This window comes from Sciurus vulgaris (assembly GCF_902686455.1).
Source record: "Sciurus vulgaris genome assembly, chromosome: 1".
Lineage (NCBI taxonomy): Eukaryota > Metazoa > Chordata > Mammalia > Rodentia > Sciuridae > Sciurus > Sciurus vulgaris.
The window spans coordinates 17512246-17650924 of record NC_136461.1 but is presented as its reverse complement, the minus strand read 5'-3'; the positions used below and the strand labels follow the sequence as shown (position 1 = coordinate 17650924).

Here is a 138679-nt window from a genome sequence, read left to right as displayed (position 1 = left end):
CCCGGCTCCCAGGGGCCATCTCCTGAGCTGCTCCTCAGCCCACCTCCCTCCCGAGTCCACCCCTCCAGGGACCCAGACCCTGTGGGCCCTCTTCCCTGACCCCTGCCATCCATGATGAGCGACATCCCGCCCCAGCCCTGGGGACCTCCTGATCCGCGGGCCGCGCTGAGTCCTCTTCTCTCGGGGCCTCAGTCTCTCCCAAGCGGCGGGAGCCCCAGGCCCAGGGTGTCCTCTCTCCTGCCTCCCTGAAGCTCTGGGACCCTGAGTCCTCCCAGGGGACACCTGCAGGCCTGGACACAGCACAGCCCCTCTGGGACGCTCCTGTCTCTCCCAAGCCCTTGCTGGACACCAGTCTCCCTGGGCTGCCCACAGGGATGCAGCACGGGGTGTTCTAGAAAACGTTCCTGGGACCTGCTTCTCCGTGTGTCCCCACCCTGGCCACTGCGCAGGGGTGCTGGTCAGGCTCACGGGCCTCGGGGTCCGGCTGTGTGCCAGGCACTCTGCTTCCCCAGAGCTTGGTGGTGAGCGGCCAGCTGGGGACACGCAGAAATGTGAGGCTTGGCGCCCTGGAGTTGCGCATGCAGAGGGGTCAGGTGCCCCCAGAGCACCCCACACAGCCAGCTCTGGAGGAAACCACCAGGCGGGGCTGAGGCTGGGGTGGACACAGGCAGGGGGCTGCTGCAGCTGGAGCGCCTAACACGCCCAGGCTCTGCACCTCCGGGTCTGCGCTTTCTAGCTCTCGGAGCCCAGACCTTTGTCAGCCACCGTTGCCAAGCTCCAGGGACAGGCTGGCACTGTGGCTAGTGGCACGGGCTCTGGTACCATGTGGCCAGGGTTCAATTGCTTCACCACTAACTTGCCAAGAGATAAAGCATAAGTTGCTTCCACCCCCAACGCCCCATTTCCCGGATGAAGAGCCTGAGGGTCAGAGTCACTCAGGGGAGGCGGAAGTCCTGGAGGAGGCAGAGGGAAGATGAATTCTGGGGATGGGTGCCCTCCCAGTGGGGGCCCTGCCTGAGCAGGATGGATCAGCCCGGGCTCCCTGGGTGGCCATGGGCACTCCCGGGCCTTCCAGGAGTCCCAGAGAGGGAAGGCCCCGCCAGGCTGTGTTCTCAGGCCGCAGCGCCTGGAGCGAGCGTCAAACAACAAAAAGGCTTTCTCACTCTGAGTGAGTCACCAGACTCGAGCTCGCAGACGCCGTCCTGCGCCCAAGACGAAACCACACATCCGAAGAAGTTTCCCACGGCCGCTGGCTTTAAATAGCTGCAGCGAGAAGTGGGGTGCGGGGGCCGGGGAGCCGCTGTCCCCAGGCCGGGGGCGGCACCCCAGCCCAGGGCCCTCAAGCTGGCGTGATGGGAGCTCAGGCCTCAGGACCCCAGCAGAGACCCCAGCCCGAGCTGGGCCTGGGGACAGTGGAGGGACAGCTGGACAGGCCCAGAGACGTCCAGTGGGACAGCAGGGTGGGGTGCAGCCCCAGGAAGGGGGAAGTTGACCTCACGCTGCACCCCTCTGCTGCTTCCTCGCGGGTCACCTGACCACCCTCCGCGCCCGGGGCCGCTCCCCAGCCTGGCAGGTTCGTGACTGAGCCCCAGGCGGCGTTTCCGGAGGCAGGCGGGAGCGGGCCTCTGACGCACGCGTTGCCCCCCAGCAGGGCCGGTGCGGAGAGAGCCCCCCGCTCCCCTTCCCGTAAGCGCGCTCAGCGGCCATGCAGGGATTCTGAGAAGTGGAGGGCGCTGCCCCTCGCCCGGGGTGGCCAGGGTCCTCACTTCCTCTGCTCCGCCCTCCGGCCCGGCCTGGGGGTCAGCATCCTCCGGCAGGGGGATGAGTGCCCTCTGTCCAGGTGGGTCCCCTCAGGCCTCCTGGAGGACTTGCGCCTTTTGTAGAGCCGACAGGGGACGTCAGGGACGCCCAGATCAGTTGGGCTCCTCCCAGTCTGAGGGGAAGACCACCCTGGGGCCAGCGAGGCCCACTACCCGTCAGCTTTTAGAGTCCATTCGCACCAAGGCCCAGAGAGGGCAGTGACTTGTGCAGCATCACACAGCGGGCTAATGGGGATCCGGACGTACCTCTATGTGCGCCCATGCGCCTCCATCAAACGACATCTTCTGGAAACTCTGGGGCCGGTGTAGGGGATTTAGAAACACAGCACCTCACTGAGGGGGTCCGGAAAACTGGCAGCAGCCAAGGCCCCAGGCCTAGGGTCTCGGTGCGGCCAAGTCATTCGAGTCTCCGGGTTTTTTTAAAAAAATGCAGATTCTGGGGCTCCCATCTGCTCCCAGATGATGATTTTTCCATCAGGAGGGGACCCCAGAACCTGCATCCCCAAGGCTCCAGGCAGATGCAGTCGCTGGAGAGGCTCCAGGGGAGACCGAGCGGCTGGCGGGCTGGCCCGGGGCCCTCCCCTCCCACCAACCAGCCCACACGGCTGCCGGAGAGGACGCGTTGCTGAGGGGTGACTGTGTCCGGATTCACATGCAGGACAGAGTGGTGGCCCCCAAGCAGCCAGCGAGGTGACTGTCCCTGCAGTGGATGGCTCTCCGGGCTCGGTCCCTGTCTGGATGCTCTCCTGTCCCCGTGGGCTGCAGGGCTGGGGGGCGGGGGTCTCCGCTGCCTGAGCCCCTACACCTGGGGAGCCCCATCCTCCAGGCCTCAACCCGCCTGGTGGGGAGCAGGCCCAGCACAGTCCAGCAGGACCGGGGGTCCATGGACTCGGTGGTGGGTGCTTTGTGGGCTGGGGGCTGAGTAAGCTGCTCCCCTCCTGCTCAACCCCCTGAGGGGCAGGATCCTGCTCGCAGTCCCTCCCTATCCCTCAGCAGGCCACTGTCCCGTTGGAGACTCGAGATCGTCTTCGGTACCACGGGCGTCAGTGGGGGGCGTGGAGAGAGCCGCTTGTCCCGGGCAGCGGCTGGGCCAGGAGCAGGCCCACCCTGCCCAAGGGAAAGCGTCTCCCTGCTGCTGTCTCGGGCAGACAGCGGCGGTCACTGCAGGGAAGCAGGGACCGTCCCAACCCTGGCATGGGGGCCACTCGCCAACTCTGGAGTGTCCGCCCCATCTCCTCGTCATCAGCAGACACCCCGAGTCTAGAGGTCAGGGTGTGCGCAGCGCTAGGGATGCGCCAGCTCGGGGTCCCCTGGCTGGAACGGCCTTTGGCAGGTGCCTGGCCCATGCACACAGGGTGAGCAGGTGTGGGCAGAGCCGTCCCCTGGAGCACCTCCCTGCATGTGGCCCGGCACACACGCTCCTGCGCGGGGTCCCTCTGGCCCGGGCTTTGCGTGCGGGTCTGGCAGCATCTGTTTGCGTGGTGTCTTTGTCCACTGGGACGCGGGGCCTGTGGCTGGGCGTGCTGGCTCTGCAGGTGGCCAGCCTCAGCTAGACCTACCCCTGGAGCCCAGGGTGCTTCTCGGTGCGGAGGGTGTGGGAGGTGTGCATGGCACTGCTGACCCCGGGGTCACCAGACTGCGAAACAGAAGCCAGGCAGGGGGCCCCCAGAGAGGGCCCAGCCGGACTTCCAGGCTCCTCTTCCCAGGTGACCCGCCCCTCAAGGTCCCGCCCCTCCTCCCGGGGCCTCCTCCCGAGATCAGGGGCCACCTGGGCCCAGCTCCCCCTGCCAGCCCCGTCATCATCTCTCGACACTGCCTGGCATCCCCGTCCTCTCTGAAGCCCTTCACATCTGTGCAGGCGTCACGAGCTGCTTTCGTGAGCTCCAAGGAGTGCCAGGCGCTTGGCACCCCCACCACCGCCTTGACACCAACCATTCACCTACCTCATTTTTCCCTTGATTTTTGTCAAGAAAGAGTTCTGGCAAGAGCCTCATTTTATCAACAAGGAAAGGGAAGCTCAGAGAAGTTAAGGAATCATCCAAGGTCACACAGCACAGTGAGCAAGAATCAGACCCAAGCAAGACTCCACACCCAGCTCTCTTACCCGCCAGGCCACATGGCTTCACATTGCAAGTGGCCCAGCCTCATCCAGCCGGTCTTGTGAAGCCCTCCCCAGATGAGGCCGTTGCCCCCCGATGAGAGGACGAGGCCTGGGACAAAGGGGAGGGGCGTCTGCTCTCTTGATGGAGGACCTACGACCCAGCTGGGCTCCGGTCGGGCCATGCCTGGGCCTCTGACCCCCAGGTCTGCCCCAGCTGGCCACAGTGAAGCCCCCGTCTACCCACTGTTGGATGGCGTTCGCCTGGCAACCCATGGAGAGCAGGATGCCCGCCAAGGGCCATCGCCTTGGCTCCGAGCGGCTTCCACTTGGCAGGGCGTGCGTGTTGGGAGCCATGTGGCTTTGATTTAAATCTCACCCTGGAAAAACAATGGTTTGGATTAAGGAAGGAACAGTTGGTGAAGTGTCATGAAAAGGAAGGACGGAGAAGGGGCCTTGTCGCCAACGGGGGCCCCGAACTTTCAAGCCCACATTCCAGAGGTTTCTCGGGCCTGCCGTCCTGCCACCACCTCCCACCCCAGAGGCCCCACCCCGTCAGCCGCACGGGGCTTCCTGAGTCAGGGCCTGGGCGGGCTGTCGCCTGGGCCCGGCCCGTCCCCTTACAGAGGGGAAGCTGAGGGTCAGAAAGGACCCCAACCTGCCCGGGACGCTGATGACTGGTGGCTTTGGTGGAGTGCCTGGGGAGGGGCATGAGGCTCCGCTTTTCCTATTCTGCTGGCGTCCACGTGGAGTCCACTGTCCACGTGGAGGCCGAGACCAGCAGACGGAGGCTCTGACGGGCTCAGAACTTCACTGGAGCCCGCTGGCCAGGATGCGGCACCAGGGTCTTGAGGCTGGTCCGTGGCCCCGGCGTGTGCGTGTTGGGGAGGGGGCTAGACCAGGGCGGCCAGAGCTGGAACAGCGTGGAGACCGCACCCCAAGGGCGTGTCGGGAACCTGGCACAGCCAGCTCCCCGCGCCAGGAAGGTCCTGTCCGCGGCAGGCAAGGAGGGCGCGAGGCCAGCAGGGTGTCCGGGCCTGGCTGCAGCCGGTTCCCCCAAGGCCCGGCCAGTGCTCTGCGGTGTCATCTGGACCACTCTGGAACCATGAGGCTGACCTTCTTGCATGGGGATGACCGCCCCGGCCTGCCTGGTCAGCCTCGGAGGGCCAGGCCTCTGGCTGTGGTTCACGGCTCTGCCTGAGCTGAGCCGGGCTCCGGGTGCGGCAGGGGCTGCAGGGCAGGAATCGGGCGTGGTCTGCGGCCAGGGTCAAGGCCCAGGAGCCAAAGGCAATGACTGGCCGCAGGGGAGCAAGTGGACTTCACACCCCCGAGGCCAGTGTTGCTAATGGTGGGGCTGCGGGAGCCACAGTGGGCGAGACGGCCAGGAAGTGGGGCTCCAGGGTGTGGGGACAGAGGAGGCCCTCAGCCTCCTGAAGCCTCAGCCTCCCGAAGCCTCTCAGCCTCCCGAAGCCCTCGGGCTGTCACTCCTGGCCTGGGGCTGTGGTGCAGCCCTGCCCCTGCCCCCCGGGAAGCCCCCCTCTGTCCTCTGGGGAGACGCCACCGGCAGCCAGCACCCCACCTCTCCCTCGGGCCAGGAGAGCCACCTGCCCCGGGTGGGCCCCACCCCTCTGCCCACGGCAGGGGAAGGGGAGCCACCTAGAGCCACAGGGGGCAACTCTGCAGGCTGGGCCAGCATGAGGTGGACAGTCCAGAGGCCAGCCGCCCTCTGGTACCCACCAGGAGCTCCCGGGCACAGTGGGGCGAGTGAGGGGAGATCGGCCTCGGTCCAGCAGCGCTGGGGGGGCGACCAAGCAGAGCCTCAGGCCACCCTGGGGCTCCGAGCAAGCCAGATCCCACTGGGGGTCAGGAGGAGCCCAGACAGCCAGGGCCACTGACGGACGTCCAGGGAGAAGCCCGGGCGGTGCCCGGGGGTGGGGCTCTCCATGCCCGTCTGACCAGGACGATGTTTGGCGGTGCTGGACTGGACGGTACCAGGAGCATCCGGGTGCGGCAAGCAGACCACCCGTCACGGCCCCACGCCGCCTAAAAACCAGGGAAGACAACTCCGCACCACTGGCAGGAAGGGGCCGGAAGCCACCTCGCCCACCTCACAGAAGGAGGAGCCCAGGTGTGCCAGGGCCCAGGGGAGCGGCCTGCGACGGGCCTGCCAGGGCCGGGCGGCTGGGCCCATCTTACAGGGCCACTGGGTGGAGGTCAGGAAAAGGGAAGAGGGAGGCCAGAGGTCAGCAGCCAGCACAAGGCGCCTGCCCCGTGCTGCCCACCTCCCCAGCCCAGGCCAGGGACCCCAGGTGGCAGCCCCCACGCCACCCTCCCCTCCCTGGCATCTTTGCACAAGTTCAGCCTCCCCTGCATCCATGAGGAACACTGGCCTCTACCCTCCAGTCCCTCTCACTAGAAGTAAGAGGAAGAACCCACAGACGCAGGCGAGGAAGCCCCACACCTGCCGCCGTTTCCCGCCAGCGGGTCTTCCCGCTGCCACGGAAGGCAGAGGAGTCAGCCAACGTGGAGGAGAAACCGGGCAAGGGCTGGGCGGAGTGGCCTGGGGCCTGGGGACTAGGGCAAGGGCAGGCAGCGCGTTCTCTACCACACGCGGCTAGTCACTCAGCATCAACCTGGAAAAGTGTCAGAGGGATGGAAACTGGTGCTGTGTGACCGTGGAAGAGTTGCTTGCCTTCTCGGGGCCTTTGTCATTCCAGCCACAAAATAAGAGACCTGGCTCCATCAGCGAGTCTCAACCTGGCAGCTCCGGAACTTGGTTCTAGGTGGGCACCTTTCAAACCCAGCCCAGGAGATTCCACAGGGCAACCAGGGCTGAGAGCCGCTGGGCCGGGCTCTGCGTGTGGGGATGGCGCGTGCGCCTGTCCCACAGGCGGGGTGGGGAGCGGCTCTGCCACTCACCCGGCGTGCCCTCTTGCATCCTGGTTAACCCCAGCCTTCCCAGTCCGGGCTCTTGGGAGTCACGCGGCCTGGTTTGCTGAAGTTCGGACACAGGCCGAGGAAGGACCAGAGAGGCTGCTGGACCAGCGGGGACCACAGCCCAGGAAGTGGCCTCGGCCGCTCACTGCCCTGCAGACGCTCCGCCCCAGGACGTCTCTGCACAAAGGCTCCCTGCCTGGGGGTGTGTGCCCGGGGCCCAGGGCAGGCTATGGGTGGCCGGGCTGGCTGGGCACGCTCAGGGGTGGGGCGGACCCGGCCTGGCCAGGGCGGAGGATGCGCCACCTCTCCCCTTAACACCCCCATACCCTCCTCGTGTCCCCAGCATCCGGCAGGCCTGGGGTGGACGGGGCTGATGCCGAGGGGCCGTGGAGGCCCTGACGTGTGGGGAGGGGGAGGGGGGCCGGTCCAGGAGCCCAGGAGCCGGGAGCCGGGAGCTGGGAGCCCTCTCCCAGCCAGCAGCAGCCCTGGGCCACACCGAGTCATCAAGTGCCAGAAACGGGACTCTGGACAGGCCACTGCCTCGGCCAGCCTCGGCTTCCCCACCTGCCAGCTGCTCTGGCCAGGTGGTGGGCCAGGGCCATGCTTGGTGACATCACAGACGCGCTGCAGGAGCCACCTGGGCCAGCGACTGCTCAGGGGAGAATCGAGGCGTGCCTTGTTCACGGGGTGCCCGCTCCCTGCTCAGCCCTGAGGCCCAGGCTCTGGCCAGCTCTGTGCCCAGGATCATCAGCCCAGCACCCCAAAGGCTGGAGCCAGGTGGAGGATCATGGGCGGAGGGCCCTGCGGGGCTCCTGGACCCCGGTGGCCGCCCCACAGCTGTGTCGAGAGCGACGCTGAATTCAGGAAGCGGGGGCTCAGGCCCAGACATCAGGAAAGAGGAGGTGACATGCCACCCAAGGAGGGACGTGCCACCCCGCTAGGCCCAGCTTCCCAGACACACCTCAGGCCTGGAGTCGGTCGGTGTCCATGTGACTTCAAAATGGCCCGAGACTGGTGGCTTCAAGCCCTGTTCTGAGCACTTCCCACCTCCCCCCTCATGGTCTGTGTGACAGATGAAACAGCGAAGGCACAGAGAGGCCTAGCAAGTTGCCCGAGATCACAGAGCTAGGCCAGAGTAGTCAAGTCCAAATTCCACCCTTGCTTGGCTGTGCCTTAGAACTCAAGTGCAGACATCCACGTACACTTCCAAGTCCGCTGCCTGGGTTCAGCTACCAGCCCTGCACCACTGACTGTGTGACCTCGGGCAATCTGCTCAACCTCTCTGTTTCAGTTTCCCCATCCACGAATGGGGTTAGAAGTGGAGCGTCTGCCCTACGGGGTCATGGAGATGCTTTCTGCGTGGTCTAGCTTGGCCGGCATCAGCCCCCGATCCGGTCTCAGTGCAGATGGCGCACAGGACGGTGGCAGGAGGACGTTCCCCCGGGTGTCCCCTGTGACCTGCGACGTGACGGTAGTTGGTATGGGAGGCCCGGAGGCTGTGGGAGGGGCCTCCAGGTCTCTTCCTGCTGCTGGGTTGCCTTCTGCAAGGAAGCAGAGGGAGGATCGGCCGTCGCTGGGGTGCCCTGGGGTCCAGCTGTGGGCGCGCGCGGGTGACAAGCCCCCGCCACACACCTCGGCTGTCAGGACGCCGTGGGCCCTGGACCTGGGCCGGGGACTTGGGTGCTGGCCCCCACCCTCCCACTTGGCCCTGGGGCCTTCAGGTCAACCGACGCCTCCTGGGGGCCGGGCGTGAGTGAGGCAGGACACAGGAGGGCGAAGCCCGTGCTCCTGGATCTGCAGCCCATCGGGGAGACCGGCACCATGGGGTCATTCCACAAAGCAAAGTCACGTTGCTATGCCCAGCAAGTGGAGGCCAGAGGGAAGGAGGTGGCGCTCCCAGAGCCCCCGGGGCAGGCCAGCTGCAGGGGACGCAGGAAGCAGTGCCGGGCCGAGGGCCTGCGCGGAGCCCACAGAGGGAGGGGGGCCTGGGCAGCGGGAGGGACAGCGGGGTCATCACGGGGTCGTGGCCAGGACGTGGCCTTCATCCGAGAGTCAGAAAGACCTGACCAGAAACCGGGGCAGGGGCTGAGTGTCCACCATGTTCTGTTGAGAAGGGGGTGGGTGGGGGCCCGCGTGGACCCCTGCCCGTCCCTCCTTCTCAGGTCACAGCAGTGAACCCAGATGGGAACCTTTTTACGTCTAACGGCTCCCTTTTCTGAATATGAAGTAAGCGCTCCGCACTGCAGGGCACGGGCCAGCGCCAGATCCGAAGGCGGCTGCGGGATTAGGGCTTGGCTCGCTTCCCGGGCTTCTCTTAGGTGGAGGACCAGGGCCGAAGGGCACCGTCACAGGGGTAAGAGCCTGGCGTGAGTCCCGGTCCTTTGGTAGGTAGTGAGTCCCCCTTCCTGGGGGTACGTAGCCGTCTAAAGATAGTTAAGAAAAATGCATCCCTTTCCTCCAATACACCTCACACACGTCAGTCTGCCTAACTCGGACAAGGAGACCAGGAGGCGACACTGCTGGTTTAAAGGAGGCCCAGAGGAAGGGGGTTTGGGAACACCAGAGGGAGAGTGCTGGAGTGAAGCGCCTCCGTGAGGCGCGAAGCCCGCCGGCGTCCCAGCAGGTCATGCACGAGGCCTTCTCAGGTTTTCTACCGACGACACGCTAGACTCGACAGGTCACTTCTGAAGCCCAGGCCTCCCGCAGCACCTTAGGAAGTCCACGCGCCTTCCTCCGGGGGAGCAAGTGCCGTCCTGGTCCGGTAGCCTGGGACCCTCCGGGATCCCCTTCCCACACTTTCGGAGGCCGACTCGGCATCTGGTCAGGGTGGCACCTCGGATGGTGCCTCGCACTGTGGAGGGGACAGGGCAGCGTTCACCACGCACCAGTCCCGCGGGCTCCACCTTCAGGACATGATCCGCTCGCCGAGGGTCCCTTGTCCTGCGCCGTCTCACTGGTGATTAGGCCTCAGCCTGTGGACTTTCAGGGGACAAACATTCAGACCAGAGCGATCTCCCTGGCTGGGCCCGTTCTCCAGCCCTCCAGTCCCAGAGGAGGGTCCCGCTGTCCGCTCCGCCTGTTTCCAAGTCTCAGACAACTTTCTTGCGTCAAGCTTGGGCGAAGAGCGGCAGAGAAGACTGCAGGAGGCTCTGGTGGGGAAGGGACTGGCCAGCTCGTTAGCCGTTGTCGTGTAAAAGACCCCCAAACGTGGTGACCTGAGACAGTGAACGCGCTCTGCGTTGCCTTGTCTGTGGGCCCGATTTCCCAGCAGCCCTGCTGGGCCCCTCTGGCCATCAGCTTGGAGGACGCTCCTCTGAAGGTGGCCCGAGGCTGACTGGGTGGAAAGCGGATGTGGACTGTTGGCGGGCTGTCCCTGGCGGCCTCTCCGCGGGTTCACGGATGTCCTCACAACATGACTCAAAGCTAGTGATGGATCTGAGAGAGAACGAAGCAGAAAGGCCGCAGTGTCTTCGGTGACCTTGCCTCGGAAGCCAGAACCCCATCATTTCCGTGACGTTCTGTGGGGGACAGCCCTGCCCGTTGTGGGACTTCACCAGGCTGAGTATCCGAAAGCAAGGGTCGTGGTGGCACCTTGGAGCCTGATCCTATGGTTGGCCCCCTCTAGGTCCTTCAGGCAAGAAGTGGGGCTGGGGCGGGCAGCAGGGGCACCCGCGGCTGCCCGTGGTCCTGGGTCTCCTTCGGCTGCCCGAAGCTGCTACCCAGGGGCCGGCGGGAGGTGTGCTTCTGAGCCTCTCACTGGAGCGCCCGCCGCGTCTCAGGGCGGCTCGCCCACGCCAGACCTCAGCCCGGAAGGTCTCCCAGGAACAGCGAGGTGGTCCGCCGGCCACGCCTTGGCTCTGGGGGGCAGGTGGTGAGAGCGGGGTCAGTGCTGCCGGGAGGGGGCCGAGCAGGGCAGCTGGCGGCCCCCTGCAGGGAGGAAACGGAACCATCTCGAAAGGAGCTCAGGGGCGACACCCTGGGGACTCGGGGGAGCCCCGAGGAGTAGTGAGGGGGACTTGGGAGGCTGCCCGCACGGGGGCCCAGGGATCACGGACAGACCGAGCGAGGGCTCCACAGGGCAGCGGGGTGGAGGAGGCAAGCGGAGGCACGCTGCTGCCGGGCTGGCCTGGACGGCAGTAGGACCTGCCCGGCTGCCAGCCCACGTGTCTGACGCGGGGTGCAGTGACCAGCAGAGCCAGAGAGCACTGGGCCACCCAGGCCCCTGGGGAAACAGAAGGAAGGAGGACCCCCTCTCTCCAACGAGGGCGGTGACTGACCAGGCCACGTTCCCAGAGGCCTCCTAACCAGAGCGTCCAGGGGGCTGGGGCGGCGTCTGGAGCCGGGCCCTCCTTCCGCTCCCTGGGCTGAGACCTCAGGAAGCGCCGGCCCCTGTTCCTCAGCTCCCTCGTGGAAGCAGCCAGGACCCGTGCTGGACCCTGGAGCCAGCTCAGGGACTTCCACCGGGGCTCGGCCCGGCCTCCGCTGGGCCCTGGGGACAGTCGGCCCCCTCCTCCTGCCTCTGCTCCCAGTCGGTCCGCGAAAGAGGAGTGGCCACCAGGAGGAAGGGCGATGACCCCCGGGCGGGCAGCCTGGGAGGAGAGGGGCACGTCCAGCTGGAACTGAGAGTCTGTGAGAGTCTCTCAGAGACGCTCGTGGGGGGGGGCCTGCCAGTTTGGGGGGTAATTATTTTGCAAAACTTTACGAAGTTTCGGAAAATCTTGTTCCCCTTCATTGACTCCATTGTTTTTCGAGGGAAATTGAATTAGAAGGTGGTGGCTGCCGGGGGGCGGGCGGGGGAGGCAAGCCGCATGTTTTCCTAACTAACCGGGCATCTGTCCTGCGCCAATAATTCCAGAAGCTTCTTGTGCTCGGCGTCAGGGACCACCAGGGCTGTGGCCAGGGATGGGAGAGCCCCCAGCAGTTCTGGACAGTGCAGAGACTGGAGGTCCCCCACCATCGCCTCCTTCCCTCAGCTGGGGGACAGTGGGGCTCTAGCTGAGAAGTGGGGTTCAGGCCTATGAGCAGCTTTGCAGAGAACTGAGTGGCCTCGGGGGAGCCTGCTGGTGGTCCTATGCCTCGGTTTTCCCTCCTTGGAGAGCTGCAGCCTGCCAGGCCCCTGAGGGCCAATCAGCCGACAGGCAGGAGGAGCCCAGAGCTGTCCTGTAAAGTGAGGCGCACTCTTGCTGTCAATCACTGTGATTGGCACCCCCATCCTGATCTCTCGGCGGCATCTTGGTTCACCAACCCACAGGTCAGCGCTGTGATGGGTGGGGACTGGCTGGGGCCTGTGGAGCGGACAGGAGGGAGTGCGGGGATCCGCTAGCGATGCCTGGGATGAATGCAGCCCGGCATTTGCCTTCTCTGACCTAGTCCAGTCTCCTGGCCGGGAAAGCCGAGCCCTCAAGAAGCCCACGGACACTGAGCTTTCAAGGACAACTTCCTTCTTCCCACACTCACTTACTGACATGCCCTCACTCAGTAACCTTCTATGGCTCCCACTGCCTGCAGAATTGAGGCCCAAATTTTAGCTGCTCATTCTAGACCCCTCAGATCCAGTACCCAGCGCCTGTTCCAAATGCTACGTCCCTCCTCGGATACGTTCCAGCTGAGCTGCAGCGTGCTGCTCCATGGCCTTTGTGCAGGCGGTGTCCTTCCATGGCTCATGGGTCAGCTGCCCCTCCCTGCCCCCTGAGCCCCAGCCCCCAACTCGCCGCAGGGTCCTGGCTGCTTTGGATTTTAACTCTGCTCCCATGTGTTCTCTTCCTGCTGAACAGCGAGCGGCTGTGAGGGACCAGCTGGGTCCCTGCTGTCCCCTCCCCTTTCACAGCCCACAGCCAGGCCTGCGGGTCCTTGGCCAGTGCCCTCTGAGAGCTGAGATGAGGGTCCCGCCCTCAGCAGGGGCAGCGTCCTGCTGGACCTGGGGCCTCTGAATTCCTTCCCAGTGCCCCTCCCAGAGCCCCTGCTGTCCCCGAGTCGTGCGCCACCCTCTCACGGTTTCCCAGGGACCGTGAAGTCCCTCCTTTCCTCCTTCCCAGCAGCAGAGGACCCTATTTCCAGGGGCCCAGACATGGCCACTGCCTAGCTGTGAGACCGAGAATGGAGGAAGTCCTGGGACTCAGGACGTCCATTCTGTTCCCTGGAAATGCCCCAGCGGGCCACCCTGAAGAGCTGGGGAGCTTCATCTCCAAGCGTGAATCAGTCAGCACAAGGCCAAGAGCCCAGGACGGGTCTGGGTCACTCCCACTGTGTGGCCTTGGACAGGTCCCTTGCCCTCTCTGGGCCTCATTTTCTAAGGGTCCTCTCCAGCTCCAACCGTGCACACGCCGGATCCCAACGTGGCGGCTCTGACTCCGGTGCTGGGCCTCACGACACGGGGAGAGTGTGTCCCGCAGAGCCGAGCGCACACCGCGGCCCAGCAACGGCAGGCACCCGGCTCCCAGGAACAGGACGCCCCTATTTCTGGCCCAGGAAAAGACCCAAGTTGGGAACGTGCAGACGTTGAGGTGTGTTGAACGATGTGACCTAAGTGTACATTTTACCAGGCTGTGGCCCCACTGTGAGCCTGTGTGTGTGTGTGTGTGTGTGTGTGTGTCTGCCGGGTGCATACACACACACGTGAATATTGTTAAAAAATCACAAGGAAAGGGAGGCTCCGCTCGAGGACGGGCGGCAGAGGCCAGCAGACTCCTGCGCGGGCACCTCAGGAGCAGCACAGCCACCTCAGCCGCTCCTGGCAACCGGAGTCCTGCGGCCCCTCGCTGCTCGGGAGGAGGCGGCGTCCAGCCTACGGACTCTGCTCTGGCATGTCCCCCACTGGACTGTCCTCTCTTCGGTTTGGTCTTGCTCTTCTCCAGGGAAACAGGCCAGGGTGGGGCGAGCGTTTGGGGCTCCGAGCGCAGGAAGCGGTCCCAGCCCCGCCTCTGCCGGCCCCGGAGCCTGGGGTCTCTGAGGGGAGCCGGTGCTGGATCTGACGCATCCTCCATCGGCTTCGAGATGCAAACGCCATCAAGCCCAGGAGGCTGCCGGGCGGCTAGCTGCAGAATTTTAGGATGCCAGCCCGAAATGACGCTAAGGGCCGCAAGGTCCACGACGGGCTCCGCGTGCAGGCCCTTCTCGCCTCCCTCGGCAGGGACACTGCTGCGGGGTGGTTCCACCTGGCCAGGAACCGTCACTGCTGTTCCCAGGACGTGCAGGCCTAACACGTCGGGGTTCGTGGTTGAAAGACCGAGTACCCAGGGGTGGCGGCCTCGGGGACTCTGCTCGGGCAACCGCGTGCACCCTGGCTGAGACTGTTAATTTCATCTGGGGCCCTCCACCTCCCTCCACGATGCCTAAATGACCCAAGATGTGTGGTATGCAGTAGGTGCTCAGCAAATGTGTGCGGCCTGCGAGGAAAAGGGCGGACCAGCCGCAGGATCCCATCAAAGCCCGACCCCAGGGCAGCCGTCCCCCAGAGCTGAGCCCAGACGGTCTGAGACTTTTGATTTTCAAACCGCATGAATGTGTGGCTAATGGCTCCAGCCGCCATGGCTGCAGAGCAAATTACCCTAAAACGTAACAGCTTAAAGCGACCGTTTTATTTTGCCAGGTCGGTGCGGTCAGGAACCTGAGGGGCATGGCAGGGCATTCCTTGCTTGGGGTCTCCTATGCCACTGTGGTCAGCAGCTGGCTGGGGCTGTGTCCATCTGAAAGCCTGACAGGCTGCACATCAAGTTGGGGCCTCACACAGCTGGTGGCCAATGCTGCCTGGTGGCCAGGAGCTGGCGGGCCGGCGGCTGGAGGGCCACACGTGGCCTCCCAGGGTGGTGTCCCTGGCCCACTGCCTGCGGCTGTGTAGCCCTTTACAACTGACCCCAGAGGTCACTTGGCGTCCCCCTCATCACACTCGGGTGGAAGCAGACACAAGCCCACGCAGACTTCGCAAGGAGGGGGCCCAAGCCCATCCCTCGAAGAGCATCAAAGAATTGGGCCATTTTTTTAAACCCTCCACGCTGGTTTTTTAAAATTGAGCTAACCTAATTTTTAAGTATTTTAAGGAAGCCTTGTATCTCTACATTAAACAGAAACCCAGGACCGGGCCACTGCAAAACTACAGGCAGCCCCACTCGGATCATGGGAGAGCTGCGTGCTCAGCAGAGACCGTACTGGAGTCTCGGGTGGGCACCTTTCTCCGGGTAGCCATGGGGCCGGGCCCTCCCTCCCGCTGCTGGGCGGCAGCTCCTGGCCAGCCCTAGGTGGAGAGGGAAACAGCCCTGGCTCTGCAGTGGGCCGGGCTGCTGGGCCAGGAGGCTGCCCAGGCGAGGCGGATTCCAGGCCACCGGAAGCAGAGGAGGGTCTGCAGGAGGGAAGCGAAGCCCTGGCCTCAGCTGCCGGGGAGCAAGCGGATCAGATGGACGCAAGGCACTCGTGCAAGCGGTGGGGTCCCGGCCTGGGTCCCTGCCCGGGACCCCCAGGATCAAGGCATCAGCTGAGCTGGACCCTCACGCAGGCTCGGGACCTCTTCCAAGCTCCCGGGTCAGGGAGCATCGCATCCATGCTGGCTGCCCGGCCAGGGCGGCCCCCAGCCCCGCAAGGCCTTCGAGGATCCCTGCACGCGGCCCCGGCGGCTCATCGCGCCCGGCCTGAGTCGCAACCCTGGCTGCTGGGCCGCACCTCCTCACGCTTCACCTAAAGGCTCCTGGGTAGGGTCAGGCCCTCCAGGATGAACGCGAGGTGGCCTTCGCGGGTTCTGCCCGCGCTCAAGGGACAGGATGACCAGGAGTGAGGGCGCACCTACACGGGTCCCCGAAAATGTTATGAAACCCCAGTTAGGCACCACCGTCCCCCCAAACCCTGACTCGGAACTTCAGTTTAGGGGAAAGGCTGGCAAGACCCTCTCAGCACCTAACTGGGACGCTGGCCCCGGAGGCTTGGCCACCGTGGAAGAAGGCCCTCCACGCCCCCAGTTGATGTCCTACAAACAGAACTCCAGGTCACCTCCTGACCAGCCTGAGACCAAGTCACCTTCAGGTCTCTCCCGTGACCCACACTGAAGGACGGGCCACCAGACTCAGCTCCAATCTTTTCTGGCCACATGGCTGTAGGCTGGTCATGGGCCGAGGTTGGAGAACGGGCTACAAACCGTAAAGTGGGGAGCAGGCACATGGGGCTCTCATCAGCGCCGCCTCCTGAGCCCAGTCGAGCTGGACCTGGTCTCTCCTTGGGGTACTCAGGCGGGTCGGGCAGAGCGGGCCCTGGCGCTGATCCACTCACGACATGGAGCGGCTGGCCGTGTTCCAGGACCTGTGGGCGGTCAGAGGGGCCAGGCTGCCCTCAGGGGCCTGGGAAGAGGGCTCGGGCCTCCTCCTCCTTCCTGACTGTCCTCCGGAGCAGTGCGCCAAGCCGCATCCGCCATTTTAGGGCTCTCCACATGCTGAGGGAAAGTCTTCGGGGACTCTACACCGTGATTTTCAGAATGCGGTCTCCCTCCCTCTGTCTCGGCAGTGCTGGAGATGAACTCGGGCCTCCTGTGCGCGAGGTGAGCCCCGACCACCGGGCCACAGCCCCAGTCCCCAAGAACAGGAGTTCTTAGGCCGAAGCTAAATCAGTGAAAAGAATAAACCCATTTTTTTAAAAATTAAGTAAGGAATGTTCTATACAAGATGAATTTAGGATAGAAAGGCCATGAAACTATTCCTGGAATGACTGAAATTTGGAAAAAAGTTCTAACATTTGGGGATGGAAATTCACCGTAGAGCGGCCCCGCTGTCCGAGATACGGGGTGTGGCTCCCTCTCCTCTCCCTGAGTCATAGAGCTGAAAGGCAGCGAGTTTAAGGCAGGTCACGGCCCCATCCCCAAGGCCCCGCGTTCAGGACGTGCACCTCTGGCAACGGGCAGAGGCACCGAGGCAGACAGCAGGTCGGTGCCTCCAGGTGCGGCAGGACGGCCACTCGCTGTTCCCAGCAGCTGACCAGTGTGCCAGCGCCCTGCGGGGGAGACCCTGCGCAGCCTGATGGCTTCCGAGTCTTTCTTCCGGTGGCCAGGGAAGGGAGGTGGAGGGAGGGCCTGCGGCCAGGGTGGAGGGTGGGGTGGCTGTCCGGTGGGGGGTGGTGGCTAGAAGACACGGCCACCCTGCGCCAGGCAGGGCAAAGCGGGCAGGAAACATGGCAACCAGCAGACCTGCACCTCCCGCTCGAGTGCCTGCACGGGCTAAGAGTAAACAGACCTGCCCTGCCCCTCCAGCCTGTCTCCTGTGGGCACCGCAGGCAGTGGCCAGAGAGGGGGCTCTGGAGGGGCAGCTCAGGGAAACCAGGGCAGATGCCATGGAGGAGGTGTGGCCGTGTCGAGGTGCCCAGGGTTAAGACCACAAACCCTGTCCAGCTGCAGGGATGGGGACTCAGCCAGGACTCTGCTGGGACATGGGGCTCTCTCCATGGGGAGGCCTGAAACAAGGGGCCAGCAGGAGGGATGGAGGCCGGATGGGAGGGAAGGGGAAGTACCATGCTGCTGAGCGGCTCCTTGGAGTCTGGACCACCCAAGCCACCGTCGTCCATCGACTGAGGGCTGACCCTCTGCAGGACTGGCTCTCTGCAGCCCAGGGGGAAGGCACTATTACAACCCTCACTTTACAGATGCAGAAACTGGGGCCCACAGAAGTTAAAAAGTGCCCAGTGTCACCCAGCAGGGAAGGGGTACAGGCCAGCCACGGCCAATGTCAGTGGTCACTTGTTCAAGGACCAAAGTGCATCTCCATCAACAAGACCTGTCTTTCCCATGACTGCGAGTCACCAAGGTGCGCTCACAGCCAGCGGCTCAGTTGTAACGGCCCGCTGCAGCCCCTCCCCCAGTTACCATCACAATCCCAGGCTCCCTCAAGGCTGCAAGGACTCAGCTCAGGTCCCCACTGGCCCTCTGCTGTGCACTGTGCCAGGCAGGATGTGGGGCAGGGAAGAGGGCGTCCCTGGGCCTTGTGGAGAGAGGAGCCGGGGCCCTGGAGAGGACACCTGCTCTCACCCCTATGCCCCCTATGCCAGCCAAGGCCTGGGCGCTGGCCCCTGCGTCAAGGAGCTGGGGTGTGGTGGGGATCAGAGAGTGCCAGGAGAAGGTGCTAAGCTCCCTGGGAAGAAGACTCTTGGCCCCAGCACGCTGGGAGGCCAGCGCTGGGCTGGGCGGGACAGACCCCAGGCCCGGCTGCCCAGCGGGCAGAGGGCACTGTGGCTGATGGCCAGCCTCGGTTTCCTGGGGAGCCCGGGCGAGCGGGCCAGGACCGGAGGAGGGCAGAGCCCAGTCTGCAGGGGTGGGGAGCAGCGGGTGCCAGTGGCTGCGTGGCCTTGCTGCCAGCGTCACCACGCGCTCCGGTGTGAGCTGGGGACCATGACTGGGAGGTCCTGCAAACAGGGACTACTGCAGAGCAGCCTGAGGGGGGCTGCCAAGGCCGGGTGGTGAGCGGCATCGCCAGCTGACACCCAGGAGCCCCTGCGGTCCTGCCGTGAGCTGCCCGGGAGAGAACCACTGCCCCGGAGCACTCGAGGCTGAGCGAAGAGCCTGAGGCCACACGGGTCAAGGGCAGGCTGGGACTTCCCGCGGGCCAGGAGGCTCCTTCAGGGGACCGGAGGGAGGCTGGCCAGAAGCTCACCTCCAGCACAGCGCACGTCCCCAGCAGGCCACTCCCAACTCCGGGCCCAGGTCCCCCACCGAGGTGCAGGCTTACACCCACAGCCTCTGAAGGCCCTTGAGGCTCAGCCTTCCCAGGGTCAAGGGAGGGTCAGTCCAGCAGGCTTGGGTGGAGAGGTGGCATGTGGCACAGACCCGAAGGCAGAGAAGCTGGTGGGTGGGAGCTATGCTCCAGGGCCCAGCCTGCTGTCTGGTCTTGGCTGTGGTGGCGCCTTGCCCACAGGGCATACCTCATCCGGGTATAAGCAGGCTCCGCGCTGCCCACAGCAGGACCCTCCCGAGGAACAACAGGAAGGGGCTGAGCAGAGAGTGAGAAAATGGCGGGTGGCGTGGTCCCATGGCCCTTCAGAAGCCCCTCTCTCCGGCCTTCGCCTTCTCTACCTCTTTTGACCCTGTCTGCCAGGGCTTGGGACTCAGAGGCTTGAGAAATGGTCTTTGAGTGAATGAATGAATGTCTGGCCCCTGCTCCACCTCAGCTGTGCAGAAACCAAAGTCCCAGACACCCTGGGCTCTCCTGGGCCTGCAGCGGAACCCTCAGGCCCACCCGTGACGGTGCTGGGTCTCATCCCCAACCCGCCAGGCCTGACCCACAGCCCTGCCAGGAAAGCCCGCAGGGCAGGATGATCCCCCACCTCAGGGACCCATCTTGTTCCAGGCAAAGAACACCTGGGCCCCAGCTGGGGGTGCCTGGCAAGGCTGCCTGGCTCCTGCAGAGGAGACTCGGAGCCCCCAAGCTCCCTCCTCTCCGCCCCCCACATGTGGTTAGCTTGCAGGAAGCAGCAGCTGGGCCCCCACAAGGCCTAGCGACGTGCTAGCTGGGGTTGGGTGGAAAGTTACAGCCACCACCACCGAGGGCTTTGAAGACCAAACTGTTTGTGTTCCCCACAGCTATTTGTGGCCAAGGCGCCCACCACCTCCACCTGGCTCAGAGGTGGACTGAGCAGAACTCAGCACTGCGGCTATCCCCAGCCAACCCAGAGCCCAGGCCAGGCCAGCGAGCCCACGCCAGACAAGCCAACCCACCCACCGATCAAAGCTAACTCAGCTCCAGAAGCCCAAGTGACCATCCATACATCCCACCAGCTCTACCCAATTAACCCCACTCAAGCCAGCTCCAGCCAATCACCCAACCATCTAACCCAACCAAATCTGAGCTCAACCGTCTAACCAAGCCTAACTCAACCAATCCCTCCAACCCAAGTAGCTCAGCCCCCGCCCCCCGCCTAATCCAGACCCAGTCAGCCAACCAACTCAACTTAGCTGCCCAACCAAACCAATTTATCTGACTGAAACCAAGCAACCAACTCCATCAAACCAGCCCAAACCAACCGGATGGACCCAACCCAACTGAACTACCCCAAACAAAGCCAAGCCAGGAACACCACCCAGCTAACCCAGCGGACTCCACGGACCCGGCTCAGGCCAAATCCACCTGGTGTAGGTGCCATCCTCCCAATCCAGCTCTTAACCAACCCAGTTCCAAACTACCTACATTCTCCCCTCCATCCCGAGGAGGGTTATGGGGAGGACCTGTCCTCTGTCCCCTCTTGGTCTCCCAGCCTCCAGAGTGACCACCCTATGGTGGGGTCACCTTGACTCTGATCCAGGCCTGCAGGGTGGGAGGGGCGTAGCCAGTGCCACGTCCCAGAGTTGGGCAGCTTGCTCTGCCTTGGCCAGAGGCACATGGGAGGGCAGGGCCGAGGGGGGCAAGGTGCCGGGAGGGTTGGAGGCCTGGATCTCCACGTGGTGGTGACAGGGAGCCCGGAGCCCGCTGAGCAGGTGGGGTGGGGTCCGGAGGCCTCGATGCAGCAGGAGGAGACGCCAGGACGGGAGCAGCAGCAGGCGGGAGGGGGCACCAGGGCGTGAGGGGAACGGAGGAGGCACACGCGTAACAGCAGCTGTAACCAGCTCTGCGTGCCCCCATTGGTGTGGCGACACTGAGGGCCAGCAAGCAGGGTGTCCAGGGCTCAGTCCCAGCCCAGACCATCAGTCCAGGAAATATTGGAGCCCAGCTCCCAGGGCCATCAGAAGCCGCCTTTCCTGGGCCCACTCCACCCCTGCAGAGAAAACCCAAGATCTGGGACCCGTTCCTGACCCTGGGAACAGGCCAGGAGGGGTGTCGTGAGGTCTTGCCAGGCGGTGTGGGAAGGGGGAGTAAATGTGTTTTGGGATGGCAGGCAGGACCCAGGGTGTGAAATGAGCCCCATAAGAGCCAAGGCCTACCCATAAGCCATAAGCCATCCTAGACAGAAGGAAGTTGTCACAACCGTCCTTCAGGGTAAGCTAGACTGTCCTTCCTAACCACTGATTTCACCTCCTCCTTGGATTCCTGGGGAAACTGAGGCCCAGAGAAGGACAAGTCTACACAGCGGGTCCATGGCCCAGCCCAGAGCTGTCAGACCTGCACCCCCAGACCACATGTGGGGTTCAGAGCCCAGAAGGTGCCTCCCGGCCCAGGGCTCTTCCCAGGATGCTCGGAAGCCCCCCTTGCCCACTGCCCCTCTGCTCTGCCCTGACCCTCTGGGGCATTGGCTCAGACCTCCTGCCCTATCTGTGAGCCAGCTCTCATTGATTTCAGATTGGAAGGAAAACAGATGCTTTCCCGAGCTCGCGGCCTGGATCAATAGCAGCGGCCCTGCCCCTCACTAGACCAGACAGGCCTGCGCACTGGTGGGTGGCGGGTCTATACCACACAGGACCTCTGGATCCCGCCTGCCTGGGCTGTCTGCCTCCCCTGCTGAGGAGGGAAGCCAGGAGGCGGAGCCCACGGGTTCCAAGAGCAAGTCTCCAGTGGGGAGGGGAGGAACGGACACCCAAGGCAAGGGTGGCCAGAGAAGGGGTGCAAAGAGCCCAGGTGCTCCGGAAGAGCCCAGAGCATCAGAACGCATTCCTAAGGAGGGAAACAGAGGCTTAGAGAGGAGGCACCAGGCCCTGCCCAGGGTCGCTGTGAGCAACGTCAGAGCTGAGAGGGCACAAGCCCATGTCCCTGTCCGAAACCGGAAAGACAGGGCCCGACGGTCACCACCTTACCAGGTTGCTCCGTGAGGACAGGGATGCTACCTGCCCTCAGCAGAGGTGGTAAAGCTAGTAGTTCAAGGACATGGGCCAGGATCAGGCACTGAGGTTCAAATCGCAGCATTCATGAGCTGTGAGAGCTTTGGGTGCCTCAGTCTTCCTACCTGTACGATGGGAATGATGGCATTTCTAACGAGCGCGGTGAGGCTTAAGTGTCGGTAGTCACCAGACTCCGCTGCATTTGGTACTTAACTAGTCTGCTCATAATCAAGAGGGCTTCCCCAGGAGCAGAGTGGTCAGCGGCAGAACCAGGACCCGCGACCAGGCTTCTCGGTGCCTATTTTCTCATCTGTAAATTGGAGGGAACTATGCTGTTTAGCGTCGGCAACATCACGCACCAGCTTGCCCGAAACAGCGCGGAGAGCAGCGGCGCTTAAGGAGGGGCAGCAGGCGGGGCCAAAGTCGGGATCTCATTGGCTCAGTTTGGGTCACATGTCCAGCCACCAACCAATCACCGTGGCCAAGGGCTTGGGACGCTCTGAGTGGTCAGCCAGAGTCAGGTGCCTCCTGGAGAGGGCGTGGCCATGTCCACTGGAGCGTCGGAGGTGATCTGACCTCTGGACACATGTTGCAAAAACGCAACGGAAGTGGCCGTGGGTCCCCTGCACGTGGAGCTGAGCAGCCGGCAAGAGAAAGCGAGTCGTCATCACCATCTTTGCTAAGTACTGCTCCGGGATGTTCCCACCCACTCGTCAAGTGGGGACTGTTCAGCCCAGTCGCAGATGAGGACAGGGCAGCACCAGGAGATGCGGGTGGTCTCTCGGCCATGCTTCCCAGAGGGAAATGCCCCCCTCGGAGGCTTCCGCAAACGGAACAAAAAAAGTTGCCCATGTTCTGTTGAGTGATTCAAATTAATGTTGATCAGAGTCGCTGACATCGGGCTGGGGCTGGGGCTCAGTGGCAGAGCGCTTGCCAGGCACGCAGGAGGCCCTGAGTTCGAACCCAAGCACACATAAAAAAATAAATAAAATGAGGACATTCTCTCCTGCTACAACTACAAAATGTATATTTAAAAATGTCCACTGTCATTAATTTAGCATTTACTATACACTAGGCTTTGTTCCCGGCACATTTTGTGTACTCATTCACAAATCCCATCCCTTGGTAGGTCCGATAATAAACCCCATTCTACAGACTAGGAAGGCGGCTTCTAGTGACTTGCCTCAGGCCCCACAGCTAGAGAGGTTCTGTTAATCGTGGGTTTGCCATACGACGGCGGACCCGTCAGCTAGCACCACGTGGAACACTTCCCTTCCCCAACTCTGTCCTTCCCCCTGGACAGATCACTAACGTCACCTCGGCACCACCTACTCTGGACCCCAGAGCCTGCCTCACCATCCCATTTCACAGACGAGAAACTGAGGCTCACAGCGGCAGAGTGGTGAGCTCAGGTCACACCCATAATGGGCAGAGGTGGTGCAGAAGCCAGACCAGGGAGGCCGAGGCGGGGCCTCTCTCGCACTGCGGTGAGGATATGGATAAATGGGGCGCGACTGTGGTGTGTGGTGGAACGTCCTGTGCCTGGCCCAGCCCTCTCCCCGGCACAAGTCCGGAAAACCTGTTCCCCAGGGAGGCGGGAGCGGCCTGAGCAGGCCCCCGGGCTGCTCTGCCTGGGGCCCGATGCCAGGTGACCTTGGCATGGGCTCCTGGGGACCAGAGCCTGACCCTTGTTTTGCTCAGAAAGCACACACGCCATTTCACACAGGAAACAGCCTGGCCTCCTCACGTCCTGTTCTCTAGAAGAGGGAAAAACCTGTGAAGTTAGTCGCTGGGTTGTTTTCAAAACAGTCTTTGAGATGTTTCCTGAGAGGGAGAGAGAGTTCAAGAAAAGGAGAGAGAGCCGCCTGAGTCAAAACGGGAGGGAGAACGGTTCGGACCAGGAAACCCAGAGGGCCAGAGAGGGAGTCTGGAAGGGAGGCCGGTGGGAAGGCCTGGGAGCCGGCGGATGCAGAGAGGCCAGGCCCGTGCCCCCATCTGCCCAAAATCTCGCTCAGCCGGTCAGCAACGCCGGCCTGTCCTGCCCCCGGCCAGCTCGGGGCAGTGGCAGGAGACCTTGCTTTGGGTTCAGCTAGGCCCTCAGTGCTGTGCCAGAAGCAATTGTAAAATCTCTGAGCATTTTGCAGATCGTTTTTGGCCACTTGGAAAGAGCTTTGGTGTGAGTATTTACACCACAGAAATTGGCATACTTTACAATGTGGGTCTCACGCTCTCTCTCTGTCTCTGGTTCCTCCCCCAGTGGACTGCCAGCCAGCACACCACTGCCTGGGATCCAGTTCTGTCTTAATTCCTGTGTGACCTTGGTCTTGTCCCTGCACCTCTCTGAGCCTCAGTATTCTCACCTGTGCAATTAGAAGACTAACGCCCATCTCCCGGGACTGCGGGAGAGATGAACTCGGAGCACATGTGAGGCACCTGCATACAGCAGGCACCCAGCAAATGCTCCCTTCTTCCCTCAAGTCTGTCCCCTTCCGCCTGGTGTCTCCCCTAGAGAACCATGAATCTGGACCTCGCCCCCTCTAGTAGAAAGCACTAGTCTTCCAGGTGGGGAGGACACTGGGACCCTTGCAGGGCCTTTGGTCACTTGGGTCCACAGCTGCCCAGCAGGCGCGTGAGCCAGGCAGGGCTGGGAAGGGCAGGGGCGGGAGGAGCGGCAGGGACGAGACGTATTTCCTGGAACCACAGGTCGGGAGGTGAGGCAGCACGTCCAGAAATGACTGGGCCAAGAAATAAGTCACATCTGGCTTCGACCCCGGGGTTCAGAGAGGTCCCCAGGAGGCGCCCTTGGGACAGACCCACCCCCACGCCTCCCTCTGCCCTCCCCTCTGGATCGCCTCACCTCTGTCGTCCCTTCAGCCAGCTCCTCCTGCCCACCCGCCCAGGCTAGGCGACGAGGACACCGAAAAGCAAGAGGTCTCCCTGCCCGCAAGCCCATGGCCAGTGGGGAGACGGCCAGCTGCCTGTTTCTGAGCAGCAGGTCCCCTTGGCAGGCCAGCAGCATGGCAGCAGGTGAGGGGGGCGTCCAGGGAGGAAGGGCATGAGCCAGGTCCAGGGGCGGCAGCGGGCACAGCAGGGTCAGCGGCAGCAAGGGGCCAAGTGGCCGGAGGGAGGGTGGGGTCCAGAGCAGGACAGTCCCAAGGCAGGCAGAAGAGATGGGAAGTGGGGGGGTCTGGAAGCCCAGGCTCCCTGAGGTCAGCATCGCGCCCTGGCAGTCCCTGCCCACCCGCCAGCCTGTGGGCCTGCTCCTCTGTGGACCCAGCAGCTGGCGTCCCTGTGTCCATCCTCCTTTTCTCTGAAAATAGCACCTGGACTTCCCCTGAGGAGCTGCCAGTCCCCCGTGTGCCTTCCCTGTGGCTTGGGGTCGGGGAGAGGAGGCTGATCCCCTCAGCAGCTCCAGGGAAGGGCGTGCCCAGGCCCGAGCCACCCACGAAGTCCCCCGCTGCTCGGTGCCCAGAGACGTTCTCCTTCCACTCGGTGAGCTGACAGCAGGGACGCCAAGCTAATGATGACCCCTTTGACGTGGAGCCAGAAGAGTCTGCCTGAGAACACAGCAAAAGCCGAGCAAAGCAGAACCGAATGAGGGGCCCAGGGGACTTCCGATGGCCTCGTTGGAGCCCCTGGATCCATCTGTGCCTGAAGCAGTCTTACTTCTGGACTTCTCAGTTCTGTGGACCAATGGGATACTTTTACTGTCTGTGTATTTCTCTTTATTTTATTTAAGCTATCATGAGAGCTGGGGTCTCTAGCTCTTGCCACCTGTCCTGATTTGCCCTGATATAGCAGCACCCCTATTCCTTGCTGATACCCCATATTTTATCGGATTCAGTTCTGGGCTCACTCTGTGGCCTTTGGAAAACCACCTAATCCCTGGGAGGCTCTGTTTTCTCATCTGTAAAGTGGGTATGGCAATCCTGCCAGCCTCGCTGGATCACTGAGGAACCAGAGAGCACATGGGCAGAGGGGTCGGTTAGCGACCCCGCGGAGATGGACTTGAAACGGAGCAGTGTCTCTGAACGGCTCTCGGCCCGCCTTTGCATCTCGTCTGAGCTGCAGCCCTGTCCTTGGGCCCCAGGTGTCCTCCCCTGTAGCCACAAACAGGTCACAGCCAAAAGCAGACTCCCGAGCCCTCCCGAGTCCCAGCCGTTCCCCTCCCCCGGTCACAGACTGTCCCCTGTCTCCCTGCTGGCCAGCCCCAGCATCTCCAGCTTAGAAGCCCTAGGAGTCTCTTGGGTCGCTTCCACCCTGGAGTCTATCCTCAGCAGCGGCCAGGGTGAGCCACTGACCAGAGTCAGGCCGCTTCTCTGCTCAGAACCTCCCAGGGGCTCACACTGCCCTGGAAGAAGAGACCGAGTTCTCACAATGGCTTCAGACCCCACGTGGACTGGCCTCTGTAACCGGCTCCTTTCCACACCCTGCCTCGCTCACCCTGTCCAGTTGCACCGGTCTCTGTGCTGTTCCTGGAACATGCTGAGCCTGCTGGACCCCAGGGCCTTTGCGGTGACCTTCCTCTGCCCGAATGCTCTTGCTGCAGGTGACAGCTCGGCTTCTGACGCGATTCATTCAGGTTTCTGTTCAAACGTCCCCTCATCACTTGGCCTTCCCTGATGAGCATGGTACTCCTTTTCAATACTCTTCACCCTCTGACATGGCCGTTTTGTTTGTGCTTTCTGGTTTATTATCTATCTGACTCACAGATTGTATCTGGAACGTCCCCCAAAGGCTGATGTGTGAAGGCCCCCCGCCCTCCCCCCACCGTGAGCTGAGCGCCTGTTTTCCACCACTTCCTCTGGCCGTGAGGCTGTGCCTCACCTCAGGGCCAGAACGGTGGAGCCGGCTGACCATGGACTGAGGACCCTCTGACGCTGGGAGCCAAAGGAAAAAAAAAAAAAAACCCTTTCCTCCTTTGAGTCGCTTCTCTCAGGTATTTTGTCACAGTGCGGAAGACTGACTAACCCTCACCCACTGGAGGCTCACCTGGGAGGGCGGGGCCTCTGATCCTTCGGGGCTGCATCCCCAGCATTCAGGACAGTGCCTGCCATGGTCACTAGCTGGGGATCACCTGGGGCTGGGAGGCCACACAGGAAAGCGTTGAGGACCCTGGACCCGGGCAATCCAAGATTCCAGCCCCAGCTGAGCCACTTACTAGCTCATGACGCTGGGCATGTCACTGAGCTTCTCTGAACCTCAGTCTCCTCATCATTTAAATGTGATCCTGTCGCACTCTCCGGAGTTACAAAAACCAGGTGAAACGAGGTGACAGGAGGAAAGCCCTTGGTCTGAGGCTCCGCATGCCTTTGCCTGGTGATTGCTGGCCGCCACTTGGGGCAGGGCCCTGGCCTTGTCACACTGTGGGTTCATGTCTTTGCTCTGCACAGCCTTGCTGTGTGGCCGTGGGTAAGTTGCAGGACCCCTCTGAGCCTCTGTGTTCCTCATCTGTTAAAGAAGACAGGTAGCACCTGCCCCACGCAGAGCCCTTGGGGGAGGGGAGCCACGTGGCATGGTGGCATCTGTGCAGCTCATAGCGGTTCCTGATATTCGGCTGTGACGTGCAACCTGACAGCCAGCCACCAAGCTCACAGGCGCCCTGGAGGTAGCAGAGGCACTGGCTGAGGCGTCTCAGCTCTCTGAGCTAGGTGTTATTTATTCATTCAACAAGCATTCATGAGTCTGTGGTCTGGCACTGTTCTTGGGATGGGGGACACCTGGGATCAAAGGCACACTCCAGCCTCTGTGGGGCTTTTGTTTGAAAGTGACAAGATAGAGTGTCACAGGGAGACACTCACGACTCAGGTCCAAGGCACGGCAGGAAGGAGTTGGGCTAAGCTGCAGTGTGCGGGGCAGAGAGCCAGCACCTGGAGTCGACGCTGGGATTCTCGGCTGCATTACCAAAAGTAGGGCGCCCAGAGAAAGGAGGTGAGAGTTGCCTCCTCCCTGTGAGGCGCATACACACTCCCAGTCCCCAGCGATGGGAAGATTGGATTTATAAGCAGCCCTCTATTTCTGCCCGCTGGCCACCTGTTCTGCTCTGGGAACACACGCATGCGCGCGCGCGCGCACACACACACACACACACACACACACACACACACACACACTTCCCCAGCTCCCGGGTTGAGCACGTGACCCAGGCCAAGCCAAGGAGAATGGATTCTGGGCATAAGGAAAGGAAAAGCTCTCTCCCCTGGAACTGTTGAACTGAGAAAATGTAGAACTTCAGTCACTGAGGACCGCTAGGAGGACAGCCCGCCAGAAGATGAGGCCACATCAGAGGAGAGCCTGTGCAGAGCTGCGGAGGGAGACTAAGGGAGTCTGATCCTGATGCTATCTGAGCTGGATCTAGCCATTCCTGAAGCCGCCGACCCTTATAATTTTCAGTTACATAAGCCAGTGATCAAGCCAGTTTGGGAGGGACCTCCATCACATAGAACCAGAGATCAGGAGGGCTCAGTCCGGGCACCCCACTTTGAGAAGCTCTGATCACCTGAATCATGACCAGAAGAAAGCTTTAAGGATCCCAGAGGGGTCTCAAAACCACGTCCTCTGAGAAACAGTGGAAGCAGGACAGCCAGCGGCAAAGGTGGGCTTGGAGCCAGGCTGGGGCTTCTCCACCCCAGGCGGCCTCGGGCAGGGCCTCCGAGTGAGTCTCCGAGGCCCAGTTTCCCACTCTGTGCAGTGGCGTGAGGACAGTGCCTGGCATGGAGGGAGCACCTGGGGCAGGAGTGTGCTGGGCCAGCATCTGGGGCCCAGCTGGAGGGAGGGCCGGCCTGGGCACAGCTGGAGGGAGGGACGGCCTGGGCACAGCTGGAGGGAGGGACGGCCTGGGCACAGCTGGAGGGAGGGCCGGCCTGGGCACAGCTGGATCAAGGGGATGGACGCGCCCCTCCATACCCCCGGGCTGCCCAAACTCGCCATGTGACCCAGTGGGTCCCTGGTCTTGCCAACCTCTGCTCCACCGGCTCAGCATCCTCCTTAGCCTCCTCCCGAGGCCCAGGAGGCTTCTCATGGCCTTTCTCTCCCGCAGGACCAGCCTCCCGACCAGGAGGCAGACAAGGGTGGCTTTATCTCTGAGCAGAGCTGGTGCTCCCGGCCTCCTGCCTGTCGTCCGCTGGGCTGGCGGGAGGATGCAGGAGGACTTAGAGGAGGCACCCCGGCCCGGCCACTGCGGAGTGCAGGGGAGGAGCTGCAGGTGGCCCCTCGGGCTGAGAGCTGTCGGAAGGCGAGGCCAGTCCTCCCACGTCTCGAAGAACGTGGCGCCCAGCTCTGTCCTGGCTGGGCTGCAGCCAGGCCTCTCCTGTGTGGTGGCAGTGGACGGTGCCCGTGTCCCTGGAACTGGCAAGACTGGACCAGAGGCCCAGGTTGGGCTGATACAGGAAGCAGGGGCGGCCAGCAGATGCCCACAGTCACGTGCAGACTGGAGCTGGTCCCTGGGGCCCTTGAGCACCTGCCTTTGCAGCGTGGTCTGGGGTGGGGACGGCGGGGGGCAGCAGTCGGGGGCCTGGGTTCTGTTCCCTGCTCTGGCCAGCCTCTCTGGGGGTCTTGGTCAAGTCCTGGCCAGGCCTGGGCCTCCCCCTGCACGATGGGGTCACTCAGGAAGCACCAGGATGCACCAGACAGGCTGGGCCTTGAGCGTTGAGTGGATTTGAGGCTCTCTGCCTTGAGGCGGGCAGGGCGGCTTGGTAAAGACGCTTCTTCCGTTGTCTATTTTGGCAAGAAGACAGCTCGGAGCGAGGCTGGAGTGAGGCGGGTCCCGGCATCTCCATCCTGCAGGCTCGGCCCTCCCGGCCCTCCCGCCCTGTGGTTGGACAACCTCGGCCAGGTCACCTGGCATCTCCGCATCTCTGGCCTGCAGGGGGACAGGGTGGAGGTGGGTCAGGAATCGCAGAGGCCTGAGGGGAGCAGCCTGTCCTGTTGTCCCCACCCACAGAGGATAAGCTAGGACCGTCCTGGGGGATGGTGGAGCCCAAGTGTGTGTCACAGATGAGGAAACCGAGGCCAAGAGCAGGGGACCTGCCCAGGCCTCCAGTCTCCTTCCGCCAGGGGCCATTTCTCTCAGCAGCTGCCTGCGGCCAGGAGCCAGGATTCCCCCGGGGACAGGCCTGCAGCCAGCCTCCAGAGGCCCTCCTAAGTCAGCCGGCTTCCTCTTGGAGGAGGTTGGGGCCTGGAGGGAGGAAGAGGCCGGGACTGAAGGACAGGACAGCAGCCGCGTCCAGGGTGGCCCACACTCCTGCTGTCCAGGGCCAGGCCCCTCTGTTGACGTCCTTGCCCTCTGCTCTGGCCCCTTGGGCCCATGCCGGTCTCCAGGGCAGCTGGAGGAGCGGCCAGGGCTGCGGTGGCCGGCGGCAGGTGCCAGAGCCCCAGGCGCCCTGGGCACTTGGAGGCCCTGCTCTCACGGGGGTGCTGCCTGCTGGCCAGGGCTCCTCTGGCTGGCCAGCCACCCTGGCCCTCTACATTACCGGCAGGACTCCCGGCTCCCAGGGGCCATCTCCTGAGCTGCTCCTCAGCCCACCTCCCTCCCGAGTCCACCCCTCCAGGGACCCAGACCCTGTGGCCCTCTTCCCTGACCCCTGCCATCCATGATGAGCGACATCCCGCCCCAGCCCTGGGGACCTCCTGATCCGCGGGCCGCGCTGAGTCCTCTTCTCTCGGGGCCTCAGTCTCTCCCAAGCGGCGGGAGCCCCAGGCCCAGGGTGTCCTCTCTCCTGCCTCCCTGAAGCTCTGGGACCCTGAGTCCTCCCAGGGGACACCTGCAGGCCTGGACACAGCACAGCCCCTCTGGGACGCTCCTGTCTCTCCCAAGCCCTTGCTGGACACCAGTCTCCCTGGGCTGCCCACAGGGATGCAGCACGGGGTGTTCTAGAAAACGTTCCTGGGACCTGCTTCTCCGTGTGTCCCCACCCTGGCCACTGCGCAGGGGTGCTGGTCAGGCTCACGGGCCTCGGGGTCCGGCTGTGTGCCAGGCACTCTGCTTCCCCAGAGCTTGGTGGTGAGCGGCCAGCTGGGGACACGCAGAAATGTGAGGCTTGGCGCCCTGGAGTTGCGCATGCAGAGGGGTCAGGTGCCCCCAGAGCACCCCACACAGCCAGCTCTGGAGGAAACCACCAGGCGGGGCTGAGGCTGGGGTGGACACAGGCAGGGGGCTGCTGCAGCTGGAGCGCCTAACACGCCCAGGCTCTGCACCTCCGGGTCTGCGCTTTCTAGCTCTCGGAGCCCAGACCTTTGTCAGCCACCGTTGCCAAGCTCCAGGGACAGGCTGGCACTGTGGCTAGTGGCACGGGCTCTGGTACCATGTGGCCAGGGTTCAATTGCTTCACCACTAACTTGCCAAGAGATAAAGCATAAGTTGCTTACCCCCAACGCCCCATTTCCCGGATGAAGAGCCTGAGGGTCAGAGTCACTCAGGGGAGGCGGAAGTCCTGGAGGAGGCAGAGGGAAGATGAATTCTGGGGATGGGTGCCCTCCCAGTGGGGGCCCTGCCTGAGCAGGATGGATCAGCCCGGGCTCCCTGGGTGGCCATGGGCACTCCCGGGCCTTCCAGGAGTCCCAGAGAGGGAAGGCCCCGCCAGGCTGTGTTCTCAGGCCGCAGCGCCTGGAGCGAGCGTCAAACAACAAAAAGGCTTTTCTCACTCTGAGTGAGTCACCAGACTCGAGCTCGCAGACGCCGTCCTGCGCCCAAGACGAAACCACACATCCGAAGAAGTTTCCCACGGCCGCTGGCTTTAAATAGCTGCAGCGAGAAGTGGGGTGCGGGGGCCGGGGAGCCGCTGTCCCCAGGCGGGGGCGGCACCCCAGCCCAGGGCCCTCAAGCTGGCGTGATGGGAGCTCAGGCCTCAGGACCCCAGCAGAGACCCCAGCCCGAGCTGGGCCTGGGGACAGTGGAGGGACAGCTGGACAGGCCCAGAGACGTCCAGTGGGACAGCAGGGTGGGGTGCAGCCCCAGGAAGGGGGAAGTTGACCTCACGCTGCACCCCTCTGCTGCTTCCTCGCGGGTCACCTGACCACCCTCCGCGCCCGGGGCCGCTCCCCAGCCTGGCAGGTTCGTGACTGAGCCCCAGGCGGCGTTTCCGGAGGCAGGCGGGAGCGGGCCTCTGACGCACGCGTTGCCCCCCAGCAGGGCCGGTGCGGAGAGAGCCCCCCGCTCCCCTTCCCGTAAGCGCGCTCAGCGGCCATGCAGGGATTCTGAGAAGTGGAGGGCGCTGCCCCTCGCCCGGGGTGGCCAGGGTCCTCACTTCCTCTGCTCCGCCCTCCGGCCCGGCCTGGGGTCAGCATCCTCCGGCAGGGGGATGAGTGCCCTCTGTCCAGGTGGGTCCCCTCAGGCCTCCTGGAGGACTTGCGCCTTTTGTAGAGCCGACAGGGGACGTCAGGGACGCCCAGATCAGTTGGGCTCCTCCCAGTCTGAGGGGAAGACCACCCTGGGGCCAGCGAGGCCCACTACCCGTCAGCTTTTAGAGTCCATTCGCACCAAGGCCCAGAGAGGGCAGTGACTTGTGCAGCATCACACAGCGGGCTAATGGGGATCCGGACGTACCTCTATGTGCGCCCATGCGCCTCCATCAAACGACATCTTCTGGAAACTCTGGGGCCGGTGTAGGGGATTTAGAAACACAGCACCTCACTGAGGGGGTCCGGAAAACTGGCAGCAGCCAAGGCCCCAGGCCTAGGGTCTCGGTGCGGCCAAGTCATTCGAGTCTCCGGGTTTTTTTAAAAAAATGCAGATTCTGGGGCTCCCATCTGCTCCCAGATGATGATTTTTCCATCAGGAGGGGACCCCAGAACCTGCATCCCCAAGGCTCCAGGCAGATGCAGTCGCTGGAGAGGCTCCAGGGGAGACCGAGCGGCTGGCGGGCTGGCCCGGGGCCCTCCCCTCCCACCAACCAGCCCACACGGCTGCCGGAGAGGACGCGTTGCTGAGGGGTGACTGTGTCCGGATTCACATGCAGGACAGAGTGGTGGCCCCCAAGCAGCCAGCGAGGTGACTGTCCCTGCAGTGGATGGCTCTCGGGCTCGGTCCCTGTCTGGATGCTCTCCTGTCCCCGTGGGCTGCAGGGCTGGGGGGCGGGGGTCTCCGCTGCCTGAGCCCCTACACCTGGGGAGCCCCATCCTCCAGGCCTCAACCCGCCTGGTGGGGAGCAGGCCCAGCACAGTCCAGCAGGACCGGGGGTCCATGGACTCGGTGGTGGGTGCTTTGTGGGCTGGGGGCTGAGTAAGCTGCTCCCCTCCTGCTCAACCCCCTGAGGGGCAGGATCCTGCTCGCAGTCCCTCCCTATCCCTCAGCAGGCCACTGTCCCGTTGGAGACTCGAGATCGTCTTCGGTACCACGGGCGTCAGTGGGGGGCGTGGAGAGAGCCGCTTGTCCCGGGCAGCGGCTGGGCCAGGAGCAGGCCCACCCTGCCCAAGGGAAAGCGTCTCCCTGCTGCTGTCTCGGGCAGACAGCGGCGGTCACTGCAGGGAAGCAGGGACCGTCCCAACCCTGGCATGGGGGCCACTCGCCAACTCTGGAGTGTCCGCCCCATCTCCTCGTCATCAGCAGACCCCGAGTCTAGAGGTCAGGGTGTGCGCAGCGCTAGGGATGCGCCAGCTCGGGGTCCCCTGGCTGGAACGGCCTTTGGCAGGTGCCTGGCCCATGCACACAGGGTGAGCAGGTGTGGGCAGAGCCGTCCCCTGGAGCACCTCCCTGCATGTGGCCCGGCACACACGCTCCTGCGCGGGGTCCCTCTGGCCCGGGCTTTGCGTGCGGGTCTGGCAGCATCTGTTTGCGTGGTGTCTTTGTCCACTGGGACGCGGGGCCTGTGGCTGGGCGTGCTGGCTCTGCAGGTGGCCAGCCTCAGCTAGACCTACCCCTGGAGCCCAGGGTGCTTCTCGGTGCGGAGGGTGTGGGAGGTGTGCATGGCACTGCTGACCCCGGGGTCACCAGACTGCGAAACAGAAGCCAGGCAGGGGGCCCCCAGAGAGGGCCCAGCCGGACTTCCAGGCTCCTCTTCCCAGGTGACCCGCCCTCAAGGTCCCGCCCCTCCTCCCGGGGCCTCCTCCCGAGATCAGGGGCCACCTGGGCCCAGCTCCCCCTGCCAGCCCCGTCATCATCTCGACACTGCCTGGCATCCCCGTCCTCTCTGAAGCCCTTCACATCTGTGCAGGCGTCACGAGCTGCTTTCGTGAGCTCCAAGGAGTGCCAGGCGCTTGGCACCCCCACCACCGCCTTGACACCAACCATTCACCTACCTCATTTTTCCCTTGATTTTTGTCAAGAAAGAGTTCTGGCAAGAGCCTCATTTTATCAACAAGGAAAGGGAAGCTCAGAGAAGTTAAGGAATCATCCAAGGTCACACAGCACAGTGAGCAAGAATCAGACCCAAGCAAGACTCCACACCCAGCTCTCTTACCCGCCAGGCCACATGGCTTCACATTGCAAGTGGCCCAGCCTCATCCAGCCGGTCTTGTGAAGCCCTCCCCAGATGAGGCCGTTGCCCCCGATGAGAGGACGAGGCCTGGGACAAAGGGAGGGGCGTCTGCTCTCTTGATGGAGGACCTACGACCCAGCTGGGCTCCGGTCGGGCCATGCCTGGGCCTCTGACCCCCAGGTCTGCCCCAGCTGGCCACAGTGAAGCCCCCGTCTACCCACTGTTGGATGGCGTTCGCCTGGCAACCCATGGAGAGCAGGATGCCCGCCAAGGGCCATCGCCTTGGCTCCGAGCGGCTTCCACTTGGCAGGGCGTGCGTGTTGGGAGCCATGTGGCTTTGATTTAAATCTCACCCTGGAAAAACAATGGTTTGGATTAAGGAAGGAACAGTTGGTGAAGTGTCATGAAAAGGAAGGACGGAGAAGGGGCCTTGTCGCCAACGGGGGCCCCGAACTTTCAAGCCCACATTCCAGAGGTTTCTCGGGCCTGCCGTCCTGCCACCCACCTCTCCACCCCAGAGGCCCCCACCCCGTCAGCCGCACGGGGCTTCCTGAGTCAGGGCCTGGGCGGGCTGTCGCCTGGGCCCGGGCCCGTCCCCTTACGAGGGGAAGCTGAGGGTCAGAAAGGACCCCAACCTGCCCGGGACGCTGATGACTGGTGGCTTTGGTGGAGTGCCTGGGGAGGGGCATGAGGCTCCGCTTTTCCTATTCTGCTGGCGTCCACGTGGAGTCCACTGTCCACGTGGAGGCCGAGACCAGCAGACGGAGGCTCTGACGGGCTCAGAACTTCACTGGAGGCCCGCTGGCCAGGATGCGGCACCAGGGTCTTGAGGCTGGTCCGTGGCCCCCGGCGTGTGCGTGTTGGGGAGGGGTCGAGACCAGGGCGGCCAGAGCTGGAACAGCGTGGAGACCGCACCCCAAGGGCGTGTCGGGAACCTGGCACAGCCAGCTCCCCGCGCCAGGAAGGTCCTGTCCGCGGCAGGCAAGGAGGGCGCGAGGCCAGCAGGTGTCCGGGCCTGGCTGCAGCCGGTTCCCCCAAGGCCGGCCGTGCTTCTGCAGGTGTCATCTGGACCACTCTGGAACCATGAGGCCTGACCTTACTTGCATGGGGATGACCGCCCCGGCCTGCCTGGTCAGCCTCGGAGGGCCAGGCCTCTGGCTGTGGTTCACGGCTCTGCCTGAGCTGAGCCGGGCTCCGGGTGCGGCAGGGGCTGCAGGGCAGGAATCGGGCGTGGTCTGCGGCCAGGGTCAAGGCCCGGAGCCAAAGGCAATGACTGGCCGCAGGGGAGCAAGTGGACTTCACACCCCCGAGGCCAGTGTGCTAATGGTGGGGCTGCGGGAGCCACAGTGTGGCGAGACGGCCAGGGAAGTGGGGCTCCAGGGTGTGGGGACAGAGGAGGCCCCTCAGCCTCCTGAAGCCTCAGCCTCCCGAAGCCTCTCAGCCTCCCGAAGCCCCTCGGGCTGTCACTCCTGGCCTGGGGCTGTGGTGCAGCCCTGCCCCTGCCCCCCGGGAAGCCCCCCTCTGTCCTCTGGGAGACGCCACCGGCAGCCAGCACCCCACCTCTCCCTCGGGCCAGGAGAGCCACCTGCCCCGGGTGGGCCCACCACCCTCTGCCCACGGCAGGGGAAGGGGAGCCACCTAGAGCCACAGGGGCAACTCTGCAGGCTGGGCCAGCATGAGGTGGACAGTCCAGAGGCCAGCCGCCCTCTGGTACCCACCAGGAGCTCCCGGGCACAGTGGGGCGAGTGAGGGGAGATCGGCCTCGGTCCAGCAGCGCTGGGGGGGCGACCAAGCAGAGCCTCAGGCCACCCTGGGCTCCGAGCAAGCCAGATCCCACTGGGGTCAGGAGGAGCCCAGACAGCCAGGGCCACTGACGGACGTCCAGGGAGAAGCCGGGCGGTGCCCGGGGGTGGGGCTCTCCATGCCCGTCTGACCAGGACGATGTTTTGGCGGTGCTGGACTGGACGGTACCAGGAGCATCCGGGTGCGGCAAGCAGACCACCCGTCACGGCCCCACGCCGCCTAAAAACCAGGGAAGACAACTCCGCACCACTGGCAGGAAGGGGCCGGAAGCCACCTCGCCCACCTCACAGAAGGAGGAGCCCAGGTGTGCCAGGGCCCAGGGGAGCGGCCTGCGACGGGCCTGCCAGGGCCGGGCGGCTGGGCCCATCTTACAGGGCCACTGGGTGGAGGTCAGGAAAAGGAAGAGGGAGGCCAGAGGTCAGCAGCCAGCACAAGGCGCCTGCCCCGTGCTGCCCACCTCCCCAGCCCAGGCCAGGGACCCCAGGTGGCAGCCCCCACGCCACCCTCCCCTCCCTGGCATCTTTGCACAAGTTCAGCCTCCCCTGCATCCATGAGGAACACTGGCCTCTACCCTCCAGTCCCTCTCACTAGAAGTAAGAGGAAGAACCCACAGACGCAGGCGAGGAAGCCCCACACCTGCCGCCGTTTCCCGCCAGCGGGTCTTCCCGCTGCCACGGAAGGCAGAGGAGTCGCCAACGTGGAGGAGAAAACCGGGCAAGGGCTGGCGGAGTGGCCTGGGGCCTGGGGACTAGGGCAAGGGCAGGCAGGCGCGTTCTCTACCAAACGCGGGCTAGTCACTCCGCATCAACCTGGAAAAGTGTCAGAGGGATGGAAACTGGTGCTGTGTGACCGTGGAAGAGTTGCTTGCCTTCTCGGGGCCTTTGTCATTCCAGCCACAAAATAAGAGACCTGGCTCCATCAGCGAGTCTCAACCTGGCAGCTCCGGAACTTGGTTCTAGGTGGGCACCTTTCAAACCCAGCCCAGGAGATTCCACAGGGCACCAGGGCTGAGAGCCGCTGGGCCGGGCTCTGCGTGTGGGATGGAGCGTGCGCCTGTCCCACAGGCGGGGTGGGGAGCGGCTCTGCCACTCACCCGGCGTGCCCTCTTGCATCCTGGTTAACCCCAGCCTTCCCAGTCCGGGCTATTGGGAGTCACGCGGCCTGGTTGCTGAAGTTCGGACACAGGCCGAGGAAGGACCAGAGAGGCTGCTGGACCAGCGGGGACCACAGCCAGGAAGTGGCCTCGGCCGCTCACTGCCCTGCAGGACGCTCCGCCCCAGGACGTCTCTGCACAAAGGCTCCCCTGCCTGGGGGGTGTGTGCCCGGGGCCCAGGGCAGGCTATGGGTGGCCGGGCTGGCTGGGCACGCTCAGGGGTGGGGCGGACCCGGCCTGGCCAGGGCGGAGGGATGCGCCACCTCTCCCCTTAACACCCCCCATACCCTCCTCGTGTCCCCAGCATCCGGCAGGCCTGGGGTGACGGGGCTGATGCCGAGGGGCCGTGGAGGCCCTGACGTGTGGGGAGGGGGGAGGGGGGCCGGTCCAGGAGCCCAGGAGCCGGGAGCCGGGAGCTGGGAGCCCTCTCCCAGCCAGCAGCAGCCCTGGGCCACACCGAGTCATCAAGTGCCAGAAACGGGACTCTGGACAGGCCACTGCCTCGGCCAGCCTCGGCTTCCCCACCTGCCAGCTGCTCTGGCCAGGTGGTGGGCCAGGGCCATGCTTGGTGACATCACAGACGCCGCTGCAGGAGCCACCTGGGCCAGCGACTGCTCAGGGGAGAATCGAGGCGTGCCTTGTTCACGGGGTGCCCGCTCCCTGCTCAGCCCTGAGGCCAGGCTCTGGCCAGCTCTGTGCCCAGGATCATCAGCCCAGCACCCCAAAGGCTGGAGCCAGGTGGAGGATCATGGGCGGAGGGCCCTGCGGGGCTCCTGGACCCCGGTGGCCGCCCCACAGCTGGTGTCGAGAGCGACGCTGAATTCAGGAAGCGGGGGCTCAGGCCCAGACATCAGGAAAGAGGAGGTGACATGCCACCCAAGGAGGGACGTGCCACCCCGCTAGGGCCCAGCTTCCCAGACACACCTCAGGCCTGGAGTCGGTCGGTGTCCATGTGACTTCAAAAATGGCCCGAGACTGGTGGCTTCAAGCCCTGTTCTTGAGCACTTCCCACCTCCCCCCTCATGGTCTGTGTGACAGATGAAACAGCGAAGGCACAGAGAGGCCTAGCAAGTTGCCCGAGATCACAGAGCTAGGCCAGAGTAGTCAAGTCCAAATTCCACCCTTGCTTGGCTGTGCCTTAGAACTCAAGTGCAGACATCCACGTACACTTCCAAGTCCGCTGCCTGGGTTCAGCTACCAGCCCTGCACCACTGACTGTGTGACCTCGGGCAATCTGCTCAACCTCTCTGTTTCAGTTTCCCCATCCACGAATGGGGTTAGAAGTGGAGCGTCTGCCCTACGGGGTCATGGAGATGCTTTCTGCGTGGTCTAGCTTGGCCGGCATCAGCCCCCGATCCGGTCTCAGTGCAGATGGCGCACAGGACGGTGGCAGGAGGACGTTCCCCGGGTGTCCCCTGTGACCTGCGACGTGACGGTAGTTGGTATGGGAGGCCCGGAGCTGGTGGGAGTGGCCTCCCAGGTCTCTTCTGCTGCTGGGTTGCCTTCTGCAAGGAAGCAGAGGGAGGATCGGCCGTCGCTGGGGTGCCCTGGGTCCCAGCTGTGGGCGCGCGCGGGTGACAAGCCCCCGCCACACACTCGGCTGGCAGGACGCCGTGGGCCCTGGACCTGGGCCGGGGACTTGGGTGCTGGCCCCCACCCTCCCCACTTGCCCTGGGGCCTTCAGGTCACCGACGCCTCCTGGGGGCCGGGCGTGAGTGAGGCAGGACACAGGAGGGCGAAGCCCGTGCTCCTGGATCTGCAGCCCATCGGGGAGACCGGCACCATGGGGTCATTCCACAAGCAAAGTCACGTTGCTGCCCAGCAAGTGGAGGCCAGAGGGAAGGAGGTGGCGCTCCCAGAGCCCCGCGGGGCAGGCCAGCTGCAGGGACGCAGGAAGCAGTGCCGGGCCGAGGGCCTGCGCGGAGCCCACAGAGGGAGGGGGGCCTGGGCAGCGGGAGGGACAGCGGGGTCATCACGGGGTCGTGGCCAGGACGTGGCCTTCATCCGAGAGTCAGAAAGACCTGACCAGAAACCGGGGCAGGGGCTGAGTGTCCACCATGTTCTGTTGAGAAGGGGGTGGGTGGGGGCCGCGTGGACCCCTGCCCGTCCCTCCTTCTCAGGTCACAGCAGTGAACCCAGATGGGAACCTTTTTACGTCTAACGGCTCCCTTTTCTGAATATGAAGTAAGCGCTCCGCACTGCAGGGCACGGGCCAGCGCCAGATCCGAAGGCGGCTGCGGGATTAGGGCTTGGCTCGCTTCCCGGGCTTCTCTTAGGTGGAGGACCAGGGCCGAAGGCACCGTCACAGGGGTAAGAGCCTGGCGTGAGTCCCGGTCCTTTGGTAGGTAGTGAGTCCCCCTTCCTGGGGGTACGTAGCCGTCTAAAGATAGTTAAGAAAAATGCATCCCTTTCCTCCAAATACACCTCACACACGTCAGTCTGCCTAACTCGGACAAGGAGACCAGGAGGCGACACTGCTGGTTTAAAGGAGGCCCAGAGGAAGGGGGTTTGGGAACACCAGAGGGAGAGTGCTGGAGTGAAGCGCCTCCGTGAGGCGCGAAGCCCGCCGGCGTCCCAGCAGGTCATGCACGAGGCCTTCTCAGGTTTTCTACCGACGACACGCTAGACTCGACAGGTCACTTCTGAAGCCCAGGCCTCCCGCAGCACCTTAGGAAGTCCACGCGCCTTCCTCCGGGGGAGCAAGTGCCGTCCTGGTCCGGTAGCCTGGGACCCTCCGGGATCCCCTTCCCACACTTTCGGAGGCCGACTCGGCATCTGGTCAGGGTGGCACCTCGGATGGTGCCTCGCACTGTGGAGGGGACAGGGCAGCGTTCACCACGCACCAGTCCCGCGGGCTCCACCTTCAGGACATGATCCGCTCGCCGAGGTCCCTTGTCCTGCGCCGTCTCACTGGTGATTAGGCCTCAGCCTGTGGACTTTCAGGGGACAAACATTCAGACCAGAGCGATCTCCCTGGCTGGGCCCGTTCTCCAGCCCTCCAGTCCCAGAGGAGGGTCCCGCTGTCCGCTCCGCCTGTTTCCAAGTCTCAGACAACTTTCTTGCGTCAAGCTTGGGCGAAGAGCGGCAGAGAAGACTGCAGGAGGCTCTGGTGGGGAAGGGACTGGCCAGCTCGTTAGCCGTTGTCGTGTAAAAGACCCCCAAACGTGGTGACCTGAGACAGTGAACGCGCTCTGCGTTGCCTTGTCTGTGGGCCCGATTTCCCAGCAGCCCTGCTGGGCCCCTCTGGCCATCAGCTTGGAGGACGCTCCTCTGAAGGTGGCCCGAGGCTGACTGGGTGGAAAGCGGATGTGGACTGTTGGCGGGCTGTCCCTGGCGGCCTCTCCGCGGGTTCACGGATGTCCTCACAACATGACTCAAAGCTAGTGATGGATCTGAGAGAGAACGAAGCAGAAAGGCCGCAGTGTCTTCGGTGACCTTGCCTCGGAAGCCAGAACCCCATCATTTCCGTGACGTTCTGTGGGGACAGCCCTGCCCGTTGTGGGACTTCACCAGGCTGAGTATCCGAAAGCAAGGGTCGTGGTGGCACCTTGGAGCCTGATCCTATGGTTGGCCCCCTCTAGGTCCTTCAGGCAAGAAGTGGGGCTGGGGCGGGCAGCAGGGGCACCCGCGGCTGCCCGTGGTCCTGGGTCTCCTTCGGCTGCCCGAAGCTGCTACCCAGGGGCCGGCGGGAGGTGTGCTTCTGAGCCTCTCACTGGAGCGCCCGCCGCGTCTCAGGGCGGCTCGCCCACGCCAGACCTCAGCCCGGAAGGTCTCCCAGGAACAGCGAGGTGGTCCGCCGGCCACGCCTTGGCTCTGGGGGGCAGGTGGTGAGAGCGGGGTCAGTGCTTGCCGGGAGGGGGCCGAGCAGGGCAGCTGGCGGCCCCCTGCAGGGAGGAAACGGAACCATCTCGAAAGGAGCTCAGGGGCGACACCCTGGGGACTCGGGGGAGCCCCGAGGAGTAGTGAGGGGGACTTGGGAGGCTGCCCGCACGGGGGCCCAGGGATCACGGACAGACCGAGCGAGGGCTCCACAGGGCAGCGGGGTGGAGGAGGCAAGCGGAGTGCACGCTGGCTGCCGGGCTGGCCTGGACTGGCAGTAGGACCTGCCCGGCTGCCAGCCCACGTGTCTGACGCGGGGTGCAGTGACCAGCAGAGCCAGAGAGCACTGGGCCACCCAGGCCCCTGGGGAAACAGAGGAAGGAGGACCCCCTCTCTCCAACGAGGGCGGTGACTGACCAGGCCACGTTCCCAGAGGCCTCCTAACCAGAGCGTCCAGGGGGCTGGGGCGGCGTCTGGAGCCGGGCCCTCCTTCCGCTCCTGGGCTGAGACCTCAGGAAGCGCCGGCCCCTGTTCCTCAGCTCCCTCGTGGAAGCAGCCAGGACCGTGCTGGACCCTGGAGCCAGCTCAGGGACTTCCACCGGGGCTCGGCCCGGCCTCCGCTGGGCCCTGGGGACAGTCGGCCCCCTCCTCCTGCCTCTGCTCCCAGTCGGTCCGACGAAGAGGAGTGGCCACCAGGAGGAAGGGCGATGACCCCCGGGCGGGCAGCCTGGGAGGAGAGGGGCACGTCCAGCTGGAACTGAGAGTCTGTGAGAGTCTCTCAGAGACGCTCGTGGGGGGGGGGCCTGCCAGTTTGGGGGGTAATTATTTTGCAAAACTTTACGAAGTTTCGGAAAATCTTGTTCCCCTTCATTGACTCCATTGTTTTTCGAGGGAAATTGAATTAGAAGGTGGTGGCTGCCGGGGGGCGGGCGGGGGAGGCAAGCCGCATGTTTTCCTAACTAACCGGGCATCTGTCCTGCGCCAATAATTCCAGAAGCTTCTTGTGCTCGGCGTCAGGGACCACCAGGGCTGTGGCCAGGGATGGGAGAGCCCCCAGCAGTTCTGGGACAGTGCAGAGACTGGAGGTCCCCCACCATCGCCTCCTTCCCTCAGCTGGGGGACAGTGGGGCTCTAGCTGAGAAGTGGGGTTCAGGCCTATGAGCAGCTTTGCAGAGAACTGAGTGGCCTCGGGGGAGCCTGCTGGTGGTCCTATGCCTCGGTTTCCCTCCTTGGAGAGCTGCAGCCTGCCAGGCCCCTGAGGGCCATCAGCCGACAGGCAGGAGGAGCCCAGAGCTGTCCTGTAAAGTGAGGCGCACTCTTGCTGTCAATCACTGTGATTGGCACCCCATCCTGATCTCTCGGCGGCATCTTGGTTCACCAACCCACAGGTCAGCGCTGTGATGGGTGGGGACTGGCTGGGGCCTGTGGAGCGGACAGGAGGGAGTGCGGGGATCCGCTAGCGATGCCTGGGATGAATGCAGCCCGGCATTTGCCTTCTCTGACCTAGTCCAGTCTCCTGGCCGGGAAAGCCGAGCCCTCAAGAAGCCCACGGACACTGAGCTTTCAAGGACAACTTCCTTCTTCCCACACTCACTTACTGACATGCCCTCACTCAGTAACCTTCTATGGCTCCCACTGCCTGCAGAATTGAGGCCCAAATTTTAGCTGCTCATTCTAGACCCCTCAGATCCAGTACCCAGCGCCTGTTCCAAATGCTACGTCCCTCCTCGGATACGTTCCAGCTGAGCTGCAGCGTGCTGCTCCATGGCCTTTGTGCAGGCGGTGTCCTTCCATGGCTCATGGGTCAGCTGCCCCTCCCTGCCCCCTGAGCCCCAGCCCCCAACTCGCCGCAGGGTCCTGGCTGCTTTGGATTTTAACTCTGCTCCCATGTGTTCTCTTCCTGCTGAACAGCGAGCGGCTGTGAGGGACCAGCTGGGTCCCTGCTGTCCCCTCCCCTTTCACAGCCCACAGCCAGGCCTGCGGGTCCTTGGCCAGTGCCCTCTGAGAGCTGAGATGAGGGTCCCGCCCTCAGCAGGGGCAGCGTCCTGCTGGACCTGGGGCCTCTGAATTCCTTCCCAGTGCCCCTCCCAGAGCCCCTGCTGTCCCCGAGTCTGTGCGCCACCTCTCACGGTTTCCCAGGGACCGTGAAGTCCCCTCCTTTCCTCCTTCCCAGCAGCAGAGGACCCTATTTCCAGGGGCCCAGACCTGGCCACTGCCTAGCTGTGAGACCGAGAATGGAGGAAGTCCTGGGACTCAGGACGTCCATTCTGTTCCCTGGAAATGCCCCCAGCGGGCCACCCTGAAGAGCTGGGGAGCTTCATCTCCAAGCGTGAATCAGTCAGCACAAGGCCAAGAGCCCAGGACGGGTCTGGGTCACTCCCACTGTGTGGCCTTGGACAGGTCCCTTGCCCTCTCTGGGCCTCATTTTCTAAGGGTCCTCTCCAGCTCCAACCGTGCACACGCCGGATCCCAACGTGGCGGCTCTGACTCCGGTGCTGGGCCTCACGACACGGGAGAGTGTGTCCCGCAGAGCCGAGCGCACACCGCGGCCCAGCAACGGCAGGCACCCGGCTCCCAGGAACAGGACGCCCCTATTTCTGGCCCAGGAAAAGACCCAAGTTGGGAACGTGCAGACGTTGAGGTGTGTTGAACGATGTGACCTAAGTGTACATTTACCAGGCTGTGGCCCCACTGTGAGCCTGTGTGTGTGTGTGTGTGTGTGTGTGTGTCTGCCGGGTGCATACACACACACGTGAATATTGTTAAAAAATCACAAGGAAAGGGAGGCTCCGCTCGAGACGGGCGGCAGAGGCCAGCAGACTCCTGGCGCGGGCACCTCAGGAGCAGCACAGCCACCTCAGCCGCTCCTGGCACCGGAGTCCTGCGGCCCCTCGCTGCTCGGGGAGGCGGCGTCCAGCCTACGGACTCTGCTCTGGCATGTCCCCCACTGGACTGTCCTCTCTTCGGTTTGGTCTTGCTCTTCTCCAGGGAAACAGGCCAGGGTGGGGCGAGCGTTTGGGGCTCCGAGCGCAGGAAGCGGTCCCAGCCCCGCCTCTGCCGGCCCCGGAGCCTGGGGTCTCTGAGGGGAGCCGGTGCTGGATCTGACGCATCCTCCATCGGCTTCGAGATGCAAACGCCATCAAGCCCAGGAGGCTGCGGGCGGACTAGCTGCAGAATTTTAGGATGCCAGCCCCGAAATGACGCTAAGGGCCGCAAGGTCCACGACGGGCTCCGCGTGCAGGCCCTTCTCGCCTCCCTCGGCAGGGACACTGCTGCGGGGTGGTTCCACCTGGCCAGGAACCGTCACTGCTGTTCCCAGGACGTGCAGGCCTAACACGTCGGGGTTCGTGGTTGAAAGACCGAGTACCCAGGGTGGCGGCCTCGGGGACTCTGCTCGGGCACCGCGTGCACCCTGGCTGAGACTGTTAATTTCATCTGGGGCCCTCCACCTCCCTCCACGATGCCTAAATGACCCAAGATGTGTGGTATGCAGTAGGTGCTCAGCAAATGTGTGCGGCTGCGAGGAAAAGGGCGGACCAGCCGCAGGATCCCATCAAAGCCCGACCCCAGGGCAGCCGTCCCCCAGAGCTGAGCCCAGACGGTCTGAGACTTTGATTTTCAAACCGCATGAATGTGTGGCTAATGGCTCCAGCCGCCATGGCTGCAGAGCAAATTACCCTAAAACGTAACAGCTTAAAGCGACCGTTTTATTTTGCCAGGTCGGTGCGGTCAGGAACCTGAGGGGCATGGCAGGGCATTCCTTGCTTGGGGTCTCCTATGCCACTGTGGTCAGCAGCTGGCTGGGGCTGTGTCCATCTGAAAGCCTGACAGGCTGCACATCAAGTTGGGGCCTCACACAGCTGGTGGCCAATGCTGCCTGGTGGCCAGGAGCTGGGCGGGCCGGCGGCTGGAGGGCCACACGTGGCCTCCCAGGGTGGTGTCCCTGGCCCACTGCCTGCGGCTGTGTAGCCCTTTACAACTGACCCCAGAGGTCACTTGGCGTCCCCCTCATCACACTCGGGTGGAAGCAGACACAAGCCCACGCAGACTCGCAAGGAGGGGGCCCAAAGCCCATCCCTCGAAGAGCATCAAAGAATTTGGGCCATTTTTTTAAACCCTCCACGCTGGTTTTTAAAATTGAGCTAACCTAATTTTTAAGTATTTTAAGGAAGCCTTGTATCTCTACATTAAACAGAAACCCAGGACCGGGCCACTGCAAAACTACAGGCAGCCCCACTCGGGATCATGGGAGAGCTGCGTGCTCAGCAGAGACCGTACTGGAGTCTCGGGTGGGCACCTTCTCCGGGTAGCCATGGGGCCGGGCCCTCCCTCCCGCTGCTGGGCGGCAGCTCCTGGCCAGCCCTAGGTGGAGAGGGAAACAGCCCTGGCTCTGCAGTGGGCCGGGCTGCTGGGCCAGGAGGCTGCCCAGGCGAGGCGGATTCCAGGCCACCGGAAGCAGAGGAGGGTCTGCAGGAGGGAAGCGAAGCCCTGGCCTCAGCTGCCGGGGAGCAAGCGGATCAGATGGACGCAAGGCACTCGTGCAAGCGGTGGGGTCCCGGCCTGGGTCCCTGCCCGGGACCCCCAGGATCAAGGCATCAGCTGAGCTGGACCCTCACGCAGGCTCGGGACCTCTTCCAAGCTCCCGGGTCAGGGAGCATCGCATCCATGCTGGCTGCCGGCCAGGGCGGCCCCAGCCCCGCAAGGCCTTCGAGGATCCCTGCACGCGGCCCCGGCGGCTCATCGCGCCCGGCCTGAGTCGCACCCTGGCTGCTGGGCCGCACCTCCTCACGCTTCACCTAAAGGCTCCTGGGTAGGGTCAGGCCTCCAGGATGAACGCGAGGTGGCCTTCGCGGGTTCTGCCCGCGCTCAAGGGACAGGATGACCAGGAGTGAGGGCGCACCTACACGGGTCCCCGAAAATGTTATGAAACCCCAGTTAGGCACCACCGTCCCCCCAAACCCTGACTCGGAACTTCAGTTTAGGGAAAGGCTGGCAAGACCCTCTCAGCACCTAACTGGGACGCTGGCCCCGGAGGCTTGGCCACCGTGGAAGAAGGCCCTCCACGCCCCCCAGTTGATGTCCTACAAACAGAATCCAGGTCACCTCCTGACCAGCCTGAGACCAAGTCACCTTCAGGTCTCTCCCGTGACCACACTGAGACGGGCCACCAGACTCAGCTCCAATCTTTCTGGCCACATGGCTGTAGGCTGGTCATGGGGCCGAGGGTTGGAGAACGGGCTACAAACCGTAAAGTGGGGAGCAGGCACATGGGGCTCTCATCAGCGCCGCCTCCTGAGCCCAGTCGAGCTGGACCTGGTCTCTCCTTGGGGTACTCAGGCGGGTCGGGCAGAGCGGGCCCTGGCGCTGATCCACTCACGACATGGAGCGGCTGGCCGTTGTTCCAGGACTGTGGGCGGTCAGAGGGGCCAGGCTGCCCTCAGGGGCCTGGGAAGAAGGGCTCGGGCCTCCTCCTCCTTCCTGACTGTCCTCCGGAGCAGTGCGCCAAGCCGCATCCGCCATTTGTAGGGCTCTCCACATGCTGAGGGAAAGTCTTCGGGGACTCTAACCGTGATTTTCAGAATGCGGTCTCCCTCCCTCTGTCTCGGCAGTGCTGGAGATGAACTCGGGCCTCCTGTGCGCGAGGTGAGCCCCGACCACCGGGCCACAGCCCCAGTCCCCAAGAACAGGAGTTCTTAGGCCGAAGCTAAATCAGTGAAAAGAATAAACCCATTTTTTTAAAAAATTAAGTAAGGAATGTTCTATACAAGATGAATTTAGGATAAGAAAGGCCATGAAACTATTCCTGGAATGACTGAAATTTGGAAAAAAAGTTCTAACATTTGGGGATGGAAATTCACCGTAGAGCGGCCCCGCTGTCCGAGATACGGGGTGTGGCTCCCTCTCTCTCCCTGAGTCATAGAGCTGAAAGGCAGCGAGTTTAAGGCAGGTCACGGCCCCATCCCAAGGCCCCGCGTTCAGGACGTGCACCTCTGGCAACGGGCAGAGGCACCGAGGCAGACAGCAGGTCGGTGCCTCCAGGTGCGGCAGGACGGCCACTCGCTGTTCCCAGCAGCTGACCAGTGTGCCAGCGCCCTGCGGGGGAGACCCTGCGCAGCCTGATGGCTTCCGAGTCTTTCTTCCGGTGGCCAGGGAGGGGAGGGTGGAGGGAGGGCCCGCCGGCCAGGGTGGAGGGTGGGGTGGCTGTCCGGTGGGGGGTGGTGGCTAGAAGACACGGCCACCCTGCGCCAGGCAGGGCAAAGCGGGCAGGAAACATGGCAACCAGCAGACCTGCACCTCCCGCTCGAGTGCCTGCACGGGCTAAGAGTAAACAGACCTGCCCTGCCCCTCCAGCCTGTCTCCTGTGGGCACCGCAGCAGTGGCCAGAGAGGGGGCTCTGGAGGGGCAGCTCAGGGAACCAGGGCAGATGCCATGGAGGAGGTGTGGCCGTGTCGAGGTGCCCAGGGTTAAGACCACAAACCCTGTCCAGCTGCAGGGATGGGACTCAGCCAGGACTCTGCTGGGACATGGGGCTCTCTCCATGGGGAGGCCTGAAACAAGGGGCCAGCAGGAGGGATGGAGGCCGGATGGGAGGGAAGGGAAGTACCATGCTGCTGAGCGGCTCCTTGGAGTCTGGACCACCCAAGCCACCGTCGTCCATCGACTGAGGGCTGACCCTCTGCAGGACTGGCTCTCTGCAGCCCAGGGGGAAGGCAACTATTACAACCCTCACTTTACAGATGCAGAAACTGGGGCCCACAGAAGTTAAAAAGTGCCCAGTGTCACCCAGCAGGGAAGGGGTACAGGCCAGCCACGGCCAATGTCAGTGGTCACTTGTTCAAGGACCAAAGTGCATCTCCATCAACAAGACCTGTCTTTCCCATGACTGCGAGTCACCAAGGTGCGCTCACAGCCAGCGGCTCAGTTGTAACGGCCCGCTGCAGCCCCTCCCCCAGTTACCATCACAATCCCAGGCTCCCTCAAGGCTGCAAGGACTCAGCTCAGGTCCCCACTGGCCCTCTGCTGTGCACTGTGCCAGGCAGGATGTGGGGCAGGGAAGAGGGCGTCCCTGGGCCTTGTGGAGAGAGGAGCCGGGGCCCTGGAGAGGACACCTGCTCTCACCCCTATGCCCCCTATGCCAGCCAAGGCCTGGGCGCTGGCCCCTGCGTCAAGGAGCTGGGGTGTGGTGGGGATCAGAGAGTGCCAGGAGAAGGTGCTAAGCTCCTGGGAAGAAGACTCTTGGCCCCAGCACGCTGGGAGGCCAGCGCTGGGCTGGGCGGGACAGACCCCAGGCCCGGCCTGCCCAGCGGGCAGAGGGCACTGTGGCTGATGGCCAGCCTCGGTTTCCTGGGGAGCCCGGGCGAGCGGGGCCAGGACCGGAGGAGGGCAGAGCCCAGTCTGCAGGGGTGGGGAGCAGCGGGTGCCAGTGGCTGCGTGGCCTTGCTGCCAGCGTCACCACGCGCTCCGGTGTGAGCTGGGGACCATGACTGGGAGGTCCTGCAAACAGGGACTACTGCAGAGCAGCCTGAGGGGGGCTGCCAAGGCCGGGTGGTGAGCGGCATCGCCAGCTGACACCCAGGAGCCCCTGCGGTCCTGCCGTGAGCTGCCCGGGAGAGAACCACTGCCCCGGAGCACTCGAGGCTGAGCGAAGAGCCTGAGGCACACGGGTCAAGGGCAGGCTGGGACTTCCCGCGGGCCAGGAGGCTCCTTCAGGGGACCGGAGGGAGGCTGGCCAGAAGCTCACCTCCAGCACAGCGCACGTCCCCCAGCAGGCCACTCCCAACTCCGGGCCCAGGTCCCCCACCGAGGTGCAGGCTTACACCCACAGCCTCTGAAGGCCCTTGAGGGCTCAGCCTTCCCAGGGTCAAGGGAGGGTCAGTCCAGCAGGCTTGGGTGGAGAGGGTGGCATGTGGCACAGACCCGAAGGCAGAGAAGCTGGTGGGTGGGAGCTATGCTCCAGGGCCCAGCCTGCTGTCTGGTCTTGGCTGTGGTGGCGCCTTGCCCACAGGGCATACCTCATCCGGGTATAAGCAGGCTCCGCGCTGCCCACAGCAGGACCCTCCCGAGGAACAACAGGAAGGGGCTGAGCAGAGGAGAGTGAGAAAATGGCGGGTGGCGTGGTCCCATGGCCCTTCAGAAAGCCCCTCTCTCCGGCCTTCGCCTTCTCTACCTCTTTTGACCCTGTCTGCCAGGGCTTGGGACTCAGAGGCTTGAGAAATGGTCTTTGAGTGAATGAATGAATGTCTGGCCCCTGCTCCACCTCAGCTGTGCAGAAACCAAAGTCCCAGACACCCTGGGCTCTCCTGGGCCTGCAGCGGAACCCTCAGGCCCACCCGTGACGGTCCTGCTGGGTCTCATCCCCAACCCCGCCAGGCCTGACCCACAGCCCTGCCAGGAAAGCCCGCAGGGCAGGATGATCCCCCACCTCAGGGACCCACTCTTGTTCCAGGCAAAGAACACCTGGGCCCCAGCTGGGGGTGCCTGGCAAGGCTGCCTGGCTCCTGCAGAGGAGACTCGGAGCCCCCAAGCTCCCTCCTCTCCGCCCCCCACATGTGGTTAGCTTGCAGGAAGCAGCAGCTGGGCCCCCACAAGGCCTAGCGACGTGCTAGCTGGGGTTGGGTGGAAAGTTACAGCCACCACCACCGAGGGCTTTGAAGACCAAACTGTTTGTGTTCCCCACAGCTATTTGTGGCCAAGGCGCCCACCACCTCCACCCGCCTGGCTCAGAGGTGGAGACTGAGCAGAACTCAGCACTGCGGCTATCCCCAGCCAACCCAGAGCCCAGGCCAGGCCAGCGAGCCCACGCCAGACAAGCCAACCCACCCACCGATCAAAGCTAACTCAGCTCCAGAAGCCCAAGTGACCATCCATACATCCCACCAGCTCTACCCAATTAACCCCACTCAAGCCAGCTCCAGCCAATCACCCAACCATCTAACCCAACCAAATCTGAGCTCAACCGTCTAACCAAGCCTAACTCAACCAATCCCTCCAACCCAAGTAGCTCAGCCCCCGCCCCCCGCCTAATCCAGACCCAGTCAGCCAACCAACTCAACTTAGCTGCCCAACCAAACCAATTTATCTGACTGAACCAAGCAACCAACTCCATCAAACCAGCCCAAACCAACCGGATGGACCCAACCCAACTGAACTACCCCAAACAAAGCCAAGCCAGGAACACCACCCAGCTAACCCAGCGGACTCCACGGACCCGGCTCAGGCCAAATCCACCTGGTGTAGGTGCCATCCTCCCAATCCAGCTCTTAACCAACCCAGTTCCAAACTACCTACATTCTCCCCTCCATCCCGAGGAGGGTTATGGGGAGGACCTGTCCTCTGTCCCCTCTTGGTCTCCCAGCCTCCAGAGTGACCACCCTATGGTGGGGTCACCTTGACTCTGATCCAGGCCTGCAGGGTGGGAGGGGCGTAGCCAGTGCCACGTCCCAGAGTTGGGCAGCTTGCTCTGCCTTGGCCAGAGGCACATGGGAGGGCAGGGCCGAGGGGGGGCAAGGTGCCGGGAGGGTTGGAGGCCTGGATCTCCACGTGGTGGTGACAGGGAGCCCGGAGCCCGCTGAGCAGGTGGGGTGGGGTCCGGAGGCCTCGATTGCAGCAGGAGGAGACGCCAGGACGGGAGCAGCAGCAGGCGGGAGGGGGCACCAGGGCGTGAGGGGAACGGAGGAGGCACACGCGTAACAGCAGCTGTAACCAGCTCTGCGTGCCCCCATTGGTGTGGCGACACTGAGGGCCAGCAAGCAGGGTGTCCAGGGCTCAGTCCCAGCCCAGACCATCAGTCCAGGAAATATTGGAGCCCAGCTCCCAGGGCCATCAGAAGCCGCCTTTCCTGGGCCCACTCCACCCCTGCAGAGAAAACCCAAGATCTGGGACCCGTTCCTGACCCTGGGAACAGGCCAGGAGGGGTGTCGTGAGGTCTTGCCAGGCGGTGTGGGAAGGGGGAGTAACTGATGTTTTGGGATGGCAGGCAGGACCCAGGGTGTGAAATGAGCCCCATAAGAGCCAAGGCCTACCCCATAAGCCATAAGCCATCCTAGACAGAAGGAAGTTGTCACAACCGTCCTTCAGGGTAAGCTAGACTGTCCTTCCTAACCACTGATTTCACCTCCTCCTTGGATTCCTGGGGAAACTGAGGCCCAGAGAAGGACAAGTCTACACAGCGGGTCCATGGCCCAGCCCAGAGCTGTCAGACCTGCACCCCCAGACCACATGTGGGGTTCAGAGCCCAGAAGGTGCCTCCCGGCCCAGGGCTCTTCCCAGGATGCTCGGAAGCCCCCCCTTGCCCACTGCCCCTCTGCTCTGCCCTGACCCTCTGGGGCATTGGCTCAGACCCTCCTGCCCTATCTGTGAGCCAGCTCTCATTGATTTCAGATTGGAAGGAAAACAGATGCTTTCCCGAGCTCGCGGCCTGGATCAATAGCAGCGGCCCTGCCCCTCACTAGACCAGACAGGCCTGCGCACTGGTGGGTGGCGGGTCTATACCACACAGGACCTCTGGATCCCGCCTGCCTGGGCTGTCTGCCTCCCCTGCTGAGGAGGGAAGCCAGGAGGCGGAGCCCACGGGTTCCAAGAGCAAGTCTCCAGTGGGGAGGGGAGGAACGGACACCCCAAGGCAAGGGTGGCCAGAGAAGGGGTGCAAAGAGCCCAGGTGCTCCCGGAAGAGCCCAGAGCATCAGAACGCATCTCTTCCTAAGGAGGGAAACAGAGGCTTAGAGAGGAGGCACCAGGCCCTGCCCAGGGTCGCTGTGAGCAACGTCAGAGCTGAGAGGGCACAAAGCCCATTCTGTCTCCTTGAAACCGGAAAGACAGGGCCCGACGGTCACCACCCTTACCAGGTTGCTCCGTGAGGACAGGGATGCTACCTGCCCTCAGCAGAGGTGGTAAAGCTAGTAGTTCAAGGACATGGGCCAGGATCAGGCACTGAGGTTCAAATCGCAGCATTCATGAGCTGTGAGAGCTTTGGGTGCCTCAGTCTTCCTACCTGTACGATGGGAATGATGGCATTTCTAACGAGCGCGGTGAGGCTTAAGTGTCGGTAGTCACCAGACTCCGCTGCATTTGGTACTTAACTAGTCTGCTCATAATCAAGAGGGCTTCCCCAGGAGCAGAGTGGTCAGCGGGCAGAACCAGGACCCGCGACCAGGCTTCTCGGTGCCTATTTTCTCATCTGTAAATTGGAGGGAACTATGCTGTTTAGCGTCGGCAACATCACGCACCAGCTTGCCCGAAACAGCGCGGAGAGCAGCGGCGCTTAAGGAGGGGCAGCAGGCGGGGGCCAAAGTCGGGATCTCATTGGCTCAGTTTGGGTCACATGTTCCAGCCACCAACCAATCACCGTGGCCAAGGGCTTGGGACGCTCTGAGTGGTCAGCCAGAGTCAGGTGCCTCCTGGAGAGGGCGTGGCCATGTCCACTGGAGCGTCGGAGGTGATCTGACCTCTGGACACATGTTGCAAAAACGCAACGGAAGTGCCGTGGGTCCCCTGCACGTGGAGCTGAGCAGCCGGCAAGAGAAAGCGAGTCGTCATCACCATCTTTGCTAAGTACTGCTCCGGGATGTTCCCACCCACTCGTCAAGTGGGGACTGTTCAGCCCAGTCGCAGATGAGGACAGGGCAGCACCAGGAGATGCGGGTGGTCTCTCGGCCATGCTTCCCAGAGGGAAATGCCCCCCTCGGAGGCTTCCGCAAACGGAACAAAAAAAAGTTGCCCATGTTCTGTTGAGTGATTCAAATTAATGTTGATCAGAGTCGCTGACATCGGGCTGGGGCTGGGGCTCAGTGGCAGAGCGCTTGCCAGGCACGCAGGAGGCCCTGAGTTCGAACCCAAGCACACATAAAAAAATAAATAAAATGAGGACATTCTCTCCTGCTACAACTACAAAATGTATATTTAAAAATGTCCACTGTCATTAATTTAGCATTTACTATACACTAGGCTTTGTTCCCGGCACATTTTGTGTACTCATTCACAAATCCCATCCCTTGGTAGGTCCGATAATAAACCCCATTCTACAGACTAGGAAGGCGGCTTCTAGTGACTTGCCTCAGGCCCCACAGCTAGAGAGGTTCTGTTAATCGTGGGTTGCCATACGACGGCGGACCCGTCAGCTAGCACCACGTGGAACACTTCCCTTCCCCAACTCTGTCCTTCCCCCCTGGACAGATCACTAACGTCACCTCGGCACCACCTACTCTGGACCCCAGAGCCTGCCTCACCATCCCATTTCACAGACGAGAAACTGAGGCTCACAGCGGCAGAGTGGTGAGCTCAGGTCACACCCATAATGGGCAGAGGTGGTGCAGAAGCCAGACCAGGGAGGCCGAGGCGGGGCCTCTCTCGCACTGCGGTGAGGATATGGATAAATGGGGGCGCGACTGTGGTGTGTGGTGGAACGTCCTGTGCCTGGCCCAGCCCTCTCCCCGGCACAAGTCCGGAAAACCTGTTCCCCAGGAGGCGGGAGCGGCCTGAGCAGGCCCCGGGCTGCTCTGCCTGGGGCCCGATGCCAGGTGACCTTGGCATGGGCTCCTGGGGACCAGAGCCTGACCCTTGTTTTGCTCAGAAAGCACACACGCCCATTTCACACAGGAAACAGCCTGGCCTCCTCACGTCCTGTTCTCTAGAAGAGGGAAAAACCTGTGAAGTTAGTCGCTGGTTGGTTTCAAAACAGTCTTTGAGATGTTTCCTGAGAGGGAGAGAGAGTTCACGAAAAGGAGAGAGGAGCCGCCTGAGTCAAAACGGGAGGGAGAACGGTTCGGACCAGGAAACCAGAGGGCCAAGAGAGGGAGTCTGGAAGGGAGGCCGGTGGAAGGCCTGGGAGCCGGCGGATGCAGAGAGGCCAGGCCCGTGCCCCCATCTGCCCAAAATCTCGCTCAGCCGGTCAGCAACGCCGGCCCTGTCCTGCCCCCGGCCAGCTCGGGGCAGTGGCAGGAGACCTTGCTTTGGGTTCAGCTAGCCCTCAGTGCTGTGCCAGAAGCAATTGTAAAATCTGCTGAGCATTTTGCAGATCGTTTTTGGCCACTTGGAAAGAGCTTTGGTGTGAGTATTTACACCACAGAAATTGGCATACTTTACAATGTGGGTCTCACGCTCTCTCTCTGTCTCTGGTTCCTCCCCCAGTGGACTGCCAGCCAGCACACCACTGCCTGGGATCCAGTTCTGTCTTAATTCCTGTGTGACCTTGGTCTTGTCCCTGCACCTCTCTGAGCTCAGTATTCTCACCTGTGCAATTAGAAGACTAACGCCCATCTCCCGGGACTGCGGGAGAGATGAACTCGGAGCACATGTGAGGCACCTGCATACAGCAGGCACCCAGCAAATGCTCCATTCTTCCCTCAAGTCTGTCCCCTTCCGCCTGGTGTCTCCCCTAGAGAACCATGAATCTGGACCTCGCCCCCTCTAGTAGAAAGCACTAGTCTTCCAGGTGGGGAGGACACTGGACCCTTGCAGGGCCTTTGGTCACTTGGGTCCACAGCTGCCCAGCAGGCGCGTGAGCCAGGCAGGGCTGGGAAGGGCAGGGGCGGGAGGGAGCGGGCAGGGACGAGACGTATTTCCTGGAACCACAGGTCGGGAGGTGAGGCAGCACGTCCAGAAATGACTGGGCCAAGAAATAAGTCACATCTGGCTTCGACCCCGGGGTTCAGAGAGGTCCCCAGGAGGCGCCCTTGGGACAGACCCACCCCCACGCCTCCCTCTGCCCTCCCCTCTGGATCGCCTCACCTCTGTCGTCCCTTCAGCCAGCTCCTCCTGCCCACCCGCCCAGGCTAGGCGACGAGGACACCGAAAAGCAAGAGGTCTCCCTGCCCGCAAGCCATGGCCAGTGGGGAGACGGCCAGCTGCCTGTTTTCTGAGCAGCAGGCCCCTTGGCAGGCCAGCAGCATGGCAGCAGGTGAGGGGGGCGTCCAGGGAGGAAGGGCATGAGCCAGGTCCAGGGGCGGCAGCGGGCACAGCAGGGTCAGCGGCAGCAAGGGGCCAAGTGGCCGGAGGGAGGGTGGGGTCCAGAGCAGGACAGTCCCAAGGCAGGCAGAAGAGATGGGAAGTGGGGGGGTCTGGAAGCCCAGGCTCCCTGAGGTCAGCATCGCGCCCTGGCAGTCCCTGCCCACCCGCCAGCCTGTGGGCCTGCTCCTCTGTGGACCCAGCAGCTGGCGTCCCTGTGTCCATCCTCCTTTTCTCTGAAATAGCACCTGGACTTCCCCTGAGGAGCTGCCAGTCCCCCGTGTGCCTTCCCTGTGGCTTGGGGTCGGGGAGAGGAGGCTGATCCCCTCAGCAGCTCCAGGGAAGGGCGTGCCCAGGCCCGAGCCACCCACGAAGTCCCCCGCTGCTCGGTGCCCAGAGACGTTCTCCTTCCACTCGGTGAGCTGACAGCAGGGACGCCAAGCTAATGATGAACCCCTTTGACGTGGAGCCAGAAGAGTCTTGCCTGAGAACACAGGCAAAAGCCGAGCAAAGCAGAACCGAATGAGGGGGCCCAGGGGACTTCCGATGGCCTCGTTGGAGCCTCCTGGATCCATCTGTGCCTGAAGCAGTCTTACTTCTGGACTCTCAGTTCTGTGGACCAATGGGATACTTTTACTGTCTGTGTATTTCTCTTTATTTTATTTAAGCTATCATGAGAGCTGGGGTCTCTAGCTCTTGCCACCTGTCCTGATTTGCCCTGATATAGCAGCACCCCTATTCCTTGCTGATACCCCATATTTTATCGGATTCAGTTCTGGGCTCACTCTGTGGCCTTTGGAAAACCACCTAATCCCTGGGAGGCTCTGTTTTCTCATCTGTAAAGTGGGTATGGCAATCCTGCCAGCCTCGCTGGATCACTGAGGAACCAGAGAGCACATGGGCAGAGGGGTCGGTTAGCGACCCCGCGGAGATGGACTTGAAACGGAGCAGTGTCTCTGAACGGCTCTCGGCCCGCCTTTGCATCTCGTCTGAGCTGCAGCCCTGTCCTTGGGCCCCAGGTGTCCTCCCCTGTAGCCACAAACAGGTCACAGCCAAAAGCAGACTCCCGAGCCCTCCCGAGTCCCAGCCGTTCCCCTCCCCCGGTCACAGACTGTCCCCTGTCTCCCTGCTGGCCAGCCCCCAGCATCTCCAGCTTAGAAGCCCTAGGAGTCTCTTGGGGTCGCTTCCACCCTGGAGTCTATCCTCAGCAGCGGCCAGGGTGAGCCACTGACCAGAGTCAGGCCGCTTCTCTGCTCAGAACCTCCCAGGGGCTCACACTGCCCTGGAAGAAGAGACCGAGTTCTCACAATGGCTTCAGACCCCACGTGGACTGGCCTCTGTAACCGGCTCCTTTCCACACCCTGCCTCGCTCACCCTGTCCAGTTGCACCGGTCTCTGTGCTGTTCCTGGAACATGCTGAGCCTGCTGGACCCCAGGGCCTTTGCGCGTGACCTTCCTCTGCCCGAATGCTCTTGCTGCAGGTGACAGCTCGGCTTCTGCACGCGATTCATTCAGGTTTCTGTTCAAACGTCCCCTCATCACTTTGGCCTTCCCTGATGAGCATGGTACTCCTTTTCAATACTCTTCACCCTCTGACATGGCCGTTTTGTTTGTGCTTTCTGGTTTATTATCTATCTGACTCACAGATTGTATCTGGAACGTCCCCCAAAGGCTGATGTGTTGAAGGCCCCCCGCCCTCTCCCCCCACCGTGAGCTGAGCGCCTGTTTTCCACCACTTCCTCTGGCCGTGAGGCTGTGCCTCACCTCAGGGCCAGAACGGTGGAGCCGGCTGACCATGGACTGAGGACCCTCTGACGCTGGGAGCCAAAGGAAAAAAAAAAAAAAACCCTTTCCTCCTTTGAGTCGCTTCTCTCAGGTATTTTGTCACAGTGCGGAAGACTGACTAACCCTCACCCACTGGAGGCTCACCTGGGAGGGCGGGGCCTCTGATCCTTCTGGGGCTGCATCCCCAGCATTCAGGACAGTGCCTGCCATGGTCACTAGCTGGGGATCACCTGGGGCTGGGAGGCCACACAGGAAAGCGTTGAGGACCCTGGACCCGGGCAATCCAAGATTCCAGCCCCAGCTGAGCCACTTACTAGCTCATGACGCTGGGCATGTCACTGAGCTTCTCTGAACCTCAGTCTCCTCATCATTTAAATGTGATCCTGTCGCACTTCTCCGGAGTTACAAAAACCAGGTGAAACGAGGTGACAGGAGGAAAGCCCTTGGTCTGAGGCTCCGCATGCCTTTGCCTGGTGATTGCTGGCCGCCACTTGGGGCAGGGCCCTGGCCTTGTCACACTGTGGGTTCATGTCTTTGCTCTGCACAGCCTTGCTGTGTGGCCGTGGGTAAGTTGCAGGACCCCTCTGAGCCTCTGTGTTCCTCATCTGTTAAAGAAGACAGGTAGCACCTGCCCCACGCAGAGCCCTTGGGGGAGGGGAGCCACGTGGCATGGTGGCATCTGTGCAGCTCATAGCGGTTCCTGATATTCGGCTGTGACGTGCAACCTGACAGCCAGCCACCAAGCTCACAGGCGCCCTGGAGGTAGCAGAGGCACTGGCTGAGGCGTCTCAGCTCTCTGAGCTAGGTGTTATTTTATTCATTCAACAAGCATTCATGAGTCTGTGGTCTGGCACTGTTCTTGGGATGGGGACACCTGGGATCAAAGGCACACTCCAGCCTCTGTGGGGCTTTTGTTTGAAAGTGACAAGATAGAGTGTCACAGGGAGACACTCACGACTCAGGTCCAAGGCACGGCAGGAGGAGTTGGGCTAAGCTGCAGTGTGCGGGGCAGAGAGCCAGCACCTGGAGTCGACGCTGGGATTCTCGGCTGCATTACCAAAAGTAGGGCGCCCAGAGAAAGGAGGTGAGAGTTGCCCTCCTCCCTGTGAGGCGCATACACACTCCAGTCCCCAGCGATGGGAAGATTGGATTTATAAGCAGCCCTCTATTTCTGCCCGCTGGCCACCTGTTCTGCTCTGGGAACACACGCAATGCGCGCGCAGCGCGCACACACACACACACACACACACACACACACACACACACTTCCCCAGCTCCCGGGTTGAGCACGTGACCCAGGCCAAGCCAAGGAGAATGGATTCTGGGCATAAGGAAAGGAAAAGCTCTCTCCCCTGGAACTGTTGAACTGAGAAAATGTAGAACTTCAGTCACTGAGGACCGCTAGGAGGACAGCCCGCCAGAAGATGAGGCCACATCAGAGGAGAGCCTGTGCAGAGCTGCGGAGGGAGACTAAGGGAGTCTGATCCTGATGCTATCTGAGCTGGATCTAGCCATTCCTGAAGCCGCCGACCCTTATAATTTTCAGTTACATAAGCCAGTGATCAAGCCAGTTTGGGAGGGACCTCCATCACATAGAACCAGAGATCAGGAGGGCTCAGTCCCGGGCACCCCACTTTGAGAAGCTCTGATCACCTGAATCATGACCAGAAGAAAGCTTTAAGGATCCCAGAGGGGTCTCAAAACCACGTCCTCTGAGAAACAGTGGAAGCAGGACAGCCAGCGGCAAAGGTGGGCTTGGAGCCAGGCTGGGGCTTCTCCACCCCAGGCGGCCTCGGGCAGGGCCTCCGAGTGAGTCTCCGAGGCCCAGTTTCCCACTCTGTGCAGTGGCGTGAGGACAGTGCCTGGCATGGAGGGAGCACCTGGGGCAGGAGTGTGCTGGGCCCAGCATCTGGGGCCCAGCTGGAGGGAGGGCCGGCCTGGGCACAGCTGGAGGGAGGGACGGCCTGGGCACAGCTGGAGGGAGGGACGGCCTGGGCACAGCTGGAGGGAGGGCCGGCCTGGGCACAGCTGGAGGGAGGGCCGGCCTGGGCACAGCTGGAGGGAGGGCCGGCCTGGGCACAGCTGGAGGGAGGGCCGGCCTGGGTACAGCTGGAGGGAGGGCCGGCCTGGGCACAGCTGGAGGGAGGGCCGGCCTGGGCACAGCTGGAGGGAGGGCAGGGGAGGCGAGGGAGGTGCAGATGGGGAGATGGGCTCCCACAGGGGAGCACCCCCGAGGTCACAGGGCCCTGAGGGATGCTGAGCTCCCCACCCCTGCCGGTGTGCGTCCTGGGAGTTCAACAGAGAGGAGGCAGCCCTGGTCAGCCCTGGCAGGACATGAAATACCCCTGAGGCCATGGCGGGTGGGGTCCCCAACCAGTTCCCTGGGGACTCTCAGCCCAGCTCTGCCCAGATCCCACTCCCCTGGACCCGGGCTGGGTCCCAGCAGCCCGCTGCATCTCCAGATCTGCGATTCTCCTTTAGACTGATCCAAACCCAGGGTCTGCTTCAAGGCAAGTATCCAGGAAGCACAGTGAGGCCCAGGAAGAAGGCCTCCCTGGCCCCGCAGGCTCTGCCCATCTCGAGCCCCAAGCCGGGCCAGAGAGTGCACTCCAGACTTCTGTTTAACCCAGGGGCACTGAGCCACTGAGCCGCACCCCCAGCCCCTTTAAATTTTTATTTAGAGACAGGGTCTCACTGAGTTGCTTAGGGCCTCGCTAATCTGCTGAGGCTGGCTTGAACTCATGATCCTCTTGCCTCAGCCTCCTGAGCTGCTGGGAACACAAGCGTGTGCCACAGGGCCCAGCCCACCCCAGAATTTTTGCTGAAATGCCTTTTAAAAAAGAGTCTCTTCCTTTATTTGGTTTGCTAAGCCGAGGTCGTGAAGGGAAAGTTGCTGGCCGCCTCTTTGCAGTCCAGAAGAGGGCCTGCCCAAGAAGCCAGTGCAGAGGAAAGCAGAACAGCGGGCGGGGGTGCTTTGAGGCATGGGCTCTCTGTGGTGGAGGCTGGCCCCAAACCCACAGGACCATCCCCTAGCAGCCCCCAGGCAGTTCCTCTTCCTTGGGGGAGTCAGTCTTCTTTACCCTCTTCAGGTCTTCAACTGATTAGATAAGGCCCACCCACACTATGGAGGGTAACCTCATGAACTCAGAGAGTATCAATTTAAATATTAATCTCATCTAAAGATATACATCTTCATGGCAACCTCCATTCCCGTATTTGACCATATTTCTGGGCCTAGCCAAGTCCACACATAAAATCAGCCCCTACCATTGGATTTTGTCACTTGCAAAAATCAAATCTGTCCTGACTGATATGGTCAGTTGCCTGGAGACGGGGGATGGCCAGGTCACCTCCCCAGCCTTCTCTGGCTCAGGGACTCCACCTGGAACCGGGGTGATGGAAGGGCTTGGATTTAGGAGTCAGGCCTGAACATAAATTTCTTTTGCTGTAAGAAAACAATAAGGAAGAAGGTCTTAGGTGATGCCAAAGCCAGTGTGGACGCGAAGCCTCCTCTCTGCTTCCTTCAAGTTCCGGGTTGAATGACGAACCCCAGGACGTCCCTACAGGAGCAACAGAGCTTGTGGCACCAAAACCAGTCCAGATTCTGGACTCGGAAAGGCTTGAATCCCCAGCTCTGATGCCTCTCTGCTGTGCAACTTTGGGTGTCTCTTAGCCTCTCTGTGCCTCAGATTCCTGATACGGAGGATGGAAGTGAGTTGTTAGCGTCATCATGAAACTTTAAGAAGGCCGGGCTCAACGGGGCTTGTTTATGTGAGTTAAATCTACACGGGGAGGACATTCAAGGCCACGGCTTCAAGACCTGGGGGGACACAGGCTGTTGAAAGGTGACATTTCAGCTGCGGAAAGACCGAGCAGGATGTAGAAGAGGGCAGCAGGGGCGCGAGTTCCAGGAGGCAAACCCGCCGCCAGGACTGGAGACGGACTCTGGCCAAACAGAATCCATCCTGATCTGGTCCCGGTGAGAAGCTGGCCTTGGGCCCTGGGCTGGCAGGCACTGTGGAGGAAATGCTGCAGGCCCTAGGGAGCCATGGGCAATTGTAGACCAGGAGAGCACCGGGCTTGCCGCGTCCCCGGGCCCCCGCGGCCCAGGCTCCATGGAGGAGCAGGCTCTGCCCACGCCTTCCCGGGCTTCCCAGGGCCCGGCTGAGCCGTGAGAACCACAGGGAGACGCAGACACAGACGCCCGTCTGACACCTCGACCACACAGGGGAGAGGCGGATCTGATGGGCCTCCAGTGCAGCCTGCAGAGCCGCCAGGAAGGGCCTGGTTTCCCTCTCGCTCGGGCTGCTCTGCCTTGGAGGGGCTGCGGTGGCCTCTGCAGGGCTGGGCAGGTGGCTCTCGCCGGTCACTGTTGGCCATCTGGAGCAGCAGGGCCCCAGGATGGCCCGGGGACAGGCCCCTGACTCCCCTGCAGCTGTGTGATGCCAGGAGGGCCTTCTGTTCCCTCCGCTCCCCACTTCTGAAGTCCCCAGGGTCTGTGTCCACTCCCAGGGATGTGGGTGGGGCCTGCAGAGTCCATCCCACCTCAGGAGGAAGAAGCTTTTGTTTTTTTGGTACCAGGGATTGAACCAGGGGCCCTCGACCCCTGAGCCACATCCCAGCCCTGTTTTGTGTTTTACTTAGACACAGGGTCTCACTGAGTCACTTAGGGCCTCACCATTGCTGAGGCTGGCTTTGAACTCACAATCCTCCTGCCTCAGCCTCCCGAGCCACTGGGATCACAGAGGGGTGCCACTGTGCCCTGCTGTGGTGTTTCTCTTGTTTCTGGGAGTGAACTCAGGAGGATAGGGTGGAACAGCATTGGGACTCTGGGGACTGGCAAGGAAAGGGACAGGATGGGACCCTGGGACTTCGGAAGCCACACTCTGCCCCCTTTGGCCCAGACCTCTGCCGTCCTGGGAGCTTCCTGCGCCTCTCCTTCCCCCCCTCCCTCCCAACACTGCCACGGAGCCCCCGGGGCCAAGCCCCCAGGTCTTCGGAACAGCTCTGCTCACATCCACCTGCCTAAGCCGGCCTGTCTCAGGGCACTGCCTCCTGCAGCCCCCCAGGAACAGCCCCCCGCCCACGCCACCACGGAGGTGGCTTCCACATGCTGCCCCGGACTGACCGCTGACCCCTTACGGCACCCTCTTCCTGTGGGCCACCCCTTCCAGCCCACCCCCCAGGCGCCTGGGCACATCCCCCCAGCCTCCTACCCCCCCGGGTCCCCGCCCAGACCCCCGGGACACCCCTGGTCCCCAACCCTCATCCACCTCCTCAAGTTCAACTGTCCTGCTGCCCCATCTGGGTGAAGGGCCGACCCCCGAACTCCTCAGCCTTCTCTCCTGGCTGGACACCCCCGGAGACCCCCCACTCGCAGGGCTGGCCTGGAGGAGGCCAGCCTGTCAAGGTCCGCGTGGGCCCCACAGGATCAGGTTGCTGGCGGGTTAACAGGAATGCTTTCTAGTATGTTCTGTGTGAAATCTGGCGTCCCGCGTTTTCATTTGCAAATCAAACAACTGCAAGTCCAGAGTGACCTCAAGGGACACCCACCGTGGCCCCAGCTGAGGTGGAGGGTGGACCCCTGGCAGGCAGAGCTGACGGCGGCCGGGGACAGCAGGGACGGTGCTCCCCCGTCCCCCCAGCCGGCTGAGCTCGCCGTGCGCCCTGAGCGCACCCTCCCCAACGCGGGCACTGGCCCTCCTTGCCTCTGGGTCTGCTGAGCAAAGTCCCCTTCTGACCACCTACTGTGACAGGCCCTCCCTCCCTCCCTGGCCGTCCCTCTTCCTGCTGGATTCTCCCGGGAGCACGTGGGGACGCGTGTGCTGCTCCTCGCTGTCTCCGGGGACAGAGGCCTCTCCCTTCACCCTGGGTCTGAGCGCTGAGGTTCGTGCTGGTACACAGTAGGTGCAAAATGAGTGTCCGCCAGAGGAAGAAAACAGCCCGTCCTTCCCTCTGGGCTCAGTGCCCCGGGAGCCGCACCTGGAGGGCAGGACGCCCCACTGGGTCCCCCACCACGCGGCTCGGCAGCCAGAGGGCATCGGGCAGGCGAAGCTCCTCTGCCCCACGGAGCCAAGGTCATCCCGTGGGGACCCCCGCCCGGCCGGCTGTGACCGCGTTTGAGTGGCAGTGGGCCTCAGCCAGCCCACCGGAGGGGACCCCTGACATCACGGCTCCTGGCTCTGGTCCCAGGGCAGAGCTGCTCGCCTGCCTCTGGGCTTGGCTTCCTGGGGACTTGGGGAAGGCCAGGGCCCTCTGGCTGGACACCACACTCTCGATGTCATTCAGTGGGGGCCTTCCGGGTCCGCAGGCCTCTGAAGCTCTGGTGCTCGGGTCAGGATGCCAGGGCAGAAGGGCACCTGCCAGACGCAGGAGGACTCAGGTCTGGGAAAAGAAAGAAAGGAGAGGTCAGAGGGCACGGCCGGAACCCACAGGCCGGAGGGAAGCGGGACAGCGTCCACCCAGGGACCGCACCCCCACGCAGGCCCCGACGTGCAGCCCACCTCTCTTTTCCCAGCACCAAGGGGGACAGAGAGTGCCGCCTTCCCTGGTGGGCACGAGGGACGGCAGGACTCCGGAGCTCGCCCGCCCGACCGCCCTGCGCGGCAGCATTTCAGGTTCTTTGATCTGTTTCCTCGAAAGGGGGAAACCCAGCCCTGGGTGGGAGGGCCAGGCAGGGGCAGGGGAAGCCGGGCGGTGGCTTGTGCCCCAGGGACAGGACATTTCCCGAGGGCTCCTGGCATCTAGCTCTGCTGAGGGCCCAAGGTCAAGGGAGAGGCGCCCTGGGCTGGCTGACGGGCAGGTCCCAGCTGCTCCATCACCTGCCAAGCCCCCTGCCCCCGCCTCCCCAGCCCTCCATGGTGAACTCCAGGCACAGCCAGGGCCCTTCCAGCTGCTGCTCGGGCCCCTGCCGCCCGGGGCCACAGCCGATGGACTCCTGCCCTCCCCAGGCACTGCCCCACCGGGCCCTCCGCTGCTGCAGGAGACGGTGCTGCTGAGATGCCCGCCTTGCAGCCTCGGTGCTATGGTGGCGGCTGTGGGTCACACAACAGAAATAACTGGTAGACCAGGGGATGGGAACCCAGGTCTCCAGGAGCCACTGGGTTTCTAGAACTCTTCACTCGGTGCCATGGCCAGCGGCAGGGAAGGGCGTCCCCCTCAGCTCCAGGTGCCTCACCGTCGCCGGTTCCTCGCCTGCCCACACCTCCAGAGCCGGCCGTGTCCCCTGACTGGAGAGCCGGCCGTCTCCTGGGTGGCTGTGTGCCTTTGTGCCGGTTCCTCTCTGACTGCATTCTAGATCCTGGGACTTGGTGGAGTGAGCCCTTCTTGCTCCTTTTTCACAGGATTATTTTGGTTTTTTTGGACCATTTATTCTTCTATACAAACTTTGGAAATAGTCTGCCAAGTTCTACTAAAAATCCTGCTGTCGGGGCTGGGGCTGCGGCTCAGTGGTAAGTGCTCACCAGCACATGGGAGGCCCTGGGTTTGATCCTCAGCACCACATGAAAAAAAAAAAAAAAAACAGACAAAATGAAGGTATATAAAAAAAAAAAATCCCATTGGGATATTGATTGGAACTGGTAACAACTTATGAATTAATTGGGGGAAAGAGTCAGCATCTAAAACTGCAATCTTCTCAAACAGGAACACGATATCTCTATAGAATCCTTATCGCAAACAAAATCTTGTCCCACAATCTAGAAAACCAAAGGCTGAGGACAGGACACGTGCCTCCCTCTGCTTCCTATCTATAAAGGCTGGTGTTGGTTGGTTGGCTGGTTGGTTGGTGTGCTGTTTGTTTTGGTTTGAGCACAAGGTCAAAGAGAAGAGAAGCAAAGATAACTGCAAAAAGGGTAAAAACCTGGAAAGCCACCTTCTTGGTAGACCCAAGAGACCCGAATCCCTACAGACCCAGAAGTAAAGAAATCCAGAGACAGCTCATCTCCTCAGACAGCACAGCCTCCAAAAACTCAGGGACTGACAGCCGAGAGCTCTATCCAGAACCGGGGGTTTGAGAAGGGGCTGAGAACAGGGGGTCAATTTGAAAGTCTGTTTAGAAAGCAGTCTGACCCCTGGATCATCTTCTCCCCAGGAGAATATTAGAGGCTTATTTACTGGAGGGGAAAAAAAAAAAAAAACAGAGGGACTCACTCTGGACAGGAGAAGACCAGCCCCGTAAAAGATGGAGGCTGCGGTACAGAAAATGGAGGGTCCAGTGAACATTACGTACAGACGTCCTGTTCCTCTTTTGTCCCAGACCATTGGCGGCCAGTCCAGCAGGCTGGGAGGCTCCTCTTCAGGGAATCTGAGCAGACTGAGATGAAAAGTCTAGAGAGACCGACCCAGGAAATGAGCTAGGCAGACCCCGCTATGAAGTCCAGAGACAGGCAGTCCCACGACAATGACACAGAGCTTCTATCAGAGCTTAGCACCCCACTGTTAGGTGGGGCAGGCAGCCGGGGATCAGTTGCCCTCTGCAGAAAACCTGGACCAGGAAAGACAAGGCAAAATGGAAAAGAAAACCTGAAGGAAACAGACATGAAGGGAGATGAGACCTTTTAAAAAAAGTTTTACAGTAACATCTTCAGAGAGATAACAGAAGGTGCCAGATCTATGTGATAAGAACAGACGGTTGTGAAACATAATAATTAGAAACAAAAAGTCCAAATTCAAATCGTTATCGTGATAGAAATCGGAAACTTAATAGAGTTTCAAGAAACTCAAGAAAAACATTTAGATATAACCCTTACACACACACACACACACACACACACAAACTATAAAAACACAGAGATCGAAAATTAGGCTAGATAAGAATTTTAGAACGCTTCAGAATCTAGAGTAAGAGAGAAGAGTGAAAAAGAAAGGGAGGAAATGATCCAAGAAATAATTCATGAAAATGACCCGGATGGGTTGATTGATTAGTATCCAGAACACAAAGACTAATTAAATGTCCAGAAGGATGCAGAAAACAGAACCTCTGAAGGTTTGTCACTGTGGGATTTCAGAGCACTTGAGACAAAGAGAATATCTTCAAATCTACAGAGAGAAAAACAGGGGCTAGTCTCAGATATTAGGAATGAGAATATTTTCAGGTCTATCAACAGCAGTACAAGAAGCAGTAGAGCAATGGAGGAATGCCTCTAAAATCAGAAGAAAAATGATTTCAGCCACGATTTCTATACCCAGCCAAACTAGCCACAAAATGTCACCTCCATGCACCTTTCTGAGGAAGCTGCTGGAATATGTGTTCTGCCACAAGGAAATAAACCAAAAGAGAGAGAGGATCCAGAACACAGGTCTCCAGCATGAGACGGGGCGCAGAGGACCCCAGGAGGTCACTGGGGAGGGGGAGATCCCAGGCGGGTTGCTGAGCCACAGCCCTGGATGGAAACCACTAGATCGTGTCAGAGAATCCAGAAGCGAGGGCTACAAGAAGGCAACAGGGGACTCGATGTGGCTGAGTTTCTTCTTGGGAGATTTAGACAACTGGCCAAGAGTTTGGGGAGGAACACAGACAACCATGCACACGGAAAGCCAAGCAAATATCTGCAGGGGGAAGGAAGAAATGCTCAGAAGGAAATGTCATCGGAGCCACCAAAACGCTGACAGATGGTTTTCCCAAATCCAGGCCATCCTGGAGGCTGGCGAGGGTGCGGTGCGAGGAGGGGACCAGCAGGAGGGAGCCCGCCCCCTTCCACAGGGCAGTGATGGCGAAAGCCTCAAGGGGAAATATCCCAATGAGCTCTGAGAGCAAGTTATTTAGAAAAATCAAAGCAATCCTAAAAGAAGCCATTGAAGGAATTGAAAGTGGTTTTCTCTGGGGTGGGAAGGAGCGCCTCATAGAAATACCCGACCCCCTAAGCCATGAGCATGCGTAACTTGGAGAAAAGAGAAGAAAGGCTAAAATAAAGACAAAAAGGTGGCTTCTCTGGACAAACTCTCACCCGTCGGACTAGGTCCTCCGAAGCCCTGCGCCCTGGCTGCCGTTCTCTAGGAGGACAGGTAAGCCTGAGGGCGTTTCCCGGCCTGAGTGGACAGCCTGAGTTAAAGCCACGCTCCACCCTGCAGCCGGGGGCGGGGACACGCAGCCCAGGTCCCCGCCTGGGGAGCAGTTCTGCGTCGTGTTCCACAGGGTCCCCGGCGCAGCCAAGCCCAGGTGCCCGGAGCTGCTCCTCCTGCCCCTGCTGACTCCGCCTTTCCGGGGCCCTGCACCCTCTTACCCCTCACCCCCCAGACTTAGCTCGGGCAGACCCAAGACGGGACTGTCAACCCCCCTTCACAGAGGGGAAGGGGCACGCCCAGGCGGGAGAGCAGGTCCCACCAGGCCCAGCGGGCATGGAAAGAGCGCTGGACCTCCGTTAGTGACATCGTGACACGGTGACATGGCCTGGGCTGTCCTGGGGCCTAGGGCCAGCACTGCCCCCTCTGCTGGCTCCCTGGGCCTCACTGTGGCCTCCTCACCCAGGCGGCCCCTGTCCTGCTGAGCTGCCTCCCAGGCATCCCGACTTAACGTCAGGAGGACGCGCGCTCATGGAGCGGGAGAAGCCACCGCGGGGTGGCAGCTCTTCTCTCGTTTCCTGGAGGGCCGCTGACATTCCTGGGATGCTCCATCCGTGGCATAGGAATCGCTCCACCATTTCCCAACCGCATAATGACATCCCCCTTCCTTTTGCCTGGGTCAGCAAATTTGCTGGCCAGGCGAGCCCAGCAAACGGGTCATTATAATTGAGAGAGAAAGATGGGGAGGGAAGTACGAAGACCAAATCATTTCTTAAAATGACGGCCCAATTCTGGCTGCTTCTGGGGCCCTGTCCCCTCAGGGAAGGCCGTGGGGCTCAGAGAGAGGGAGGAAGCCAGGCTTGAGGCGGGAGCTTCGTGCAAAGGCTTTGGGGATGACAGTGATGCGGCTCAAATACTGACTCCCCCACTTCCTGGATGTGCGCTGTCAGGTGAGCATCTTTACCTCTCTGATCCTCAATTCCTCCTCAGTAAAACGAGAAGGGAGAAGATCAGGACCCTCCTGCCCACCCTACACCCTGCGTTAGGAGAAACCCACAGACTGGAGAGCCCTGGCTTAGACAGCCAAGCCCCAGGTCCGGACACCATTAGCTGTCCAGGTTATTCTGGGCAAATCGGCTATAGCCTCTGGGAGCCCCTCTTTCCTCAGTTGTCTAAGAGGGCTCAATGATGATGACACAGATGACCTGGGTTCGAATGCTGGCTCTGTCTCTTCTGTGCTGAACTTGGGCATGGGATTTAACCTCCCGAGCCTGTCTCCTCGCTGTCAAAGCATCACGGTGAGAATTTTGTGTTAATTCACGCACAGTCTTAGAAGAGCAGCTGGGCACGGCGCCTGCCCCCAGCGCCCTCCACGACCATCTTTCCCTCCTATCACTGGGCCAGGGGTGAGAGGGATCGGGCGTTGGCAAGAACGGGACCCAGCACAGCCTGGCCAGGAGTCGGGGTGCAGCCCCACCCACCCTGCAAGGGACCCCCCTGCCCCACCCAGCTGAGGAGCCCCCACCGTCCAGCCCAGTGGCCACTGAAGGCCCAACCCCGGGAGGTCTGGGTCCTCCGAGCCCCTGGAAGGTAAGAATAGGTGCTACCACCCCAGACCCAGAGGAAGAGCATCATGAGCCAAAGGGGCTGTAGTCAGGGGCCTGGGATCCTGCGGGGAGGAGTGGCTCACAGGAAGCGCTTCCAGGTCTTGAAGACACACGGAGGCCTCGGGGCTGAAGTGCCTGGGGAAGGCCCTGCCAACACAGCCGCCTCTCCAGCACCCTATGGGCCTGGAGCCCAGCTCGGGCAGCCCTGGCTGCGGTCAGCCTCTGGACGCCAGGGGCTCAGGGCCTCGCACAGCAGGGCCCGGGAAGGGTGCAAGGGCGGGAGTCTGCCCCATCCTTCCTTCACACGTTGGCACATGCAGGTGCTCACCCATGCACACACGTGCACACACGTGCATACACGTACACACATGCTCACACAGGTGCACACATGCACAGGCGTCACACACAGGTGCACACACACACACACACACACACACACACACTTACACACTGCACCCTGGCTCTCAGGCTACAGGCCCTGAAGTAACCAGAGATCAGGAGCTCGTCCTGGCCAGAGGCCTACCAGGTGTCCTTCCCAGGAGGCCCTCCTCACCTCCCCTGGGTGACCTCGGTGGCCTCTTCTCTTTGTTGGCTCCCCGGGGAAGCAGCAGGGTCTGGTGTGAGCCGCGTGCTCCCGAGCCCGGCCCAGGACTGCAGGAGAAGTGGGGCGTGCGTGCCGCGTGGTCCCCGGGAGCTGCGCAGCTCTGCGGGCCTCCTCCTCCACCCCAGGGAGGGGCAGATCTGCCTGGGCTGGGGACATCTTGGGGTCTCCCTGCCGATCCTGCAGGGGTTGGCAACAGGGAGCACCTCCGTGGGCCCCGCCTCAGGCTTGGCCGGGGTTTGAACCGCATGACGAGAGCTCGCCTCCGCTCTGCACCTGGCTGGCCCAGGCTGACCAGCTCACCCCACAGGCCAAAACTTGGGGTTCGTCCCTGGGATTGGCTTTTTCCCCAGGCTGCTGCGGGCACCCCCATGGGTGCAGGGGCTGCAGTCTTTGTAAACTGTGAGGTTCACTGACAGGGCTCTGGAGCCCCTCGCTGGAGACACAATTCCCAGTCACGGTGACCCAAGGTCGGGGCGAGAACCCCAGTTTGCACACAGGCTGGGGGGAGAGGTCCGCCCAGGGCCGCAGGGGGTGCTTTCCCCACGGAGCCCCGATCACCAGCTCCTGGGATTCACCTGCACTTCCCGGGCGACAGTCGGGCTGTCAGAACCCCTGGGCTCCACCAGCCGTGAGCTGTCCACTTACCGAACAGGGGTCGGGTTTGTTTCCAAACCCACCGATGCCAGCTGGGTTTCCATGGCTACAGGATTTCACTGGCTGTGAGGCCAGTCCCGGGCCAGGCTGCCCTCAGCTCCCTTCCGCTCTGCCTGTTTGGCTGGGCAATGCAGGACCTGGTTCCACAGACCAGCTCCTCCGCGGCAGCACTGACCAACGGGGGGCCCCAGACCAGGCTGGAAACCCAGGGAGGCGGCCCATCGGGTCTCTGCCCTTCGTTCTGGGTCTCAGGTGAACTCTAGATTGGCCGGGTCTCTCTGATTCCGGCAGCCGCTGGCCCGGCTTGCAGTGGTCCTGCTACCGCCGGAGGGGCCTCAGGAAGCCACCAGTCCTGTACACCTCTTCCCCAGGTGGCGGTGGCTTCCTGCTGCGGCTGACGGGTGGGGGGGGGGGGCGAGCTGGCTCTGCCGGGCTCCACGGCTCTCCCAGCACCGGGTTGCACGATCGTCTCTGAACTCGCTTCCTTGGCTCCTTGGCTCCTGTCTTCCTGGGCGGGAGGCTGACCCTCGTGATGCCACAGAGCAAGGACGTGCCACCACGCGGGAGCCTCTGTTCTTATGAGAGCGGCTGGAATATTTCAGAAAGACCCGGTGAAAGCAAGTTGCTGAAAAATAATGATGGTAATTAGGGGTGATCGGGCTGCTGTAGAAGATGGGGAGGAGAATCTCCACGGCACCTGCCGGCTGCTTCCCCAGCACCTCAGGGCGCGCTCCGCCTCCGAGACACCAGGCCAGACCCTAGAAGAGACCTCGTGGGCACGCTCCTGCCGAAGCACGAGGGGAAAGCAATTCCATGCACCATGGGAAGTTTAAAAGCAAAATAAAAGGTTTACGATACTATCTTCATGAGTCCTTTTCTTTTTAGATGCTATTATTTTATAATTCTCTCCTTCCATCATTTTTTTTTTATTAAACCGATCTAATTTCTTTTTCCAGTAGAGAACAAAAATAAATCTAACAGCTCACTGAATGTCAAGCGAACACACAGTCAGGAGGCAAAGGAAAAGGAGGCTCCCGCCCCTGCCCCCTGTGGAATTGAGCACCTACCCTGAGCCCAGTGTACTCACAATTATTTTCTCACTTAACTATCTTTACAATTTGGGGAGGTGAGTCCTCCAACTGACCCCAGTCAAGGAAATCAGGACTTAGAGGAGGAAAGCCTCTTGCCCGTAATCTGACAGCTCATTAGAACCAGAATCAGTCTTCAGGTATGGTTGGTTCCAGCCTCCACGTTCTTTCTGCTTCCCCAGGCAGCTACCTGGGTCTGCTCGGAGTCTGGCATGTGCTTAGTGGGGGCATGTGGAGATGATAAGTCCCTCAAGCACAAGGACCAAGCCTGGCTCTGGAGTGTGTGCAGCACTGTCCCCAGAATGCACTGGACACCTGAGTCCAACACAGCACCCCTGCCACGCCTGGCCGGGACTCAGCTTCTGGGGAGGGAGAGCCCCTCCGGGAGGCCGCGGTACAGGGACAGAGGAGCTTGGAGGGACCCACTCATAGGTGTGGAAAAAACAGCAGCGCATGTGGGGTGGGTGCTAGAAAGCGGAGGTGGTGTCAGCATGGAAACAGCCCCTGGCTGGGAACAGGGGGCCAGGTCCACCGACTCACCCGCTGAGCTCAGATGAGCCAGCCCCTGCTGCTCAGGGGCCTCGGTTTCCATACCTCATAAAAGGGGGTCTTCCCGGCTCTCACCTCTTTCACAACACGGGAACTCGTTGGCAGGCCCCCCTGCCCGACCCGGCCAGGCCTGCCGAGGGGTGACCGCGGGGGGCGGCCAGGCGGGCGCTGGGAACGGCCTCCTCCCTGGTGCCCGCTGAGCTCACTCCTAACAGCCCTGACTGCGTCACGGGCTCTGCCAGGGAAACCAGTGACCATCGCGTCCTTCCCGGGACCCACCCCTCCCACCCTGGTGTCATCCCCGTTTTCCAGGAAAGAAAACTGAGTCCTGGAGAAAGACTGTGACTGGCTGCAGGGTCTCGCAGAGCCGGGACTAGACCCTGAGCCCGGCCTTCCCCGGGAGCCTCCCCCGACCCCGACCCCGAACCCGCCCCACCGGAGCTCAGCCCAGGGCACCAGTGAGCGCCAGCAGGAAGCTCTGATTCCACCTCAGGCCCAGAGGGTCCCTTTCCAGGGTGGGCGGAACCAGCCCCGTGACCTAGGGAGCCGCTCCTGCCCTGGACGTAGCCCTTCTCCTTCTTGGCCCACAGAGGCCACTCTGAGTCCAAGGCTGGTGCTGGGACCTGGCTCCGAGCCTGGACTCCCTGGGAGCGGGCAGGGGTGGTGACCAGACTGCAGAGGGACTTCCTGAGGTTAGGGACTTGGTTCAAAGGGCACTGGAGGGCACCATGGTACCACGGCCAAGGCCCAGGAAGGTCTCACGCCCAAGCTCTAATCCCATCCCAGAATACTATGCCAGCTCCTCACCCTGGGCCTCAGTGGTCTGACTGACCTGTGCTTAGCCTGGGCCTCAGTGATCTGACCTGTGAAATGGGAAAGCAGAGTCTACAAAGGACAAGGTAGAAGCCACACTCTCCCCCAGCCTGACCTGGCCCCTGGGAACATAGACGTGGAGCGTTGAACTGTCTCTCATGTCCTGTGTATTTTCTTAGTCCCTCTGGTCCCGAAATGCCCGAGGATGTAATGAGGGGCTGGCAAAGGGCCCCGTCAGGTAGAGTGACCGCATGTGCAAAGGCCCAGAGGCAGAGAGCTCTGAGCATCAGGCTGGAGCCAAGAACCCCAAGAGAGGCACCAGCAGGCAGGAAGGGCTCAGGGCCTGAGTGACAAACATGGCTGGGAACCCCAGCTCTGTGGGGGCCTCCCAGCGTGACCCTGGCTGCCTTCCCAAGGCCCATCTCGGGGGCAGGCTGTGGTCGCCTCGGGTGCCCCCATTTGTGTGTCCTCCCAGCTCCGGGAAACCCCGCGAGTGCCACCAGCTGCCGGGCGTGAGGCGGCTGGTGAGGACCCCTCTGCCCGCTGGCGGCCCGGGCTCCTGACGCCCAAGGCTGAGTTCCGTGAAGGGGCCTCCCCACGGCGCCCAGCCCGCCGGCCGCCCCTCGGGGCTGCTTTCGGTTCTGTTTCCTGGTCCGCGGGCTGAGGCCAGCCCCCAAATAAAAACCATCACCTTTTTTTTTTTTTCTCTTTCTCTCTCTTTTTTCTTTTCCAAAAAAAGAGAGAGACACACAGCCACAAGATCTTCTGAGAGGCGTGACATCACGGCCCAGGTGACCGCGGCCCAGCCAATGGGCCACGGCCGCGAGCTGGCTCCCTGCATCCTGTAGGCTGGGGCTGGGTGACACTGTGAAGGCCTGGTCCCTCGACCACAGAACCACAAGGCCAGGCCCTCAGCCGCCTCCAGGGCCCTGGGCGGGCGCTGGTTGGCTCCTGGTGGTCCCCACCCCCGGGGCGCCCGCACCCCTGCACCGTGGAGGCCGGCCTCATTCATTCATTCCGCTGCTGCAGCCCGGCCTCCACCCTGGCTGCGAGGCCCGGCCACCGTCTAATGATACGCTGCGTGCGCTGCCGGGCCGCCCGCTGCTGAGAGTCTGTGGCTAGACATTCCTGTGGGACCGGGAATCCAAATTCTCGGGTACAAACAGAAACTGACTTTCCTGGGGGATTCTCACCCTCCCGCCCGCCCGCACACGCTCTCGCCTTCTTTCCTCTTTTCTTTTTCGTAGCAGCAGGAAAAAGACAAAACCAACGGCCAAACAGCAGCACAAGCCGGGGCGACACCCCCACCCCACCCCCCTTTTATTTTCAAAAGTAGTCAGAAAAAATTTTTTTTTTATTTTTTTTTAAATAAAAAACAAGGACAGCTCACCGAGTCGGCCCCAGCCCCACCCGAGGGCCGGACCCTCGCCCTGCGGAGGGAGCATGGCCTCCAACAGCATCTTCGACTCCTTCCCGGCCTACTCGACGACCTTCGTCCGCGGTGAGTGACCACTGCCCGGGCGCCGGGCCCTGGGCGGCCCCTGCGGGTGGACAGCTGCGGCCAGGCCCCAGACAGCCCTTCAGGTGCACGGTCGTCGTATACCTGAATCCCCAGGCCTCGGACAGCCTGGGGGAGGGGCTGGTGGCCTCCGTGGCCCCTGGCACGGACATGGCCGTGGAACCCTCTCCTCAGCTGGCCGGGACGCTGCAGGGCAGTGGGTGCCGCATGACCCAAGACCTCAAAGGCCAGGCTCAGAGGGTCCCGGGTGGGAGGACAGGGGTGTCCGTGACCCCCAGCCCCTGGCCTGCCGGAGCGTGGACCTGCCACCTGGGCTCAGGCTTCAGAGGAGAGCAGTGGAGGCCGATGGGGGGTGAGGCTGAGACCCACAGGTCTCGGGGAAGACCGTCCGTCACAGTTACAGGGTGACCTCCGGGGAAAGGGAGCAGCACGGGGGGAGGCTGGGCTTCCGCGAGGTCTTGCTCAGCCCCAGGCTGCGCCCCCGGAGTTGGGGGAGGTCTCTGGAAGGCTTGCGGACTTGGTCATGGGGGAGGAACCTGTTTCTGGGGTGGTTTTTGGTTGTGTTCCTCAGCAAGGATGGGGGTCCGGGATACCCCACTTGGAGTCTCCGATTGAGGTTCAGACTCCCAGGGTAGGTTTCCCTGCCTGGATCTGGTCCTTAGGGCAGGTCCCCAGCCGGACAGTCTTTCTCCCCAGCAGGAGTCCCGATGAGGCTCTGGCCCTGAGACTGGGGGTCTAGAGTCTCTCGTGTGAGTCCCACGGATTAGTGGCTACGTGCTGAGTGCCCCGAACAGCGTCCCCTATGATTCTGACCTTCCGGTTGTCTGAGGCTAGGGTGGGCTGGGGCTGGGCCAAGCCGCCGCACTGTGTAAGGGACCAGTTCTCCTCCAGCACAGGTCAGCCGAGTGGGACCTACGACTGCAGGGTTTGGAGGTGGCACTGTCTTCTTGAGCCGAGGTGGTCAGTGGGATGGCCTGTTTGTCCTTCTCCCCCTCTGCCTGCCTGGCTGCTGGCCAGCAAGAGCGATCCAGAGCCAGCCCTTGGGCAGCCAGTTCTGGCCAGGGACACGTTTGGGTGCTTGTCTAGGAGCTTCAGCAGAGGCGTGTGTGGGAGCCTGTGTCCTGCTGGCCATCTGGAGGGGGAGAGGGGCCTGCCTCTGGGCTCTGTGGCAGGGCACTCCCGCCAACCCTGGCTGTGCTGGTGACAGGCAGCGGCCCTGGGCCCTGGGCTCCTTCCTCCAGCGGCTGCTATTACAACGCTCCGCCTTTGTAGTCCTCCGAGCTAATTAAAGGCAGTTCTGTGGCAAGAAAATAAGAGTTTATAAAAACCATTTGCTGGGTCTTTGTAATCTGGATCTCAACCTCCACGAACAAGATGGAGAAGCGCAGGGTTTCAAACAAAGGGACCTCGGGAGACAGGGCGCCAGTGCCGGCTGGCCAGCCCAGGATCTCCTCCTGCTGAGCCCCGGAGGTGGCTGCTGGTGGCCCCGAGGCAGAGGGCAGGGGCAGAGGAAGGCTCTGGCCAGCCCTGCACACGGGCTCCAGACCTCCCCCGTGGTCCAGGGAGATGCCCCGACCATGCCGTCCCAGCTCTGCTTCCACCTCGCTGACTCGGGCTCTGTCTCCCACACGCTGTCCCTAAGGCTCCCGGGGCCATAAATACCAATTCTGTCCCCCACGTGCTCTAGCCCAGGGTCCCCTCTTCGGGGCTCTGACCCCACGCGGCCCCTGTTTGGAGCCACTAACCTTTCTGGAGCCTCAGGAAGCCGGCAGACCCCTTAAACACACAAAACCAAGTCCAGACACTGATGAAGAACTGTGTCTTCAAGAAGGCAGGTTTGTGGGTGGTGGCCGTGCGCTGCATCGGGACCCCCTGAGTAAGGAGGCTCTGGTGGCCCAGGACCCCCGCCGTGCGGCAGCGGTAAGAGGATGTTCTGGGATCCTCTGGCAGCCCTGACCGCGTGTAAAGGTGCTTGCGATTGCTACTGGTCACACGGTCACAGCGGGAAGAAGATGCGCTCCGTTTACAGGGGGCGAAGGGGTGGCAGCAGCATCTGCAGCTCCAGTCCACCCTGCACAGGACCCTGCACAGGTCAAGAACCCAGGTCTCACCACGGTACAGGGGCTCTGTCGTCCAGGGGTGTGACAGAGGCGAAGGGCCGCTCTTGGTCCTCCTCTTCCTCCTTCCTGCCTCTTCCAAACACTGTGCTGCCCCAGTCCCTCTGCAAAATGTCAGGGACCAGTGGCCTCCCGGGTCACCGCCACTGGGCAGCTTTTAAACCTCACATTTATGGTTCTCAGCTGAGACTCCGGAACCAGAACCTCTTGGGTTTGGGTCCAGGTAAATGTGGCTTTGAAAATACCCCCAAAGAGATCCTTCTGTGTAGCCCAGGCAAGCTTGGGGACCGCTGACCAGGAGCTCGGTCCTCCTCCAGGTTGGGCCTCTGCTGCGCCGGTGATGACATCACGTGACATCTCACGGGTCAGAGGGGAGGAACGAGCCAGACGGCCTTCCTCAAGGCGGTCCAACTCCCCTGCAGGATGCTCCGCCGCCCCACCCCACGTCTCGAGGGGGTCCCCAGCACTGTCACCTACCTCCCGCTGCCCCAGGGTCCCCCTTGGCCAAAGCGAGATTGACTTCATCTTAGTTTCCTCTGGCAAAGCCAGGCTGAGGAGGAAGCAGCCCGTCCACGCCCCTGGCCCTGGGCATCGGGGCACAGCTGGTGACCCAAGGCCTCCTGGGGCGGGTGGGGGGCCCGGGGCAGCAGGGAAGGCCCCGGCCTCCTGGAGAGTCAGGGTGTAGGTGTGACGCCGACAGCCCCCCGGCTCCCGGCGCCCTCTCTGCCTCACGCGAGCGGGGTTTCCGCTGGGCCCAGGGCTCCCCAGCTCCTGGGGGAAAAGGAGGTTCAGGGGAAGGTAGGAAGTCCTCTGGATTCCTGCCCTCCCTGGGCGAGGCCCGTGCTTCACCCTGAGAGCTGCCCACTGTGGTGGCATGTGGTCACGTCACTGAGACAGAAGCCAGTGGAGGGCCGGGGTCCCCAGAAGCCTCCTGGGCGGGACAAGGGGTATTGCACCTCTGCTTGACAAACAGGAGACCTAATGACTGTCACTCCCATCCTGTGTCCCTCTCTGGGCCTCGGTTTCCCCATCTGTCAACCGCGGGCAGTGGCCCCGAGGATCCCAGGACAGATCCAGCTCTGTGGGGAGCCAGCGGCTTCAGGGGTCCCCCTCATGGCCAGGCCCCTTTGTGGCACCCTGAAACCACACCCCGCGCAGAGGCCATCTCCTGAGGAGCGACGAGGGAGCCCCCAGGGAGGGAGCTGTGGAAATGGGCCTGAACCGCCCCGCTGGAATCGGGGGACCCCTGGAGAGCCAAGGGGTTCCCTTATTGATTCAGGAATTCTGCGACCGCGCGTCCACTTGAGCCCCGGAGGCGGGTCCTCGCCGCTCACGTCCTACCTCTGCCCCTGGTGCAGGTCTCTACGTGGCCCTGGGCCTTGGTTTCCCCTTCTGTAGGGGGAGCCATGGCAGCCACCTGTAGGGCCCTTGGGGAGACTGGGGGCGGAGCACCTGGCAGGGTCCTTGCTCAGAAAGTGTTTTTGTTCTTTCTCTTCCCTGCCTGGGGCCGGAGCTCCGATAAGGGACCCTGGGCCAGGCTCCATCTGGGACAAGAGACGGGTCCACGGAAGGGGTCTCTGGGCTTGATAAATGTCACGAGGGGGAAGAACAGGGTCTGTGTGCTCAGACGGGGCCCGGCCCAGCCTCGGGGAAGGAGAGGGCACGTCCCCTGAGGAGTGGCATGCACGCGGAGTCTTAGGGGGCCCAGGAGGAGCGTCATCCCAGGCAGGAAGAATAGCCGGAGGAGGACGCAGAAGGCGGCAAGGGGCCCGGGCGCCATGGGGCGGGGGCTGTGGGCTCGTGCAGAACAGGGCGCAGGCCTGAGCAGGGCCTCACCTGTCTGGCCGTGGATCTCTTCCCCGAGAGGGGGCCGGCCAAGAGCTCCCACCGGAGATGCCTGGGAGCCACAGGACAGGACCTGCGTGAAGCAGGCCTGAGCGGAGGCAGGGGTGGACGAGTGGTGGGCAAGCCTAGCCGGATGGGGCCAGCCAGTGACTCAGAGGCCGCCGGACAGGAAGGAAGCTGCTCAGGCCAGCGAGGTCAGTGCCGTGTCCTTCCCCGAGCTCCAGGCAGCAGCCCACAACAGGGGACTCCGGGTTTTAGCAGGAAGTCCCAAGTCTCAGGAAACCCCTCAGCCCCAGGCTGGTCACCCTAAGTGCTGTGGCAATGGCGGGCTCCACCCCCACCAGTGCTCGAGGATGGACAGGCTGACCGCGGCCATTCCGCACCCGCTATGGTGCTTGCCTGGCGCCACGTCGGCCAGGCCTCTTTGACAGCGGCTTCCGAGGCCACCCGGCACACACCCGTCTCCCCAGACCACCCTGCCTGTCCAAAGTGCCCCCCAGGCTGGAAGGACACTCCGAGGAGCCCCCCACTGCCCACAGGGTCTGGGCGGCCATGAGCCACCCCACACAGTGGGACTGTGTGTCCAGGCCTCGCCCATGCCCGCTACGGCCAGCAGCGGCCCCCATCAGCCCTGCTGGCCATATAGAGGGCCCATTGACGCCTGGGCCTTGAGGTGGCCGCATCAAAGCCGAGGCTTGCTGGCTACCTGCAGGGGAGGGGGCCGGGAGACAGATGCCCCTGAGCAGCAGGGCCTGAGGGCCTGACCTTCCAGAAGGCTCCTGGAGGCCAGAAGGGAGCAGAGACTAGAAGGAGCTCTGGCGTCAGTCAGTCCCAGCCCCCGAGAGGCAGGGGCAGGCCTGGCTTTGGCGTCAGCTGAAATTCCAGGTCTTCCCGTCTCCTGGAGACGCCTCGCCTGCAGCCCCTTCACTGATCTGCCGCTGTGTGTCCAGGAGTGGTCAGGAGGCCCTCCCATCTCGCACGCTCAGCTCAAACGGCCCCTCTGCCAGGAGTCTTCCCTCAGCCACCTGCAGCCACCAGGAGCTCTGTCCTCCGAGCTCGGGCCCAGGGCCTGCCCCAGGACTCAGCCCAGGCAGGGCAGGGCTTGCGGTCTCAGTGGATCTACAGCCTGGGCCACCCACTGGTCTTGAAGCAGCACCCCCTGAAGGAGGCCCCTGGCATGACAGGAGCAGAGTGCCATGGTGGGACAGCCTGGGGGACATGGGTCTTGACAGGACAGCCGTGAGCCAGTCCAGGGGAGGGTTGGAACTGGGTGGCAGAGGGAGCCCCCTCCCCATTTCACAGACAGGGAAGCTGAGGCCCAACGAGGGGTGTGGTCTTAGGAAAGACTGAATTCGGCAGCAGGAAAGCCACTTTCCTCGGCCACCCGAGGACCCACCATCCACCTTGCAGGTACTTAGGGTTCAGATAGGCTCAGGTCGAAGCTGCTCAGGAGCAGGTGGACCCTGCATGTTAATTAGCTCCTTTGGTCTCAGTAAAATGGGGCTAGTGACACTGGCCGCAAAGGGTGTTGCACAGACTGGACGTGCCCCTGACCTGAGCCCCCAATGCCCTGTCGGACCGGGAGAGTCTCGCCCAGCCGCCTTCTAATGCGCAGCCTCAAATTAGAAATCCCCCTCTCCAGCACCAGCTTCTGGTGTTCTCAACTGGGCAGAGCTGAGCAGGGGACTTGGAGACTGTCAGGCCCTGTGACAAGAGCTCCCAGGATGATGGTGCGGAAGCAGGTGCCATTTCCTCACTGTGTCGCCTTGGGAGATGCACCTCACCTCTCTGTGCTGTTTTCTCGTCTGTAAAATGGGAATAACTAAGAGTACCCACTGGAGGCTCGTTGGGTGGACTTAAGGAGATACTGAACATGATGAGCTTCGTACAGAGCCTGGCACAGAGCAGAGCCCTCCATAAATGCCAGGAATTATTGTCACTCAGTATTCTTCCTTCTGCACAAAAAAATGATAAAATAGACGTCTGAGCGAGAAGGGAAGCAGCCTCTCCTCTTGAGGCCCAGCTTTGTGCCGTCCCCTCTGCGGAGCCCTGACCCTTCCCTCAGGTCTTGGGGGTGCCGGGGTCCTGGGAGCAGGGCAGGCTCACAGGCGACCCTGGCTTTTCTTGCTAACGGACGGAGGGAAGGAGAGCTGAGCGCCTGAGTGGCAGCGGCCGGCGGCCCGCAGGCTTCCCGCTTCTCCCTCACTTCCCCTTTGCTGTCAGGTTTTTCTTTGAAACGCCTGCCGGGCCAGCCTGGGCCCTCCCGTCCAATCGGAGCGGGCGGCTCGAAGGTTTAGGTTCCTCTTTGGGGTTTTCTTTCAAGTCTGGGAAAAGTGTTTTTGGCAAAAGGTTCAGACTGACGTGTGGGCGGAAAGGGCGGGAGCGGGTAACTTATGATTTGCAGGGTGGCCACCGCCAGCCCCCCACGAGATGCCCTTCACGCAGGGACTTGGTGGCTGAGATGCCCCGTGAGCGCTGGGCCCTGCAGGGCAGGGCACTGCCCATCCCAGCTCTGGCCAGGCAGGTCCCTTGCTGCCAGCACCTGTGTGACCGCATGCTCGGGGGCGGGGTGGGCTGCTGCAGCAGGGAGCTCGCAGGGGGAGGGGGGACAGGTGGGGACGGTGGAGAAGGGACCATTTTGATCATGCCCCTGTCTCCGAGCTCAACTCACCTGGGTGCCAGTGGCGGAGGACCGGTCAACAGCCCCTACCACTGCCCGTCCTCGGGACTTGCCCCTTAGGGAGCCCGGGCCTGCCCCAGCCACCCCCCATAGGACCTGGGGGAGTCCCCACCAAGTGACGGTGGCCCTACCCCAGGGGCAAAGGAGGCCACCTCTGAGAACAAGGTCACCTTAGAATGAAAGGACAGGACAAAGACTAAAATGCCAGCCACCTTCAGCTCCTGCCACACGGTGCGATCAAGGCAGGGGAGTTTTATTTGAAGTTCTCTTGGTGATTGTGTGTTTTCCAAACTTTGCAACACTGAATATGTATCACTTAAAGATTTAGGAGGAAAAACACTTTTTTATTTTTTCCAAAGAAAGAGGAAGAGGCAGCCCCTCCCCAGGACTGGGGTACCGGGTTCCCCATCCAGGGCTCCAGCCTGGGTCAGCAGCTCCTGCCCGGTCGAGGCCCTGGCTGCCCTCCTGTCTGAGCCCCTCCTGTTTCTTCCTGGGCTGCTGGGTCTGTTGCTTCCTCCCTGCCCATTGGGCTTGGAGTGTGGCTCTACCCTGGGCTGGGCAGAGCCATGCATACAGCAGGTGCTCAGGACATGCTTATGACCTGGGGCGTGCTCCCAATCTGCAGGCAGTGTCCCTGGAGAGAGTCCCAGTTCCCTCAGATGCTTCCCTTCTCAGTGGCCTTGTGCTGTGACGTGAGCACCTTGGTGCTGACGACTCATTCAGTGGGCATTTACTGAGCATCTACTGCATGTGCGAGCACCAGGTGAACCTGCTGCACGCTGGCCAAGTGCGCAAAGGGGGCAGTATCACAGTTCTCGTCCACGACGGGGACACGGAGGCCCAGAGAGGAGGCCAAGCCTACAGGCAGGGAGCCCCAGGGTCCCTGAGAGTCAGCCCAGACCCCAGCTCCCCGGCCCCTCTGTGGCCCCCCAGACCCTGGCTTGTCCCCCCCACGCAGATCCTCAGCCTCCCAGGGCTTCTAGAAATGCTCCCTTCCTCCCAAATCCTGGCCATGGCTCAGGCTGGGCGCCACCACCTCGCTGTGGAGATGAGACTATAGACGGATCAGGGAGCAGCCTTCAGCAGGAGGCTTCAGAAGAGAAAGGAAATGAGGAAGGGAGAGGGGCCACGGTAGCCGAGGACTTCCTGTGCACCGGCCCCGCTGGCTCCTGAGCGCTGCCTCACAACGCACTCAGTCTCCACCACTGCGGTGGCTGCATTGTTGCTAGCACCCCATTTTACAGATGGGGAAACTGAGGCTCAGCAAGGCCACGTAGCAAGTGACTGGCAAGGCCCAGATTCACAGCAGGGTGTGACATCAAAGTCAGCCCGTCAGCCTCTCCTGGAAGATGCCTCCTCTTCACACCACCTCCGTGAAGCCCACCCCGATTGCCCCGTGAGGTTACACGTTCCTCCTCTTTAACCACAGAACCTTCAGGCTCTTCCCAAAACCTTCCAGGAGGCTTCTTAGAAAGGTGACGCTCAGCTGCTCTCTGAAATAGACCAGCACCCCCCACCCGCCCCAGCGAGCGGCGACCACAGCACCCTCCTGCCCCCGCCCGCCGCCCTATTTTTATCGCTCCCTAGACACACGTCTGGGGAGCCCGGGTGCACTTGTTCCAGGCACAGAGAATGCGCCACGGGCGGCCACGTCTGATGTGGTCTGCCGGGGACAAGGGCAGAGATTCAGAGCAGCCAGTGAGGAGCTGCTCTGGGGAGAACCCAGGCACAGGACAAAAAGCAAACCCAGGACCCCTTGGAAACCCCGGGTTCCAAGGCCGTGGCAACCGCAGAACAGCCACCGCCTGGGCGAGGGACGCTGTGTGGCCCAACAGGCCAAGCCAGCCCTGCCTGGGCAGCCCCAGGCTGCAGGGACCCTGAGCAAAACCCCTGCCTGCCTCTCTTCGTCCCTCTGCGCGTCCTTCTTTGACCTGTGGGCTCCCGTTCTTCACGGGTCCACAATTTTAAAAAAAGTGGAACAGATTGACTCGGCGGGGACCATGCCCTGCGGATTCTAGAACCAGTGAGACCGGGAGGGGAAACAGTCCAACCACCGTCCCTAGCCCGAGGCCGGTTGGCCTTCTAGAACACCTGAGGCATCTAGGAAACTCAAAGTAAACTCAGTAATCTCAACAGCCAGAGAAAACCGCTATTATTGGGTGTGTTTCCTTCCAGTCTATTTTTCTCTTGCATCTTGTTGTGGCTTCTATGAGGTCGCTTCCCATGTGGAAATAGAACCAAGAACATTATTAAGAATGTCAGTCAGGGGCTGGGGACGTAGCTCGGCTGGTGGAGCACTGGACTCGCGTGCACTGAGACCCTGGGTCCAGCCCCCAGCACCCCAGGAAGAAGGTCACTAGATGTTTTACGTATCTGTCAGGATACAGCCAGGAAGAATCAGAACAGCAACGTCTGAAAGTTTTAATCTTTCTTCATTTTAATTGATTTAAGTAGCCAGTGTGGCCAACGGCCGGCTACCTCATAGGGCCACGGGGTTCACGCACGCCCAGCTGTGAACCCGGTTGTCTTTTGGAATGAGATTAGGGAGTTTTTATTTTCCAACTCAAAATGCTTAAAAAGTTTTCACACTAACTGCCCGAGTTGCTTTTGTCATCAGAGGAAGCCTATTAAAGATTTTAAGTTTTTAATACCTGGGATACTACAGGAGAAGAAAGCTTTTGATATTTTAAAAGGATGCTAAGCCAGGTGCACACCTGTAATTCCAGCAGCTGGGGAGGCTGAGATAGGAGGATGGCAAGTTCAAAGCCAGCCCCAGGCACAGTCAGGTGCTGAGCAACTCAGGGAGACCCTGTCTCTAAATAAGATGCAAAATGGGGCTGGGGGTGTGGCTCAGTGGTCAGGCGCCCCTGAGTTCAATCCCCTGTACCAGCTGCGCCCCACCCCCACCGCCAAACAATGAACAGAAGCGTGTCCTGAGGGATGACTGACCCTGACAGGGTGGGTTCTGGTTTCCTCCTTCCTCCCAGTGGACAGGAGAAAGGTGAGGTTCAGAATCAGAGGCCGTGTGGCCACCTAACCTCCCTGAACCTCAACTTGCTCATCTGTGAGGTGGGGATACTGTCAGGACCGAGCTCCGGGCTGCTGCAGGGAATGAAGGAGACAGCGAGGCTGGGACCCCAGTCCCGGCTGAACGAGGGCTGCTCAGAACTGGGTCTGCGCCTGCAGCGACAGGAAGGCTCACACCGTAGCGTCACCGTGAGCAGCGGTGGGGCCAGGGCGCATCTCCCAGCGCGCTCAGCAGATGTTACCAGATGCCGGGCGGAGACGGGGAAGGGACCAGACCGGACAGAGCTCCGCAGGGCTCTGCGCCAGGACCTCCAGAGCCTTTGACGTGCTGGGAAGAGACCGCTTGGGGATCGCAGCTCTCGGGCGTCCCAGGCGACAGGTGTTGTGGGGCCAGGAAATCATCTTTTCAGGGATCCAGAAAATGGTGAGGCTTAAAAGGAAAATTTGCTGGATCCTAAATATGAAAAAAAAAAAAAAGAACAGTATGAAATTGAACTAAGAAATGAACAATTAACTGTGTGGAAAGTAGAAATCATGGTGACCGACGTTTCAACCATTGTACGTAGCTGCCAATGTGTACGTGCTGGCACCGTCTGCCGGGCGGCGTCTGCGTGCTTTCCACGACGGCTTATTTCACCCCCACGGCCCTGAGACAAATGCTGTGATGAAGCTCGTTTTATAAACGAGGAAACTAAAGCCCAGAGAGGTTCTGACAGCTGCCTGAGATCACCCAGCTGGGGCTCAGACCCAGGCAGCCCGCACCCGGAGACTGTGCCTCACGGCAGCACGGCAGCTGAGTTAGTCGAGGTTCCCCAGACCGAGGAGCATCTGTCAGTGGCCCTCTTCCTGGGAACAGCTGGTGGCTTCCATGAACTGGGTTCCTAAGTCCTCTGGCCACATCCTGAGAGGTGGGGGGCACCCAGGAGAGGGGAGCCCGAGCTTTCCGGCTGAGTGAGCCCAGGCCGTCCCTGGGCTAGTTTCTCCCCTGAGATGGGCCAGCTGCTGTCGGCGGCCGAGGTCGGGGAGGGGAAAACCGCAAGTGGTCCCAGGGAGGCCCTGGAGGGGGGACGCCCTTTGCGCACCTCGGCACAGACAGAGAAACTGAGGCCTGAGAGGGGACATAACCAAGCTCAGAGAACCCCAGGGACCGGCAGGATCCTGCAGCCTGGTCAGCACCAGCTCCAGCCAGCTCATGCTGGGCCACAGGTGAGAACACAGGGACGCGGCAGCTGTCCAGCGGCTACACTGTGGCTGAGTGGGCTCAGCCACACCGATCCCTCCAGGTGGCCTGTGCCTGAGCCAAGAAGGGCCAAGGGTTGTAGGTTCACGTGCGGCTTCCCTGGCCTGGCCAGGCCCAAGGCCAAGCCCCGTCCTCAGGTGACGTGCCCGAGGCTGGTGGGCAGCCCTCTGCTGCCCTCCCTGCTCCTGCCCACAGGGGTCACGGGCCTAGCAAGGTGAGCACTTGACCTCGGCTTTTGGACACAGGGTGGCAAGTCAAAAGCTTCTACAAGTCCCTGGGGAGTGAGTGAGGTCAGCAGGATGATGACCGTCAGTCACCAGGCCACGGTCAGCAAGTGTCCCGACCAGGAACCAAGCTGCGGACGTGGCTGGGTCTCGGTTTGTGGTCATTTGTGGGCCCAGACTGAGGCTTCCCTGGAGGAGTGGCCCCTGGAGGGCTGGCCAGGCCCCGGCTGGAGTCCAGCCCTGGACCCTTCACGAGTCAGCTGGCCCTGGATTCGAGGCTGAACCCGCCACCTCCTCCAGAGGGAGGTATTCGCCCTCCTTTGACCCAGCTGTCCAGCGGTGGACCCCGCAGCCACTCCCAGGCCAGCAGAGAGCAAACCCAGACGGTGCTGAAAGTGCTCAACCCGTCTGCTGCCCAGCGCCCGCGGGTGGGCCTAACCGGCCGCCGCCTCACTCCCTCCCCAGATGGGATTTCAGGTCTTTAACGTGTTTTCTGTCTTTCTTAAGTGTTTTCATTGTGCTCACGTGATTTGTATCAGGGGGTGTGATGGGGGGTTGCTAATTAACACTATTGTCTACACAGACAATAAATAAGCAGCCACCAGGCTCCTGGGCTGGAGGCCCTGACAGCATCTGGGCCCTCTAGCCTCCCTGATGCAGCCACCCCATGCCCTGCCCCACGGGAGCCACCAGGATGCCCACGCCAGCTCCAACCCAGGGATTCCTGTGGCGCCAGCCGCTGTCGGCCTCGGCCAAAACCCGCCCTGCCCCATGGACACCCACACTCCGCCAGGCACTCACATACCCCAGAGGCAGTGCCCACTGCTGTGGACCCTGCCCTCGAAGGAACCCGCCTGGTGGACAAGGACCACCTGCTGGTGTGGCCCGAGAGAGGCTGCAAAGAGAAGCCACTGGCCTCCCCACCCCCAGGCCTCTGCTTCTCTGGCCAGGAAATCCCTCCTTTTCCTGGGCCCCCAGACACCTGTGGCTGGCCCTGTCCACGGGCTGTGCGGGAGGGTGGGCCCAGCCCAGAGACCCAGAGCACACTGAGAAGCCCGTCCTGGCCAGCCCTCTCTTGGGGGACCCTGTGGGACCTCCCACCTCAGCATTGTGTCCTGCTGGGAGCCCAGGAAGGCTCCAGGCAGCTGGGGTGGGTCCACACAGTGCCCCCACAATGGGGGAAGAAGATGCAAATAGGAAGGGTCCCCAGGGCCCCAGGTCAACCCCCTGGTCTCATTTCTGGCCTCATCTTCCTGTGGGTTAGTTAAAAAATAGCCTGTTGGCTGCGAGGCTGGGGAGCCAGCCCCTCCCGCCCAGCCTGGGACCCGACTGGCCTGTCCCAGCCCCTAAGACCTGCCAGCCTGCAGCCAGGTGGGGTCGCCTGGCAAAGGCCTTTCCCCCTCTGACTCAGCACCAGGGCTGAGTCCTGCTCTCATGTCCTGCAGGTGAAGAAGGTTGAGAGGCCGTGACCTTCGGGCGCGAGCAGAGCCCGAATCTGGCTGCCTGCTTAGGCCCCAGCCTGTCCTTGCCTCCCCGGGGCCAGGAGAGCAGTGGGCAGCAGGCATCCCGGGCAGCACCTCTGCACCCGGTTCTAAGGCCCAGGACTCACAGTTCCCAGGGCAGCAGGGGCAGTCCCCGGGGGGGCCCCCACGATGTTGGGAGTCAGCCTCCTACGGGACTCAGACTGGGGTGAGTCCAACATCCCCTGGGACCCCATCCAAGCCACGCAGCTTCTCAGACCCTTGGTATTCTCTTCTGTGAGGTGGGAGACCCCGGCCTCCCCTCTGGGGGTTACTGTGAGGGCCACACGGCTGCACAGGGCCTGGTACGCTAAAGCCAGTCGATGATTTTCGGACAATACGCGGTCCTTCCAACCTGAGGTCACAAGTGCCCTCGGATTGTGGAGGCCTCCTTGGCGGGTTTGGTTGAAACTGCGCTTTCAAGAGGGAAACAAGCCTCAGCCCAGAACACAGGCCAGTGGCTGCTTCCCGCCACGCTGGAGAGCCAGCAGCGGGGGCGCAGGCAGGTTGGTCCAGAGCCCACGGTGACCACGCCAGGACCAGGGTCTGTCCTCAGGGAGGAATAAGGACAAGGCTGAGGCGCCATAGCAGGGTGTCCCTGCCGCGCCTCCAGAGCCGCGGAAATCCAGAGACACCCGACAGTTGACCCCAGGGAGCCCGGCGGTGGTCCAGCCTGGGGGCCTCCACACCCCCGACGGGCCAGCCCAGCCCAGGGCACCCGCTCGGTGGCTCCACACCTGCCGCCATCGGGACGGGGACCCGTGACCAGGGGACACACACAGGAGCAGGTTGGAAGCGGCATGCCCTGTCCCCACACCACTGGAGACGGGACAGGGGAGGGAACTGACCCACGTGGCCGTCCACCAGAGGGCTCGAAGCCGCATCCCTCTCCGTTATTCTGGGTGGCAGGATGCTGGGTGGTTTTAATTTTCTTCTTCATAATTTTATTATTTTCCAATTTTTCTTTAATGAGTGTGTATTATTTTCATACTCAGAAAAATATGTGTTTTAAGAGACGGGGGATTAGGGCCCGCGCATCCCCTCTCGCTGCTCAAGCCGCGAGGAGAGACGTGTTCCTGCGCTCACCTTCGGGCCCCACTCCCTCTTTCCTTCATCAAGACCAGGCCCAGCTCTGAGTTCTGTGGCCAAAGAACGGAGAGGGACCCACCTCTGTCCTCAGGGAAGTCACAGACGGGGGAGAAAAGGACACGGTAGCCAGTCCTTATGACCCTCGTGGACAAGGAGCCATGGAGGAGAGGAGAGAGGGGACCGGGTCCCAGCAGGGTCGACCATGGGCTCACTTCAGGGGGAATGAGGAGAGGGCTTTGTGGTATGCGCAGGAGTTTGGCAGCCACAGAATGGGGTACCCGGAAAGACACCCTGGGCTGCGCGAGAAAGAACCCCGAGGGAGGGGTGGGTAAGAAGACAGGGCTGGAACGTTCCCTGAGCCTGGCTCTTCAGGGTCTGCCACTCAGTCAGGGGACTCTGGGCAAGTTACTAAACCTCGTGAGGCTCAGTGTCTTTATCTGGAAAATGGACGCACGGCCTCATTGGGTCACTGCGTGAAGTGAGTGAGTTGATCGTTGTCAGCCGTGCCTGGGACCCAGCTGGCTTTTATCACTTGCTGTGGTTGACACCTTATCCTGTAAGCATTCTGGAAACCGGCGGAGTTCCGAGCTCGCGGCGAAGGCTGATACCGTCATTCGCTAATTTCTCTCATTTGGTGGATATTCGAGGAGATCCTAGCAAGTACCCAGGAACCGACTCAGCTGCTGGGGTCGAAGCTGCCAGAGAGAGGGCAGGACACCCGAATTCCCTGGATTTCGGATAAACAATGAATAATTGCAATCTTATGACACCTTTATATTCAAAAATGCTCCTTGCTTATCTGGAATTCAGTGTCACTGGGGGCCCGCCTGTCCCGGGCGGGTAACACCAGCCAAACTAAAGCCCGCGCCCTGCCCAGGTGCACATTCTAGCGGGGGCAGCAGCTCAGGAGCCAGGTGGCATTTTCGGGGTAGGACGCGTGTGCTGAAGAGCTGGAACCCGGGAAGGGTCACCTCCGTGGCTGCCACCCGTCTGACTTGTCACAGATTCAGCAGCTTAGAACAGCACAGGCGTCAGAAATCCAAGATCAGGCTGCAGCCAGCCTGCCTGCCCTTCCGGGGCCTGGGGGCTTGGCGTCCTTGCTCACCGGTTCCCTCCCCTCAAAGTCGACCTCCAGCCAGGTCTCTCCCGCTGCCCCGTCTCCCCTGGCTGTCCTCACCTGCCTCCCTCCTGCACATGGAGGCAGGAGGTTGCGTTGTGGTTGCTTGCCTCTCCCCAGATAACCCAGGAGACTCTCCCCATCCAGACCAGTAACTTCCCTCATATCTGCCAAGTCCCTCTTGTCACATCAGGTGACATACTCACAGGCTGTGGACATTAATGGGGGCCATTATTTTGCCTACCACGGGGGTTCAGAGAGTCTCTTAGAGGAGGTAACCGTGCCTGGATGAGGTGGAGACTTGAGTCTTGAGTCATGCCAACAGAACATGAAGAACTTGCCGGCAGAGGGAACTGTATGTATGTGCAAAGGCTCTGTGGTCGGCATGCTAGAGGCCTGGGTGTCTGGAGCCAGGGAGGGAGGGACAGAGCGGGATGAGGGCAGCATCAGCGATGCCCTGCCCCTCGGAGCCTTTAGTTACCTCCAGCCCTGCCCCTGAGTACCACCCTATTCCTCTGACTTATGCCAACTCCCAGAGTCCTCGCTTCAGTGTTTAGCGAAAATCCTGCAAGGCTCCGGTGTTTCAGACAGTGACAGAAGTGAAAAAGTATTCGGGGAGTGGGGAGGGGCACATTCTCCCACTCACAGCACCAGAGAATCTGCAGTCTTGACTGACATTCAAGACCAAACTCTTAGAAGTACCTCCAGATGAGAAAATTCCCCTGCAGCATGAAGGATTCGGGTTAGACATTTAAAGGAACTTTCAGTGTGCCATCAGGAAACCGTTAAAGCTGGTAACAGCTGAGAGACAAGGTCCTGACTAGACAGTCAAGGAGACCAGGACCCTCAGGGCTGGCTGAGCTCCCCACCTGGCCTGCAGCAGTGATGAGATCGGCCTTGGATTCCCTTTGCCCACTGGCCATCCTCTGCCTCCTGCACATTAGACCTGTGTCCCCAACACAAGGACCTGGACTTGAGGACCCAGTGCTAACGGCCATGGTTCCCCCATCTAAGACTGATTCTGGGAATCTTCTGTTCCAGGGCCGAGTCCTGGTGTCTATGGGAGTCAGACAGACTACTCAACCCTGCAGGGCCTCAGTTTCCCCTTCCGCAAGTGGGGATGAGCCTGTGACCCGCCTACTGGGGCTGAGTGACCAAGCGGGCCTGCGAAGTGCTCAGCAGGAGGGTGGCCAGAGGACGAGGACCCCAGGGTCCCCGTGGACCACGTCCCTGTCGTTCGCTGGCTGCGGGATTCCGGATCTCCAGCCCCCGCGGCCAGCGTGTCCCCGACGCCCCGCCTCCCACGTGCTGGGTGGCAGGCCTGCCCCACGACCACATGAAAAGCCGCTCCCCCGGGGCGTCCCCACACCTGGGAGAGCCGGCAGTCTGCCCGGCGCTGGCCCCGCCCAGTGGCTGGAACACCGGGCAAGATCAATGCGCCCGGCTGGGCTCCTTGCGCCGCCACCTTGTTCCAATCACGGCCGCGCCTTCCGCTGGCTGGGGACCCCCGCCCAGCCCCGAGCCCCGCGCCCTCCCTGCCCAGCCCCGCTGTCCACATGTCCAGGCCTGCGACCTCTCAGGGCTCTGCCGCGGCTGCGGCCACCTGGGGCCTGCAGTCTGTCTGCTCTGAGCCTCGGTTTCCTGCCCTCCAGGTGGAGCCTCCTGAACGCCCCGCTTGTGCTCGGGGGGCTGATGTGGAGAGGCAGGGACATAAAGTGGAGAAGAAGCTGGGGACAGGGCAGGCGGGAAGCCAGACCCCTGAGCAGCCCGTCCTCCTGGGGGCCTGCCCCCTCCTGTCCGGTCCTTTGCAGTCTCCGGTGTCACCTCCTCCGCCAGGCGTCCCTGAGCACCCCGAGTGTTAAGCGTTGGCCACGCCCTTTCCTCCAGCGCCGCGAGTCCTTCACCCCAGTCTCTTTTCAGCCATGTTTCAAGACCCCACCAAATCCGGGCACTGTCTTCTGTCCTCCCTGCTGCAATCAAAGTGCCACCCAAGCTCCGAGGCGCCGTGTCCCTCACTGTCTCCCCAGCACCTAAAATAACTCCTGGTGCACAGTAGGTTCTCAACAAAGGTTTGCTAGCCACAGTGCCGCCCCCTCTTGTTCCCTTCCCTGTCCCATCCATCGCCCCATCTAAGTGCAGTGCTGGCGGGGACAGGACTGGAACATCTCCCCCTGGGGACCGGGGACAGGGCTGGGAACGTCTTCCCCTGGGGACAGGGCGGGGATGCTGGGATCTCCAGGTCGTCAAGCCCACCCCTCATTGACTAAGGCTGGGGAGGAGGCGAGAGGGCCGATTCCCACCCTGGTCTGAGGACATCTGGGGGGAGCCCACTCGGGGGCAGCCAGAGACATACAGGTGGCAAATGTCACATTCCTGCCAGCGAGGAGAACATCCCAGCAGCAAATGGCAGATGCCGGAGCCTGCAGCCTGGCTTGCCTGCGTCGGCTCAGCCTCTGCTGGGCTCTGCCCGCATCCTCAGCACCTCCCTCCCCAGGGGCCTCAGCTGCTTGCTGGACCCCCAGCCCCAGCTGTCCACCTCTTCGGGCCCTGCGTCCTGGGATCTGCTGCGGACACAGGGGCTGCGGCTCTGTCCTGCTCCCTGGAGTCTGCTCAGCTCTGACACTTGCCTGGTCCCTTAGGACCGTGGGCAAGTCATCGACCTTCCCGGACCTGGTTTTTCTTGCTGTTATACTGAGGGCGATGATAATAGTACCTAAAGCATAAGGTGGCCGTGAGGGTTAAATGAAATATGTGACAATGGAGGTAGCGTTCGATATTAGAGTTGAGGGTCTGGCCTCTGGCGGGAGGCCGCTGCGCAGAACAGGCCAGTTTCAGGCTCCAGGCTGGGTCCCGAGACTGAGTGGACTTTCGCTCCTCACCTTCGCGCATCTACCTGGGGTGCCGTCTGCGCATGCTCAGCAGGGGGCTGCCTCCAGGTGCTCTCAGGTGGGGGCTGCGCAGGCGTCGGAGTCAAGGGTCACCAGGCGGTTCAGCTGAGAGCGGGGCTGCTGTGGACAGGACGGCCTGGCTGGCAGAGTGATTTGGCTAAGGACCTAGGTGCGCTGGGCTGGGAGTGGGGTCACGCCTGGGTCCCCAGTAGTTAAACCAAAGGAGAGCGCACCCCAGCTCTGAGCAGGGCCACAGTCACCAGTGCTGCGGATTGAAGGGTTTTTGTCCATTCTTTTTGGTTTGGGGCCTTTTCTATATATATATATATTTAATCTTTTGCTTGACTTTAAAACTATTTTTTAAATACTTTGTAAAATAGGGATATGTATAAAATGGGAGTATCGTTTGGAGAATAGTAATAAACAGATATCCACCAGCCGTTCCGCCTGGCTTCGGAGAATAAAGCCCTCGCTGGCCCTGGGTCCCCGGCCACATCCCTCCCCCTGGCCCTGCCACGGGGAGTGGGGACCACACTCCGGGTGTCGTAGGAGCCTCTCTTGCTGGGCTGGATGTCGTCTTCTATTTGTGACGACACAAAACTGGGGACAATGGACAGGCCCCCCTAGGGCTGTGACTGCTGAGGCTGCGGAAGGATTCTGCACTGGAGCTGGAACGTAGAAAGCGAAGTGCTCGCCCCATTTTCCAGGCAAGGAAAGAGGCTCCACTAGGCCCAATGTGACGCAGTCGGCCAGTGGTGGGGCCGGGTTCGCCTGAGTCCTGACCCACTGGGGCAGGAGGAGAGCTTTGGAGTTACTCTCATTGTTCCAGGGATGTTTGCCTTGAGTCGGCCTGGCGGCACGCGTCTACAATCCCAGTGACACAGGAGGCTGAGACAGGAGGATCAAGACTAGCCTCCATGGGGCTGGGGAGATAATCAGTAGAGTGCTTGCCTTGTAAGTACAAGGCCCTGGGTTCGATCCCCAGCACCCCCCCCCCAAAAAAAAAAGAGACTAGCCTCCGCAATTTAGTGAGGCCCTAAATAATTTAGCAAGATCCTGTCTCAAAATAAAAAATAAAAAGGCCCAGGGATGTGGCTCACTGGTTAAGCACCCTGGGTTCCATCCCCAACAGCCAAAAATTTTTTAAAAGTCTGCCACGGCCTGAGTCTGCGCTGGACATTCTTACTTACTCCGGTGAGATCTGATCGCACCTTGACTACCTCCCGTGACAGGGAGCTCTCTCCCCAAGGGGGCTGCGTCTCATTTGGTTTCTAGATGATTCTGAAATACTTCTCTTGCTGCTGTGGAGCCCAACGCCCACCGGCTCATGCCCCTGCGGCCCGGCCACTAGGGAGAGCCACATCAGTCTGAGAGTGGAGCTCTTTCCCCCAGGCCTGCTCTTCTCCAGGACAAAGTCCCCAGTTGCCTTGACCGCTCCTCACGTGACCTGGTTTCAATGCTCTTCCCCCTGTGAGTCCCTGGGGCTGTCACGTGGGCCTTGGCCGAGGGGCTCGCGCTGACTCCCCCTCACGGGCCGTCAGGTTGGGGCAGCTGGTTTCTGACTCCTGCTGCTGGGAACCCCCCCAGTCCCTGGAGTTGCAGGGAGGGTCCCCATTTTCTGGTGAGGTGGAGAAGCTCAGAGAGGTGACCTGCGCTTATGCCCAGGGCCTCTCAACCCCCCCCAGCGGCCTCTGCCCCCAGGCTGGGCTCTGCCACCACCCCTGCCTGGGCCCAGCAGCCAGCTCCTTCCTCCAGCTCCAGGCTCCGACCTGGGGGCCAGGGCTGAGGCGCCTCACCCCCCAGGAACACTCAGAGGTGGGGAGGGATCTGGAGGCCCCAGGCTGGCCAACCCCCAGCGGCCTCTGCCCCCAGGCTGGGCTCTGCCCCCTCCAAGCCTGGGCTTAGTGGCTCCCTGCACGCTGAGCTGACCCAGGGCTCCCAGCCGCCCAACCCTGCCCCGCGTGTTCTGCCGTCTGCACAGCCTATGTGTCCCTGCCTGTGGTGTCCACACGGCCACATGCGGGGGCCTCTGTGAGTCCACACGGGCAGGTCTGTGTGTCAACACACACAGATGGGGGACGTGTCCCCGGGGCTTGTCTACACTGCACGTCTGCTGAACACGCGCCTGTGTGGCCCGTGACAGTGCTGGCCTCTGTGGTGGCGTCAATCCCCTGGGTGTGCGTGAGTGTGCCCGTGGAGAGTGTGTGCCCAGGGTCTGGTGGAGACGCTCGTCCTCGCTTCCCGCCCCCTGCCCCTCAGGTCCTGCAGTCTGACCTGTCTTCCGTGGGAAAGGAGCCTTTGTTACAGAAACAGCCAGGACAGTCCCCAGAATGTGCTGGGGAAAGGTGTGGTGCTTTCCTCTCCCTTTTCCACTCAGTTCGTTCCGCATTGCTATAACAAGACACCCGAGACCCGGCACTTTATAGATCACAGCAACGAGTGGCAAGTCCAAGGTGCGCGCAGGTTTAGCGCCGGATGAGGGTGCTGGCAAGATGGCACCTGGTTGCTCTGTCCTCCAGAGGGGACAAGCATTGTGTCCTCACATGATGGAAGGCAGAAGGGCACCACAGGCTGAAGCTGGTCCCTCCAGACCTTTTCTGAGACATGATTTGTTCCTTAGGGTCCCCATGATGGTCACCTCTGATAAGGTTCCACCTCTAGATACCACTAAGTGGACTGAATTTGGGGGACATCCGGGCCCATAACAGATGACCTTCATTGCCTACCACGGACCTGTTGCTGTGGCTTCCAGGCCTGGGTACATAGGGCATCTGCCAGGCCACTGAGGCTGACGGGCAGCAGGTCGAAGGCCAGCCAGGCCCTGTGACGGGCTCTGCAGAGAGAGTGTCTGACAGATGGGAGCCCTGGGTGTGTTCGGCTCCCGTGAGCACCGGGTGGCCTGGGGCAAGTCTTCGACCCTCCCTGGGCCTTGGTTCCCAGCCGCAGGGTGGGAAAACACTCAGACCTGTGGTGGATTAATCTAGAACTCTAGAATGTGGCAGACAGACGTCTTTCTGGGGATGGGATACGACACAGGGCATGTAGCAGAGTCTGAAGCCCAGAGTGGAGCGGGGTCTCCCAGACTGCAGCAAGGACCCCAGAAATGGAGCTGGCAGCCAGGACCAAGTTCTGGGGTGTGATGGTGAGGGGCTTGCCCAGCTGGCTGGGGATCCTCTGGGGTTTGGCTTCTTCGAGCTCCTCAAGGAGGCGGCAGAGGGAAATGGGCTTGCGTGTGGACGGGCACAGAAAGGGCTTGTGGGTATTTAGATGGCAGTGTTGGGTGGGGCAGAGCTCCGGCGACCCCCCAGCCAGGCCAAGGCAGCAGCCCCCTGCAGACAGCGCCCACCCCGTGTACTCCCAAGTGGCCCAACCCTAGGGACACAGGCCCAGGCCCACGGTTGCCCAGGTCCCTGATTCTCTGTGAACCGGGGAGGTCCCAAGCTCCTTCCTTTCTCTGGCCTCTGCTCTGGAGGCTGACCACACTGGCCATCCCAGGCAGAGGGGAGGCGTGCAGAATGGGGACAGGTGGAGAGCGTTCGCTTTGGATTTCGGAGGACCTGAGTTCAAATCCAGGCTTCCTGGCCGGGAGGACGCCTCTCTGAGCCTCATGTGGAGTTCCTCTCCGGTAACATAAGCCCGGTGGGGAAGACGTGCTCAGCAAACAGTGCTCCTGGCCCGGGTAGGCACCCAGAGATGTGCAGCCTGGCGGGTGGGGGACCGCCGGAGGGACTGGCTGTGCCATCGGGTAGCCCGGTGCAAGACGTGAACACAGGCCTCTTTCTCGTTCAATAAGTAGCCGCCACAGAGGGTCCACCCAGCTCTCCAGAAGCTTCCGAGAGCAGGGCCCTGGGTGACAGCCTGGTCGCACACCCAGGAAGCGGCCGTGCTGGAGGCACGCGGAGCACCCAAACCCGTTCAGGTGGAGGGCTGCTGCGGCTCCCACCGCCTGGCGGAGGGCGGCACCTGGGATCAGGACGCTGGGCCCCGGCCGGCTCGGTGGCAGCATAAAAGGGCGACTGTTCTCCACCGCGCGGGCCGTTTTTATCTCATGCCATGCGTACAGTACAGAGCTGATTTCTTTCCGCAGAGGGTTGCGCTTTTTTTCTTTTCCAAAGGCGACGCTGGGAAGCCATGTGGCTTTTATTGCTGGCAGGAATGTCTGAGGCGTTCCTTCCCCGCCACATGAAATGCGGCCGAAATCTTCATCTGCGTAAGGCCAAAGCCCGTCTCCTCCACGCCATCGGCCTCTGAGATTAATTAAGGCCTCACAAGGACTGACAGTCATTAGGACCTTTCGGAGGAGGTGGAAAATCCCTAATGGGACCCGCTGGCCCGGGAGCTGTGGGGTGGGAGGTAGGAAGGGAAGGCCTGCGGAGGAGACCCAGAGGAGAGGAGGGGACCCAGGGCCAGAGTCAGCGGAAGGAGGAGCCGGGGGACAGGGGTCCAGGCTCGCCCCAGGCCTAGGCAGTGACCTCTGGTGAGACCCTGTCCCTCCCCAGGCCTCAGCTCTGCCATCTGATATATAGGGATGTGGACTGGATATCCCAGAGCTCTTGAGTGACATTGCAAAATTCTAAATCCTGCTTGTGGTTCTTAGCCAGGATTCTAATTCTGTTCCATGATTATAATTTCAAGCATCTGATTCTGGTCCATGAGAACAGAACAAAGTGGTCGGGAACGTGGGCTCTGGGGCCAGGATGCCTGGTTGGAATGCCAGCTCCACAGTTTCCCAGCTGTGTGATCTTGGACAAGTTACTTAACCTCTCTGGTCTTCCATTTTCTCGTATGCAAAATGGGTGATGATGGTGACTGCATCTACCCTAGAAGAATGCTGGAAGACATAAATGGACGTAAATGTGGAATATGCCAGAGGTGACAGCCACAGAGGAACCCTTTCTCTCCCTGCCTGCCAGCGCTGACGCCCTCTCCTGGGACTGGGGAAGGGGCACATCTTTTCCAAAATCCCCCTTGGGTTCCAAGCCACCTCTCACAGTTCCAGGTCCCCAGTAGAAGAGTCCTTCCACTCGATGGCTCTGCCAGCAGGCAGCCACGTACCAGCCCAGGATGGAGCCTGAAGCTGTCTCCAGCCAGCAGAGGCTGTCTCAGGGGGTCCTGCTGCTGGAAGGCTCTGGAGACCCTCCTCCAACTGTGGCTTGGGGTCCAGGAGGAGAAGCCCTTGACTGAGCTTCCCAGTCCATAAAATGGAGAGAGTACCATCTCCCTGCGGAGGCTGGAAACCCCACACACCAGGTGTCCAAAGACAGGGCGCTCATCAGTCAGAGGCCAGTAACTGAAGTCACAGACCAAGACATTTCCAGCTGGAGTGATTTTCTCCGTGTGTAGCTCACACAACGAGGAGCAGAGAGGACGATTAGGCCCGACCAGGGGAGCAGAATCCAGAAGCCCCTCCAGGGTGCTGAGGGAGGTGCCGGGGGCTCTGCGGGGCGGGAGCGGGCTGACCCCTGCGCTCCCCTCCCTCCCTCTCTGTCCCTGAGGCCCCGCACCCTCTCAGGAGTGGAGACCCTGGGCAGCAAGGACCCACGGGTGCCGGCACCCCAGAAGGGGGCACAGTGCTGGGGTGTTGGACAGGCAGCTGACCACGGAGGTCGCAGGAAACCCGACTGTTCAGGTGGGGGCACTGGGGCCCAGAGGGATGCGGCAGGCTCTATCCTTCCCTGGGAGCCCGGGTGCTGGGGTCCCACCCAGCCTGAGGTGGCACCATGTGGCCAGGGCGGCTGCAGCAGGGCAGAGGTCGTGCCTGTGGCGCTGGTCACAGGCTTGCCCGGCCCTGCTCAAGGCTGGGTCTAGACCCTGGTCAGCCTTCCACCACTTTCTCTGCCTCTGTGTTCCCATCCACAACATGGGTGCCATCTTGTGTCCTCACCAACAGTCCTGAGGCAGAAGGAGAGCAGCCCTGGGTGGACCTCACCCTGGGACCCTCCCAAGTGGACCCTGGCAAACCCTGTCTTCCCACCAGGCACGAAGGGCCTGCTGATTTCCAAGTTCACGGCTGCTTCGCTGATTTCCCTGCCTCTCGCTCCACCACCGCCTCCCTGGCTACTGTGTGTGGCCCACCCTCAGCTCTACACTGGGCTCGGTCAGCCAGGGGACGAGAGGGTGGTGTCCGCGGTCCTCCCCGCAGGCAGACCTGGGCACCATTCCTGTTCGCTCAGTGTTCAGCCCAGCAAGCCTGGCCACTGCCCATGGTCCCTTTTACCCACCAGGCAAGGTGGGCCCAGTGGGTGCGGGAGCCGGGCAGAGTCACACAGCCCATCAATGGCACTCAGCAGGCCTGTCCCGACCTCTCCCGGTTCCCCGTCCCTCCCCTCCGAGTCTGGCCCTTTCTGACAAATCTGAAAGGTGACCGGAAAGCACACCCGGCCTCCATCGATGTCGGATCCCTGCAGAGAGGCAGGCCAGGAGGGCGACCCCAGAGCTGGAGTCCACCCTGCAGGAGACCAGCCCCAACTCAGATGTGTTACTGTGTCACCACCGTTTCCCACCAGTTTTAAACGTACACGGATGCCATGGGACATATTTTACGCTCCTGTACAACAGCCCACGTCCCTCCCCTCCCAGAGGGAATCTTCAGTCCTCTACACTGTGAATGGAGCTGTCAGAATCAGCTGCACTGACAGAAGCGGAGGCTCAGTGGGGGACTAGAGTGTCCCCCTTTGAATTCCAGGGCACTAGGCAGGAGACAGGTCCCACGGGTCCCTCTAACAGGGGTGGAGGCCAGATTGCGAAGCCACATTTTGGAAGTGTGTTCTGTGCTCTTCACTGGCTCCTGGGAGATTCTGGATGGACAGATGGACGCAGTGCCTCCTGGGAGGGAAAGGAGGAGGATCCCACGGAGCACTCAGGAAGGAGCCAGGCAACCAAGGCAGGACGCTCCGCAAGTCCTGGCCAGCTCTGAATGTGAGGTCTGGCCATTTCTTAGACAGGAGGCGTGAATCCCACAGAGCAGAACAGACTTGACCAAGGCCCCTATGAGGGACGCCAGGCCCCTTTCTTCATGAGGATCGGCTCGTGTGGATGGAGCACCCCGACATGCCTGTGCTCACACGCAGTCCCAGGAGAAGGGCGCTATTGCTGTGCCCACTTTCCAGATGAAATAAACAAGGCTCAGAAAGGTTTGGAACCAATTCAATCCCCAGCACTGCAAAAAAGAGAGAGAGAAAGGTTTGGAGCCAGGGCCCCGGCCACCGGGAGGGGTGAAGGAAGACAAGCGCAGGCGCAGGCGGTGGAACTGCAGACCTGAACCCCTCCACGGCCCGCAGAGCTCGGAGGTTTCCCAGAGCATCCCTGCCCCTGGTCAGGCACACCTGGGGATCCCTGCCCTCCCCAGGCACAGGGACTCCCGAATCAGGCCTGCAGTTGGTGGCTCTCTGGCGTCTGGAGACAGGAGTCAGCACCTGACTGCTGAGACTGTACCCCCCACAGAGATGCTACTGGGTGGGCCCCACCGTGGGCACAGGGACTTCCTCAGCCTGTGTGGACCCCGGGGGCGCTCTGAGGCGAGGGCTCTTTGAGAGAAGCAGGGTGTCATCCATGGAGTGGGAGGAGAGGAGATGGGGAGGGAGAGGGCGCTTTGGGTCCTGGGTTGGGGAGGGCACTCCGGGAGGAGAGGAAGCGCTGGTGTTGGGGATTGAGAACCAGCGGCCTGCTTCCCTTCGGTCCCGCCCCACGCTGGGAATGGGCCAGGAAAGGGCTGTGCATTTCTGGAGGGGGTTGGGGAGGTCTGCTGGGGGGAGGGCGCCAGACCCTCCTTGGGTCTCCAGATGGGAAGTCTGTCCAGAGGAGCTGGGGAAGGCGGCCTTCCGTTTGACACCAAGCCACCGTTGGTCCGAGCCGTGGTCACACAGATGGCCTGGAATCAGATGGGTAGTCTATCCAAAAAGGCAGCTCACAGGAGGAAGCCCGCAGCTGGCCCACATCTGTGCAAAGGGCCAGGCTCGGCAACTCCCAGCTGGCAGGGCGCAGGCGCCAACTAGCGGTGGCTCTAGTTACTACTCCTTCCGCGGCGGCCCCCGCGACCTCTGACTGGGGACCCAAGCGCCAGCCACCAGAGTCCGTTGGTTCTGGCATCCATCAGCAGAGTGTCTTCCCCGGGGCTGGAGTTGTGCCGGGTCCTGGGCCAGGTGCTGGGACGCACAAGAGCCCCCTTCTCTGGAAACCCGTCTGTTAATTCTCCGCAGAGAGAGAGAGATGGGGAGAAATCAGGCGGAGGGACAAGTAAAGGGCATGGCTGCACACAGAAACCGCTCGGCGAATCGAATTCACGAACCCTAAAAGCAGCAGGTCAGGTTCCACGGCCGCGCCAGGGAAGCATGGGCGGCCCGCCCGACCTAGGGCCCTACCTGGCCACGCCCGGGTGGGCCTTTCCCCGGAAGTTACAGAAGTCCTGCGAGCCAAGGTCCGCGGTCCCTTGCTTTCCCCAGGTCCTGCGGCTCCTGCCAGCGCTTCCGAGGATGCGCGGTCAGGCCCGCCATCCACAGCTCGGAGGAGTCGGCTCCCTCAAAAGGTCCAGTAAGGGACCACCCACTGTCCTTGCTTCGAAATGGGCCTGAGGGACTAGGATGAGGCCCAGAGAGGGGTACCGGCCAGCTGTCCAGGTGGTGGTGGTTGGGCCGTCTCCCCTGGAGCGCACTGGCGGCTTGATTTCGTTCGGGGCAGACGAAATGACCTGCGCTGGGCAAAGGTCAGCTCCAGGAGGAGATCTTACCGCCACCGACCGACTCGCTGCTGCTTCGCTGCCCAGGCTCGGAATTCGTCGTTGTGCACCTGTCCAGCGCCAGAGGCAACGAAGACCCAGCCGGGTCTCCAAAGCGCCGGGAGACTCGGCACGCATTCGTTCACCAGAGCCCGAGGAGCGCGTCTGGGGTGATGATGCCGACTGAATGGGGCTTGATCTTTCTGGTTCCCCTCCCCATGGATCCCGTCTTAGGCCCAGTTTCCTGGCCTAGGAAGCGGGAGAGGAAAGGGTTGTTAGAGGTGAAGTCCAGCGTAGCTGGACCACGCGATTGCGAGTGACAGCAGAGACGCCCACCCCCAACAGCAGGCAGGGCCGGTGCACAGCTGTCTGCGTCCTCCCAGAGCGTCCGGAGCGCACCCGCCTGCGGGGACCACCTTCCATCACATGGAAAAAAATCCTCTCCTCTGGACGCGGGGCCCTTGGTTGTGCATCACCCCGCAGTTTTCTTCTTGTCACGGACCTGAGTCCTTTTCCACGAAGCAGGACGGTGGTTACTTGAGCGTAGGAAACAAATTCGGAAAGCACGCGTTTTGCAGGCCCCACCATGTTCAGAGACCCTCGGGCCGCTACTGCGACGGACGATGCCTGAGGCCTGCGCGGTCCTGAAACTTGTTTTGAGGGGAAAGTGGAGAGAAACGGGGTGGTCGGCCTCGGTCGGCTGAGGGCCCGTGGGGAACTCCCGTCTGCCTCCGGGTTGGCACAGGGGCCACCGAGGCAGGGACCAGAGCCGCGCAGGGCTGGGAGCAGCGCAGGCCACTGGCTGGGCACGAGGAACCCCGTGTGCGGTGGCGGCTCTGCATCAGAATAGTTTGAGGGCCAGATCGGGGCGTGTGATCTCTTTGGGGCTGCTTCCCGCGCCGTGTCACCAGTCTTGGGGTCTCGGGCGCCCAGCTGAGGATGCAGGCGTCACCCGCCCAAGGCAGCTCAAGCTGGGGAAGCCCGGCCGCGACGGGCGGGGAGGAGGAGAAGGGCAGCGGGCCCCGCGTCAGGGAGATGCCACCTGGGGACAAGCGCCCTGCAGTCCGGACGGTCCAAACCGATTTCCACCACCCTCCTCGGCTGCTCACAGCTCTCGGGGCCGCGGCGACAGCCCGGGGGCCTTCGACCCCAGGCGTCCACCGCAGGGCGGGGCCTTGGGCCCCTCCCCGCCGCGCGGCCTTCGCGGGCCCGTTCCTCCCCCGCGAGCGCCGCCGAGGTGCCCGCGATGGGGGCTCCGATTGGCTGCGCCACGCGTCGCTCGGGCGGGCCCCGCCCCGCGGGCCCCGGGGTACTAACCCCGCGCGGGCGGCCGGGACGCCGCCACTTGATTCTCCAGGTTTTGCGCTGGGCTGCGGCCGCCGAGTCGGTGGGGCGGCCGCGCGGGCTGCGGGCGGGAGGCGGCGGCGGCGGCGGCACAGCCCGCGGGGCCCCGCCGTGGCCCAGGCAGCCCGGACGCCGCGGAGGGCGGCCGCACGCGGGCCGCGCGCCCGGGATGCGGGACTAGCGGGCGGCTGCGTGCGGCCGTCGGTCGGGGCAGCGAGGCCTCGCCGCGGGCGGGCCCGGTGGGGCGGCCGCGGCGCCGCCCCCTGTGCCCTGCGGCCGCGGCCGCGCCGCTTCTGCTTTCCCGCTTCGCGCGGCAGCGGCGGCCGAGGAGGCGCCCGCGCCGCCGCCGCCGCCCCGCGCCCTGACGGCCGCGGTTATGCGTATTCCTGTAGACCCGAGCACCAGCCGCCGCTTCACACCCCCCTCCACGGCCTTCCCCTGCGGCGGCGGCGGCGGCGGCAAGATGGGCGAGAACAGCGGCGCGCTGAGCGCGCAGGCGGCCGTGGGGCCCGGCGGGCGCGCCCGGCCCGAAGTGCGCTCGATGGTGGACGTGCTGGCGGACCACGCGGGAGAGCTCGTGCGCACCGACAGCCCCAACTTCCTCTGCTCCGTCCTGCCCTCTCACTGGCGCTGCAACAAGACGCTGCCGGTCGCCTTCAAGGTGAGTGCGGGGCCCGGGGCGGGAGCCAGCGGCCCTGGGGCTCCGGGCGTCCCTGCTGCAGGAGGCGGGCCTCGCGAGCAGTGGCGAGGGGAAGTGGCCCGGACTGCGGCGACCTGGGCAGCTGCCGCCCGGCTGTGCGCTGGGCACGGGGACTGCGGCGTGCCCCTGGGTCGCGCCCCGAGCCCGTGACTTTTAGGGCTTTGCTCCCCTCCACCTGGGCTTCCTGGAGCCCTAGGCAGAGACGTTGGAAACGGCCGAAGGGGACTCCGTTCCCCTTCCTCGGGATCCCTCGGCTCCAGCCCTTGGGGCTCCGGGGAAGAGGACCCCCGGCACCGGGCGAGGGTCCCGGAGGTGAGGCGGGGAGGTGAACAGGGCCTAACTTCCACTGCCAGCACCCCGCTTCTGCGCCGCTGCTGAAACACTTCCTGCTCACAACCTCAACCTCTGGGCTTCTGAAATTTTACACCGGGCCACCCTGGGCCGGGAAGTGGGGCACTGCACCCTAAAGGGTTGTCGCCGGGATATTTTGCATGCCCAGTGATAGGCTGGGAGTGGGGTGCTCCCACCCCGGGTAGCCCCTAGTCATTGGGAGAATCTTTTTCTCTGTGCCAGAGAGTAGGAGACTGTTTCGTTTTCATTTTTTTTAAGGGGGCAGCGAGATGAAACGAAAAACGCCTTGGTTTTCCCCTAAACCTCTCACAGCTGCCGTGAGAAAGGGCAGGGCAGGAAGGGCCGGCGGCTAGGGAGGTGGTGGTGCCCGAGGTGGCTGGAAACAGCGGCTGCTGGCAGCTGAGGCCGTCCTTACCCCATTAAGAGGACTCCGAACTGGGGGGGGGGGGGGAGGATGAGTGGCTCTTTGAGGTCTCCCGGGTGACATCTTAAAATACCAGCGGGGGGGGGGGGGAAATCTCCCGGGGAGGAGGGGGAGGAAGCCCGTGTGACTGTAATCGTCAGATCGGAGGTTTTACTGTCACTTGGAGCTTAAAAGGAATCTTTGAAATTAAAAGAAGACAGGATGTTGACAGGAAATCTGGCCTTTTTAATCAGACCCCAAACATTTTCTCCTTGAAATTTTTACCATCTGGATCCCGAGTCCCTGCACGCGGCAGCCACGTTTAAATGGCTGTGACTCTGTTTGGAGTCTGATTCCTTTTCAAAAGGCATCTGCCTCCCCGTGCTCCTTTGGGGTGGGGGCCGGGTGCTGGTATGCAGGGGGACATCGCCACCCAGCAGTTCCCAGCAGGTGCATCCTCGGCGCTCAGGAGCACTCTGGCTTTCCAGGGGTTTTCTGGAGGACCTCTCTCAAAGCAGCAGTTTGGTTTGCATTTTGCATTTTCTCTGCATAACGAATTCAGGCTCTGCAGAAGCCAGTCAGCCTGGCCTGGGCCACATTTCAGGGCCAAATTTCCTACCCCAAACGGCACGTGCGTGAACCAAGTGCAAGGAGCGGTTCTGTTAATATTACTGTTGATGTTCTTTTTACTTAGAGACTCGGTTGCTAAGCGCTCCATGAGTCCTCTTTTGCCCCAGCCGAGGACAACAGGGAACTGCACCACACCTCCCTATGTAACCCAGTGCACCCGCAGCCCGGCCTTAGATTTCACTGAATTGGAAGGGTGATTTCTTGGGACACGGGTTAGCCAGCGGATCTAGGACTTAGGCGTGGACGGGAGCCACTTCACGTTCTGGTTTTTGTCCTAGTTGAGGGGAGGTCTTCATCAGTTTTAAGCCCCTTTCCGCCCTGCGCCTGAGAAATCCGCAGTGCGCCCGGGGACCTCGGGAGCTGCCGGCCGGCCCCTCCTCTCGTCTCCTGCCTTCCTCTGCCTTTCTAAGTGTTCCCCCCGCCTGGTGTCCTCAGGTGGTGGCACTGGGAGATGTGCCGGATGGAACGGTGGTGACGGTGATGGCCGGCAACGACGAGAACTACTCTGCTGAGCTGCGCAATGCCTCGGCGGTCATGAAGAACCAGGTGGCCAGATTCAATGACCTGCGCTTCGTGGGCCGCAGTGGGCGAGGTGAGCGGAGAGCAGCTCTCACCAGGGAGGGCCGCGGTGGGGACAGAAGCCAGGGAGAGGCCTTAGGGCCCCTTGGAAGCCGCGGGAACAGGTCTCCAGGCCCTGCTGTGTCTGAAATAGCAGTTTGTCCCGGCTTAGGGTGCACAGAGCCCTCCGAGGGTGTAAGGAAAGTGATGGTCTCTAGGAAGGAAAGGCCCAGCTCTCTCCCAGACTTCCAGGTTCCCCAGCTCCTGGAGCCTCCCCACCGAGCTTCACAGAAGATGCTGGGAGAAGATCGGGGTCGAGGGCCTCCAAAAGAAAGCTCCCAGGTCTTTGGCTGGGGGCTCGGAGGACACACCCTGGCATCTCAGCCACTGTCCCCCGCCCCATCCCGGGGCAGAATCTCCACCCCCACCGTCTCCTCAGCTGTGGCTTCCCAAGGCATAGTTGCCCCAGCCCTTTGAGCCTTAAGGTGGTTTAAACAGAAGAGAAAAGAATGAGGTTAAGGACTGGGGTTGTGGCTCTGTGGCCGAGCGCTTGCCTAGCATGTGTGAGGCACTGGGTTTGATGCTCAGCACCGCATAGAAATGAATAAAATAAACATCCATCAGCAACTAAAAAAAATATTTAAAAAAAAGGAGAATGAGGTTAAGGGGCTGAACTCTGGTGATGTACCCACTACCTGCGGTGGAGGGAAGGCAGGACCAGACGCCACAGTGGCTGCCGCCAGGGCTGTTGAGTAGGAGGTTGCGGGACCTGAAACCCATCATCACTGCCCGCTGGCTGGAGAAGCCTTAGAAACCCTGCCCTGCAGAACAGGCTTGCTGGCCTGCTGGCCCTTTAAGACCCTCCTGCCCAGCGGGCTGAGCTGCGCCCTCCACCCCTCCAGTGCTCAAGGAGCTGGTTCCGGGTCCCAGTCGCGGCCGCGGCGGCTGGAGCTGAGCTGCACTTTTCATCACCAATCAAGGAGGCCTTCTCCAGGTTCCAGCTCCCTGGGAGCCGCCAGCCCTTCCCGCACGGGCATCTGGGCACCATTTTGTCCTCCAGCCGTTCAATGTATACACACGAACGTCAAACATATTTTGACTTTTCAGCATTAATTAAAACCAGGGCATTATTTGCATGTAATAACTGTTTACTTGTTACTTTTTATGAAACTGAAATAGTTTACATTCCTTCAGACATTTCCTGTTCCTGTTGGCTCCTTCCCCGCGCACAGATTTCTTTCAAAAGTTGCCCTTAACTGGTTGCAGGTTGACGGATGGAAAATGTTTGCTTTTATGAATTAAGCTTTCATTGCTGCTCCTAATTAGTCTCCAAGCCCCTTTTGTCATCCCCAATCTCTCAAGCCCTTGGCAACTTCATCCCAGCCCGGGCCCTGCACTGAGGGTCTCTGTGGCAGGTTGGTGGCGGGTGAGGCTGGCCCAGGTGTGTGTGGGACGCAGTGGGGCCACTGTGGCTGCTGCCCTAGGGAACAGGCAGAAAGCAGGGCAGCCCCAGGAGCCAGCGTAGTGTCAGGGACTTGTGCCTCCTTCTCCCTCCCTCGCTCTTCCCCATCCTGGGAGGTCAGATGTGGAAGGAGAGGAGGTCTCTGATTTACGGAGACCTCATCTGGCCCCTCTGCACCCTAAAAATATTTTCTTAGTGGCTCACATGGCCACAGCCCTGTGCCCGCCACCTGAGGCTCACAGGGAAGGAGTTGGTTGAACTGCGTGCTCTAGGAGCGGGCGAGGCTGAGGCTGGGACCGTGGCCCTGGGGTGCTGGAGGCTCCCTGGGGTGCTGGAGGTCAATCAACCATTCTCCGTCCAGTCTCTGCGGAGTCTCCGGCCCTGAGAAGGGGTGGGGGAGCCCCCGCAGGAGTTCAGCACCTGTCGGACCCTGGACAAGGGTCCAGCTCTCAGAGGCTCCTGGTCTTTAAGAGCCTGGGCTTGAACTTGTCAGCCCCAGTTTGAGTCCGAGCCATGTTGTGACTTTCTAGAGGACATGGAGCAAATGATTTTACCTCTCTGTGCTTCGGTTTCCTTGTCTGTAAAATGGGGATGAAAAAATACCCACTTCATTAAGGGAATCGATACAAGTGTATCCGGTGGCACCCACTGAGACCTGGATACATGTTAGCGATTGTGTTACTTCAAATGCTTGGGACTGGAGGAAGCCTTTGAGGTCCTTTTGAGTGGTGACAGTCACTGATTCTCTGATTACAGTGTGGTTTGGGTGGGGGTGGGGGAAACCCAGGAGGTGTGAATTGTTGAGTGGGAGAGGTGGAGGTGGCAGCAGGAGGAGGGCCTAGGAGGGCTCAGGGTCCCCAGGCTGGGCTGCAGCCGTACCCCCCGCTGTGCCCGTCCTGCTGACTGGGAAATTCCCACTCAGAGGACCAGCTGTGATTGACAGGGAGTCAGGACAGGGTGGGGTTTAGGACCCAGGACTCTTCCCTGGCTCTTTGACTTTCGTCAGGACTAAGAATTCAGGTGGAAGTCTCTGCTTCACTCCTTCCTTTAATTCCTGGATTCTGTCCGAGCTCCAGGGAGAACAGCTTCCAAACAGACGCGCCACAGCAGCTCAGAGCTCTGACGCAGGGCTGCAGGTGCGGACCCAGAAAGGGCTGGAAAGAAAACCAGGCCCCTTTTTGACGGTGGCCCTTCTGTAATAGGCCGTTCCCCTCCTGCATGACACTCGCAGACGCCACAGTCTACCTACTTACGCTTTCAAACTCGATATTATACCATAGCTACAGTGCAGAAAAACGTAGGAAAGTACTTTATAATAAAATATGGATTTGAATGTGTGTCAGGACTACCGTCGTCTGGGGTGGACGAGGTCCTCTGCCCCATCATAGCCACAGAAAACAGCAGTCAGGGCCAGAGGACTCCACGTCCAGACACAGCCTCACCATCAATGCCACGATTTTCCGAAGATGGGAAAACTCCTGGCAAAGTTATGGACAGTTGTTTTGTTTTGTTCTGTTCTTTTTCGCGGTGCTGGGTAGCAAGCCTGGGCTCCGCACAGCCAGGCAAGCACTCTGCCACTGAGCCGTAAAAAAGAGGAAAAAGACATACTGCCTTCCCTTCTAGAAGAGTCCGTAGATATTTAAAATTGCAAAGCGATTTTCCTTATTCTGTTAAAATCGAGTTAGGCTCACGACTCAGGACATTTCAGGAAGTTCTTCCCTCCTAGAAAAAATAGATTCTTCCTGTCCCCATGCATCACGGGCTCTTGCAGCCTGCCCCTGTCCCACCTCTGAGGGTCAGGAGTGCTTCCTGGACAGTGCACCACCGCAGATCCCCACAGTGTCCTCTAGAAAGTGACCACTGGCCTCAGCAAAAGGGAGAATCGCATGAACCCTGAATGGCCACTAATTGGCTGTGGGGAACGGCCGCGTGGAGAGAGCGGCCAGGGTGCGGTGCAGGCCGGGAACCACTAACCAGGGAAGGACAGAGGGGGTCTCGGCCAGTGTGGAGAAGATCCAGAGGTCCCCTGAGACTGGACACGGCCCTCTGCCGCCCCTGCAGCCCTCATGGGTGGGGCCGTGAGGCAGGGAACATGCCAGAGGCCCAGGGACTTGCCTACTGCCTGATCCAGCTGAGCACCACTGCTCCGGGGCCCTGCGTCCTGCGGAATGTCACTCAGCGCCGTGGGGTCTGGGCTCCTAGCCTGGACCTCTCGCCCTCCACCTGGGCTAGCCTTGGAGTTCCTTGGTTAGCCGTCCTGGGACTCCCAGCTGACTGCGCTTGGCTGGGTCGCACACGTGGTGTCCCTCTTCTCTGTCTTCACAGCTTCCCGCTTGGGGATGGGGCAGTCGCCCCACCAGGCCAGAGAGCAGGGCAGGGCCAGGGAGAGACAAGGGGCACTTGGGGATGGCTTTCTCCTATCCCTGATTCCTAAGGTCCCTGCTCGTCCCCTCCTCTCCTACTCTAGACCCCAATCCCGTCCCCCGACACCCTCCCTCCTCTCTCTGCATACCTGGCAGAGGTGGTGATAGGCCTGGAAGCTGGGAGGAAGCCGTGGGGGCAAGTGGTGATCTCAGGGTGGCATGTGGTTTGCTGCCTGGTGGAGTGGGAACTTCTCACTCGACAGGAGTGGGTCTTTAGTTCCTGTGTAGACGGGCAGGTTCCAGCACATTCTAACCTCTCTGGGTCCTGCCTTGTCAACTCCCTGCCCTTCTGTGAGGCCAAGTTTTCTCATCCGTAAAATGAGAGCCGTCATCTCTGCACTTATTGCAGTTAAACGAATGTTTATTGAGCACCTACTGTGTGCCCGATGCTAGTGTCTGGGGCCACAGCAGTGAACAGGACATAAATTCTCATCTCAGGCACTTACAGTTGAGAACAGGGAGACAAAGTAAAATAAATAAGCAGATGGATTATTAACACCATGGCCGTCGGGGGATTTCACACAGGTGCAGGGATGGAGGAGGAGGAGGGAGGCTTTGCGCTCGGAATGAGCAGCTTCGGGCATAAAACAAACACACTGGACAGCAGGGGCCACTGGCCACGTTAAAACAGCAAGATGCTTACAAAGCTGTGATAAGCGTGTGCTCTGTTCAACACGCCAAGTGACAAGAGCTAGCGAGGGGCATGATGACCACTGATTTTGAAGTCCTGATGAGGCACTTGAAGTCCTGAAAGGCATTTAGAGAAAGCTGCATGGGAGGTGATGTGCGCTGTGAACATCGGTGCTGTCTGTTGGTGACAAGGTCACAGGTACAGCCTGTGACTCCTCTGTGGTTTTTTGCTTACGCTCTTTCTTGAGAGAGGCTACATTTCAGTTAGAGGTTAGGGACAATGCCATTGCAATTTTTTTCCTGTCCCAGTTCACAGGCCTACTCAGCGGTAAGAAGGTCCCACATGGAGGCCAAAATGCCGGGGATGGAACCCAGGGCCTCGTGCGTGCTGGGCAAGCGCTCGATCCCTGAGCCACAGCCCTGGCCCTAGAAGAGCCTATGTCAAACAGAGTGGCCAGGGACACCCTCCCTGCCAAGTGACTTTTCAGTCCAGACCTGAAGGGGCACTTCTGCAGACTGTCACGCAGTGGAGGATGGGGACCTGGGGGTCCTCAGTGTCCACTCAGGCCACTCGAGCCCCAGGGGTCCACTGGAGCTCCCCATCAGCACGGCCCTGTGGTGTCAAGGAGGTGTTGGGAAATGACTGGAGAATCAGAGACCCCCCAGAGGGTGCCTGGCTATGGTGGGGAAGGGGTCCGGGTGGAAATCACCTCCTGGCGAGTTGCAGAAGTGAGGCGGAGTGTCCAGGAGTCTGCGGCTGCCCGCCCTGCATTTCCCTAGATAGTCAGCCCTCGCTCTTTCCAGAAATCTTGCCAAGTGCCCCTGTGACCTGAGAGTGAGGCCCCAAGGACCCAGGGGCCAGCCAGCGGGTTCCACAGCCTCATCCAGAGGAGCCCCTGGCTCCCAGTGACCCACAGCTCAGTCACTCTTCAGCTTTGGACTCTCCCTTGGAGCTCAGAAGCCATCGGGGTGGTGGGCCTGGCACCTGCCACCTGCCTGCTTTAATTCTGTTTAGGCTTCTCCTGTGTCTAGGGCTGGAATGTCCGCATGTTCACTCACCCAGCCAGGACCAGCAGCTCCTGGGGCATGAGGACTTGCCTCGCCCTGCCTCGCCGCCCACCTGGCCAGGGGGCTGGGGACAGCTGCTGGCTGGGCACCAGAGACATCGCTTGGCTCCCATTGCAGGCCAGCCTGGGAAGGCAGGCTGCTCACAGCCCTTGGTCCCTGCCCTCTGGGACTTCCCAGGCTGTGACTGAGGTCCAGAGACCTCACCACCAGAAGTGGGGGTGGTGAAGTCTGACTTGGGGACCAGGAAGCTCCCTCCATCTTGAATTGCACAGAGCTTTGGAGCTTAACAGAGTCTAGGGTAGAAGAAAGACTCCTACTAGGTGCCCCTGGAGGGAACCCCTTACCTTCCACCAGACCAAGAAGTCTCTCTAGAAAGCAGAGGCCTTTCCATCTGCTGAAAGTGAACCTGTGTTGCTTTCTCTGTGGAGAAACCATAGAAGTCACCAGCCGGCGCTAGAACTGAAAATGAAGACCAGCTCAGCATTAGGGAAAGGAGAAGCCAGCACACTGGGGACCTGATTGCCATCAAGATGACATGGAAAATGTTAACGACCTTAATATATAGCCATTTTTAAAAAGGCGCTAAAACCCCCTAACGGGAAAGTATAGAAGAACACAAAGCAAAAATTCGTGTGGGATTATGATGGATAATAACCGTATAAAGTTTCATTCTCACTAATCACAGAAGACAGGCAAACAAAATCAAGAGAGTTTGAAGATCTTCCATCTTGATAGACAGGGTCACAGCGCTGATGGCCCTAGGGTGACGCGCAGCCTCACCTGCCCGTGACGCCGTACACCTACCTCTCTGGAGAGTCATCTCCGCAGAGAGATCAGCCCCAGCAGACACGTCCCCGCCCACCGATGCGATGTCCCACTCGCCACTTCTTGGAATCCATTCTAAGGAAATAACAGATGCGGACAAAGATTTTTATAAACAGAAGGTCATTTTCGTTTTATTTTAAATGGTAAAAAAAAAAAAAAAAAAAAAAAAAAAAAAAAAAAAAAAAGCATTATTCAGTATTATTTTTAAAGTTTTCCCCCCCTCAGGAATTTTGAATGGAGACTTTGGAGCCAAATGTGTAGCTAAAAATAGAACAGGGTTCTGGAAATAACAGTTGTGTCTACGAATGAAATGTCTGCAGCTCCCAGCTCTGTCCTTCCCCAGCTGGGGCTGCGCACGCCGGGCAGCCACGGGAATACCTGCAGGCCGGGGGTGACACACGGACAGCTTCTGTGAGCTCCAGTAGCGTGCAGCCATTAAGGAAGGAAGTTCAGCAAGAAGCTTGAATGACACGGGGAAGTGCTTCTGACGAGATGTCAAATTAAGAGAGAAAAAACAGGGAGTGAAAACATACATTTTGGCCGCGCTGCCACTGTGCAAATATGCAGAGTCACACACAGAGGACCAGCCAAGGAAACGGCGACAGTGTTGATCTCTGGCGAGTGGCACTGTGGGTGGGTGGGCTGCTTGCTTGTATTTTCTGTGTGCTTGGATTTTTCCACAAAGGTCACTGCTTTCAGAAAGTAAGTCGTGTGAGTGTGTGTGTGTGTGTCTCCTTGTCCCCCACTGGAACATCGCGTGGGTCACCTAGTAGAAGGACAAGCAGAGTCTAGAAGCAGGAAGGAGTATCGAGGGAGCCGCGGATGACGGGTGGGACAGCTGGTGCCAGACTCCTAGGGGCTTTGAATGCCACGCCCAGCAGCTTGGCTTCATCCAGAGCCCCATCTTCTGCCCAGGCCTCAAAGGGGAGAGACCTGCTCCTTATTGAAAGTCAGGGGCTTCTGGGGTGGGGTCTGTGTGGGAGGCCAGGATGCTGTGAGGCCAGGCGCCAACTTCCTGCCTTTGTCCCCCCAGGGAAGAGCTTCACACTGACCATCACTGTGTTCACCAACCCCACCCAAGTGGCCACCTACCACCGAGCCATCAAAGTCACCGTGGATGGACCCCGGGAGCCCCGACGTAAGTGTCACTGAGCCCCAGGCCCTGGAGGAAGGTCCAATGGGGAAAGGCAGCAGTGGGGTCACACAGATGTCCCTGGGCCTGCGGTGCACAGGTGGGGCCATGGTCCCCAGCTCTGCACACACCCCACGCACGCGTTTCTGCTGCAGGGAACCCTCTGGGCACAGCTCCAGGCTGTGGGAGGCCAGTGAGGAGTGGGGAGGCTGGGGCTGGATGCAGAACCAGCTGGGTGACCCCTCCCCGCTGGGAAGGACAGCCGGGGGACACAAGGAATGGAAAGCGCGCAGGGAGGAGGCTTTGGACATGGTGTGGGAGTCAGGGTTTGGGGTCCAGGTTGGGCCAGGTTCATCCACACACCAGCCTCCACTGTCAGTGGCTGAGGGGCGAGTAGCCACAAGGCAGGAGTCCGTCAGGAGTGATGTTTCTTGAAATCTCAGCGTCCGACTTTCTCAAGTCGCAGAGCCCAGGCGCTGGGCCAGGACCCCCCATGAGACTGGGAATGAAAGTTTGATTCTGCAGATAGGTACTGAGCATCCGTGTGTCCAGAGAGTCCTGATCCACCAGAGGTTATGTTGGATCCCTTCTGCCTGCTGAAGGCGGGAGTTCGCAGTTTGCAGTTGGGCAGACTGGTGGGGAGGCCGCGGGTGGGTCTGTGTCTGCTGAATAGAGGAGTGAAGTGCCGCACGGCTGCTCCGGGCTCTGCTCCTCCGCCACACCTCAGGCACGCTCAGCCTGGGGTGCGAGAGCTGGCCCGTCCCTCTCCTTCCTGTGAGTGTGATCCTTTGCCACTTAGGAAACCCCTTGTGCTTATTGCAGGGGATCCTTGACAGCTGAGCTGAAGGTCAGCTCATTCAGGGAGGACCAGATCCAGCCCAGGGGAGGTGGGGTGCCAGGTAGGGTGTGTGCGGGCCGCAGCTTCCGCTGCTGGCTGGGACGGGGGCAAGCTCAGTGCCTCTCCCCAGTACCAGAGGCCAGGGCAGCCAGGGAGGGGAGGTGGCCTGGCCCTGAGCCGAGGGAGCCCAGCTCGCCATGCATCGGGTGCCCGCTGGGATCAGACGTGGACAGGTGCATGCTCTTGGCTTTGGGCTTAATGACCTCCCCGTTGCCAGTCACGTCTCCTTTTTGGCTTGATTTTGTCATCTGTGAACTGGGCCAGTGAGTCCAGGAGTCTCATGGTAGTGGTCACTGGGAAGCCTGTGTGGTCCATAGACCACCATGATGTAGAGAGCAGATTCTAAGCAAGCCAGCTGGTTAGTGGAACCTTGAGCTAGTTACCTACAGGCCTCAGTTTTCTTGTCTGAAAAATGGTGTTCTTGTGGGAAGACAATGGGTTGATCTGCAAAAGCACTTACAGGGCAGTTGACAGGTATTCATTTGCCTTAGCCAGGGCTTTTGTCTGCTGTGCAGCCTAAGGCAAGTCACTGATGTCTCTGAGCCTCCACCCATGAAGTGGGATGCTTCCCCTCTCTGCAGGCCTAGAGATCAGTGGCAACATGTGGTCAACAAATGACTTTGTCAGAGGATCCTCATGAGTCACCCGGTGCCTGGCCTTCCTGGTGCCCTCCCCCACTGACTGCCTCCTCCCCAGGAGCCTCAGGGTGGCTGCCAGGAACCAGGCTCTGCTCAGAGGAGCTGCAGCAACCTCCATGGAAGGTGGCCACAGTCCTGCTGAAGTCTCCAGGGGCAGAATCGGGGGGACAGGAGCCACTGCTGGGTTCCGTGTGTGTGCGCGCGCACGTGCACTGCACTTGTGGACAATCAAAAAAAAAAGGGAGCACCCCATTCTGGGGTCTTAGCTCGGCAGAAGTGCCAGAGGCCTGGCATCCCTCAGATCGCAGGTTGGCCTGCCCTGCCAGCCCTGCCCCTCTCCTCTGCCCAGCCCACTCTGATGAGCAGGGAGGCTGGGCTCTGCCCTGCCCTGGGGACCCCGAGTTGAATCCCCTGCCTGCATTCCTCTCCTGAGCTCCCCCTGGCCTGAGATGGCCCCTTGCGGGGGAAGTAGCCCAGAGGACAGAGCAGCTGAAGTTGAAGGGAGACAAAGGACGTCTAAGAAGCTGGTTGAGAGGCCAGGATTGCTGTGTGACCTGGGGCAAATGGTGTCCCTTTCTGGGCCAGGGCAGGGACCAGATTGGCAGTTTTAAAGTGACTTGTTCAAATAAAATCTTAGCAGAAGTTTATTTATGAAACAGCAGGAAGGGGGAGGGGCGAGCCCTCCAGGTCCCCATCCTCAAGACCTGCGTGCCCCGTCCCTGGCCGCAGTTTCCCCATCTAGAAGAGGGAAGAGGCCAACTCCAAAGCCGCTGGCCACTGTGGCTCTGGGTGCAGGTTCCCTGGATGTCCTTCACCACAGCCAGGGCCAGGGTCCAGGGAGGCCGAGGCAGCTCCCACGGTGAGCCTCAGGGCGCCTGGGGCTCCCGCTGAGGGCTGAGGGCTCCAGGTGTGGGCTGCTCGGCCTCGGACCCTGGGCGCCTGTGGCCCAGGGCGGTGTTCACGGTTGCTCCGGGGAGTCGTGGGTTCCTTGAGCTTCCAGCACTTGGCCCACAGGAAGTACCCAGCAGCCCTTGGGGTGTCACCAGCCTGCTCCCCTCCAGGGTCTCTGCAGCCCTGAGCCCCTGTGAGGTCTGGGCCTCCTGTGGGGCGGGCGGGCCCCACGAGCCACGGAGCAGGAGTCTGCAGATCCCCGAGGCCCGCTGTGGGTTCTGTGGCTGGGTCGTTCCCCTCTGGTGCCCGGCAGAGCGTGCCCAACCTGCAGCCAGGTGGCCAGCTGGGTCTGAGGCTGGCTTGGTGGCTTCCTGCCTGTGTGGCCTCGGTTTCTGAGGTTCTCAGTGCTGGAGTTCCTCAGAGTCGCTTGGGGGCTGGTTACAACACAGGTTGCCGAGCTGGATCCAGGACAGGGGCGGGAGGCCATGCTGTGCCTGCCTGTGTGGGCGCGGTGACTGCAGTTTGGAAGGGCTGACCCCTAGCAAGGGCTGGCACTGGAAGGGTAGGACCCAAGTTCCTGATCCTCCCTGGAGCAGTGTGTTGGGGGTGCTTTGGCATCTCCCCCATGGAGATGCCCAAGTTGTACATGGAAGGATCCCAACAAATATTTTCCCGGGCATCCATACCATACCATCCCTGTGCGTCAGACACCTCACCATGTGCTAGGGACACCACTGGGAACCCAGGCTGATGGATCCCCACCATGCTGGGACTTGTACTCCAGAGGGGAGAGGTGGAAACGAGGCTGGCTGTCGCCATGGCACCTAATCTTCACCTGTTTCCTCCCTCACTTTGGGCTCCTCCCAGGCACACTCCTGCCTCAGGGCCTTTGCACTGCTCCTGCAGGGAACGCTCTTCCCTAGACACCCCCAGAGTGGTGTGTGGCTCACACTTTCCCACCTTGAAAGCTCTGCTCAACCTTGTCAGCCATGGCCCCGTCTTACATGCCATGCACACAGCCGTCCTCGCCCGTCCCCAAATCCTGCCCAGCCTTGATGTTACCTCAGGTGTTTATCACCCTCCAGCGTGCCACTCAGCTCACGAATTCACTTTCTTTCTTTCTTTCGCGTGCCGCCCGCTAGCCGATGCTGGCTGTGCAGTGGGGCTTCTTTTCCCCCTTCTGCCGGGCCCGGGCGCAGACCCTGGGGTGCAGCCATGAGCACAGGTGCTCAGTCAATACTTGATGAATAAATGAACTAAAAACAAGTAAATAGTTAATTTAATTTCAGGTAACGAGAGATCCCGTGAGGAAAAGCAAAGCCAGGAGAAGGGCCGGAGCGTGCGGAGGGGGGGCCGGGGGTCCTCGAGAGGTGAGACTTGGCAGGCCCGAGGGAGGCGAGCCAGGGGCCGCGTGGCTGCGGGGGCCTGGTGGGGCAGGAGGAGTGACCCAGCCCGCAGCCCGGCCTTGGCAGAGGCTCGGTGGCCAGTCTCATCCCGGACTCTGGGTGCAGGGCTGGGGGTGGCAGGCCTGGGCTGGGAGGGGAGACCCCCAGGAGCCAAGGCCACCAAAGCCCAGGAGCGTCCTGCAGCTGGGGGCAGGCCTAGGGGAGCCAGGGAGCCGGCCTGCAGGAGGGAAGGGGTTAACCTCAGACCTCCCGGGTTCCCCTAATCAAGCCCAGGCCGCTGGAAACCCCACTGCAGCCCTGGGAGGGAGCCACCGCCTCCCTGCCCGCTGGCCCCCCGCCAGCCTGCTTCCCTGCCCAGCGCTCGGCTTTCATCTGCTCACAGGGGGCCGATTCACGGCAGACCACCCCGGCCAGCACCCGCCCGCGAGCCCGCACGGCCGCCCCGGGTCCGGTGTAAATCTCCTGACAGGCCGCAGAGCAGGCCCGGCCGGCACCCCGCCCCGCGCCCGGCAGACAGTGGCTGCTGTGTCTGGGTCGCAGCCGCAGAGGCTGCCGAGTGGCTTCGGGTGGGCCGAGGGCCCGGCAGCTGGGGCTCGCCGTCTTCAGCGGATGACACTGTTCCCTGGCCCTGCTTCCCTGCCCCGCTCCCCTCCCACCTGGCTGAGGCCGGACACCACAGGCCTCTGGCCAGCCAAGGATGTGGCCGAGTGACCCCGCTCTCCTTTGGGGGTCTCCGGAGGCCAACACCTCTGTTCCCGCCCAGCTCCGGGGCACGTGCTGGTGGTTCCAGGTTTGAGTGTCACTGTGTGGCACTAACCTGGTGCCTCCACTCTCCCGTCCGTGAGAGGAGGGCGATGGTGGTCGCCTCTCTGGGACGAGGCTGGGGAGGGTTTGTGTGTGACCAGCGGACATTGCCTGACTCGTTGGAAGACCCGCTGGGTTGTGGCTCCTGGCAAGGGTGTGGGGAGGCCCGGCCTGGCCTCCACGGCCTTTTGGTTGCCCTGGAAGCACCAGGCAGCGGCAGGGAGGGGACCCCATGCTGGCCTGACCAGTGTGATGATCGAGGCCCTGGGACAGTGGCCAGGGAGCCCCCACCTCCTCCCCCCACTTGATCCTGTCACATACCCAGAAGGCTGGCCACCCACTGTCACAGAGCCGCAGCTGGAGGAGCTGCTGCCTTGGAATGGATGACCTTGTCAGAACGGGGACCACAGAGGCCTCCCTTGAGGGCCAGCCCATCCTCACCCTCGGGCTCAGCTTGTGTGATCCCACTTTACAAACGAGCCGGCTGAGCCAGAGTGGGACAGTGTCTTGCCCAGGACCTCTGCCAGGTGTGCCATGCCTCCTGCAGACCTGGGGCCACCAGGTCCATGGAAGCTCCTGGCACAACTCCAGGCCACAGGGGAAGCCCAGCTCTGGAGAGGGATGGGCACCCACGCCGGCCCGTAGGCCAGGGGGCTTCTCCCGGCTCGCCCCATCTCCCCGGTTCTCTGCTTTAAAAAGCTGTGATCCGAACTCAGGCTCATCCACAGCCTGGGGGTTGGGCTTTGCAAGGTGGGAACTGAGGCCTTGGGGACAGGGACTTGGTGGGCCAGCACAGGCGAATGGAGACCTGGGCTACAGAGCGGGACAGAGCCCCGCTGGAGTCCACCGAGGGACCCTTGCCCTCCCCTGCCCAGGCCCATCCTTCCAACTCTGCAGATGCCCCCTGCCTGGGGCCTGGGCTGGCCCCACACCCACTGTCACGTCCCTGAGTTTTAAATCTGAGAGGCAGGTCAGGTGACCAGGCACCTTCCCTATGCCCTTGAGCCCAGGACTAGTGTCACTGCGCCTCAGCCTCAGCCTCTCTCAGCCATAAAAGCCGGACAGCTCTCCTGGCCTGTGCAGGAGGCGCTGGGGCTGTGGCTGCCGTCGTCGGGGTCCCCACTCCTCCAGCTCCAGGGGTTAGGGCAGCCCGGGGCTCAGAGGCGGGAGGAGGGGCTTCTGGTCTGGCCCCCGCGGACAGGAGGCCTTGCCGGTGGAGGCTGCTCTGAGCTGAGGCTCTAGCGTGGGGCTGGAGAATATTCTAGAAACTGGCACAGCAGCAGCAGCAGCAGCAGCAGCAGCAGCAGCAGCAGTAGCAGCAGGAGGGGGCCCTGGGCAGCCCCACCTTCTTTCCTCTGCCGCCCGAGGGCAGTCTGACCAGAGGCTGCCTCTTGCCACCTTACGTCAGGGATTTCCAGAGGGAAGCTGGCCAGCAGGCAGTGCAGCGGGAACTGAGGCACCAGCACAGAGGGCGGGGCCCAGGTGACCCCTGGGACCGGCGCCCCGCCCCGCCCCGTCTGTGGGGGCGGAATGAAAGGGGCCTTTCTGCGGCCCATCTCTCCTCGGGCACAGGCACTTCCGTTCCCTGGGCTCCCAGAGTGAGGGCCCCGGCCCCATGGCTCCCAGACTCTCTGGCGCCCTGGCCACATGAGGCCGCCCGGCTCCCCTGTGCCCCTCCCCGGCGGTGCGCACGGCCACCGCCACCGGGAAGCAGGTCCGAAAGCTGCAGAAACCCTCTCCTCCGGGAGGCCTGCCCTGCCCGGAGGCAGAACAGCCATGGAGCAGCCCCGCTGCGGGGCCAGGTCGCCGGAGTCCCAGCTGGGCCAGGCCCCTGGGTACTGGTCTTGCTCCGAAGCCTAGGTGACCCCATCCGAATGCTGGCAGCAAAAGGGAAAGCGTCAGTGAAGGCGCGCCAGACGCAGAGTCGGACGGTGCGGGTCCTGCTTCCTGGCTCTTCGTTCCAGACACCCGGGCAGCATCTGGCCTGAGCCTCTGGTCTCAGTCGCGCCCCCTTGTACACCAGCCAGGGTGAATGACAGTCGTGATGGCACTGACTCGGGGAGTGGCGCGTGTCCAAGACCTTCAGGCCAGCACCTCCACCCCGGAGGGCAGCGTGGTGAGGACCCTGCAGCCTGGGGCGGGCAGGTGACTTGAGCGACACCCCAGGCTGCAGGCGGCCAGGGCCTGGCCTCAGACCAGAGCTGGCTGTGAACCCTGCCCTCCTTCTGTGGCCACAGGGGTACCTGTAAACATGCTTGGAACATGGTGTGACTCAGGAAAGGGGGACTTATTCCCCAGCGACGATAGTGACAAGGCCTGAGGTTTTGCAGCAGCTTTCGAGTGGCCTCATTGGCTCACTTCAAGCTTGTGGTTCACTGCGACACCCAGATCCTTCGCACCCAAGCTGCTGTCAGGCCAGTCTGTGGTCTCCACCTCCATCCGGCAGGCTTCCTGCCTGTTGAGATTACTCTAAATTCATTTGCCGCCCCCCCCCCCTCCGTGTCTCTCTGCCGTTTCCAGTGGCCTCAGCGGCCAGCATCTTCTCAGAGCCCTGTCAGGGCTTTGGCTGGCCATGGCCACCGGACAGATGCCTTCCCTGGCTCCTCTCCACCTGCCCCACTCCCCGCCCATCCCTCTTGCCCCATTGCCATGCCTGGCCCAGCACCTGCCCGGGCATCTGAGTTCGAAGCCCCAGCCAAACCCCAGCTGTGCTTTCTCCTTGGTTGGGTAGAGGGGACAGCTGGTGAGATGGTCTGGCCACAGGCCAGATGGTCACATTCCTGCCATGGCAGGTGTCCTGTCAGTTTCTGGAAAGGGGTCTTGTCAGAGGACTCGGGACTCCCTGGTTCTCAGTGGCCAGCTGAGGCCCCAGGCCCCCAGGTTCCCTGCTGCAGTGCCGAGGGCTTTGCAGATGCCCCTTGGTACTTGGGGCCAGGATGCATAGGGAGCTCAGGTGTCTTCAGGGACCAGAGCCCTTTGTGTCCCTGTCTTGAAAATCAGAAACCAGGCCTTTCCTGAGACTCCAGCTCTGCTCCTCCATTCCCGGCAGGACTGGGGGTCACTTCCTACTCCTGGTCCCCAGAACACATGGCCAGCCTCAGCAAGGACAGCAGGGAGTTCTGTCTGACCTCCCACCTTCTTCCCTCCTCTGCCAACCTAAAAACTTCCACATGTCACTCCAGACCCCAGGCCTCGGGCAGACTTTTTCCTCCCCACCCACCTTCCTGAAGGGGCTGGGTCCAGCAGAGCCTACCCCCTTCTTGCTCTGTGACCTCTGGCAAACCTGCATACCTCTCTGATCCACAGAACTCTGGTTTTAAGGGAGGGCCTGGCCACCTCCATCAAGGAGATGAAGGGCCCCTCCAGCAGAGGTGACACAGAGCGAGGGACAGCCATCGGCACAGCAGTCTCACACCCATGTTGAGCAACCCCAGGGTGGGCTCTGGGGAGTCTGGCTGGTCACTCCCCATTTCACAGACAAGCAAACTGAGCTTGACCTCCAAGGCATGCCACTCAGAGTGACGGGCGGCATGAGATGGCCGGGCTGACACCATTCTAGAAAGTTTCGGGAGAGTCTTCCTATTTTCCATGCACATAAAACAAAAGAAAAGGCTGGGCAGAAAGCCTTCCACAGTGGAGGCGTCTGGGGGGCCCGGCTGGTCAAAAGCCTCATCTCTGGTGCTTTGGTTTTGGAAAGTTGATTTGTTGCTCGTGAAACGTAATGTGAGTGGTTGGGAGTGGGTGTTTCGGAGAGCCCCGCCAGCGTGAGAGTGCCCTCTGGGCCGTCGGCAGGCTGCAGGAGGGCAGGGGCATGGCCGCCTTGACCCCGCCAGCACTTCCTTGTGGTCCACCACAGAGGGCACCAGAAGGGCCAGCAGCTTTCTCTAAGTGTGACGCCCCAAGCCAGGTGCGCTGGACCCCAGCTTCCAGGCGGGGTGGAAATCCAGCCCCTCACTCAGGTGCGCCAGCCTCTGCCCAGCGTCCCGGTGGGTTGCCCTTCTGTCCGAGGCTGAAGGGACGAGACCGGTGGGGGTCCTGTGTGGCCTGGGGCTGGAGTGGCCAGCAGCCCCTCCTGGGCCTCTTGAGCTGGCAGACGTGGGAGGTGGCCTGGGGATCCTGGGAGCACTGCCGAGTCCCTCCCTGCCGCCGGCTTGAGCCCCTCTGCCGTGCTGTCACCTCAGTGTCCCCTTCTGTCTAACAGTGTGTTGTGGAGCATCAGGTCACAGGCTTTGGCGTGAACCTTGAGCTTGGATCTTGGGTTCACAACCTGACCATGCGGCGCCGTCTGGGCCCACTCAGGGCTGAAGGATGTGCAGTTAGCGTGAGGCGGTGGCAGCCCCGGGTGGCACAGAACCACCAAGCGCTCCTCAGGATGTCTTCCGAAAACCTCAGAGGAGGCTGGTGGCGACCTCAGGGTTCTCCCTGCAGAAACCTGAGGTCAGGACTCGGGAGGAACTTGCCAGCAGCGTCCCTGGGCCTCGGGAACCGTGGCTGACCGGCTTCTGGTGCTCCCCAGGGCACCGGCAGAAGATAGAAGACCAGACCAAGGTGTTCCCCGACCGTTTCGGGGACCTGGAGCGGCTGCGCATGCGGGTGGCGCCCAGCACGCCCAGCCCCCGCGGCTCCCTCAGCACCACGAGCCACTTCAGCAGCCAAGGCCAGACCCCCATCCAAGGTAGGAACCCCACGCCACGGTCCCCTCTGAGGAGCACTGGCTGCTCTTGGCCTGCGGAGGTGCAGCTGGCTCCTGGGTGCCCGGGCGGCCTGCCTGCCTTCGCTCAGCTCGACCTCCAGTGCCGCCCAGATCCGCCTGAGCAGACTCAGCCCCAGAGGGGGGCGAAGGGTTAATCCCAGAGGGCCAGTGTGAAACTGGGTGACATGTCCCCCGGGCTCAGAGCACCCCTCCCCGGCCTCAGCCTTCCTCCCAAACAGGGCACTGAGGACTGGGGCTTTGTCCCCACTGCCTAGAAGGGGACAGCAGGCAAGTTGCAGCTGGACTGCAGGTAGGTCTTCCAGAGCGTGTAGGTGCCCGGCAGGCCACTGGACTTGCACCTGTCCCGTCCTCCGGTGCTCAGCCAGTGAATCAGCATGGGGCCGTTGCCCGCTGGCCACCATGGCACGCTGCCCGTTCTCTGAGCCCACTTGGCAGATGAGTGACTTGAGGCTGAAGAGGTTAAGGGCCACCTTGGTCACACAGCCCGTCAGGGGCCAGGCCTAGTCTGCAGGGCACCAGCCCCAGGAGGGTCTGCTGCGGAAGGCCCAAGACGGGCCCGAGCGGGACCGCAGACTGGCTGCCTGCCACTTCCTCCTCCTGCTGAGGGAGGCCTGGCCAGCCCTTGCTGTGGCTCCAGGCCTGGTGTGGCAGCAGGGGACAGGGCGGGCGTGTCCCTCCCGGTGAAGACAGGGTGCCTCCCCTGGAGCAGGGCTCGGCCCACCCCACCCAGCTTCCAGCCCCTGAGCCCAGGGGCTCCGGAGTGTGAGACTCTCAGCGCTTGAGCCCGGGGAGCATCCTGCAAGGTTCCCCGCATGCCACACCCAGTAGCCACCCAGCTCCTGTCCCCAGGAGCCAGCGCCTTCCACATTACTGCCCACCTTTCCCTGCCTCGGGCGGAGCCACTGATGCATGGGCGCCGGCACCTGCCCCGCCACCGCCAGGTGGGCGAGCTCTGGGGATCCGTGCCCGTGGGTCCCCGCCCCTCCTCCATGCAGCCCCTGCCTCTGCTCGGGGTGTGGGGAGATCAGCCACCGTGCAGGGCAAGAGGCCGACCCCGACCTTCTCCTGCCACCTCCCAAAATAGGGCCCGGCCCCTCATTAGCCGCCCACAACGTGGGCAGCAGGAAGCCCTGCTCCTCTGGCTTGTCCCCTCTGGGACACACACAGGGGCAGGAACTCTGCAGTCAGGTTGCCCTGTAGGCGCCCAGCTCTGCGATCCTAAGCAAGTCACCTAGCCTCGCTGAGCCTCAGTTTTCTCATCTGTAGAGTGTGAAGAAGGAGCCCCCTGCCGTCGAGGGGTGCTGGCAGCCAGGCAAGAGGACTCTCACAGGCCTCCCTTGGGTGGGTCCAGCCTCCACCTTCAGCCTCCATCCTGGGGATGCCCTCAGGACACCCCACCACTTCCCTTGGTGCCTGTTAATAGCTTTGACCCCTGGCCTTGGTCGCTGGCAGTCAGTGCTGAGCCCCGGCCCCCCAGCCACAGTGCCACAATTGGGGCTTCTCACTGCTCAAAGGACCCTTTCAGCCTCCACACAGCAGCTGGGGCAGTTTGGAGAAGAAAATAAACATTTCCTCCCGCTGTCAGGATTGGCTGCTCACGGTGGCCGGCCAGCTCGAGTTTCCCGGGGCTGTGAGGCTGGGGTGGCCTGGAGACTCGGGGAAGCCGCTGGGGGGTCTGAGGCACGCACAGGGCAGGACCTCCCCACCCCTCGAGGAGGCAGAAGCGGACAGTGGCCGGTCCGGGAGGCCCAGCTCGTCCTGCACACGTGGATTCATGCCACACTGCACTTCAGAGCCCCAGACCTGCTGTCCCTCAGGGGCTCCGGCTTGGGTCCTTTCCCCTGAGGATGGGAGCCACCTCCACGCCGCTCTGCAAGGAGGTGCCACCTCACGCTTGTCTGTCCTGGAGGGCCTGCTCCCCTGGGGTCCTGGGTGCAGGCTGCCACCAGGCACCTCTGACCTCGCAGGCTCCAAGGCAGACTGACCAGCCAGTCACCACTAAGGAGGTACCAGACATTCCAGAAGGTTCTAGCTGCCCAGAGACACTGCTAAGGGATGTGAACCCCAGCTGCCTTGAGCAGACCCCAGAGCCCCAGAAGGGACAAGTCTCACCCCAGGAAGGCCTGAGCACTCTGTCCCCAGTCAGGCGGTCCTGGTCAGCAGTGCCCACCCACAGCTGGCACCATCCCTGCTGTGCCAGGGGACAGAGTTCGGTTCCCTGGGTCCTCTCCTGGCTCCTTGCCTTGGTAGGTGGGACAGGGCCTGGGGCCAAACAGACTTGGCTTCTGGGCCACTCCCAGGATCCTCCACCTCTGCCCCTGCAGGGGTCAGGGAGGGTCCTGAAAGGCCAGTTCCCCTGGGTGCCCAGAGCAAGAGGTGTCACAGCAGAGGCAGTGCAAAGCCTCATAGGAACTACTCTGCGCCCAGCTGCATTCTAAGGACTCAGTGAAACCTCACAGACTGCTGTGGTCCCCAGGAAACTGGTACAGAGAGGTTAAGTGACTTGCCCAAGGACACACAGCAATAGGAGTCAAAACCAGGATATCTGTCCAGCTCTAGAGGCCACACGATTACCCTCAGCTCTGCTGCCTTGATCCTGAGATGGCCGCCTATCAGGAATATGTTGGGGCTCAGCACCAGAAGCCCTGGGGTTTTATGCCAGATCCAGTGTCCTGTGTGATTCTTAGCGCCTCGCCCTCCCTGGGCCTCCATTTTTCCACCAGTGGGGTTAGATTCAGTCCCAAAGCCCATTTGAATGCTGAGGTTCCACAGCCTGTGACCACAGAAGGGGTAGAGGCCGGGACACCCTTGTCTTCCAGCCACTGAGGAGCCACGCTCCAGCTGGACCCTGGCCAGGGGGGGCCTGGGCCCCAAGGCCCCTCTAGCTGGCCTCTCCTGTGCTGCTGAGGCAGGTGTGGGGAGCTCCTGGTCAGCTCCAGCCTTCGGGAGTCGGGCACGGAGGGCGGGAAGGGGCTTGAGCGCTGCCACGCGCGGCAGAGAGCAGAGGCTCCTGGAGAGTTCCAGCCCCTTCCGTGCGCCTGCCCGGGAGGACCGCTCTCCGCCTCCGTTTCCTATCTTGGAAGCGGGTCCTGCGCCCCATCTCCGCCCAGCCCAGGCCCTTTTCCCCTGCAGTCTTGCCAGCTCTCGACAGCGAGCCGTGTCCCCAGTGGCCACCAGCAGGCCTGCCGCCTGGGGGCTGTGCGGGGCTGACCGCAGAGGGACGCCAAGGCCCCGTCCTCTGCTGCCCGGCGCTGCCCTGCGCTTCCAGGTGGCCGGGAGCCGGAGCCCCGCCGCGCCTCTGACCCTGGCCTCTGTCCGCAGGCACCTCGGAGCTGACGCCCTTCTCCGACCCGCGCCAGTTCGACCGCTCCTTCCCGGCGCTGCCGCCGCTCTCGGAGAGCCGCTTCCCCGACCCCAGGATGCACTACCCGGGGGCCATGTCGGCCGCCTTCTCCTACAGCGCCGCGCCCTCGGGCGGCAGCCTGGGCGGCCTCAGCGTGGCGGGCATGCCGGCCGCCGGCCGCTTCCACCACACCTACCTCCCGCCGCCCTACCCCGGCGCGCCGCAGAGCCAGAGCGGCCCCTTCCCCGCCAACCCCGCGCCCTACCACCTCTACTACGGCGGCGCCTCGGGCTCCTACCAGTTCTCCATGGTGGCCGGCGAGCGCTCGCCCTCGCGCATGCTGGCCTCCTGCCCCGGCGGCGCGGCGCCCGCCGGCAACCTCATGAACCCCAGCCTGGGCGGCCCGGGCGACGTGGAGGCCGACGGCAGCCACAGCAACTCGCCCACCGCCCTCAGCACGCCGGGCCGCATGGACGAGGCCGTGTGGCGGCCCTACTGAGCCGGCCGCCCAGGGCAGGCCCGGGAAGACGTGCCCGGCGCGCGCCGCCCGCATTCGGGACTCGCGCGCTGCGGAGCTGGGGCAGGACCTCGCCGGAGAGGCAGGGCGCAGGCCAGGGCCCCCGCCCAGAAGTCCCGGCAGTCGGGCCGCAGGTCCTGTCACCGGGAAGCCCTATGGACTGGGCCCCGGCACCTCCCCGCCCCAGGCTCCCTCCCTCCGTCCTCTCGGCGTTTGGTTTGGTGACCTCCAGAGAACTCAGGGCCCCGCTAGGTCCTGGCAGCAAGCACGGGGGCAAGGGTGGTGGGGTCGCCGTGTCCCTGTGCCAGGTCGGCCCAGCCACGCCCCTCCAGCCTGCTGGCACTGCAGGAGTGAACAGCCTGAACAAAACCCAGTTTTTAAACCCGATTTTAGAAAACGCTTTAGTGAACATTTTCAAACAGAAGGGCTCGTACAGATAAAGCTCCGCTGCCTGAGGGCTGGGCTGTTGGGATCCTGCCACCTCCAGACGCCCTGCTCCTACAGCAGCACCTCCCCTGAGGGTCCCTGCCAGGAACTGGGCGGGGCTCCGCAGGTGCGGGAACCTCACATCTGTGCTGGGGGGGTGGGGGCCCCGGGGGTGGGGGCAGGTGCACTGCACTGGCTGTGGAGGACCCTCTGTGCCCGGAGGTCACCCCCGGAATCTGCAGACAGGCCTTGCCCAGGGGCTCAGGCTGCAGGGGTCCTCCCGCCTGAGTTCCTTAGTTCTAGAAAGAACCAAGGAATGGGAAGCTTACAAGGGCAGGTGAGCAGATGATGGTTCATGACTGCTTAGGCCGCATCCTCTGTGGATGTGAACCCCCACCCCCACCATGCTCCTCGTGAAGGTCTCTGTCATAGCACTTGGCCTGCCGTGTCACCTCCACCTGTAACAACAGCCAGGTACATACTCTGACAGGTTAGGAAGTTCTTCTGGTGATCCTACTCAGATCCGTCCTGCTGCAGTTTCTCTTGTCCTGCCCTCACTGGAATGAAAGCATTCTCAGTGTCTTCCAAATAGTGGCTGGGGGTGTCCGACAAACTCCCTGCCTCTGGGGGGACCCTCTACCCCTTCTCAGGAAGCAGCTACAAGTCCACTGCCCTACCTGCTTCACTCCCACTCTGTGGTCCTAAATTGGCCCAGGTCAGTGGGGGAGGCGCCTCTGGTTTCCAGTGCCCAGCACTTTGTAGCCCCACCCCTTCCTGATGCCCCAGCCCCCATTGGGGCAGGGACAGGAAATAAATTGATCTACCCCACCTCTGACGAGCCGCCCTGGCAGCCAAGGGAAACCTGTTGTCGGCCCACGGTGGGCTGGGCTGGCAGAGATGGGTCCTTATTTGCAAGGCTGCTTTATAGTTGTGTCAGGAGAACACACTGACTGGAAAGCACAAGGAGGGGAAAGGGTTGGGCGAGGTTACTGTAAGCGCGTGGGCAGCGGCTGCAGATCCTTTGTGACATATTGTCACGCTGAGGCCTTGGTGTCTGCTGCGCTCACATCTCACGTAAAACCGCCCCAGAACTGGAGGGGTGGGGGGAGAGAAGCTGCTTTGCACTATCGTTTGCTTGGTGTGTTTGTTTTTCATGCACAACTTGCTTGTACAGTAAACTGTCCGTCTTCTGTACTATTTAACTGTAAAATGGAATTTTGATTTGTTACAATAATATAACAGATCTGTCAAAGCTCCGGTGCCAGGCTCCTAGGGCCGCGTGCGTGGCGGGGCGGTGGGGGGCCTCCTGCCCTGCCGGGAGGAAGCAGACCTGGTGCCTGTGCCTCTGTCCACCCAGCTCCATCGGGGGTGGCCAGAGACCCCCCTGTGGCCCGGGGCAGCTGCCAGCCCTCCTGTTGTGGCCGGGACCACAGAAGAACCTTAGACAGGGCTTCAAGGTGTCACCCCTCCTCCCCTCAGCGGCCTGTGTTCCTCTGGTCGAGGCCACTGCACATTGTCCCAGATTGTTCCCCAGATGCACATTTGGGGAGGGGGCACCCAGCACCTTGGGGAGAGTCCCCTCAGATTTGTGGTCGGTTGACAGCAATCGGGACGGCAGGGCAGCCGGCTCTTTGGCACCCCAGCTTTGTAGAAGAGGGGCCTGAGGTTCCGTGAGGGGGTGCTAAGGGTTCACAGCCCCCTGGAGTTATTTGGGGCTGAGGTTGGACGATGGCGCAGCCGCGCGACGTGTAGGGACCCAGCTTCACCAACGCCCACCGACCCTACCGGCAAGGAGGCCGAGCCCCGCAGAGCCCAACGCCACCCTGCGGGCCGCTGGGGTGCGTACAGGGACTGCCACACAACGCCCGGCGTCGACTGACGCCCGCTTGAACCCCAATCCCAAACCTCGCCTGGTCAGTGGGCCGTCCGCCTGAAACCCATTCCCCAGCCCAAACCCTTGGCCACCTGCTGCCCCCGCCCCAGCACTGCCTGGGCCCCAGGGACCAGCAGGCCCTCTGAGCAGGGTCCTGGACACCCGCGTGTTTCTCCACGTGTCCCAGCCCTCTCGCGGGTCAGCGGAGCAGCCGATCCTGCAGCAGCGTCTACCTGGCCGGCGCCGCTGCCATGGTGGGTTTTTTGGGGAAGGGGTCACTTTGTAGGGAGTGACAGCCCCTCCCGGAAGCTGATGAGACAGGAGCTGTGAACTCCAGCGCCTCTGACTCGAATTCCATCACCTGTGTCCCACTTGCCAGGGGGACAGCAGGCGCCCGGAGAAGTCCCCCGCTGCTGGTGGTCCCTGTCGGGGGAAGCGCGGCAGTAACCGCAGCAGCCTGCAGGGGGCGCCAGCGCAGGGCCGCAGGGGGCGCCCACAGTCGCACCCCCACCCCTCCCCCGCCCAGGGAAGGGCGAGGGGCCCCCTCACTGCGGCCCGAGGATCCCCCCAGCCTGGAGAGTGACCCCTGAAGAGCCGGGAAACGTTTTGATTGGAGGAGGCCCCACACATCCAGCGAACCGCCAAGTGCCAGGTGTGTGGCAGTCACAGGACCTGAACCCCAAAGTCCCCGCCTCAGACGGGGCTTTACCTGGCTGGAGGAAGTGGACTTAGGAAGCCCCCTGGAGCCTGTGTGCCTCCCCCAGCCCCGGCAGCCAGCCCAGGGTGAAGAGGTCGCCTCTTGCACCCCCTGGGACTCCAGGATTCCACCTTGGAGGCCACAGGGGCCCCTCTGATTTGGGCAGCCTGTGGCTGACCTGGCGAGGGACCGGGGTGGAGCCGCAGGGGCCCCCCGAGGGGCCCCCCGCTGGGCCTGGCCTGCGCCTGCCCGCTGCCAGGGGAAGTGGCCCCAGACAGGGCTCGGGCCGTGGGATCGGCTTTGGCTCTAATTCTAAGAAACGGACATCCGGCAGGTTTGACGGCTCAGAGACAGCGCCACGCAGCGCGCGGAGGCACAGGACCCCAGCCTGGACCCTGCCCTGCCCCCAGCTCGGCCCAGGGACCCCTCCAGTTCCGGTGGCGCGCACCTCGTGGGCTGGCTCATCCTGGGATCGTAAATGAAATGAGCTGTCAGGCAGGAGACGGGGAGGCCGAGAGCAAGAGCCCGGGGTACCCAGAACGCCCTCCGCGCCCCGCCCGCTGCAGCCGCGACCTCCACCCGCACGTGCGCTCGGGTGTGGGCCCCGCGCGGCAGCCTGGGCCCCAAACTGCCTATTTTCAGTTTGGAGGCTCAGAGCCTCTGCTTGCTCTCTACATTTCATATCCACCCCGAGAGCCTGCGGCAGCCTGGCAGGAGAAACCCGTCCTGCTGAGGGGCTCCAGCCTCCTGGAGCCTTTTGCTATTCTAACAGCAGCGGCCGTTGGGCCACACAGCCCCACTCTGCTCTGAGCCTGTGTCTTCGAGACACAGAATTCACTCACTCACCAAACCCCAGGTGCCAAACGCCAGGATGGACAAGTCACAGCTAAGGCAAGGGCAGGGCAAGCCTGGGAGGCTCCTCAGAAGAGGTGTCCTCCCCTAGATGAGGTGGAGGAGGTGAGTGGAAATGGCCAGGCAGCCAAGCAGCAGGGGGCCTTGGGCAGGAGCATCCATGTGCACAGGCCTGGGTAGCCCACCGGGGCCCTGGGGAGGGTCTGTGGGCAAGGAGAAGTAACGGCCTATGGGGAGGGGAAACCAGCAGGCCCAGGGCACTGGGGAGCCAGCTGAGGAGTGTGCGTGGGCGGAAGTGGACTGTTCACAGGCTACTGCGGGCATCCAAGCACAGGAGCGTAAAGGATGCAAACATGGGAGGAGCTAGTGGCCTCAATGACCCTTAGTGTTCAAATCACAGAAAGGATGCCATGCCCCCAAACTCAGTGTAAATGTCTCCCACTCCCTCAGGGTTAGTGGTTTTGTAGGGAGCCCCTGGGGACAAGATTTCAGTCATCTTTGTTAATGCACAGCCAGCCCTTGCCTGGCCTCCAGCCCGCAGGTTCTTAGTGAAGCCTTCTGTCCTGCCTCGTGTCCTTAGGACAACCCCCCAGCCGCACCTGAGGCCGCACATGGCCTCAGCCTAGAGGGCTGGGGACTCACCATCTGGCCCTGCCACTCCCTCCCCTCTGGGGTTCAAGGAGATAAAGGTCATGAGAGTCACCCAAGTGCCCAAGTTCATGCCTTGCATTTGATTTTATATTTTTATAGTGGACCCTAAAGTTATTCCAGAACTTTTCCGGTTTTTTCTCCCACACGCACAAACTTTTTTTTAATTGGTGCATTATAGTGCACATTCCGATGGGATTTGTGACATATTTGCACACACACAATACAAAGTGTGACAGTATCGCTTGGCCTGTGTCACTCCCAGCCCTTCCCCGCTCCCTCCCCTTTCCTTTGCTGATCTCCTTTTTTTGTTGTTATTTTATTTTATTTATTTATTTTTTTGAGGGGTACCAGGCATTGAACTCAGGGGCATTTGACCACTGACCAGCCCTTTTTTGTATTTTATTCAGAGACAGGATCTCACTGAGTTGCTTAGGGCCTCAAAAAGTTGCTGAGGCTGGCTTTGAACTCCTGATCCTCCTGCCTCAGCCTCCCAGGCTTCGGGGATTATAGGTGAGCGCCACCACGCCCGGTTCCTTTGGTTTTCATGAGACTCACCCTCTCTTTTCCTTTTTCCTCTCTAGCTTTCACAAATGAGGAAAAAAGTCATGTATTATTACATTTTAAATAACATTTTAAAAGGACACTAAAGCACATCATCGTGAGAGAAAAAAAGACAACATCGATTCCTGAGAATAACACAAGAAAGATCGCTGCCAATCCCACCTCCAAAGATAACCTCTGTCAACCTGTTGGGTTTTTCCCCTGCATTTGGATGTTTATTGATCACAACTCTATACTTTTTAGGCATAAACATTTGCCTAGCCAGAATCTCACTGTATGTAGCTTACCAATTAATATGGTTTAAAAATAAAGACAAAATTATCTAGAATAAAATTCCTGGAAAGATAGGACTATAACCGTTTTCTGTTTTCATCTTCACATTTTTCTGTCCTTCCCAAGTTTTTTGCAGGAGGACTTTGTATGGAGTGTAGTGTATGTAACTCCCAGACTGAGTAAGTATCCCACGAAAGGAGAGGGAACCAAGACGTGTCAGCAACCAAAAACGTCACCTCTTCCAGGGAACCTTCCCTGATGCCCCATTGGTGGGTTCAATGTCTTCCCTTTAGCGTTGCAATGATACTATTTGCTAATACTTAATGCACGTAGGCAGTATTCTAAATTTTTCACCATTTTCAGCTCAGCTTACTGATCCCCATTTTACAGGTGAGAAAACTGAGGAACAAGGGAAGAATTCACTCCAATCCAGAACAATAATTGAAAAGGTTGAGTTTAAATTTCCCGCTAGCTAAAGGTATTGGTAGCTCAAAGTAAGAATAAACTTTGCTTTAGAGGAAAGGGAAAGTTTGTGCCCCAGGACACAATCTTGTTATAAAAACAGTCATCGAAGGGGAAAGAAGTCATGAGAAAACATCTTCTTAAAAACAGAAGCAGAGCTGGGGACGGTGGTGCACACCTGTATTCCCAGCGACTCAGGAGGCTGAAGCAGGAGGATCGCGAGTTCAAAGCCAGCCTCAGCAAAAGTGAGGCACTGAGCAACTCAGCAAGAGCCTGTCTCTAAGTAAAATATAAAATAGGATTGGGGTGTGGCTCAGTGGTGAGTGTACCTGAGTTCGATCCCGGGTACCTGCCCCTCCAATAAAAGAACAACAGAGGCAGAAGCCAGGTGCAATGGTGCACCCAGGTAATCTCAGCAACTCGGGAGGCTGTGGCAGGAGGATCCCAAATTCAAGGTCAGCCTCAGCAACTTAGCAAGACCCTGTCTCAAAATTTAAAAAAAATTAGAAGGACTGAGGACGTAGCTCAGTAGTAGTGCACTCTTGCATTTGAGTCCAGTGACATCAAAAAGAAAGAAAAGAAACAGGATGAAGGACACTAGTGGGGCTAGGGTGCTGCTCAGGGGTGGGGCACTGACCTAGCATGTGCAAAGGCCCTGGGTTCCATCCCCAGCACCAACACAAAGAAAAATAAAGAGGGCACCGTGTCTATGGTCCTTTCTCTGCTTCTGAAAGTGAGGCGTCTGCCTTTCTGAACTGTGATTCTAAGATTCCACAAAGCATGAAATTGAAAGAGAAATCACTGTCTCCGTATCCCTCTGGTGACCCCCAGTCTGTCCTCCACTCTGGGGGTGCTGGCACAGGCGCCTCCCTGGAGGCGGCTCCGGGCCTCCCCGTGGCAGCTCACCCGCGCTGGCTGTGCTCAGTGGGAACGTCTGCGAAGTGGCCTCTTTCCCTGCCTCAAACAGGTTCTGTTTCTTTTCCCATGAAAACAGCTCAGTCCTAAGTCACTGAGGCTGAGACGAGAACATCCGAGGCCCGTGTCGTCATGAAACATGTTCGCTCGGCGGTGCGGCCTCCCCGCCCTCCGCAGCAGCCCCTGGGAAGGCTCAGAGGGACGAGGAGTTAGGTTTTCGTTAGTGGCCAACGCCAGGAGTTCTGTGGCTCTGCATGGCCCTCTGATCCGGCCGGCGTGGACTCTGCCCAGGCCCAGCGAGTTTGGTTCTGTTCCTGTAAAATGGGCCGGGCGCTTGGGGCTCAGATCTCCCTGAACCGCGGGGACTGAGCACCCCGGCCTCTTGGCTTCTAAAGTCAACAGCCGGGGCCGGGGGAGAGGCCACCAAGACCACTGGCCTTTGCTGACTCGGGTTTTGTTAAGGACGTTATGTTTCCCTGAGGTCGCGCCAGACCCAGCGAGACCAGCCTGTGGGGCTGCCCGCCAGGAGGGCCTTCCCCACCTGGAGGACAGCACGGCCACCTCCTGCCCTGCCCAGCCCCCCAGACGGTCCCTTAGCACCTCCACAGAAAGCCCCACGTCTCCCCTTCCGTCTGCTTTGAGGGAGAGGAAACGCCGGTGCTCTGATGGTCACTCAACGCAAAGTGGGTGGGCACGGCCTCCCTGCCCGGGCTTGGGGTCCAGCTACAAGGATGCCAGGCCTGCGCCCCAGGCGGGAAGCGGGTCATAGGCAGAGAGATCTGTTGCGTTATTCAGGCTGTAAAAATGCAGCAGGTGACTGTGACGGAGACAGACTGGAGCGGGGAAGGGGTCCCGCAGCCTCGGGCCCAGCAGCGCTGGAGAGGTGCCCGGCTGGTCTGCCCTTACCTGGCAGGGACAGCAGAACACCCTCACGGTCCTGCCCGCGACCACGCAGACTGTCCTCCATGATAATGCCACGCCCAGGGACCAGTGTGGGTCAATCCCCAGGAAGCAGATCCAGAGGTGGGAATGTCGGGCAGGGGGCCTTCAGAGATGCGGAACCAGGGAGGCAGGAGGGCAGTTTGCCAGTCCATGATGGCCGGGGGCCTCACTTGGTTCTCCGGGGGCCTCTGCAGCATGAATTTTACTCCTGAGTTGACCCTGCCCGTCCCCAGCCAGGGGGTCGGCCTGTGTGACCCAGGTCAGCCGGTCAGCCGGGACTCACCTGTGCCTGAGGCGTGCAGCCTGCAGGGCCAGACGCCTACTACTCGGCAGAGCCGGCTTCAGAGAAGGGGCAGCGGCTCCTACCCCACGTCAACACGACCAGCCTGGGTTGTCTGTGGGACATGGAGCCGATCGAGGACACTGCCAAGGCTGCTGTTGGCAGGACCCTCAGACCCCCTCTGGGGCCCACTGCCTCCTGCCCTGCTGCTGCGAGCCCGGAGAGCAGGACGTGGCAGGAACCACAGACGCCTTAGTGAATGCACGTGCGCCCCCAGAGCAGGGGACACACCCTGTGACAGTGAGGCTCCCCGCACAGATGGAGATCTCCAGAAGCCAGTGATCGGAGGCCAGCCTCACTGCCTCCTGAGAAGGCGGAGGACTGCATCCTGCACCCCCACCCGCAGTGGGCCAAAGACGCGCCCGCGTTCCTGTCTCCCAGCCCTTGCAGGCCTGGGGTAGGAAGTGCATCCTCGCAGATGTAGTGAAGGAACTGGATATGAGGGGACACTGGATCATCCAGGCAGGTCCCAAGTCCAATGGCAAATGTCCTTATGGAGAAACAGAAAAGGAGGGACCACATGACAATGCACCAGGAACGCCTGCAGCCACAGGGGCTGCAACTGCCAAGAAGCCGCCCTGGGGGAGCCCCGCCTTGATTTCAGGCATCGGTCCTCCAGAACGGGCCTCCTGCTGCTCTCAGAATTCTGGACGTGGGAAGGCCATGATTCCGGAGGCTGTTTTAAGACAGAGCCTGCAGGTGTCTGTGTGCAGTGTGAGCTGCCCCGCTGTTCCAGCCACAGCAGAGCAGGGTCCACGTGCAGGACAAGGAGGTTGGACGGAGCCGTCAACGACGATGTCCCGACAGGAGTCCCGGTGCCGGCCCCTAGAATTTTCTGCAGCAGAGAACTCGCCTCCTTTTGAAAGGCAATTTCCAGCACGTTGGCAGGCCCTGCAGAGACCCAGAGGGCCAGAGCCCACGTCCCTCCTTCCGTTGCCTCTACACCGACCCCCAGACCAGTGCTGGTGGTGATCCTGAAAGACGGACCCACACGCTACAGTCCCAAGTGTTGAAATCCCCACAACTCAAAATTTCCAAAGTCTAACTCACGATCCAATGAGATTCCGAATCCCGAGTGCTGAACCCCAAAGCTGAAACCCTGAAACTACGATTCCCGCTGGAAAATCCTCCTCCTCCTCACCAACATCCGTATAAGAGGAGAAGAAGGTCGAATCTGGGCGAAAGGGTCGGTGCGTTTGGCTGTTTGCAGGGTCCACACGGCACCTTAGCAGAATGCGCCCCTGGCTGGCTGAGAGGCTTCGGGAGGGAATCAGCTGGGGCGGGTGCGTGAGCGTGGAGATCCACCAGTCTGCCGCGCACCTCCGCGCCTGGCCGCCGCCACCCCGTCCTAGCTTCTCATGCATCAAATCTTCTGTTTCAGGTTTTGTGATGTTGTTTTGCAGGGACTGGAATTTTTTCCTTTTATTTATTTTTTTAGTTTCTTCACGACTATCTTAAATTTCCACCATTATTTTTTTAATTATTTTAAAATTTTTTACAGACTGCATTTTGATTCATTGTTCACAAATGGGGTACATCATTTCATTTCTACAGTTGTACACGATGTAGATTCATACCATTCATGTGATCATACATGTCTGTCACATTCCACCATTTTTCATACCCCCTCTCATTTCCCTCTATATAATCTAAAGTTCTTCCATTCTTCTCTTACTCCCCACCCCCAACCCCCATTATATATAATCATCTACTTATCAGGGAAAACATTTGTCCTTTGGTTTTTTTGGGATTGGCTTATTTCATGTAGCATGATATTCTCCAACTCCATCCATTTATTTGCAAATGCCTTAAGATTATTCTTCTTTATGACTGAATAATATTCCATTGTGTATATATACCACAGTTTCTTTATCCATTCATCTGTTGAAGGGCATCTAGGTTGGTTCCGCAATCTAAATATTGTGAATTGAGCTGCTATAAACATTGATGTGGCTGCATTACTGTAGTATGCTAATTTTAAATCCTTTGGGTATAAATCGAGGGAGGATTGGGATAACTGGGACAAAAGGTGGGTCCATTCCAAGTTTTCTGAGGATTCCCCACACTACTTTCCAGAGTGGCTCCAGCATTATTTTTATATTTCACTATGGTATATATTTCACCTTAGCATCATTTCCAATACTGGAGGAAAAAGTTATGTAGACTTTTAGAGAGTTCTAGTTCACTTTTTGCACCCAGGTGTGGTGGTGGTGCCAGGCCTATAATCCCAGCAACTCAGGAGGCTGAGACAGGAGGATTGCAAGCTTGAGGCCAGCCTCAGCCACTTAGTGAGACCCTATCTCAAAATTAAAAAGTATAAAGGGCTGGGGTGTGGCTCAGTAGTAGAGTACCCCTGGGTTCAATCCCTGGGATCAACAAAAAAAAAAAAAAATCAAAAAACTCTAGATCACGTTATGCATTTTTTCAAAGTTTTGTGCCGCGTGCACAAAAACATCAAAGCTCCCCGCTAAGTGAGATGTGTCCTTTCCCCATCTGCATTGGTGAAAGACAAGATTTCCGATGTCTTGGCTCTCAGCAGACATGGTAGCCAAAGGCAGGTCCGGCATTCCAAGCCAGCCCGTTCCCAAGCCGGGAGCACACACGCCTCCAGCCATGGCGACCGGGGCTTGCCCTCCTCGCTTCTCGATGCCCTTCTCTACGAACACGCGGCTCTGCCCAGGTGGTGTCGCTCTCACGTTTGAGTCCGCACTGCAGCGACACGCCTGTCCTTACGGCCTGTCTTATGTGAAGTCCCGTGAAGGCCTCCATCCCACTTTTATGTTTCTCCCTTAAAAACATAAATTTCTTTTAAAGAAAAAAAAAAGTATTTTCCAGAAATTAGTTCTAGAGATCCAGGATGGTGAACTAGAGGGAGGCTGCGTTCCTCGTCACTCCATGACTCGGGTTTCAGGCACAGGGTATCTGTTGCTTGGTGAGTCCTTGCTGCTTATGGATCCCCTGCTGTTTACCCCATCTGTCCACTGCCATCACCTGCCAGCATGTCGACTACTTTTTGAGTGCAGATTGCTCACTGTCTGGCACCTACCATCGGCCATTTGCCTACCCCTTACCTGCCTTTCACCTACCCATCACCCACCGCCAGAGATCCACCTGCCGATCGTCTACCAGTAGTCTGCAGACTGACCACAGATGGCCAGTGGATCACCAGCTGCCTGCTGTTGCCTGCAAGTCCACTGTCACAGTACCTGCAGGTTTGGTTACACGTGGCTATTGCCATTTTGAGACAGCAGCCAAGACCTGTAGGACCCCTGGCCAGACTGACTGAGCCCCATCTCCAGGACCCCTCAGCCCCACCGACCACATCCCGCCTCCAGGACCCCTGGCCTCCACGCCCACATCCCTAGCTGCAGCTCCCCATTTGCCAACACATTTGGAAACCAGAGGGGCCATCTTGGATTATCCTGGAAGCAGAAGCTGCCATTTTTAGGTGGGGTGAATCCCACCCTGAGACACCTGCTGGAGACTTGAAGCTCATTGTCAGCTACCTCTCATGCATCAGGCTACTGAAGACTGGGAGGTTTGAATACTATATGACTGTTATGGTGTAGTTTGTTTTTGTTTTTGTTTTTTCCCTCCTTTTTGAAAAATTTAAAGTTTTTATTTCTTTACTTTTCTTGTTCTATTTTCCTTCCATTTACCTGTTTCCTCAAATTCTCTCTCTCCCTTTTCGCATACTAACTTCTTTTGATTATACTCTCACTCTTTCTATGATCTATAACTTGTATATACTCTTTTCTCATCCCATTAACAGCTGCATTCTACACCCCTCCCCATCCTCTTTGTCCACCATTAGAAACTGCAGACCTTATTGAAAATCTATTTGTTATGCTGTAGATAATAATTGAACTCATTCTGTTTATTATGACAATATTGTTAATGTCCTCATAGGGGCTATTTGGTTTAGGGCAGCATATTGTCTGAACTGGGCACTGCTAATATTGATCTCCCCCGTAAAGAAAAGGTTTTGGAAACCTATAGGGTCACTATAAGCCTATGGGGGGGGAACTGTAATACCCCAGATCTGCACTGCTAGAGGGGAAGATACATGAACAACATGAAAAAACAAGGAGAAAAATGATCCAAACAAACCTAGATTCTATGTTAATAGAATCCAGTGACAGTATGGTAGAAGAAATGTCAGAAAAGGACTTCAGATTATACATGATTAAGATGATTCATGAAGCAAAAGATGAGATAAGAGAGCAAATGCAGGCAATGAATGATCACTCTAATAAGCAGTTGAAACAGCAACTGCAGGAAGCAAAAGATCATTTCAATAAATAGATAGAGATTCTCAAAAAAAATCCCCGAAGCCTGGGAGGCTGAGGCAGGAGGATCAGGAGTTCAAAGCCAGCCTCAGCAACTTTTTGAGGCCCTAAGCAACTCAGTGAGATCCTGTCTCTGAATAAAATACAAAAAAGGGCTGGTCAGTGGTCAAATGCCCCTGAGTTCAATGCCTGGTACCCCTCAAAAAAATAAATAAATAAAATAAAATAACAACAAAAAAAGGAGATCAGCAAAGGAAAGGGGAGGGAGCAGGGAAGGGCTGGGAGTGACACAGGCCAAGCGATACTGTCACACTTTGTATTGTGTGTGTGCAAATATGTCACAAATCCCATCGGAATGTGCACTATAATGCACCAATTAAAAAAAAGTTTGTGCGTGTGGGGGAAAAAACCAGAAAAGTTCTGGAAAAAAAAAAAAATGGAAATCCTTGAAATGAAGGAAACAATAAACCAAATAAAAAACTCAATGGAAAGCATCACTAACAGACTAGACCACTTGGAAGACAGAACCTCAGACAATGAAGACAAAATATTTAATCTTGAAAATAAAGTGGCCCAAACAGAGAAGATTGTAAGAAATCATGAACAGAATCTCCAAGAACTATGGGACATCATGAAGAGACCAAATTTAAGAATTATTGGGATTGAGGAAGGCACAGAGATACAAACCAAAGGAATGAACAACCTATTCAATGAAATAATATCAGAAAATTTCCCAAACCTGAGGAATGAAATGGAAAATCAAATACAAGAGGCTTACAGAACACCAAAAGCACAGAATCACAACAGATCCACACCAAGGCACATTATAATGAAAATGCCTAACATACAAAATAAAGATAGGATTTTGAAGGCTGTGAAAGAAAAGCATCAGATTACATATAGGGGGAAACCAATATGGATATCAGCAGATTTCTCAGCCCAGACCCTAAAAGCTAGAAGGGCCTGGAACAATGTATTTCAAGCTCTGAAAGAACATGGTTGTCAACCAAGAATCCCAGCAAAACTAACCTTCAGATTTGAAGACGAAATAAAATCCTTCTGTGATAAACAAAAGTTAAAAGAATTTACAAATAGAAAGTCTGCACTACAGAATATTCTCAGCAAAATATTTCATGAGGAGGAAATGAAAAACAACAATGGAGGTCAGCAAAGGGAGGAACTACCTTAGGGAAAAACCACTCAAAGGAGAAACCAAGCCAACTTAAAAACCAAAAATAAGCCAAATGCCTGGGAATAGAAATCATTTCTCAATAATAGCCCTGAACGTTAATGGCCTAAACTCATCAATCAAAAGACATAGACTGGCAGAATGGATTAAAAAGAAAGACCCAACAGAATTAATTCTATTCTCAGGATTGTTGTTCGGGTGGTTTCAGCCTCCAGGGGTGCTGATCATTGGGGACTGCAACAGTCGAGATGCCGGTGTCTGGGACTGTGTCCTGCAGGGTTATGGCCAGATCCCTGCTGCCTGGGAGAGTCTGACAGTGGCCATCAGGGAGTGAGGACTCGGGTCTGGCTCCTGGTGGGCTCAAGGACTGTGACAGCACATGGGGCCCACACATGAGGCGGTGCTGCACGGGATGGAGCTGGCTGAGAAGGTCTTAGTGTGTGAGGACAAGGGCCCCTGAGAAGGGACAGTGCAGCTGAGCCTGTGGGAGGCAGCCAGTGCCCAAGGAGCACCGTCACACCTGAACCCCTCCCACTCCTGTGAGGTGGTCCTTTCGCAGCTCCCCAGCCTGGGTTCCTGGACCAGCCCTGGCTGCAGAGGCACGGGGTGCAGACTGAGAAGCAGCTTCACGTGAAAGGCCTCCCTGCTCCCCTCCCTCCTCCCCTCCCTCCCCTCCCTCCTCCTCCTCCCCTTCCCTCCT

General features: G+C 61.0%; 1 protein-coding gene across 3 annotated transcripts; it reads left to right on the top strand.

Annotated features, from left to right (window-relative positions):
- Window positions 1-73179: 73179 nt before the first annotated feature.
- Window positions 73180-124509, top strand: RUNX3 (RUNX family transcription factor 3). 3 transcript variants are annotated; one of them, XM_079100969.1, is made up of 7 exons: window positions 73180-73294; window positions 101509-101777; window positions 103636-103792; window positions 111200-111304; window positions 115015-115095; window positions 120452-120610; window positions 123971-124509. In XM_079100969.1, the coding sequence occupies exons 1-7, from the start codon at window positions 73237-73239 to the stop codon at window positions 124489-124491; spliced, it is 1350 nt and encodes a 449-aa protein (XP_078957095.1). In that variant the 5' UTR covers window positions 73180-73236; the 3' UTR covers window positions 124492-124509. The 3 variants fall into 3 exon arrangements, with proteins under 3 accessions (XP_078957095.1, XP_078957096.1, XP_078957097.1); XM_079100970.1 differs by lacking the exon at window positions 115015-115095; XM_079100971.1 differs by lacking the exons at window positions 115015-115095; window positions 120452-120610.
- The last annotated feature ends 14170 nt before the right edge of the window (window positions 124510-138679 follow it).

Coding starts and splice junctions, on each gene's coding strand:
- RUNX3 (XM_079100969.1), top strand. CDS start 73,237: ATGGCCTCCAACAGCATCTTCGACTCCTTCCCGGCCTACTCGACGACC. Junction 73,295..101,508: donor CTCGACGACCTTCGTCCGCG/GTGAGTGACCAC, acceptor GTATTCCTGTAG/ACCCGAGCACCAGCCGCCGC. Junction 111,305..115,014: donor TGGACCCCGGGAGCCCCGAC/GTAAGTGTCACT, acceptor ATTTAATTTCAG/GTAACGAGAGATCCCGTGAG.